The sequence below is a fragment of the Camelina sativa genome, chromosome 5 (genome assembly GCF_030686135.1).
Source record: "Camelina sativa cultivar CO46 ecotype springtype chromosome 5, ASM3068613v1".
NCBI classification, from domain to species: Eukaryota; Viridiplantae; Streptophyta; class Magnoliopsida; order Brassicales; family Brassicaceae; genus Camelina; species Camelina sativa.
Window position 1 is genome coordinate 36,025,294 of NC_141884.1, and position 133,941 is coordinate 36,159,234.

Here is a 133,941-nt window from a genome sequence, read left to right on the forward strand (position 1 = left end):
TCCATTCTCTGTTTCTTCATATGATGGTTACAAATATTTCCTCACCATAGTGGATGATCATTCACGAGCAACATGGATATATCTTCTCAGGAATAAGTCAGAGGTGATCACTGTTTTTCCAGCTTTCGTTTCTATGGTTGAAACCCAGTTTGAAACAAAGATTAAAGGAGTTTGTTCTGATAATGCTCATGAATTCAACTTCACTCAGTTTTATAAAGAAAAAGGGATCACTGCTTATCACTCTTGTCCTGAGACACCTCAACAGAATTCAGTCGTGGAGAGGAAACACCAACACCTACTTAATGTTGCACGGGCTCTCATGTTCCAATCACACATTCCTATTGAATATTGGAGTGAATGCGTATTGACTGCTGCCTTCCTCATAAACAGACTACCTACAGAGGTATCTACTAAGTCACCGTTTGAAATATTGATGCTGAAAACACCTGATTATGGAGCTCTAAAAACTTTTGGATGCCTAGCATATGCTTCTACGTCTCCTCATCAACGACATAAGTTCGCTCCAAGAGCCAAAGCTTGTGTGTTTATTGGTTATCCTACTGGGTACAAAGGTTATAAACTTCTTGATATTGAAACAAATAATGTTTTCATTTCAAGACATGTTGTGTTCCATGAAGAATTGTTTCCTCTGGTAAGTGGTACTCTACCACAGCAAGTTCAAGAGTTCTTTCCTCATGTGTCAGAAACTGTTGATGATTTGTCAGTAGAAGATTCTGCAATTATCACAGAGACACTAAGGAGAACTGAGCAAAATGATAGAGAGACTAGTATTTCTGCAGTAGAAGATTCTGCGTTTACTACTCCTTTATCTGAGCTCAATTTGGATTCTGAGCAAAATGGAGCTTCAGATGATGATGCTACAGTAGAAGATTCTGTATCCATTTCTGATCCTCCTGAGCCTGATCCATCGAATGCAGGAACTGTGGGAGATTCAGTTGCTGTTAATGCTGAAAATGACGACAGTGATGCACCTGACATTGTGATTGACACTACAAGAAAGTCAAAACCTCCTGCTTATTTGCAGGATTATCACTGTTACTTTGTCAATACTGATATTCCCTACCCGCTCTGTCACTATTTGTCTTATGACAAGATCTCATGCCCTTACCATTTCTTTCTCACAGCTATCACCAGAGAATTTGAGCCTACAACTTATAATGAAGCAAAGAAGTATATGGTTTGGACTAATGCAGTGGGTGAGGAGTTAACAGCTCTAGAAGACACAAACACATGGTATATTTGCTCATTACCTCACGGTAAACATGTCATTGGTTGCAAATGGGTTTTTAAGGTGAAATATTATTCAGATGGAACTCTAGAGCGACATAAGGCTCGCTTGGTCGCAAAAGGACTATGTGGATACCTATTCTCCAGTTGCTAAACTCACATCCGTCAAGATGTTGCTTGGTGCTGCAGCTAAACGAGGTTGGTCTCTATCTCAGTTGGATATATCAAATGCTTTTCTAAATGGAGATTTAGACGAAGAAATATATATGGAGTTGCCACCAGGATATACATGTCGACAGGGGGACTCTCTACCAAAAAATGCAGTACTAAAGTTAAACAAGTCATTGTATGGGTTGAAACAAGCCTCCAGACAATGGTACTTAAAGTTTGCAGAAACATTGGTTACACTTGGTTTTAAAAAGAATCATTCTGATCATACTCTCTTTACCAAGGTGGAAGGATCAGTGCTACTCATTGTCCTAGTTTATGTGGATGACATTATTGTTTCAAGTAATGATGATGCAGCTGCAGATAATGTCAAGTCACAACTAAAGTCACACTTCAAACTCAGAGATTTAGGACCTGCAAAGTATTTTCTGGGATTGGAGATAGCAAGATCTAAGGCTGGAATTTCGGTTTGTCAACGCAATTACGCTCTTGAACTTTTGGACTCTACTGGGTTGTTAGCTTGCAAACCATCATCTGTCCCAATGGAGCCAAATAAGAAATTATCTGCTTTGAATGGAGAATTGATTGACAATCCGGAGACCTATCGAAGCATTATTGGGAAATTGATCTACTTGACTATCACAAGACTAGATATATGTTTTGCAGTTGGGAAGCTAGCTCAATACACTAATGCTCCTCGAGGTCCTCATTATCAGGCTGTGACAAAATTACTGCATTACATAAAGGGAACGGTTGGTCTTTTTTTTTTTTTTTTTTTTTTTGAACAAATGGGAACGGTTGGTCAAGGTTTATTCTATTCATCTGATCCTAATATGCAGTTAAAAGCTTTCGCTGATGTAGATCACAGTGGTTGTCCGGATTCCACAAGATCAGTATCAGGATATTGTGTTTTTCTTGGTGATTCTCTCATCTTTTGGAAATCCAAGAAACAAGATGTTGTTTCTCGTTCATCTGCAGAAGCTGAATACAGAAGCATGGCCTTAGCAACTTGTGAAATCTTATGGATTCGGAGCTTGTTGGAGGACCTACATATTCCAACCACGTCTCCAACGGTTCTTTACTGTGATAATGAGGCAGCAATACACATTGCTAATAACCCTGTCTTCCACGAACGTACTAAACACATTGAACGAGATTGCCATACAGTGAGAGACAGAGTAACAGATGGCACTTTGAAGCTTCTTCATGTTAGGACGGACTGTCAGATTGCGGATATTCTCACCAAACCTCTACATCCTGGTCAATTCCGTAATCTAGTCAGTAAGCTTGGCATTTCAAACATTTTCATGCCAGCTTAAGGGGGACTATTACATTATATAAAGGATGAAGAAGCAAAGAAGATAAGAACAGAGGAAGCTAACGGTGTTAACAGAGACTGAAGCTGGATTATAGTTAGCTGTTAAGTCTGTTAGTCAGACGTTAATTATCATCTTCTATATATATCTTGTACAATTCTACATTGAAGGTTAATGAGAAAATCATATTATTCTTCTTTTCTAATAGCAAACAAATGCCATAATCGCCACTACTAGTTTCTCAAAATGTTGTATTATGCAAAAAAAAATCAACATTATTTGATCGAAATGATTTTTTTTTTTTCATCTTTATCTAATGAGAACCTGTTTGACCTCTAACACTGGGGGATCGTCGCAAGTATAAGGGAGAAATGCTAGCAATAATATCGCAGTATTGATAGAAAAATACTTTAAGAGCCAGAAACTATTTGAAACAGCATTGCAAACTATTGCACGGGAGAAAATACGTAGACGCTTTAGACCACCAGACTCAGTTAAAGCTGAAAGAACCAAGTGGAATCCAGAAACCTAATCAGGACCATGTGCTACAAAAAAAAATGTTTTATTTTTATTATTTTGTCGATCCTACAATTAGGTTGTTCTCTAGTGATCAATGATTTAGAACAGGGGGTTCAATGCTAAGGGGATATTGAGCTTAATAGGCTTAAATGCAATGATTACTAGTTATAGGCTTATAGCTGATGTGCAAAGTGTAATACCAGAAGAGTGAATTAGTAATAATTCAGTGTTACATGACCTAGATATTGTTTAATTCGACATCTTGAATCATTGTTCGCTTGTATGCTTATCGTATCGATCTAAGCCCTTCATCCAACGTTTTAACGCATAAAAACCATTTTGCTCAGGATTAGTTTTAATACTTTCATACATAAAATTTGAAAACGCAATTTTGTCCCCGACCGGTAGAAAAGTATCTTACGTTGAAACATTATGTTCCCGAATTAAAATTGTGTCTTAAGTCACTAACCGATCAATGTCCATAACTGCTTTCTAAACTTTTTGGTTTGAGCACAAAAATCTTAATGACCAGCTGCCCCAATTCCGGTCACATCCATTACCCATATACTATTTAAACAGAGACAGGGACATAAATACGTGCCAAGTTGCATATTACAAAAAGATCGAAAACAATATATACTTTGTGTCCTCCATATATTTTATTGTCTCATGGTGACGAGGATCCCATTTCATCTTTAAACATGAAATGCGCTGGTCTACCCTCTACACATTAATATATCATATGTAGTAGACTAGAATGATTTTATCATTTCAAATTCGGGTACCCGGGGACCCTTCCTAGCTTCTGAGTTGTGACATATATTTATTTTTGAATGTTACGTCAATTAAGCTATTGCTTTTAAAAGAGTTGTTCTAGTTTTGGTAATACACATCGACATTCGTAAGAAAATAATCAAATACACGTAATAAACAAATGTTAGAATAGTGTTAGATTCCTCCATTATATAAGTGCTCCTATGCCTTATACTTATAACATGTAGGTTCCTAATAATATTTACTAAAGTCGCAAAAAAATAAAATAAATAAAAGTAACGTGTCAGTCACTTAACCTGACAAATATGAAATATAATTGATATCTTTCGACTCATGTATGTTTATATGCATGTGCGTCGACATACCAACACATATAATGGTATGTATGAGTGAGTACTCTCATACTTCGACTCAATTCGCATTATATTCATTAGGTTTTCCGTGATTGGCAAATTTTGTAGCACAGAAAAAGAAATTTAAAAATCTTATAATATATATATACTACTATTCGTCAAAACGTATGTACTGTATTATAAACTCTACTTTTTATCATATAGCCGTTGCTAGTGTGTACATGTATGCTCTCAAAAGGGAGTAAACTTAAGAATATAGAGGAATTGACTTTGATAGTTTGGAGTTGGATCATATCTAATGCCCATAATTGAAAAAAGACTGAGTGGTCCTACAATCTGTATACAGTTTATTTCTAACCAACTTGTGTTAGATTAGTAATTTTATTTCTAACCAAATTGGGTAATCGACAAAATTTAATTCTAACCAAATTTTACTTCTAATAAGATTGGGTAATCGACTAACAAGAACATGGACCGTATCTGACTAAAGCCGTACGTGCTAAATTACTACGATACTAATTGGAGTTTAGGAAAATAACACATACAGGCATTCACTCAAAAGGTTATATTACATAACGTGGCCCTTTTGACTAATTTTACGCTCAAATTTGCTGCAAACTTGTGAGAAAAGCCCTTTGAATTCTATATTGGCCACTATGATAATAGGCTTTCAATAAATTAAGATATAATATGGATCTGAATTATTTTGTATGTTTTTGTACATTCTATGGAATCACTTACAGTACACCTGACACAACTTATATAAGTTATGTCCTAACTCTTAACGTTTATTTTTATATTATTATAGCCTGCAGTCCTATTGTTTTTTTTTTTGTTTTTTTTTTTGGAGTCTCAACAAATATTCCAGAACAATTAGGAACTGGTTAACCATTTTGAGACAAACAAATTACAGGCATTTAAATTCACTAAAATGTTGGAAAAAATGACTAAATAAATTAATTAATTAAAAATGTAGAAAATATACATGAGCTTAAAAAAAAATGTCAATGACCAGCTGGTGCAAGACTGAGATGCAAATCCAACCCTAAACCATCATCAAACGTAGTTCCCACTTCTCTCGAAAACCCATTCACCGATGGTCTCGGTCCATGGGCCTGAACATGTCTCATCTGAGACCCAACAATCCCAAATCCAGAATCACGAGCTCCATACTCATACGAGAACCCACCCACACCCGCACCACCGGAACCATCTTGGATCACGCAACCATGTGACACATGGAGCTGAGAAGGAGAGACACGTGGAAGATACATCCAAGGACCTCCCATAGGCTGAGGAGACGATGATGATGATGATAAGAGATGAGGCGGAGGAGCAAAGGCAGAGACTATAGGATTCCTTAGAAACTGAGACGCTGATCCAGCGTTTGAGAAATTTGCGGCTGCGTTTCGTGTAGCTTGAAGCTGAGCGCGTTTAAGCTGTTGGCGCTCTTTCTTGTGAGCGTTTTGGTGACCTCCCAAAGCTTGCGAGTTACCAAACTCTCTACAACAGTACTGACACTCATACTTACGTTCTCCTCCTCCTCCTCCCCCTCCTCCTCGGCTTCGTACACCACCGCCACTTCTTCCGGAAGATCCCGCCGGAAACTCGCCACGTTCCGGTGATACGGATGACTGGTTAGTTTTGACTGATTGATCGGAGAAATCTTCTTCTCCCTCAACACTGAATCCAAATAGCTTTAGACGAGAAGTAGTTGTTGTTTTAGAACTAAAATCTAGCTCCTCCATTATAATATGTATGTCTTTAGACTTTAGAGAGAGAGAGTTATAGAAAGAAAGAGAAGTGTTGAGAATAAGGTTTATAATAAGAGGAGGGTTGATGAGTGAGGAGGGGGCAGTATTATTTATATATAAACTGAGATGTGTGAGTTTGAACAGTAACATGGGAGACACTGTGCAAGTGTGTGTTGTGTGAAAGATATGAGAGATTGATTGTTGTTTGGTTGATTAACTTTGGTTTTTGTTTTCTTCGTATTTGTTTTAATTTTCGGACATCCCAAGAAAGAAAAGGAACAGTGAAAGTGGGAGTTTGAGGAACACACGAACCGAGACGACATGGATAATGGGACCCGATTGGATTTCATTTGTCTCCTTATTTTATTTTTTTTCATGTGAAGGGAAAGTTTCAAGTTCGGCTCCACTTTTATGTGTTCATTCTTACTTGTTCTCTTCGGGAAAATTCATATGTTTCCACCTACTTTTTTATTTATTTATAATGTGATTCTAAGCAGAGAGAATAATTACGATGAATATATCAAAATAAACTTTAAAAATTATCAATAAATTAAAATAATGCATTTTGATACAAATTTATGTGGATTGTGAAACATGCTTATTTCTTGTCATAGGCAAACTTATCATTTCATTGATATAAAATCCTAAATCAATAACACAAAATTTGAATTCATTAACAATCCAAAATTCTTTAGTTTTAATTGAATAACATAAAACTTTTAATGACTTTATAAGACTCTTAATCCAATAACACTAGATTTATCAAGATTTTAGATAACTTTTTACAAATCCACAATAAATAACACCAAATTTTTAAAGAATTTTAAAAAGTCTTGATTGAATAACAACATATTTTACATAACTTTTAAAATCCATTACAATTCTTTCTAAATCCTAAACCAATAACCCCCTTATGTCTAACTTGAATAATCGTTTTTGTATCCGTATTTTCCATTATTAGTTTTTATTTATTTCCTTAATTAACCTTTGAACTCTTCTTAATTTACTTCATTATGAAATGTCTTTTATATTAAAGGAACAATCCGGAAGCAGAGTCGAACTACAACCAAAAGGTGAAAATATGAAAAAACAACCCGTGCGTACTTGTGATCAAAGACCACTTGCTAATTCCAACAAATGACTAAAGATGTAATGTAGACTATAACGTCAATTTTAATATTAATCTACAAATACAATGGGACAATTTGTAAAGCTAATCAAGAGAGTTCCGTGATACCTAGAGGCTAGAGCTAAGTTGGAATAACATCCTATGATTAATAATTCTGGTAACTTCCAATATTCTATTCCATATGTAAATCAAGAGATGACAATAAATTCAATTGTCGCGCAAACATTTAAACTTACACACATACAATTAGACAAATAAGACAAAGCGAGTCTCGCACATGGAGTATGTGCATGCACACTAAGAAATCATCACGTTTTCCAGTTGAGATTTATCGGAATTGTTTGTGAAATTGTGGTCGCATATTCAGCAGATTCTTAAATTCAGTCGTATAGTTATCATTTATAATAAAATAAGATAAAAAATAATTTATGTGACGATAAAAAATGGGCTTGTAAATATATTTTTTCATGAACTACATAAACTTTCCTCGCACTTGAAAAAAAAATTGACTGATTATATATATATATATTGTAACGTTCCGACCGTCATTTCTTAGTGGACCGCATGTCCACTCCTAGTCTATGGATTCACCTTTTTAATGGGCTTTACGTCCTCTCACTAGACTTGTGAGCCCATCCAAAGACTTGTTACCGTTCCTATAAATCATCACATGATTTTTCCCTATGTTTTGTCCTCACTCGCATAGTTCCGACAGTCACTTCCCCAAAGGTCACCTATCCTGATACTACTCCAGCTCAAACATGCTTTAACTCTGGAGTTTTTTCAGAAACTTTGACCGAAAAGATAAGTGCACTTTGGTGATATAGGTGATCAAATCAATTTTTTGAAATTTCTCTGCAAATTTCTAAAACCGGGATGTGACATATATAAAAAGAAAATACTTAAGAACATTGTTATCACAATTATTCAATTTCGTATTTTGTTTAAAATTTACCAAAAAAATATACTATTACAAAGTGAAAAAGATGCCGACAGACGGAAAGTGATCAGTATAGTCAAGATGAAGTAGATGCAAGCAAATGTTATCATAAACATAACAAAGCATATCATAATGTGGGTGTGGGATGTGATCTGAAGTGACCCAGAAGCCCAAAAGTTTGAAATGTGTGAGAAAGAAACATGAGAATCTATTGAAGATGTGAAAAATAAAAAGAACAAAAGTCCCACATCTCACTTCTGTGTGTCCCACGTGTCCCCGTCGCACTATCGTGCGTATCTATAAATCTATAAATTCAGATACGATCTCAAAATATTTATCAAAGTCAAATATCTTACGTTTATGGAATATCATTACAGTTTACTTTCTTATATCTAACCCTTAACATTGTCTTTAATTATTGACTCTTGGAAAAATATGTTTACATGTAAGTAACCATACTTAAAGTTCAAAGGTATATTAAAGAAGTCAACACAATTCTATAAACTAATCATAATGTAGATTACATTCAAAAGTTGTATGTGTGGTACATGCTATTATCTTGTGTATATTAAACTTTTGATATTATCGAGTCATTTTAAAAGATAATAACTCATATTCGGACATGTTTTACCATGTATAATTTTGTATTTTCTCATAACTATATTTTATATGAATTTAAGTTTTTGATGATCATGTCAATGACACTAACACAAGCCATCTTGTTATAAGTTATGTTAAAAAAAAATTTTAGTAACTTATAAGAGAGTACTATATTTACCCAAATTCAACTCTAGTACCAATAATTTCGAGTCCAACATGTATCACAAGTTTGAAATCTAGACTTGAAAGAATGTTCAGTTTAATCTATGAGTAAGTAAGATAGCTAGGGGGAAAAAAGCATTTCAAGACAAAAGCTAAGTAATGTGAAAACTACTTAAAAGTGGGGTTTGTTGAGGAAAAAATAGGAACGACCAAAATAAAGTCTCAGATGTTAACATGTTCCCCACAAATTACGTGCCAAATGACTAACCCTTGTTTCACGAGTATGTTTGCGTGATTGACGTCAACATTCACATACACATACACACACACGGGCATAATCACCTTTTCTAAATCAATTATCATACTTACACATATAATTATGTTATAGATGATGGATCAGAGATCTGCGAATCTTACTAACTCAATGAAAAGTTAATTGGGTGGTTTATGATTTGATTAAGGCTTTCTTTGTACAAAAATCAAAGATTAATAATTGTGTAAACCCTGATAAACTAAAGTCTTTGTTAGGGGGCTGGAGAAATGTCCCATCTTGTCTCTCTTTTAATTATATCTTCCACGAGAAACTACATAATTCGTTTTCCTTGGTTGTTTCCGTGTATCTTCTTTTAATTTCTTTCTCACACCAACAATATAGCTTACATACAATTAGCCATTTTGTTTTCAAAAGAAGAAAGAATATCTTACAATTGAAAAACCGGCATCAATAAACCAAATCTTTATCGCATATATATAAATTTTCGTATGTGCTTTATCAATTAACGTGTTACTTTAATCAACCAAAACTTTTACATGGTATTACATTAGGGTATATACAAATCATTGGTGGAAAAAATAAAGCACTTGTGTCGAATTGATTAGAGGATATGAAATATTGAAATAATATTATGAAGTTCATTCAGAAGTGTGTGGAAGATGCCTTAAATTATTATAAATCTCTTGAGATCTCACTTTAATAGAGCACACACATGATCATAGAATTTGGCTCGGTGGGTTTGCTAAAACATTTATTGAATTGTTGTCAAACGTCGATTTTGCTTAAATACATTTTTATAAGTTGTAAATTTTGGTTAACATAACATGTCGTATAAGATAATCATCTATCAATAGACCATTTTCTATTTATGTAATCCTAACTTTGGAGAGTAGACCTAATATATATATATATATTTTTTCCTCTGAAAGATTATAGTGAAATCTGATCATCAGAAGAGCCGAAGTGATTACAACTTTATTTGCTATACCAAAAGCACAAAAAATCACATTCCCACAATCTGTTAGCCTACTCTAAACTCTCCTATACAACCAAATGAGCTATACAAATAAAATAGGTTACAACTATAAATACCAAACCTGTTGAAAACCAGCTTCAGCAAACAATACTACAAACAATTTCTTCTTTGAAGACACTCTCCATCCAAGTTGGGTAACCCCTTTCTATATATGACTGAAAATGCAAGTCCCTTGTTACACTTTGAGCTATCATGTTTACACCTCCATTTGTTGCCTCATTTTCATTTACCAGTCTCCACTCTAGAATAGGACTCAAAAAGCTTTACAACTATTGATTGAGCTTTAAAGGAAGATTACGCATTTGGTCTTTCGACGGTTCCCACCAAATCTTTGTCCTCAATACCAAAAATAACTTGCTTGACTTTGTGGCTATTCATGCTTTCTATTACCCATAACACCATTCTGAGCTTTGAATCCGGACTCAAAATACCTCCAAAAGCACTGCGACTATGAAACAAAACTTCTCCTTGCTCATCTCTAAAAACTCATGCTCCCCCTACTAACTTATTTCTTTTTGACCAAGAGAAGCCCACATTACACTCTACCTAGTTCGATAAAGGTGTTTCCCATCCCTTTGCTACCGGTTGCATCCTTCTCTCTGCTTGAGGTTGGTCTGATTGGTTCAGTAAGGATATACCTTCTCCTTCTTGGCACTGAGCTTCAAATCAATCCACTACCTCCTCTCTGATCTTGTCCACAAATTCTTTTGCAGAAAAGTTTACTCCTTAAAAAAATTGAAGAGTTTCTGTTTTTCCTAATCCTCCAAACTATACAAAAAAAAAATTTCTCAACTCAATAGGCCACTCTTTATTATTTCGGTTTTCCAGCAAATGGAACATGTTTGAAAACACTGAGCCAATATGAAAACCATCAACATGTAAAAGATAATCTGATATCATCCAAATCTTTCTAGTAGTAGAACAAGTAAAAAGTGAATGGTTGATAGACTCACCCTCTTCTCCACAGATTTGGCATACATAGTCAATACTCATGCCCCTACCATTGAGGGTTTCAGCCACAGGAATGGCTCCAGAAAACACTTTCCAAAGGAAAAAATTTAATTTTTGATCAGTCTGCAAACTCTAAATCAGTTTTTTTCAATTCGAGTGTCGAAGGGCTAATAGAGGCTTCTCTGATGAGTTCAACATTATTTTCTCTATCTGCAAGCCAGTAGCCTGATTTAACTGAGAAATCCCCGCTCTTATTGAATTGCCAAGCTGATACTAGGATTTTTGTGTGTCTATCCTAGCAGGTTCTATTAACCTTATGTAGTTGTAGTACTTAAGATGTTTATCCAAATGGGAAACTTTACTAACAATTAAGATGCAATCAAGAAATCACAAGTCAAGCCAATTCAAAGAGAGTGTTTGTCTAACAGTCCTAGAATGATGACGATACAAAACGAAAATAAGTCACAGAATTAGAAACGAGAATGCATGACAAGAAGCGAAAGTGAATAAAAACATAAACGAGTCTAAGCATGAACTAAAAGGCAAGAAACGAAACAGTCTCAGGAATGTATTAAAAATCAGAAAGAAAGAGGTTCTAAGGATGGGAGTAATTGATGTCGATGGAGTATCCTAGTCTATAGAGTATTTAACATGCCATAAGCAAACCATCCCTAAACAATGAACATTACTTCTTAGCTAATCCAATCTCTTGATAGAAGCTACTCAAACTCGACCACTTCCAAACCTAGCTCTCGCTAGAGAAACATGATCAAGCATGGCATGAAAAACAAGTTCATTCACGTCAACAAACATCCTAGACAACTAATCTCTTAGGCTAGGAACGTAAGTCTCTGGTACTAGTTGGTCAGACATTTCATCGAACACCTTTTGGATGTGGAAATTTCTAAAACCCAGTTCCAATTGATCAGAGAGAAACTAGTATTTCTAACTCTAGTCCAGAAGGGAATCATACAATCAAAGCTTAAACACTCTACATCCTAAGATCCTCCACCTAATCTATCCCATCCTCAAGAACTACCACACTACTCAGATCTGAAAATCATCATCAAAGATAAAAACTTAGAAAACATTGAATCAAGCATCCTAAGATAGATAAAAATGAGATGAACAAGTTTGTTGAAGAAATCAAATGCAAAAACTCAATGAATTAAAAGATATCTGGATACAAAGTCTCATAACGTTTTTGGAGGCTAGGTAAAACCTTAGGAACCAAAACGAGATAAAAGCTAAGATGTCCGAGTGAAAACTTAACAAAACATATTTATAGTAAAACATGGAAATTCCTAAAACATAAAACGACAATATAGAACGTCGGTTCGGGAATCCTTCTCGGACGCATCTTCAGGACAAAACCAGGACGTCGGTATAAGAGCATCGATAGAGTCGCATCGTGAGAGTGTCGATCGAGTCGCAACATGAGAGTGTCGATCGAGTCGCGACGTGAGAGTGTCGATCGAGTCGCGACGTGAGAGTGTCGATCGAGTCGCGACGTGAGAGTGTCGATCGAGTCGCGACGTGAGAGTGTCGATCGAGTCGCAACGTGAGAATGTCGATCGAGTCGCGGCTTGAGAATGTCGATCGTGTCGCGGCTTGAGGACGTCGTCTGAGAGCTGCTGATCGAGTCGTGTCTTGAGGGTGCTCAGAAACTGCTGATCGAGTAACGTCTTGAGGGTGCTCAGGAGCCATCCTGGGACGTCTTGGTCGAGTCGCTGCTAACATCTGATCGAGTGGGAGCTGTCCTTTGCGTGCGGGTCGAGTCGGACTTCTGAACGTATGTGCATCCACTAAAACAGAGATAACTCAAGAATCACGACTCCGATTGGCTTGAAATAAACTGCATTGGAAAGATGACTCAATTTCCTACAACTTTGATGAAGACGTCAAAAGCTGAATCCCAAATTAATATCTTCACTCGACTCGATCAAAGACGTGGAAGCTTGCGTCGCTGGGTAGTGTAGATCGAGTCGTTTAACTGCTTTTCTAATCCTTGTTTGCATTTGATGGTTTGGACACCTCCTAAAACACCTTAAACAACTCCAATATGCAAGATGCGTGCAAGACCAATGCAAAGACTACCTAGATATGCATGTTATGCAAAAGAGACCTAAAAGAATGCAAAAGAATGAATTAAGAGAAGAAAATAAATGACAAAAGCATGATGAAAGAGAGTAAAATATATACATATCAACTCCCCCAAACTTATTCTTTGCTTGCCGTCAAGCAAACAACCAAGAACAAAGTATGGAAGAGAGGTTTGAAGATTGGGTCTCAGAACCTAAAACATGTTGAATAGAGTAGTTAGAATCAAGGTCCTTGTTATTAGTTCTATGATGCATGGTGAAGGAACTCTATTTAAAAACTTTAGACAAGCTCATCACAACTTGAAACGATTCCGAACCTTAGTCTACACATGCCATCATTTCTATCATTCCCTTTAAGATTCATTAACAAAGAACCATGAATCATGCTATGCAATGTCATCAAACTCATTTGGCTGAGGCGAAGGGGTAGAGACAAAAATTGGTCTTCTTTGCAAGTGGTTTTAACAATATAGAACATGGATCTCTCGCGAAAATGAGTTGAGCTTAAGAGAAGGCTAAAGGTTAAAACCAACTGATACATACAAGAGCAGTGCCCCGTCTACCCAAAGGTCCCAAGGAAACTTAGCTCTAACTTTCTAACCCAGAAGTTGGTCCTATCTCTACCCTTCATCGACATCTCTTTTTAAATTCATTCTATCATTTTTTTCACTTAGCCTTAGGAGAAGGTTACTTCATTTCAATCTAGCGGATGGGCAACTTTTTTATCACTATGGTTCTCTTTCTTTTCTTCTTAGAATTCTAGACTTCTTAAGCGTTTTGCTTTCTCTTCCTTGTCTAAACTTTTCTTTCTATGCCCAGAACCAATAACTCTTTTACATTGCACAACCAACATCCTTTACTAGACTTGTAAACCTTGAAAACACATTCCCCCTCCTAAAGACTCTTTACCCATTTTTTTCTTTCTCTTTTTCAGAACAAATCCAATCCCAAAACCCAAAATCGAATTCTCACCTAGTCCTACTAGTCCGGATAGCACGAACTAGAACTACATAGGATCCTACTCTTGTCGGCTAGAACCTAACACTTTCTAACAAACTCAACTTGGAAAAGGCCTCACACTCAAGAATACAATTGGCTTGAAAGAACGGTTGGTTAAGGGTGCGGGAAACTGTTCCAAAGATGGGAATCAGCTACTTGGATTAACAAGGGTGGTAAAACGGAGAAAGATAATCCAAGTATGTATGTGGTATCCATGAGTTCAACTTCAATGCATAACATGATAATTGCAAGTTAGGATTAGGTTCAGGTAGATAGGGAATGATGTCAATTCAAAACATGCTTCAATCAAGACTAGAATGCAATTTTGAGAATTCAAAACCTGGTTCAGTCTTACATGTCAAGTTCAATCAACATGCATCAAAGAACTAATAACAAGGGCCTTGATCCTATCCTATTGAATTCAACATGTTAACAAGGTTATAATCATCATCAACCCCTATGCTAAATGCAACATTCCTAAATGAACAACACTAGACTCAATCCTAATATGCAAATGCAAACTACATGAACACTTTGTTTTTGTGGAAATTTTCGAAATTTTTCAAAATTTTATGGTTTTTCTATGCAAATGGATAAATGCAGACTCAAACATGATATGATGCAAAAATTTGAAATAAAAATCACAGAAAACATCATCAGATACATCAACTCAAACTCTCCCCCAAACTTAAATTACACAATCTCCTATGTAGGAAAAATTTGAAGTAGGATTTGAGAATCATAATAGAAACAAATGCAAGGATGATATGGTATATGCAAAGGAAATGTTGGAGTACCTCAGTAATAGAAGAAGAAGTCGGTGCTCGCGACGGCGGATCGAGTGAGATGATGAGCAGCTCCGGTTCGTCGTCGATCGAGTGGGAGTGATGGTTGGTTTTGGGAGAAGCTCCGGTTCATCGTCGATCGAGTGGGAGTTTTCGACACCGGATCGAGTCAGAACGTCGTCGAGTCGTGGCTAGGTCAATTTGTCGGCAAGAGCTTCACGAGAGCTCCTCTTCTATTGCTATTTGTATTTTTTTCTTTTGCCACTTTAGTTGGCCATACTCCCTTCTGTGGATTCCTGAACAGCAGAAAACAAAAAACAAAAATTAAAACCACAAGATCCTAATTGTATTTACAGAGATACCTTTGGGACTTCCTCCCAAGTGAGCTTGTTTAAAGTCCCTAGCTTGACTTTGCATACTCCTTATGCTTTGGGAGGGTCATAGAGAGGTTTTGTAGACCCCTCTAGAATGTCTTGTCTAACCATATACTCTTTAACATTCTGCCCAGGTTCAACAACAAATGAACTGCTCTTCTTCATTATCCCAAACCTCCACCTTAATTTCCTTGAAGGAGAACTTCTCATTGTACCTTGGAGCTTCTTGATTTTCCCACTCATCTCCTTCACCATAGCTGTTAACTCTCTCACTGAATCCCCTAGAATCTTGGTAGTTTGGAGGTCAGACAAACTGTCAAGCGCGGGAGGACTTGTCTCTTGCGGTTGGTGAAGTTTAGGAAGCAGGTCATGACGCTTAGGGAGAGCAACAACTGCACTCGAGTTGGAACACGGTCGAGTGCCCCTTCGAAATTTTTCTTTGGTTACCCAAACTCTTGTTTCTGCCTCATTCACACCTCAAAGATGTCAAACCCAGCTTTTTGATCTTTCTCTTCAATCACGAAGGTCTGCCCATCAATAGTTGGTTTCTTCTTACCATCCTTGATATCAAACTTCATCTTGAAATTCTTACCCAGATTGAGATCAATCATCCCTTCTTGACATCAATGACTGCTCTAGCTGTAGCTAAAAAAAGTCTTCCCAGAATTAGTGGATCCTTAGGCTCTTGATCCATTTCCAGTACCACAAAGTCAGTAGGAATCTCAGCTTGTCCAATTTTGATGGGCAGGTTCTCTAGTAGACCATGAGGCAGTCTAGTAGTTCTATCAGCTAATATTAAGCAGAGGTTGCTTGACTTGTATTTTTTGAATCCTAGCCTCTGAGCTACAGAGAGTGGCATGAGGCTGACCGAAGCACCAAAGTCACATAGGCTGTTACTGAAATCCAGTGGACCTATAGTACAAGGTAGAGTAAAAGACCCAGGGTCTTCAAGCTTTTTAGGGACAATCATCTCCACTTCATTACGCTGGTGACTCAACATGATTGTCTCCTCATATTCTCTAACCTTTTCATGAGCTGCCTTAGTTGCTTCCTCCTTTTCCTTGATTCTTTGGATAATGGATTCCCTAAGGGACTTAGGGGATGAAGGTATATGACCTGAGACTGTAGGTAGTAACATATGGGGTTCCAGTTCTTCCAATTATTGATCAAATTCAGCTTTGTACTTCTCTACTAACTCCCTTCTGTATGTTCCAGGGATTGGCAAAGAGGATAAAAAGGGTGGTGCACTGGTTAGAGTCGTTCTTCTCCCGGTTACAGCTCGTTCTCCAGCATGTCCAAATGATATATGAGTGTCTACACTAGAAGTTACACGATCCAGGTGATTTTGTGTCTCATCTGGTGACACATCAAGCTGTTTGCTGTCTTGGACAGAGTCTTCTTTCTGGGTTAAATCCTCCCTTTGAATAAGGACATTGCACTCATGGCTTAGTACCACCATGCTTTGAACTTCCTTTGATCTCTCCATCACCAAGTCTTTGAGGAATTTCTGGTAATGAGGAACTAATGCAAATGCATCAAGCAACGGCATCCTCAACTCAATCTCCTTGACTTGCTTTTCAAACAGAGCTTTATACTTCTCAGTAAGCTGCTTCTTAAACCTCATTGGAAATGGTAGAGGTGGCTTGTATGGTGGAGAAATGAATCTCACAGCTTTATCCTTAGGAGCAGCGGGTTCTTTAGTAGCTTGACGATCAGATTGCTTGGCTGACTCAATTGGATCCTTGAGCACCTCGACGGGATCCTTTATCTGAACTTCATCTTGAAGAAAATTCTCCCCATCTAAACTCTCATTGTCCTCAGTGAGCCGTACATCTATAGCTTGGGTGGTGATGGCATGGATAGTAGCATAGTCCTTGGGGTTTTGAACTGCTTTTCCAGGTAGTTGGCCTGGTGTTGGAGTATAAGTAGAAACAGTCTTGCCTTCCATATACTTCATCTTGGAGTTAAGAGCTTCAAACTTGACATTAAGATCATTGTATGAACACTCCATTCGCTGACTGAGTTCAGCAAACTTCTTAGCAGTATCCAAAGATCCGCTAGCTTGACCCTGAAGAAGTTGTTGCATCATTTGCTTCATTTCTTGATCTGGGGTTGGAGTAGGCTGAACTGGTTGAGGGCAGAATCCTGGTGGTGGTCCTGAGGGAGCTTGGTAACCTTGTTGGAACTGTTGTTTAGGGACGAATCCCTGATTGTAAGGCACAAAAGGTTTTTGTTGACCTTGTTGTTGCTGCTGAGGAGGGTACACCTGATCCTGTGGATTTGCAACGTTGGTGCTCCGGTAAGACAAATTGGGGTTCGTCTGACAGGGGTTGTAACCCTTGTTGTATCCACCTTGATTCTGGACGTAGCTGATTTCCTCAGACTGCTCACCCTCCCCATCTTGGACGTGAAAATGTTTACCCTCAGATACCAAGTGGATGCTCTTTTGTTGGTTGAGCAAGAGGCGATCAAGCTTCTCATTGACATTCTTGAGGTCTCTCTTGTACTTCTCCTCAGAGCCAACATCTCCTCTACTATGCGATCATAGTCGTCATGGTAGTTGCCATCAGACTGGGCGAGATTTTCGACGAGTTACCAACCTTCATCTACGTCTTTGTTCAAGAAGTTGCCATTTGAAGTAGTGTCAAGCAGCATGTGTATCTTTGGAAGTACACCACGGTAGAGAGTGCTCAGCAGTGACTCGTTGCTTAAACCATGGTGTGGACACTGGCTGTGGTAACCCTTGAAACGCTCCCATGCTTCACAGAATGATTCTGAGCTCTTCCGAGTGAAGCTGGAAATCTCATTCCTGAGACGTGCTGTTCTGGAGTTGGAGAAAAACTTGGCCAAGAATGCTTTCTTGCAACCATCCCCGGTGGTGATTGATCCCTTGGGAAGGTTTTTCTCCCATTGATGAGCCTTGTCTCCCTGAAAAAATGGGAAGAGGCGCAACTTGTAACCGTCTTCACTCATGTTGTTGATCTTGGTGAGACTGCACAGACGGTCGAACTCGTCCAAGTGGTCGAGTGGATCCTCCATAGGTAACCCATGGAACTTATTGCCTTGGATCATGGAGATCAGACCAATTTCGATTTCGAAGTTGTTGTTCTGCACGGCGGGAGGGACGATTCTAGCACGTTGAGTATGAGTATTCGGTGCATCCCTAGCACCAATGTTTCTCGGTCCCGGATGTGGTCCATTCGGTTGTTCCATAGTGACGGGTGCGGGATGATCAGTGAATTGACGAGCTTGTCGTGGTCGTTGCAACCGATTGATTTCGTCGATAACAGGGAGGAGATTCTGATGCCCTCTTGATCTGGTGTGCATGCAAGGTTGCAATCAACAGGTACCTGAGATGCAAAACAAACAAGCAGACAACCAAAGCAAGTTAGTACCCAGAATGATAAGTGTAAGAGAACTTAATCTTAAAAAAATTGAAATCTTAAATGTAGCAAAATGAATCCTAAATAGCAACGGCGCCAAATTGATACTAGGATTTTTGTTTGTCTATCATAACAGGTTCAATTAACTTTATGTAGTTGTAGTACTTAAGATGTCAATCCAAATGGGAAACTTTACTAACAATTAAGATGCAATCAAGAAATCACAAGTCAAGCCAATTCAAAGAGAGTGTTTGTCTAACAGTCCTAGAATGATGACGATACAAAACGAAAATTAGTCATAGAATTAGAAATAAGAATGCATGACAAGAAGCGAAAATGAATAAAAACATAAACGAGTCTAAGCATGAACTAAAAGGCAAGAAACGAAACAGTCTCAGGAATGTATTAAAAATCAGAAAGAAAGAGGTCCTAAGGATGGGAGTAATTGATGTCGGTGGAGTATCCTAGTCTATAGAGTATTTAACATGCCACAAGCAAACCATCCCTAAACAATGAACATCACTTCTTAGCTAATCCAATCTCTTGATAGAAGCTACTCAAACTCGACCACTTCCAAACTTAGCTCTCGCTAGAGAAACATGATCAAGCATGGCATGAAAAACAAGTTCATTCACGTCAACAAACATCCTAGACAACTAATCTCTTAGGCTAGGAACGTAAGTCTCTGGCACTAGTTGGTCAGACATTTCATCGAACACCTTTTGGATGCGGAAATGTCTAAAACCCAGTTCCAATTGATCAGAGAGAAACTAGTATTTCTAACTCTAGTCTAGAAGGGAATCATACAATCAAAGCTTAAACACTCTACATCCTAAGATCCTCCACCTAATCTATCTCATCCTCAAGAACTACCACACTACTCAGATCCGAAAATCATCATCAAAGATAAAAACTCAGAAAACATTGAATCAAGCACTAAGATAGATAAAAATGAGATGAACAAGTTTGTTGAAGAAATCAAATGCAAAAACTCAATGAATTAAAAGATATCTGGATACAAAGTCTCATAACGTTTTTGGTGTCTAGGTAAAACCTTAGGAACCAAAACGAGATAAAAGCTAAGATGTCCGAACGAAAACTTAACAAAACATATTTATAGTAAAACATGGAAATTTCTAAAACATAAAACGACAATATAGAACGTCGGTTTGGGAATCCTTCTCGAACGCGTCTTCAGGACAAAACCAGGACGTCGGTTTAAGAGCATCGATAGAGTCGCATCGTGAGAGTGTCGATTGAGTCGCAACGTGAGAGTGTTGATCGAGTCGCAACGTGAGAGTGTCGATCGAGTCGCGACGTGAGAGTGTCGATCGAGTCGCGACGTGAGAGTGTCGATCGAGTCGCGGCTTGAGAATGTCGATCGAGTCGCGGCTTAAGAATGTCGATCGAGTCGCGGCTTGAGAACGTCGTCTGAGAGCTGTTGATCGAGTCGCGTCTTGAGGGTGCTCAGGAACTGCTGATCGAGTCGCGTCTTGAGGGTGTTCAGGAGCCATCCTGGGATGTCTTGGTCGAGTCGCTGCTAACATCCGATCAAGTGGGAGCTCTCCTTTGCGTGCGGGTCGAATCAGACTTCTGAACATACGTGCGTCCACTAAAACGGAGATAACTCATGAACCACGACTCCGATTGACTTGAAATAAACTGCATTGGAAATATGACCCAATTCCCTACAACTTTGATGAAGACGTCGAAAGCTGAATCCCAAAGTAAAATCTTCACTCGACTCGATCAAAGACGTGGAAGCTTGCGTCGCTGGGTAGTGTAGATCGAGTCGTTTAACTGCTTTCCTGATCCTTGTTTGCATTTGATGGTATGGACACCTCCTAAAACACCTGAAACAACTCCAATATGCAAGATGCGTGCAAGACCAATGCAAAGACTACCTAGATATTCATGTTATGCAAAAGAGACCTAAAACAATGCAAAAGAATGAATTAAGAGAAGAAAATGAATGACAAAAACATGATGAAAGAATGCAAAATATATACATATCACAAACATAGATGCCTCTATGAGATACTAAAGGCTTTATAGCTTTAATTCTTGGGATATCCTAAGGTAGGAAAAGATAATCAAGCTTTTCTTGATCCCAAAAGCCTGTATTCTCATCAATAAATTCATTAACCTTTAGATCAACTTCAAATTTTTGTTCTTTCTCCAAGGAGCTCTGTAACCATCATCATAAATCCACTTGTCAATTCAAACATTCAGAATCTCTCCATTTCCAACTTTTTCACCAAAAATTTGTAGTTCACGTCCAAAGAGAATCTTCTCCAAGCAAAAGAGGGTATTTTACTCATTGTAGTATCAAGGAAGTTTTACTCTTCATAATATCTACTTTTCATTAGCCTCGAAGGAGGCAACTAGGATTTTGGAGCAATCTCCATGCCTGCTTTGCTAGAAGGCTTTGATTGAAGGATTGGATATATCTAAATCCCATACCTCCAAGATCGTTTGATAAGCACAATCTTTCCCAGCTTTGTCAATGGATTTTTCTTGAATATTTCTCTGAATTCCACCAAAAAAAAATCCTGACACTCTGCAAATTATCACAAATCGTAATTGGTAACTTGAAAGAAGATATCGCAAAAACTGGCATGCCAAAGCTATTGATTTCAACAACACTTCTTTTCCTCCTTGAGATAAACATCTTATGAACCTCCCTGAAAAAGTTTTTTTTAGTTTATCTTTCAGATAACTAAGCATTTAAATTTTTGAACCACCCTAATATTATATAAACTAAAAAGGATGAAAACATAAATAATTAATATAACACGTATTAAAGGAATGTGAGAATTGATATGCAATACGCTCCTCGATATGTAATACACATGTCATGTGGACTTCGCATAGAGAAGACCTAAAATTATCTATGCGTACGATTTATTTATGTAGGCTAGATTATTTTGTTTACTTGTTCAAGTGTATGATTATAAATTTATAATCATGTTATATATCAAGTAATTCTTATTGGATGTAACTAAAAGCAAAAAGATGCACAACATGCAATTAACGTTCTGCTTTTTATCTTTAGCGGATCCAATGAAACTTTGTTTTTGACTTTCGTTAATATTGTTTTTGTGCATCGAGTAATATGTTCCTTTCTAGTCTCCTAGTGGAACTCAAGGACTCTATTAAATTAATGTGTGTGTATGGATATTTACTTTTAAAAAAACACATACAATCATATAGATAGGTCTATCCTATGACTAGGAAAACAAGGATTGGCCTATCCTACAATTAACTTTAAAATGTAACCTAAGAGTTCAAATATAAGTCATAGGTTTTTTTTTTCTTATAGGGGGGACCAGACATCTAAATTATTTCTTTTACCCTGAACTTGACATTGTCATTAAGTTCTCATTCTATATTTTATCATCAGATTATTTATTTTGTAGCAAAAATTAGCTAATCACTTATGTTCTTTTAAGTATTCATTGAATCATTGGTTCTATGTGTCAAACTAATATCTTAAATTTTGTAGGCCTCCAATTTAAATGTAACTGATAGTGAGCAATTTGTTTATATCTTTAATATATCTTCTCTCTTTTAAAGGATGTCATGTTTTAAAGATTTTATTTCATTTCATTTTCTATGCAAATGTATTTGATACTTTGTGACTATTCATTTTACAGCCTTTTTTATAATTGGTCGATTTTTTGAAAAAAAATTAATTGATAATTTGCAATATATATATATATATATATATATATATATATATATATGTGTGTGTGTGTACTTAAGCAACAAAGAAATATGTGTATTTAACCCAAGCATCTTATTTTTTAGAATAGATGGACATAGTGTATTATTTTAGATCTTTTTAATTTTCAATTTAAGATGCTGACAGGTTTTTCTAAATAATACCCTCTCCTTTTTTTTTTACTTGTTTTAAGGTTTTTTACACAAATTAAAAAAATTATTAAATTTTCTGTTTTACTTTTTATTAATATATTTTTTATTTTTTATTAGTCAAAACATTAAAACAAACTGAAATATTCATCAAACATTTGCATTGAAAATTTAAAACGACAACTATTATAAAATTAAATAATTAAGTCGTAAAAAGACAACTAAATTAAAAAGGAGGCAGTGACTTTTATGTGTATATCTTAAACTGAACCTCACTTTAAAACCAATTCTGCGATTTTATTTTTGTATAGCGATTTGTTCATTAAATTCGTTTTAGAAAGTGGTGCTTAGAATCTACTTGTCGCAATATGGATGACTAGCGTATCAAGATGGATCGAACGATTCGAATAAAAAAATATATTGTGTTTTAGGTCCTGCTAATATAAGAGAAGGAGCAAGTTTGGAAACTAGTAAAAGTGAAGAAGGAAAAAAGGGGCTATGTTAAAGGTTATAAATGTGAGAAAGTGGGTGGACATAGGCACGTAGGTTTTTTCCACTAATGAAGGATTACACATGTGATTATGGATCCAAATTGTCTATCTAATCTTTTTCATAAGGTGCTACTTTTTTTTTTGGATTGTTCTTCTATTTATTTTCTTAGTGATTATAGAAACCATAAGCCATTTGGTCCCACTTTGTAGAATACACACTGCAAAAATTCCAGATTTTAAGACAAACTTGCATCTTCTTGGGATGGGAGACATTGTGAGTCTTATTAGAGACTTAGACAGTTGAGAACTGGTTTCACCAGCAATAATTTGGCCTATGATTTATGGCTGAACTTTTGCGTTGTTTAGATTTACTTTACATTACAAATAAACTTTAAGATATGACTTTAGGTTGAGACTTAATTAAGCACTCAGAATAATTAATGTACCTATATGAATAACAGTTTTTTTTTTTTTTCTATGAATAACAGTTTAAAAACAAAAATATGAGATGAAAGTATTTTCTATTCTTCTTGGATATTAAAAACAATAACAGTTTTGATGATTCGATTGAAAAGAAAAGACGAAACATCCATGTGAAAGAGTATAACAAAATTTAAATATTTTTGTTGCTTTGTTTTTTTTTCTTCTTCTGTGGTGGTTAACTCACATACTAACGAAAATGTAATCCAAATAGACTTATATTTAATTTTTATGTGACGACCATATTTTAAAAATTTTAGATAAAAATTATATGGTTTTAATAGATAAACCATATAGCAACGAATTATGAAATGATTTTCTAATTTGAAACAAAAATTCATTTTTAATTATAAATGTTTTTTGAAGCTGTGTTTAATGTTTTGCCGTACGTTGTGATCTTTCACCATTTTGCAAAAAAAAAAATGACAATAACAAATGAAACAATCTTATATGAAAGTCATGTTACTTACTTCGATAAACAAAATTTCTCAATGACTATGTCATTTCATTCCAGAACCTTTTATATTTTATTTTTCACGATTATGCAATTCTGAAATATTCCATTGAAAAATACTACCACATGACTAATAATGGGTTAAACAGAATTTTCCAAAAGAAATGGCGACATCCCAACTCGTGGTGATGACAACCAATAGCCCATAAGTTTGACAATCTGAATATAGTGGTGTTTAATCTCTTTAATTAAACTCATAATTAATCTCGACTTTTACATTAGTTAACTCTTCTTCCAGTTTATATGTCCCGGCAAAAGTGTTATTACTTGACGAATAGAACTACCAGCTGTCTATCTCTCGATGCTCTTGTCTAGCACCATTTAGGTACCAATGTCATGTCTATCAATTTTTGATAGAAATGATGTTCTATATTTTATCATTATAAGATCTCCAAGATCAAATTATGGCCCACTAAATTTTGATTAGCAGCGATAATTCAACCAATGGGGCTTATAATAAACTAAATTAATGCATTTAAAATAAAGTCGCTACCACAAAAGGGGTAATTATAAAAAAATAATGTAGCTTTTGGTTCACAAATGCGATTAGTTTATTCTATAACCCACACATCAGGAAGACTCGACTTTTCAGTTTTTGAAAAGAAAAAGAAAAGAACCAAAATTAGACATTTGGTTTTTGAGTATATGCACTACATACCATAAAAATGGAAAGTATTTAACAAACTACCATGGGACTCACAATCTATTCTCTCTCTTCATATACAATTACTTTTATATCCATTACATATATTACATGTTATTTGTTTAAATATCATGTTATTTTTGTTTTTTGAACGAAATTATATATCAGTTTGGGTTCACAAATGAAATAGTTAGGGTTTAAAGTTTACAATTAAAACGAAATTATATGTCGGTTTGGGTTCACAAATGAGATTGTTAAGGTTTAGATTTTACAATTAGAACGAAATTATATGTCGGTTTGGGTTCACAAATAAGATGGTTAGGGTTTAGATTTTACAATTAGAATGAAATTATATGTCGGTTTGGGTTCACAAATAAGATGGTTAGAGTTTAAATTTTACAATTAGAACGAAATTATATATCGGTTTGGGTTCACAAATGAGATGGTTAGGGTTTAGATTTTACAATTAGAACGAAATTATATGTCAGTTTGGGTTCATAAATGAGATGTAAAATATAAATATTACATGCTATTTTAAAAAATTTCACGTAATCTTTCATTTCTACATTACAATAAAATAAGAAAAGGGTGATTTTATCTTTTTACTCCCAAAAAACGTGGGTCCCATGGTATTCTCCTATTAAAAAAAATTGTTGTGCTATTCTCTTAAATAACTTTTAGAATTGTGATATTTATTTAATTAACCCTTGGTTTTTCAAATCCAAATCTCCTTTAACGGATATCTCCAAAGCATTTTTTTTTTTTTTTTTTTTTTGAACAAACTATCTCCAAAGCATATTTTGCTTTTTCTTAAGCCAGACAAAGATGGTGGGGTGTGATGATTCATCACAAAGTCCCATTATGAACTCCAAGTGACCACCTAATCGAGCTAATTAAATCTTTAATTACACTTATTTTCTCCTTTTCTTAAAGCAGAAGTGCTTTAGGTTTACAAATTAATCCAAGTGGGACACGTCAAGTGGTTGCATTAACACACATTCATTTTGACTCTTAATGCATGTTGCTAGTACCTCTACTTTAAATTAAGTTTCGTTTTAAAATTTCAGATTCGTTTCACAATAATTATTATTTTATAATTTCAAGGTAAATATTTTTTACAACATTTTTGTATTTTTCTCCTTATTTTTTTAATGTATTAAACAATGAAAAATTTGATATTGTGTATTGATGAAGGATAAAACTGAATTTTATATGCTTTAAATATGTGACAAAATGGAGGGGATAATTAGCTACTGAAATGAAAAGCATAAATGTTTTAGACTATATTAAAATTTCTGTAAATATTTAGAATTTTCAAATAATTTGACCTGAAACAAAACATAGAATTGAGTTCATATACATATTTAAGAATTTTAAAAAATATAATTTCGTATAAAACATTCTATGTAATTGCTCCAGCTTTTTTTAGAGAAACACTATGCATAATGCATGTTAGATATAGAGATAGTGATACTAATACAAATCACTAAATCATATGTTTTGGTCATGCAAATACTCCAGTTTATAGATCTAATAACAATAATACTGGTTTTATTAATCATATGATCTAAGTCACTTTACTACACATTTCTGCAATGTTCTCTGATAAAGCCTTGGTGCATGTGCTAGTATATATATATATATATATATATATATATATAAACAATTCATATGATCACTATAGTTGCCTTGCAAAGACGGTGCCATATTGATCCGTGATTTCCAGATATAAGCAGCCACACACATATTTAAAATTAATAAACAGCCACATTTTATGCCTCACATCGAGGAAGCAACCATGGAAAGCTGATATACATTTCTTTAAGACTTTTTAAAAAGAATTTTCTTAGGTTTTGCGTAAGATGAAGAGGTAAACAAGTCACAAGTGTATGTCAGACTGATTTTATCACTTAAAAATGATTATAATATTTTGTTGTTCTTTTTTTCTTTTATGGCAGGATTTGTAACTGGCTTACTGCGTAAACTATTAAAAAACGCTCACAATTTTCTATTTTAAATAAGTTAATTATGATCCCAAACATCAGAAGCAAAACATATCTACTACAAGTTATTGATTTGTACCATGAATCCTACCAATAGCCATTTCGTTAGCCGCCGGCACAAATTATTGAATTACTTTTATATTCTGAAATCATGTGGGTTTGGGACCTTGGGTCGAACTAGTTGCGTGAATTGTGGTCAGTGCAGTGCGAAGATGCTTGGTCGCTCTATTATGTTATTATTTTCATCGAGTTCATCATGTCTTGTAGTAATTGTTAATCATTTTAGTTTTTTTAGTTTTGATTTATTTACCTTCATAAATTAATAATAAAATTTGTATGTACGTTGTTGGTAATGGTTTTGGGATTTTTATTCGTACTAAACAGTTTTACTACCCTTTGCTTATATTATATACAGTTTTCGTGGATAACCTATTCGTACTAAAACAGTCATGTGCAAAAAATTTGACGTAATACGAGATTTGGTAGTTTAGAAAATGCTACCGAGTGGTTAAAAAAATAAACATTGAAGCAAAAAGTTACCAAGTCTTGCGTTTTATGATACAAAAAGAATACGAGATTTGTTGGGTTTTCAAATATTTAGTTTGTTTTAGTTTATATGGTTTTAAGTTTTTAGCCATTTAAACAATACCAGTTACAATTATTTTAAATTATTCTCTCCTATTATACTTTGTAACTACATTGTTGTTTAGTCCAAAGCTTCAAAAAGTCAAAACAGGTCAATCGTTTTTATTAGTCGACCTTTTGAAAATTTATAATAATATTAACATAACCCAATAATCATTCTACTTTGTGCGTTGATTTTTATATAATTCGACATCCTTACTACTTATTGACGATGTTTAGTTGAAATCTAGTCATTTGACATTTCAATCACTTTAAAAATACTTTGATTAAGAAAAGAGCAAGTAACTTCTAGCATACTCATACAGACTAAAGTTTGAGAATCACATTAAACATATTTAGCTTCGACTTTTTCCTCTCTATTAGACATCTAATAAATTAATAATACATAATTTCCCAATTTTTTTCTTGTATCGAATGAAATGAATATTTCACGATCAGTCTTTAATTGTAGTTTTTGTTTTTTTGGAAATTTATTCTTAACTTGTCCAAATGTTCTAGTTGAGGGCCCGATGCTACAAGAATTTAAACCTACTTTTCTAACCAGTAACCAACATATGGCCCAAAGTGAATAAGAGTAGCCCTAATAAAGAGTGAAGCTGAGCTTAAACACCCAAATTGAAACACTTTCCGATGACCACAACAATCTTTTTGCAATAAATTAAAGAGCTTATGGATCTTTCTCTCTTAAGATCGATCATTCCGATGAAAATATTTTTACCTTAAAGAACCACAACATAAACGAATGAACAAAACCCATGAGCCAGTTGAGTTTTGAGGTACCGGGGTAAGAACAAACCCGGCCCACTTTCGGAGATCAAATAAGTTTCTTATGATCAGATCCATTGAGGTTCCAGTTGAACCATTTTCTTGTGGACCTGTCTTTACTCTCTTGTCCGCCTTCCTCTCCCTGAGCGTTGCCGCTACTTCCATTGCTCAATTTGTTGCCACTTTGTGTCTTCACGACAGAGAAGGACGAATGGATTGTATCCCTTTGCTTTAGCAGTTCATCCACCTGCACCATCATCCATCAAGCACACAAGATTAAACACTTGGGAGTTGTATTATGTGGTCTATGTGCTTTCTCATTGCTAGCACAAAGCTCATGCAATAAAAGAATAAAACTGTTATAAAAAGATATGAGAGATTCATCATCAACGCACAATTTGCTTCTCCTGGGTATATCTGTTGGTAACTTCTTCATAACACGCTATAGCCTGCAAATGAGTATAACAATTTATCAGGTTACATGTCTCCCTAGTAAATACTACTAACTGAGGTCAATTATAAAAAATTTACTTTGTAGTACTCTGCCTCAAACTGCCGCAACTCGTTTCTCTTTCTTATAATCTGAGCTTCAATCTCCTTCATCTTCTCTGTTGTATCCTCATAACTCTTGGCACATAGTGCTTCAATTGTGTAGGAAGAAGACCTAAAGTAGTTATCACCTAAAGAGTAACGAGAGACCAGTTAAACTAAGGTCTCAGAAAGAGAAGATATATAATAACTAACTCATTACCATAAACTGCAAATATATGTGTGCCAGCTTTCAGTTCCGAAACCTCACAAGGTTGAAGACCTTCCAACTGCTTGAAGAAAGCATATTCAGGGTCATTGGCTGCAGCTAACTGAACAATAACCGCAATGTGGTTTTCGTTAATACCTCTGCACATTCTAAGATGTCAGCTAATTATGGAACATTGCATACCTCATTGACTGTTGATTCCATGCGGTATACTTGAAAATGCAAGAAATACATGCCAGCTGATGTTACTTTGCATGTTCTCACACTCTCTTCCTGCAAGAACAAATAGAAGCATCATGCTTTCTCAGGTATTAGGATAATACTACGAACAATACTCTTTTATTACGAAGAGAAACACTCTTTGTACCTGTAAGGCCAAACTATAGCCGCCACTTGAATCTTGATCAAAATAAAGCAACTGAGAATAGACAGTTTTCGAAGTTAATCACGGCATTAATTAGGTCAAAACAGCTTCCAAGTTCCGAGCATACCTTAAATTTGCTTTGTGCTGTTGAAGTTACTCTAACAACAACCCCTGATTCAGCTTGTTGTTCACTTATTGTAACTCTAAAGAAATGAGCGCATTGCTTGTCTACCTGATAAGAGATATTAGATTAACTTCGGTTCTAATGTACACAAAGAAATAAGAAAGTGGTGTAATCATGATCCCTCACCTTCCCACTAACTGAAGTACCAATCGGAAGGCCCCTAACTGTAACAGTTCCATTCATAGCCTCTTCAAGAACATTGGCAGATACAGTAGTCTTGACAGGCGCACCTAGGTGTCTGAATGTTGACATTGATAAGGATGATAAAAAGGTTAATACAGAGGATTTGAAACAAATTGCTTTCTTGAGAGCTATGGAAAAAAAAAAAAAAAAAGGTAAACTAACTTAACCTGAACAATGCTACAAACATGGTATCTACAGTCCCAAGGTTAGACAAGTCAAATTCCATGTCCATTTCATCACCATCAAGTGCCTATAATATCAATAAAACAACAAATCTTATTATAGCGAGAAGAATGCGTTTAAAAAAAAAAATTTGATACAAGTACTTTGACAAGTGACACACTAAGCATACAAAACAAGAATCACCACCTCAAACCCTCCATTGTCATATTGTCTTCTCTTTTCAGGGTCAGACAAAATGCGATAGGAAAGTTCAACTTCATTGAAAAGATTAGAAGCTTCAAGATTGTTGTTAGCATTCTTGTCCGGATGATACCTGTCCATTCTTTTAAATCCAATATAAGAAGAGATTTCATGTTAAAGCATAATCGTCCAAGAAACAAAGGCATTAACTAGGACAAAACATATGAACAGAACAAAGGACAAGTTTGAAAGCTTACTTGTGAGACAAGATTGTGTACGCGAGTTTGATTTCCTGATCGTTTGCGTCCTTTGATACAGAAAGAACCTCGTACGGGTCTCGTGGAGCTGACGAACCTTCCACCTTTTCAGCACTCATTGTCTCACTTTTTCTTCTCCTGCGGAAAAATGTCTCAAACTCGAAGGAAGCACCAGGGGAACTATAGGATAATATCTTCAATAAAGGAATTGCACGATGAACAAATGAAGCCAGCAACGAGGTTGACGAGAGAAGCAGAAGAAAAAAGATTGTCTACGAAGACGAAACTAAATATAAGGTTTTACGTTTTGCACTAGTAAGGAAAAAATGATTAATAAGGAAGGTTTATAATTTAAAAGTTTGGATTTGAAAGATTATTGAAAGTAGGATTTTAATTGAATTTGAAATAATTTAAAATTCTGCATAAATCTAGTGTTAACCAATTTAAAATAATTTAAAAGAATCTACTGTTATTCATTTTATTGATTTTAGAATTCTATTAACAGCTAATTTATTCAATATTAAGATTTTTTTAATGGTTATGTGATTTGATTAGAATTTAATAGAAAACAAAAGAAAAATTCTTAAGGAAGGTTTATAATTTAAAAGTTTGGATGTGAAAGATTATTGAAAGTAGGATTTTAATTGAATTTGAAATAATTTAAAAACTGCATAAATATAGTGTTATTCAATTTACAAGAACTTAAAAGAATAAACTGTTATTCATTTTATTGATTTTAGAATTCTATTAAAAGCTAATTTATTCAATATTAAGATTTTTTTAATGGTAATGTAATTTGATTAGAGTTTAATAGAAAAAAGAAAAAAAAAAAAGAAAAAAGGATGTAAAGAAACAATTCCCATCTTTGGAAAGAATTTGTGAAGTACATTAAAATCTTAATTTTTCTTTTCATTTTAATTCTTTTTTTTTGTCAACTCATTTTAATTCTTTTAAAGGCAGTAGTTAAATATAATACCCCCTTACAGATTAGTTTTTAAGATTTAGGATTTATCTTTTAGAATTTATAATTTGAAAGATAAAGTTTAGTTTTAACTTTGAATGGTCTCTTTGTGAAAAAAAACAAACAAGTAATGGTATTTTTTTGGAACAAAACTCAATAATTTTTTTTTTTCAAATTGCCCATATTTAATTAGACTAGTTATTGATTTAATTTTTTTAATAACACTGAAATAAAGTACATCTGAAATTCTGAATTTCATTTTGAATCTTGAAATATATATATCATCACAATGACAATTCTGTTTAATATAAAATATAACAAACAATGAATTGATGAAAGCATAATATGCATACAAAATCGAAACACTCCCCATTAAAGAGCTTTTGCATCTTTCTCCCAATATCTGATAAAACCATTCCCATGAATATATATGCCTACAAAGAGCAACTCAGTGATGAACAGTCACCAAATCACTTCTGTTCTGTCTAACGAATGAACAAAATACCAAATGACCCACAACAAATAAGCCTGTTCTGGTCAACCAAGCTTCTTATCAGATCCTTTTAGGTTCAAGTTGAACCATTTCCTCTTTGATTTGTCTTTACTCTCTGTTCCGCCTTCTTCTCCCGCACTATCCCCATCGCCTTTTGATTCATCTCCATGAGCTTTGCTACTACTTCCATTGCTCAAGTTGTTGCCGCTTGGTGTCTTCACAACAGAGAATGTTGAATGGATTGTATCCCGTTGCTTTAGCAGTTCATCGACCTTCACCACAAACCAAAAACACTTTTAGAATGATAGAAAAAAAAAAGTAAAATATTTGCTATGGCTCTTATGGTTCATGTGCACGAAGTTTACAAAAACATCTCTTTTCAGAAACATTGAGTGCTAATTAACGTAGAAAATGCAGTAAGGAATAAATTTTAATATAGAGAAAAATGATTCATCAAACGTACAGTTTGCTTCTCCTGTGTGTATCTGTTGGTAACTTCTTGAAACCGCGCCAACGCCTTGCAAAAGAATAATGGAGGTTATCAGGTTACATGTCTCCCTAAAATACTAACTGAGCTCTCAAATAGTAGAAATTTACTTTTCGGTACTCTGTTTCAAACTGCCGCAACTCATTTCTCTTTCTTAAGATTTGAGCTTCAATCTCCTTCAACTTCTCTGTAGTATCCTCATAGGTCTTGGCACAGAGTGCCTCAATCGTGTAGGATGCAGTCTTAAAGAAGTTATCACCTGAAAAGCAACTAGAGACCAGTTAAACTACAATCTCAAAATTTCTACAGCTATCGTAAATAAAGTAAAAACTCATACCATAAACTGCAAATATATGTGTGCCAGCTTTCAGTTCTGAAACCTCACAAGGTTGAAGACCTTCCAATCGCTTGAAGAAAGCAGATTCAGGGTCCTTGGCTGCAGCTAGCTGCACAATAACCGCAATGTGGCTTTCTTTAATACCTCTGCACATTCTCAGATGTCAGGTACAAATGAAAGGAAAAAGAGCTCAGAATTTGCATACCGCATTGACAGTCGAATCCATTCTATACACTTGAAAATGTAAGAAATACATGCCAGCTGATGTCACCTTGCCTGTTTTCTCACTCTCTTCCTGAAATAACAAAATAGACGCTTAATGCTGTCACGGAATCACCATGAGAATAATGGAAAAGCTGTTTTAAGAACTAGCGAAAAAATCTCTTGTCCAAAGACAGTTCAGTAATGGTGTAAAACTAAGACCAATATATGATTTATACCTGTAAGGCCAATCCATAGCCGCCACTTGAATCTTGCTCAAAATAAAGTAACTGAAGATGGACAAATTTAGAAGTTAGTCATAGTGCTAATTAGGTGATACAACTTACAAGTTAGCAACCAGGGACACGGAGCATGCATTGAATACACTAAACATTATCAAGATGGTCAGTAATGGCATTCCAATAATAATACCTTAAATTTACTTTGTGCTGTTGAAGTTACTCTAACAACGACCCCTGATTCAGCTTGTTGCTCACTTATCGTAACTCCAAAAAAATGAGCGCATTGCTTCTCAACCTGATACGAGAAATTAGATAACTTTCAGTTCCAAATACATAATGAAATGAGGTAAAAAGACAGTCATGTAATCATGATCCCTCACCTTCCCACTAACTGATGTTCCAATAGGAAGGGGCCTAACAGTAACAGTTCCATTCATAGCCTCTTCAAGAACATTGGCAGACACAGTAGTCTTAATAGGCACCCCTAGTTTGCTGAAGTGAACAATTATAAGGATAATAAAAACTAAAAAGGTTAATAAAAGACGATCTCAAGATTGCTTCCTTAATAAAGGTAAACAAACTCGAACCTGAACAAAGCTGCAAACATGGTATTTACAGTCCCAAGGTTAGACAAATCAATTTCCATGTCCATTCCATCAGCATCAAGTGCCTATAACACAACAACTCTTACTGAAGCTGCAAGAATGTGTAGTGTAGAAAACTTAACAAAGACCGACGAAGTTTATATTACCTCAAACCCTGCATTATCATAGTGCCTTCTCTTCTCTGGGTCAGACAATATGCTATATGAAAATGCAACTTCCTTAAAAAGTTCCGATGCATCGGGATTATTCGCGTTCTTATCCGGATGATACCTATATCAATTCAACAAAAACAAAGTGATCAATAATAACATATCAAATTCAAGTGTGACGATGGAAACTACATCATCCTTCTCAATTCATTCACAAATCGGAACAATCTCAGATTTCTCAATTACAACAACACTTAGAAGAAACCTTAAGAAATCAATTGTGCATACAAGACCGATGAAATTGAAGCGAAAACAAGATAATCATATTATAGCAAATCAGAAACTAAGCGCAGATTGAAACAAAGCTTACTTGAGAGCTAATTTCCTGTAAGCGGATTTGATTTCTTGATCGTTAGCGTCTTTTGATACACAGAGAACCTCGTACGGATCTCGTCGATTCGCCGGAGCTGACGAACCTTCAACTTTCTTAGCACTCATCTTCTCTCTCTCTCTCTCTTAACCTCCGCCGCTGACCACACAAATGTTCTCCGAATTCAAACGGGGATTAGCAGATCCACAACGCGTATTATTCAGGTGAATTGAAACCTCAGAAGAGAGACGATGAAGGAAAGAAGAACCAGAAACGAGGATCTAAAAGAAGAAGAAGAAGCTCAACAAATAAGAGAGATTGGGGAAGAAGATCGAGAAAAGCTAAACGATACGAAACAAAAGGGTTTCACCAAAGGAGAGAAGAAGTTCCCCAAAAAAAAAAAAAAAAAAATCTGTTTCTTTTTCTTATTTATTTTTTTTATTTCGGATGACGTCATTTTTCATAAGAAAACAAAAGAAGAATTAAAAAAAAAGAAAAACACACACACAAATTCGTTTACTTTTTCAAATTTTCTCTAATTTTTCAACGAAATATTTACTGATTTTTTTATTAAAAAATCATCTCAAGAGTCCACTATGCTGTTGACAAAAAAAAAAAAAAAAAAAAAAAAGAGTCCACTATGCTGTTTCAATAATCTTCTATCTTCTTACTAAATCTACGTATCCCTTATCCATTCAACATAATGTAAACTGACAAAATTACTATTCCTTCTTATTTTCCCTTTTATTTTATTTTTAATAGTTAAATTTAAAAAAAATAAATAATCAAAATCGAGCTTAAGCTCGAATTCTCTCCACTACCGTCAAGCTCCCCATATCCATCGGCGCCGTGCCTTCTAGAATCTGCATTGAAGTCGCCTTCAAGTAAGTTCTTCTCTTCATTTGTGGATTGTAGTGAATTGCAGAAATATAAAATGATGAGAAAGAAAGATCTTGAATTCCAGAATCTGCATTAAGCTCGATTCCATTATTAGGGCATGTATCATTGTTTTTAGTTCGATTAGGAGTTTGAATTAGCAAAAAATAGAGTCATTTGTGGAATCGTAGTGAATTGCAGATTAAAGAACTCTCGACGATTCAATTTTTTTCTGTTTCGCGATAGTAGAACTTGGTAAAACTCTTATCACTGTTTTATATAGTATAACTAGTTAGAAAGTAAAACTGGTATTACTGTGCAATGTCTTACAACTAGGAAACTAGAAATAACTAGTAGAACTTGGTAATACTAAACAGAGTTTTGTATTGTTTTGGCTGGATAAAATGAGTGTCAGTATACATTTTAAATGCCAAGGTCGCATGTATAGTTTAATGATGAAGACATCGGTCGAGAAGATAACTTTGTCGATGGTAGAAGCTAGGATATACAAGAAGCTTGCATTAGATGAAAGTGAAGTTACACTTCGGTTGACTTACAATGCACTGATGGTGGGAAGTGGGCAGTGGCGGAGCCAGACCAAAAAATTAGAGGGGTCATAATTTTTTTTCTTTTTTCTAATGGAATAAAAATGTAAATTGTATGGGGTTAAAATGAAATTTTATTTTTTATAGGGTAAAAATACAAAATTTTCAGAGGATCAAAGTGCAAATTTTGTTTTAATAAGGCTAAAATGCAAATTTTGCAAGGATCAAGATGAAAGGTTTAAATTTAATGGGGTCAAAATACAAAATTTAGGGGGTCAATTTGTTATTTATAACTAAAAACATACCAATTTTTTTTTAGTGGGGTCAGCTGACCCCCCCTCCAACCTTACTCGCTCCGCCCCTGGAAGTAGGGATCCATGGACTATTACTGACAATGAAGATATTCAAGTTTATCTATCGTCCATTGATAAGGAGAGTCGTAGATGTATATTGTATGTGGAGGTCATCACTAATCCGGAAGAGCCAGTGCAAGTGTCAAAATTGGTGAAAAGTTCTACTGGTATGAACTATGATGAAGTAGGATGTAATGCCATCACTTTTTATGTAGAAAAAGAACATGTTGAGCTGATAAAGGAGGTTGATGGTAGTAAAATTAAAAGTGATGGAATCGTATCTTGTGATGAAGGTGTGGATAACGGTATAGGTAGATCGAATATGTAGAGCCCCCACCTGTTGTAGAAGCTAGTCAGTTTGTAGAGCCATGGGAAGACGGTTTGGGTTTGAGTCTCCATCAAGAATTTCCTAATAAGAAGGCATTGCAAGATATGGTAAATAAAGCCGCATTTGTTCTCAGTTATGGTTTTGTTATTAAGAAGTTTGATCCTGTACGTTTAGTGCTTAAATGTACTAAAGATGTATGCAATTGGGGTTTACGAGCTGCAAGGGTTAGAAATATAGTTATTTTCTCGATTAGAAGGCACACCAAGATGCATACTAGAACCAACAGCATCGTGAAAAGGTATGAAACACCAGAATTAGTCGCAGCTCTTTTGCATGATCATTTTCCAGGAAAAACGGAAACTCCTACTCCTAAAATTATCATGGATCTTGTTAAGACCAAATTAGGTGTGAATATATCATACTCGACAGCGTTGAGAGGAAAAAAACAAGCTATTACCGATTTGCGTGGTAGCTCGAAAGAAAGCTACAAGATGTTGTATTGCTATTTGCATATGTTAGAGAAGGTGAATGAGGGCACAATAACACGTGTGGAATTGGATGAGAATGAAAGATTCAAGTACATATTCATAACTTTGGGAGCTAGCATTGAAGGGTTTTAAGTAATGAGAAAAGTAATAATTGTGGATGCAACTTTTCTCAAGAACGGATATGGTGGTGTACTTATTTTTGCCTCGGCTCAAGATCCTAATCGTCACCACTAACCCATAGCGTTTGGTATACTCGATGGTGAGAATGATGCAAGTTGGACTTGGTTTTTGGAGATGCTGAAAACTGTTAGTATTTATTAGTGATAGAAATGCAAGACTTATCGGTGCCGTAGCTAATGTGTAGGCTACCTACTGGAGCTTCGACCAAGCACCCCCGGTCAATTCCGCTTTGGGGCCACCCTCCCTCATCTGCATCTAAACCATTTCGACCGGAGCGACTTTGTTCAATCGCTTTTGCACCCCAGGCTCGTCATGGATATTGTATATGGCATTTGTCTCAAAATGTCAAAAGTCATGTCTCAAACGTCAACAAAGACGTAGTCGCATGGAGATTCATGGAGGTGAGTAGGCATTACACAGTGGCTAATTTCAATAGTGCATATATTGCGTTTAAGATGCAATATCCTTCTGCGGTGGATTATCTTAAGGAGGGTAATGTGAAAGAAAAATGGGCAATGTATTGTTTTCCTAGAGAAAGATACAACTTAGAAACAAGCAACTGTGTGGAATCTATGAACAACGTCTTTAAGGATGCAAGAAAGTACTCCATAATATCCCTGCTTGATACAATCATAGCGACGTTTTCTAAATGGTTTAATGACCATCAGAAGGATTTCGTGGCTGGATCGATTGAAAACAAATTGGTGCCTTTAGTGGAAAACATACTCCACAAATTATGGTCTGTTGATGAGAAATTGATTGTGATGGAGCTAAACAGTTTCGAACTTGAATACAATATCGTCGATTGTGATCGTAAGCCTTATTTCATGAACTTGATTCACAAAAGTTGCAGTTGGAAGGTGTTCAATATTGAAAGGTATCCTTGTTTTCACGATGTAGCCGCTTACATTGAATTCTTAAGGCATGAAGATAGAACTCGTGAGATCCAACTACATGAGTTGTGTTCAAAATATTATTGGACAGAGCTGTAGGCAATGGCGTATTATAGGACACTATATTTAGTGCTAAACAGGTCACAAATGGGATGTCCCAGATGAGATCAAAAACAAAAAAATCATACCTCCGCCTCGGAAAAACAAGCAGGGAAGAAAGAAAGTTATAAAGAATCCATCGGTTTGGTGAAAGGTGTCCAAGGACACAAAATAAGAAGCGACCAAAACAAAGACTCCAATGGTTGATATTTGGAAATGGTAGTAGTAGTACTGTTTGATAAGAGCTTGACCTATGTAATACTATATTTTGGTTATGTTGCAACTTGGTAATACTCGGTAATACTATATTTTGGTTCTGTAATACTCTGGAAAATACTCGATAAAATTGGAAAACAGGTACAACTGTAAAACTGGTAAAACAGGTACAACCGTAAAACATGTACAACTGGCCAAACTATATTGATTGAAAATATGGATTATTTAAAGAAAAAAAAATAAAAAAAATAGGAATAATATTGTCTCGACGTTTTTTTGGGTTTGAAAACATTATAAACATATGCTAAAATGTTTTAACGAAAATAAATAACAATCTATATCAAAGTAGGTTGTTATCGACCAATCTAAACAATATGTTTCTTATACTTTTATGATCACTTCTTAAATAATATTCATTGTAGGATGACAAAGTTACAAAAATTAGTGTTTTACAAATATGAATGCATAAAACACTATAAATCATACCTTAAACACTAAAAATCAATTGTATAACTAGAAAAACAAATGTGAAGTGACCTTAGTGCAGTAGCCAATGGTAAGTCCTTAATGCACAAGGCACTATCACACCAGGGATCGAGTCCCGCTCCCTACGAATGTAGGGATTAGGCTACTGGGCCGGCCTGTTGTGGTCCAATGGTTAACAAAAAAAAAAACTAGAAAAACAAATGTTAATGATACGTAATACTAAAATCTCTGTGGGACTGTGGTACAACTAAAATCTCTGGTATAACTACGTTGATTGAAATAACGGCGCACGTGGGGATACAACTAAAAATTTACCAAAATTTTGATTTCCCTCCCCAAAATTTCGATTCCCCTCTCCTAAACTTTCCAAAAAATTCAAAAATCCCCAAATTATATCATTCTCTCGAGATCTCTATTCTCTTTTCTAGAAGTATCTGACATTATGTCATTATCCATCAATTCTTTCACAATCTCGGATTCAGATTCTTTCATTTATCACAATCTATTTTTGATATGGTCTCGATTTCACTTGGATAAGATCTCGGTATCTCATTATTCCATTTCTTATCAGAATTTCATTAAGTTTGCTAACATGGAGGAGGAGGATCCATACTACAGAGAAATGAAAAGGAATAAAAACCTAATCAATGGATTATATGCCTACTCTGATGGTGATGGACTGATGGTAACTACGTCATTCCTAGATTTTGTTCATGTTATGCAAGCATCATTGAAGAGATTTCTCCAAACGAAGTGGACAAAGGAAGGAGATACTTCAAATGCATTGTGTTTGAGGTGATTTTAGTGTAATGGCATTGATTCGTTTATTAATGACATCGAATTCTAGTGTATTTATCTTTATGTGTAGGATAATGGCTTCCATGTTTGAAAAAACGGGGATGATGCTGTGAAAGAAGAAGTGAGTAAATTAAGGAAGGAGGTTGATGAGCAGTCCGTGAACTCCAAACCCTCGGATTTCAGATGGAGCAAATGCGTATGCAGATTGCAAACCTAAAAAAGTTTGTGATGAGTGTTGCGGATGCTAATGCATAAGAGATTGCAAAACTGAAGGAGTTAGTGTTGCGTATGCCTTGATTTTCATAATTTTATCTTGTTTGTACTAATTATCTATATGTTGTAAGACTTCCCTTAAGAATTCTCTATGTTTTATCATGTTTTACCAACCAATTTTTACCAAGTTTTACCAATTAAAACAACATAGTTTTACCAAGTTGCTCAAAGTCAAAAATAATTTAAGATATTAATACCAAGTATTTCAAAATAAAATCAACACAACATATTTTTCCTAAGTTTTACCAAGTTGCTCAAAGACGAAAACGACACAACATCCAAGGTTTACAAAAACCATACAAAACAGGAAGATACAGTCTTAACCCTTGATTTCTTGATGACCTTGTCATACGCTTTGGTGGTGGGTCTGCAGGACCAGCCGTATCTTTTGGTGCAGGGTCTGAATGGTCTCCAGGGTCTAAAGGACCAACAGTATCTTCATGCGTCTACAATCGAATAATCTAGTGTTAACAAGTATTACCAACTAACTGTTATACTCTAGTATTACCAAAAAAACAAATCTTACCTTCGATTTCTCTTCCAATGATGCAACTCTTTCTCCCAATGTTGCGACTTTATCTTCCCACCTATTAAGTCTATCCACAATTTCTTTCATCTTCTCTCCCATCTCATTTTTAATGGTGTTTACAAAATCCACCAAATCAGCTACACGAGGGTATACCAGTCCTTCAATCAAGGCTATTTCCTCGTTCACGTTCTTAGGTTCCCCTCCTACTTCTCCTACTCCTCCTACTCCTCCTCCAACTGCTCGGGACTGAACATCTTCATTGAACATATTTTCAAACCTGACATGATATCCTCTATGCATATGTTGCACCTAACTGTTGACAACAACATCATGTGCATCATCGACGTCATCTTCTTCAGTGATTAAAACCCATTAGAGACCTCTCATTATCATTTTTAGGTACTAGGATACTATCTATGTCCTGTAAACATATAAAGATTAAAACCTATTATCCAAAAACTCATTCATATGCAAAGGATAAATAGGATGATAAGAATAATTATAAAAACTAACCTCAATTGTACCAAGTTCATCATTTATTCTCTCAAGAGGAAACCTTCTCAGTTCGCTTTTCTTAAACTTTCTCCTGCACATCCTAGGACATTTAACGTCTGCGCCTGGATTATCTTCTACGAATTGATTCCTCAAATGTTGGATTGCCTCAAATGCTAAAAGCTACACAACAAACATATAGTTAGACTTTATTAGCTTTAATTATAAGAACAATTAACAACATCCAATATCTCATTTATATTTTCCTTACCTCCAAAGGAATACATAAACCTAGAACCGGCCAAAATACACCTTTTGTGGCGGTCCAATCAAAATGATCCATCGTGTGAGCTATCGATCCGAGCATGTAATTAAACGAATATCTCCCCCAAGGAAACATCTTACAAAAATTAAGATCATTAACCGTGCTTTGTAAAAAATCATCAATTTGTTTTGCTTGTTCTCCTGTCTTTACCGGTGCTCTAACAATGCTGTATAAGAAGTATATGACAGCCATCTTCAACCTATCTCGAGACCGTTCCATAGGTACCATCTCCTTGAGCTTTTCTCTCACTTCTTCACGAGTAACCTTCTTAGACGAAAAATGATTATTCATAAAGTTATTACTTCCAGCTTTGTTATAGTCAATTGGATAGTTGCGGCAATTGAATCATGATATCAAGACGTGTTCCTTGATACCATAATGGATGGGAACACCATTTACAACGACCAAAACTTCCCTTTGCTTTTCAATGCATGTCGTTCGGAGAAGGAGCATCGACATGCCCATAACCTTGTGATTTCCGTCTCTTGACAACTGCCAAATGTGTTTGAACTGTGAACGGTTCTCAAACCAATTCCTCTCAAACGTAGTGAGCGGATGCTTCAATTTATCAAATGTTGTCAAAACTTCTTTTATATAACACCTCGTAGATAACTTAATCTTCTTGACTCCGCCGCTGGGAAATACATTCTTATAGGTTGTAGTGCATCGGTTCATCATCATCAGCATCCTGCAACAAACAGTTGTCTCAAGTATTACCAAGTTATACCAAACCAATAATTCTACCAAGTAAAACCAAGTTTTTCCAATACATATAGTTATACCTAGATATACCAGTTTTTCAAACCTAAACAGTTATACTATGTTATACTAGTATTACAAACCCAAAAAATATGTTTTCTCTACTTCTACAATACATGGTCAATCAATCGGTATTACTTACCATTGCCTCGGTAGAGTCGCTGGAATTGGTCTCTCCCAAGAATGCGTCGGCCTTCCTTCCTTTTCATTATGTAATGTGTCGGTCTCTCCCAAGGATGCGTCTGTATCTACTTCTTCTTCGCCATCGAGATCTGGCTTGCTTTCTTCTCCTTCGTCATTTCTGACTTCCTCCTCGCCTCCCTTCTCATTATCTCCCCCAGTCTCTGAGTTGACTTCCTCATCCTCTTTATCACTCCTTTCGGCTTCGTCGTCACCATCTCCATCACCAACCACAGGGACATCCGCCGGCTCTGAATCTTGTTCTTCTTGAGAAATTTTTCTCTTCTTATCTTTCGTTCACCTCGTCTTCGCCATCTTACCGCTAACAATTGATGAGTCTCGTCTCACAATTGATTACTCTCCACAATCGATCGAACAACACAACAATTGAAGAGAGCAAATGATTGATTCGATTAGTATCCCCTAGTTTTTCACAAAGAGAGAGATAAGGAAACTCGAGAGATAACCGTTATTAGGGATTAAAAGAAATAGGTGAAGAAATAGTTGGGTTAGATCCTATTGGATTTGTGGGTGGGGGAAAAAGTCCAGGTAATTTAGGTAATTTCAGAGTTTTAGCTAGGGTAAGGTTGTAATTGTGTTTGTTTTTAAAAAAAGTCAAAATAATTTGTTTTTACATGTGGGAGTTTTCAGATTTTCATTTTGAAATTTAGGGATTCTTGAAGTGATTTCTCTTTTTTTTTTAATTTCAGTGGACATTATGTCGTAGTTTTCTACTAAGGGCATCTCCAAGAGATACTTTAAAAATGAAGTATGAGATTTTTTTGTCCAATAGTATACTTCATATATGAAGTTTTTAAAATAAGTATTTTACATTATTGTCCTTATATTATTCATAATTATTTTAAAATCATAAAACTTTTATAAATTACTCTAAAACATAAATTAAAATGTTACACACAATATTAATCTATAAAATTACATTTTATTTAAAATTACATTAAGCCACAAATTAAGAACTATTCAACTTAATTTTTTCCGTAATGTTCTCATATATGCATTAAGATGAATACACCAATCCTTAGTATATATGTCATATATATGTTGTTTTATATTGTTTTGTATAGTATTAGAACTTTCCTTATTTGATCTTCTTGTATTCATATAAATAGAATGTAACTAGGTCAATATTTCTTTAAGGAATGAGAAACACTCCTTCTCCTATTCTCATCTCGCCGTCTCTCTATACTCTTCCTATACTCTCTCTAATCTCTCATATTCTTCTCGAATTCTCACTCACTCTCTTCATTCTCACTCGTGATTAATTCTTACATGGTATCAGAGCGGTAACGCTCCGATTCTACAAAATCTCAGTGTGTTTTATTCCACAACGAAATTCAGTTCGAAGATCTCTCATGGATCTTAGCAAAACGTTAATCATTCCGGTCACACTCAAGGGTGGAAACTACTTGCTTTGGGCAAGGACTACAAAGACAGTGTTGTGTGGTCGTGGGCTTTGGAAGCACATTGAGAAGAATGAAGCTACAAAGGAGATCACGACTACAGAAGAAGGAAAGGAGATCGTGACTTGTCATGGTGACAAATGGTTCCAAGAGAATCAAAGCGTCTCGGGTTTTATCCAAAACTCCTTGGATGCTCTGATCCTTGAGTCATATTCTTACTGCAAGACGGCTAAGGATCTTTGGGATACATTGAAAAATGTGTTTGGAAATGTCTCAAACCTCAGCCGTGTGTTTGAGGTAAAGAGAGCCATCAACAACCTTAATCAAGAAGAGATGGAGTTCACCAAACATTTTGGGAAATTCAGATCTCTTTGGGCAGAGTTAGAGATGTTAAGACCTAACTCGGTGGATCCAGTGGTCCTAAACGAACGTCGTGAGCAAGATAAAGTGTTTGGTCTTCTTTTGACATTAAACTAATCATGCAATGATCTCATCAAGCAGATCCTCTGTTCAGATAAACTCCCAAGTCTCGATGATGTGTGTAATCAAATTCAAAAGGAACATGGCTCGTTTGGTCTGTTTGGAGCTAAAGGAGATCTTATCACCACTAACAAAGGAGAGGTTGCTGTAGCAAACAAGGGGTACTACAAAAGTGATGGGAAGAACCTTGTCATATGTGACCATTGTAAGAAGCCGGGTCATTTCAAGGATAAATGCTGGAACCTTCATCCTCACCTCCGACCAAGAAGTGTCAATCCAAAAGCAAACCAAGCATGTGGATATGGTGAAGGTCAAGCTCAGGTGACGACTCACACCACTGAAGGTAATAGAGCAGCACTAACAGCCTCCTCGAAGCTGGTGAGGAGGTCCGATCTCGATGCTCTCATCAAGGCTCTAAAAGAGTTTTCTGGTAACGCTTATCTCACTCTTAATGCTATAAAACCTCTTATTATGGATTCTGGAGCTTCTCACCATATGATTAGTGGCTCTAAGCTAATTAGTGATATCAAACCAACTTTAGGGAATGTGATCATAGCAAATGGAGATAAGATACCGATTAAGGGAGTTGGAAAATTAAATCTGTTTGATAGAACATCTAAAGCGTTTTATATGCCTAGTTTCACATCAAATTTGTTATCTGTTAAGAAGGTGACTAATGATCTTAATTGTTATGCAATTTTTGGTCCTAATGATGTGTATTTTCAGGATATTGAAACAAGTAAATTTCTTGGAAAAGGAAGCACTAAAGATGATCTTTATGTGCTTGATGATTCGAATCTCACCACTGCTTTATCTTCTTGCTTTAAGTCAATAATCGATGAGACAAATGGTTCAATTTGGCATGTTAGACTTGGTCATCCACATTTTCTTGCATTGCAACTAGTTTTACCTTGTTTTTCTTTTAAAAATAATGAGTGTGAAACTTGCATTCTTGGTAAACATTGCAAAACAGTTTTTCCCAACTCTTCTACTATGTATGAGCATTGTTTTGATTTAATTCATTCTGATGTTTGGACATCACCATGCTTGTCTCGTGAAAATCAGAAATATTTTATTACTTCCATTGATGAAAAATCAAAATATACTTGGTTAACCTTGCTTCCATCTAAGGATAGAGTTCTTGAAGCTTTTCTAAACTTTCAGAATTATGTGACTAACCAATTTAATGCCAAGATAAAGATTTTGAGATCAGATAATGGTGGGGAGTACACAAGTCATATGTTTAAACAACATCTAGCCAAACATGGGATTGTACACCAAACAAGTTGCCCTTACACGCCACAACAAAATGGTGTAGCTGAAAGGAAGAATAGACACCTTATGGAGGTTGCCCGGTCCATGATGTTTCACTCAAATGTACCAAAGAAGTTCTGGGGAGATGCAGTTGTTACTTCTTGCTATCTAATCAATCGAACTCCAACAAAAATACTGGGTGATATCTCTCCATTTGAAGTGCTTAACAAAATTAAACCATCTATTAATCACTTATGTGTATTTGGCTGTATATGTTATGTCCTAAAACCAGGTGAGTAACGTGACAAACTCGATGCTAAGAGTGTCAAGAGCATGTTTATTGGATATTCAACTACACAGAAGGGATATAAATGCTATGAACCAGAAGCTAGAAGAGTCTTGGTGTCAAGGGATGTAAAATTCTTAGAATCCAAGGGGTTCTATGATGAAAAGAATTGGGAATACTTGAAAGATCTCTCTTGTTCTCAATCCGACAAAGCAAACAATCTTCGAATTCTGCTAGCGAGGCTTGGGGTTACAAATAATCAGCCTCCACCACCACCTTCTGTTAGTACACCACCAATTGAATCTGACAATGAACCGATTGAGCTGCATCATCCGGACTCGACAAGTGAAGACGTGAGCATTTCAGCAGTAGAACCTGCTCGACAACATCAAGCCGAGGATGACATTGATAACCATGAGGAAACTCTCAACTCTCTTGGTACTGACAATAGTGAGGACTCTACATCAGCTGATGATCTTACCTCCGAAGGAGAAGAAGCTGAAATAGAAGAGGATCAACATCAGGCTGTGGAGACCGATATTATACCACTCCGTAGAAGTGAGCGTCTCAAGTTTCCTGCATCAGACTGGAAAAATACTCGAGTCTACTACAATATTCAGGCCGTGGCTCACCCTATACAAGTTGTCTGCACTCTTGCACACCTTCCTATCGAACATCAAGTCTTTCTTACTCAAATAGACCAACATTGGATCCCTCAGAGTTATGAGGAAGCTAAAGAACACAAAGTTTGGAGGGATGCTGTGGGAGATGAAACTAATGTTATGGTAAAGAATCATACATGGGATGAAGCTGATTTGCCAAAGGGGAAGAAAGCCGTGACATCTCGGTGGATATTTACTATCAAGTACAAGAGTGATGGGGGGGGGGATATAAATATATAAACCCAGGCTTGTAGCTAGAGGATTCACCCAAACCTATGGAGAAGACTACCTTGAGACATTCGCACCAGTTGCCAAACTCCACACGGTAAGAGTAGTTCTTTCACTAGCTGTTAACATCTCTTGCAAATTGTGGCAGATGGATGTGAAGAATGCGTTTCTACAAGGAGAACTCGAGGATGAGGTATACATGAGACCATCACCGGGTCTTGAAGACACTATCGGACCTGGAAAGGTGTTCAAACTCAGGAAAGCCATCTATGGTTTAAAACAATCACCAAGGGCTTGGTATCACAAACTAAGCTCAACACTTATTGATAAAGGCTTTAGAAGATCAGAGGCTGATCACACATTGTTCACATATCCAAGCCAAAGAGGTATTATAGTTATTCTCATATATGTTGATGATATTATCATCTCTGGGAATGACAAGGTAGGCATTCAAGATACCAAACAATACCTTAAATCTGTATTTGATATTAAAGATCTTGAAGAACTAAAGTACTTTCTTGGGATAGAAGTGTGTCGTTCTGAAGAAGGACTCTTTTTATCACAAAGAAAGTACACACTTGATCTTTTAAAAGATGTAGGTAAGCTTGGATCAAGACCGGTTGAAACACCACTTGAAGAAAACTATAAGTCAAACCGTAAGGGGGAGTCCGATGAAGCTCTGTTCGAAGATGTAAAACAGTATCGACGGTTGGTAGGTAAGCTCATTTATCTGACCATAACTCGACCTGATATATGTTTTGCTGTGAACCAGGTAAGCTAACATATGCAAAAGCCAACAGTACATCATTGGGAGATGGTGAGCCGCATACTCAAGTATCTCAAAGGAGCTCCTGGACAAGGCATTTGGATGGGATGTAACAAAAATACGGAGCTTGTAGGATACTGTGATGCAGATTATGCTGGAGATCGTGAAGATAGACGCTCAACAACCGGTTACTGTACATTTGTGGGAGGAAACCTTGTCACTTGGAAGAGTAAAAAGCAAAAGGTGGTCTCTCTCTCAAGTGCTGAATCAGAATACAGGGCAATGAGGAAGCTTACAACCGAACTAATGTGGCTCAAATCTCTCTTGAAGGACCTAGGCATCAACACTCCAAAACCGATCACAATGCACTGTGATAATGAAGTTGCCATTCACATTGCAACCAACTCAGTATTTCATGAAAGAACCAAACACATAGAAGTGGATTGTCACAAAGTCATGGAACAAGTTCAACTTGGAGTGATCCTACCATGTCACACTGAGAGTTCTGAACAATTGGCGGACATCTTCACCAAAGCAGCAAGTTCAAAGGTTTGTGAGTATATACACTCCAAACTCGGGCTCATGGACCTAACTAGGCCGCAAGTAAAGACCCTAAACTACTGACCCCATACTCTTTTTCCCTTAGTGTGTTTTTGTCCCAAATGGGTTTTATACACTAAGGTTTTTAATGAGGTGGGTGTTCATAGTTCTAAGCTCAACTGTTTCTCATACGGTTAAGGTTGAGGGGTGAACACATCAATCCTTAGTCTATATGTCATATATATGTCATTTTATATTGTTTTGTATAGTATTAGAACTTTCCTTATTTGATCTTCTTGTATTCATATAAATAGAATTTAACTAGGTCAATATTTCTTTAAGGAATGAGAAACACTCCTTCTCCTATTCTCATCTCGCCGTCTCTCTATACTCTCCCTATACTCTCTCTAATCTCTCATCTTCTTCTCGTATTCTCACTCACTCTCTTCATTCTCACTCGTGATTAGTTCTTACAATATGTTCAATTAATGCATTGTGAAGTGATAAATGAGCCTCTTTATTTTTTATCTGTAGATTACAAGCTAGAAATTGTTGAAATTGGATATTTTCATTTATTGTCATTTCAACGGTTGCCTTTGGTGCTGATCTTGCTTCTCTAATCGGTGCGTTGATATCACGTTCATCCTCAATTATCATCTTATGCATTATAATGCACGCTGTCATTATATCATTCAATACTTCTATCTTCCAATAACGAGTATCTTCCAATAACGAGATGATCCTGCAAAGATAGCAAACTTGGATTGTAGAACTCCAAACACACGCTCAACATCTTTTCGGCATGCTTCTTGTTTTGCTGCAAACAATTTTTTCTTTGGACCGTCGGGATTACTTATAGTATGAACAATAGTTAACCATTTTGGGTAAATACCATCAGCTAAATAATAACAAATAGTATATTTGTTTCCCTTAATGATGTAATTTGCAGGAGGAGCGGTACCTTGAGCAAGCTTCGAAAATAAATTCGATGCCTTCAAAACATTGATGTCGTTGTTGCTCCCTGGCATACCAAAATATGCATGCCATATCCATAGATCATAATCAGCAACAGCTTCGAGAATGATTGTGGGAGATCCGCTACGACCTGCAAATTTCCCTGCCCATGCAGTTGGACAAAATTTCCACTTCCAATGCATACAATCTAGACTACCCAACATCCCAGGAAATCCACGTTGTTGCCCGATATTGAGAATTCTGGCAACGTCCTCTGCTGTTGGTGACCTGAGATACCACTCCGAAAACACTTCTATAATTGCACGACAAAATCACTTCATGCATTCAATTGTTGTAGACTCTCCTATTTTGATGTATTCGTCTGTGGCATCAGCAGGCATACCATATGCCAAAATTCGAATAGCAGCTGTGACTTTTTACAGGGTTGATAAGCCCATTCTACCAGATGCAACACGATGTTGATTAAAGTAGTTGTCATGTTCTTTAACATCATCAACAATATGAAGAAATAACCTTCTTGACATTTGGAACCGACGATGGAACTCTCTTTCACCATACACGTGATTATCAAAAAAGTAATCATTAAAGAAATTATGATGATCATTTTCTCTATCACGGTGTATAACTGTGTAACCAAGAATAGAGCCTCGATGACTTACGTGATTGCTTTCTTGAATCAGTTGGTGAATAAGTCGGTTGTTGTTGACTAATAAATTGACCACAATTTGATTTTCCCTCTCCATTGTCGCATTGTCTTCTATGAACCATTCATCAAACTCAGATGAATTGGGAGATGAAGACGAACTAAAAGATGGACATCCAAAATTAAACTTCATTTTTAACTAAGTGGTGATGTTGTGATATTTGTCTTTCATCTAGATGTATATTTGTATATAGATATTACTATTTTTAACTAGGATTTTCCATCTTTGTGTATAAATAATAGACTTCTAATGAATGATAATATCACAATTCGACTAACTCTCTTTCTAAATAAGAAACATGGAAAAAAAAAATAGAGGCTCATCATTCAATCAAAATGAAGATGAGTTGTTATGTCATGTATATCTAGAAATATCAGAAGATCCAATTGTAAGCAATAACTAGTCTAATGAAAAATTATGGGAAAGAATACACAAAAGGTACCAGGAGAAGAAAATGGAGGGTTGGAAAGCTAGAAGCATCAGATCTTTACAGAGTAGGATGACTAGCATTACATATGCTGTTAGTAATCTAAAGAGCTGCATCACCCAAGTGGAGAATATGCATCCAAGTGGTGCATCCAAATTTGACATTGTAAGTACAGTTCTTTTTTACTTAGTTTATAAATATTTTTTTAATGTAATTAACAAAACCTTATGTTTCGATACTATGTAGATGGAAAAAACTAAAAAGCTCTTGGTACAAAATGTAAAACTAAAGAAAATGTTTTAAATTTGACCATGTTTGGAATTTGATAAAGGATATCCCAAAGTTTACCGACAATGTCAACATTACTCCTAATACTCAGAGCGAGAACGTCGGCTCTCAAACATCACAATCTCCTAGATTATCTTCAGTTTTCAATTAATTTGAGTAGTGATGATGGTGGATCAAATTCTTCAGAGTGTCCCATTGGTTTGAAGAAAGCAAAACTCAAAAGGAAGATCTCTGAAGGTAATAATTCATCTGTTGACTCTTTGATTTCATCAAATGAAGAAAATCCTTAATTTCTTAAAAGAAAGTGCAGCAACTAGGCAAAAGAGTTATGAGTTAGTTCAATTACGTATGTAAAATGAAGCAAAAAAAAATTAGTTTTCAAAGAAATGAAGGAGAAAAATAAGTTTTTGTTAAAAAATTTAGACTATATCCCTAATAGTAATACCCGTGAGTTTTTCTGATCTGAACAAGCAAGAAAAAAAAAAAAGAAGAACATTCGATTAAACCACAATTCTATGGACAATATTTTGGAGATCTTGGAGGTTCAGGATCAATTTAGGTGATTATTATTATTGTTCTAGTATTTTAATTTGTGTCATATTTATGTGTTCATATAATTTTATTTCATTGTATTACTTTATTTTGTATTAAAAATGTTTAGTATCATATTTTGTTGTGTAATATTTGTTGTAATATTATGTAATTTTTATAAAATATTAATATTTTAATTTTATTTAAAACGTATTTAATTAATTTTATATGTAACAATTAGATTTATAATAATATATGTGAAATATTTTGAAGTGATAAAATTTTAGGACTAAAATGATAAAAAAAAATATAATTTATGAGATACATAAATCTAAGAACTGAAATGCAAAAGTAAAAGATGCAACTTCAAATTTGGAGTTTTGAACAGTGATAATTCAAATATAGAGTGTCACTATTCAAAATTTCAAATTATGAAGTATTGAAATATCTCTTAAAAGACATAAAACTTTAAATTTGAGGGGATAGAGCATCTATATAATAGTGGTTACATTAGTTACAATTATATAAGTCTAGTCTTTTACCCAAAAAAAATTATTTAAATAGAGTCAGGTCAGTTTCGAACCTAGTTTTAGATCGACTAGATGTACTAGACCTATATTTTACTCTTCATATTTGTTTTGTAGTATATATTTTGTAGTTGATTGAACAGATAAACCAAATCTCCTCCACATAATTTTGATAGAATGTTGTTACTAAGGGAATGTCATTACTAATTTTTTTCTTTTTGATAAAAAGCTTTCAATTGAAATGCATATAAAGTATTAGAAGGATTTGATCATTACACCATATAAAAAGTAGAAAAATAGGTGATGATACAATAAAGTAGATTCTTCCTAGGAGACAGATAGAGCTAGTAAAAGTTAATCCGCTAGCGGTTTTAAAATTGATTAACCTCGACCACCGCAGTCACTATGACCGCGCTTACCACTATTTCCTACCGTAGTCCATTGCATTCCTTGGGCTTTGTGTAGGCTTGATTGTCTTTCTTTCCTCCTAAGATTCATTGAGTTCATTAAGAGTATTCATCACCCACCTCATTACCATAAACTCCCATTTCGAAAGCAGCAAACTGATTGCTTCCTAAGACATTTTCCTGCACATTCTCATTTACCAATGATTGGTCATTACTAGCTAGTTAGAAACTTAATTATATGATTTTGATTTGCTAATTCTAGTTCGTAAAAATTCAGTGGAGTTTTTGATTGGATTGTCATATATACATGATGTACACAAATTACATATATGACAAAAAAAAAAAAGTTGAACCAAGATTTTCATCTAAATTTATGATCCTTATATGCAATTATCTATACATAATTTTAAGAAAGTTAAAAGCGTTTGATATAAAAAAAAAGAAACTATAGTACATATATGACGAAAAAAAGTTGAACCAAGAGAGAGTGATCAGAAATGCATAACGTACCGTAGATGCAAACCGGAGCAACTTATCCAAAGCAGTCGGCCAAAACTTGCGAGCAAAGAGAAAGCAAATTAAAGCCTCATCTTACCCTCATCATGTTGCTCACAGTATTCATTGTCACCACCAACACTCTTCGTCCTTTGCCCCTTCAAGAACTCCATATTCACCTCCGACTCACCAAACAATCTCGGGTGAGCCCTACGCTTGCCCCAGTCAGTCCACGTAAGCATCCTGTTTGCGTAACGCGACCCGAGGCTCGGCCTCCTGTTGAGTAGTGTCGGTATATAGTGCTCATTAAGGCAGCGAGAGTAAGTTTTAAAGATTGGCCAGTAGAATGTGTCGGAGACGACCTCTATGGCCATAGTATTAGAATTGGTAAAACTCCTTGGAGTGTTCTCTTATTAGGGACTCATATATATAGCTTTACAATGTATCCTAGGGTTTATATACAAGGGTAAAATATGAAATATGAAATTTACAAGGCTTTATATGTGGCCGGAGTCTATTAAGTGGCACACCACCGTCCGTACAACCGTACGGACGTCCGTACAATCAAGAGGATGGGCTGTCCGTACAACCGAGAGTCTCACGAGTCCGGTCCATTAAGGAGAGCCTCCAACGGTCGCATATCCTCGAGAACCTTCTATGAAGAGCCGTTGGGCAAGTTGCACAAGTGGGAAGTCAATGACAGATCACATGTTGAGTTAAGGAGATGTCGCTTTCTCTATGTATATGTGTGCATAGTATCCTAGAGAGAATATACCATTTGTAACTCTCTATAAATGTATTGTAAGTATGATCTAAATAAAGTAAGAAAAGAGTTTATCTCTGTTTCTCCAACACTCCCTCTCAATTGCTCACTCTTCTCACTCTCTTCACACTCTATACGATTTCAAACTATTGGTTAAACACACAAATCATTCTTCTTTAATTATTTCATGGTATCAGAGCAGATTGTTCCTGTTTCTTGACTCCATTTCCATCATCATCTTCCGCATCAACTCTATTTTGTTCTCTAAATCTTTGTTCTTAAAAACTCTCTTTCTATTAACCGTTGGACAAACACTACAACCAACGATTTTTCCATGGAAAACACCAAAACCATGATTGTTCCGGTTACTCTCAAGGGAGAGAACTACTTACTGTGGGCTAGGACCACGAAGACAGCCCTATGTGGCCGAGGACTTTGGTCCCATGTTGAAACGAGCGAAGCTCCAAGTGGTGAGACCACCAAAGACTGCAAGGATCTTGTCGCGGATGAAAGAAACAAGTGGTTTCAAGAAGATCAAAGAGTTCTAGCCATTATTCAAAACTCCCTAGATGCTCCTATCCTTGAAGCTTACTCCTATTGTGAAACCGAAAAGGACTTGTGGGACACTCTCAAGAATATCTTTGGGAATGTTACCAATGTGAACCGAATCTTTGAGATTAAGAGAGCCATCAACAATCTCAACCAAGAAGACATGGAGTTCATTAAGCACTTTGGGAAGTTTAGGTCCCTTTGGGCTGAACTAGAGATGCTTCAACCGGCGACAATAGATCCGGCCATCTTGAACGAGAGGCGTGAACAAGATAAGGTGTTTGGCTTACTCTTGACTTTAAACCCTTCCTACAACGACCTTATCAAGCATATCTTGCGATCTGACAAGCTCCCTAGCCTCGACGACGTATGCAACCAAATTCAAAAGGAACATGGTTCCATGGGGCTATTTGGAGGCAAGGGGGAGCTAGTGACCGCCAACAAGGCAGAGGCAGCCTCCGCAAACAGAAGCTTCTACAAGCATGATGACAAGAACATACCATTTTGCAAGCATTGTAAGAAGGCTGGCCATTTCAAGAGTCGCTGCTGGATTCTCCACCCTCACCTCCGCATAAACCGTGGAGGAACAAGCCGAGGTGGACCAAGGGCTCACCAGGCAAACATGATAGGAGAGGCGACTACCTCGACACCAAGTGGCCAAGCTCTTGAGGGGAATGGAGCGGCATTAGCGGCGTCTTCGGAGCTGGTGAGGAAGTCGGACCTTGACGCTCTCATCAAAGCCCTCAAAGAGACGTCCGGTAACTCTAACCTTGCCTCAAACTCCTCTAAACCTCTTATCATTGATTCTGGAGCTTCACATCACATGATTAGTGACTCTAGGTTGATTAGTGAAATTGAACCCGCAAATGGTAGTGTAGTTATTGCTAATGGTGATAAAGTTCTGGTTAAAAGCATTGGTAACTTGAAACTATTTAACAAAAGCACTAAAGCCTTTTTCATGCCTACCTTCACTTCAAATTTATTATCAGTTAAGAGAGCTACCAATGATTTAAATTATTATGCTATATTCGGTCTTAATATGTTCATTTTCAGGATATTGACACAAGTAAAGTCCTCGGCCAAGGAACATCGAAAGACGACCTCTATGTGCTTGAGGATTTGAACTTAGCTCCTTCTAGTTCCTCTTGTTTTAGTTCAATTATTGTTAAGGCTAATAGTGCTATTTGGCATGCTAGACTAGGACATCCTCACTTTAGGGCATTAGAACTTATGTTTCCTAATATGTCTTTTAAGAATGAAAATTGTGAGGCTTGCATCCTTGGTAAACATTGCAAATCTGTTTTTCCTAAGTCTATTACTATTTATGAGAATTGTTTTGATTTGGTTCATTATGATGTTTGGACATCTCCTTGCTTATCTAGAGAAAATCAAAAATATTTTGTTACTTTTATTGATGAAAAATCAAAATATACTTGGTTGACTTTACTTCCTTCTAAGGATAGAGTTCTTGAGGCTTTTACTAACTTTCAAAATTATGTTACTAACCACTACAATGCAAAGATTAAAATTTTGAGATCAGATAATGGTGGAGAGTACACAAGCCATGCCTTTAAACAACATCTAGCCAAACATGGGATCATTCACCAAACTAGTTGTCCATACACACCAATACAAAATGGAGTTGCTGAGAAGAAGAACAGGCATCTCATGGAGGTAGTAAGGTCTATGATGTTTCACACAAGGGTTCCAAAGCGTTTTTGGGGAGATGCCGTACTCGCAGCCTGTTATCTTATCAACCGCACACCAACGAAGATCCTTAACGACATATCACCATTTGAGGTATTAAACAAGGAAAAACCTATATTTGATCATTTAAGGGTGTTTGGTTGTGTTTGCTATGTGTTGCGACCAGGTGAACTCCGAGACAAGCTTGATGCCAAGAGCGTTAAAAGCATGTTTATCGGTAATTCCACTACACAAAAAGGGTATAAGTGCTATGAGCCGGAGACAAGGAGAGTCCTAGTATCTCGTGATGTCAAGTTTGTGGAGTCACAAGGATTCTATGATGAGAAAAACTGGGACGAGCTTTGCAATCTATTGACCTCACCATCCGACCGGACGCGGAACCTACGTGTTATCCTTGAGCGGCTAGGCATCAAGAATGATCGGGTCACCAACGAACCAGCTGGGTCAACATCACAAACACACTAAGCCACCTATAGAAAGAAGCTCCAAGGAATCTAACACTCAACCCGCTCCGACGGATCAATTAAATCATGAAGAGACTCACTTGGAGAATCTTGATGATGTGGATCATCCGGAAGAAACCATTGAATCGCATGACGATGAAGCTGAAGAAGATGATCCTGAGGACAATGATCATGAGGAGGTCATTCCACTAAGACATAGCCAACGCCTGGCCGTACCACCATTACGACGCAGCCAACGTATTGCCTCGCAGCACAATTGGGTTTACTACAACAACATAGTCGTTGCACACCCTATTCAAGCCGTGTGTTCTCTTGCTCATTTTCCTAAGGATCATCAAGTCTTTCTTGGCCATATTGACAAAAACTGGATTCCATAGACATATGATGAGGCTAAGAACCATAAGGTATGGCGAGAAGCGGTCGAAGCCGAGAACACGGCCATGGTTCAAAACCACACATGGGACGAAGCCGAGTTACCCAAGGGCAAGAAGGCTGTAACGTTACGATAAATCTTCACTATCAAGTATAAAAGTAATGGGGAGATCAAACGCTATAAAGCGCGTCTTGTAGCTCGAGGATTCACGTAAACGTATGGGGAGGACTATCTTGATACGTTTGCTCTGGTGGCTAAGCTTCATACTGTTCGAGTGGTTCTCTCTCTCGCCACAAACCTCGATTGGGAGCTGTGGCAAATGGATGTTTAGAACGCTTTCTTGCAAGCAGAGTTTGAAAACAAAGTATATATGCGGCCACCACCGGGCTTAGAAGACACCATTGGTCCGGGAAAGGTTTTAAAACTCAACAAAGCGATCTATGGTTTGAAACAATCTCCAAGGGCATGGTACCATAAGCTAAGCACCACACTTCTTGACAAAGGATTTCGCATATCCGAGGCTGACCACACCCTATTCACATTACCAAGCAACAAAGGTATAGTGGTCATTCTAGTGTATGTTGATGATATCATCATCACTGGAAGTGACACGGTAGGTATTCAAGAGACTAAAACCTTCTTGAAATCAGTCTTTGACATAAAAGATCTTGGAGAATTGAAATATTTCCTTGGGATAGAAGTATATAGATCGGATGAAGGTTTATTCTTGTCACAAAGGAAATATGCGCTTGACTTGTTGAGTGAGACAGGTAAATTAGGATCAAAGGCAGTGTCAACACCTCTTGAAGAGAACTACAAGGCTGGAGGACAGGGGGAGCTCAATACAGCTCCATTCAAGGACGTTAGCCTCTACCGGCGCCTAGTAGGTAAGCTTATCTACTTGACCATCACACGGCCTAACATTTGCTTTGCTGTGAACCAGGCAAGCCAGCATATGAAGAATCCGACGATCCATCACTGGAACATGGTAACTCAAATCCTCAAATACATCAAAGGCTCGCCGGGACAAGGCATTTGGATGGGGCGCAACAAGAACACCGAACTAGTAGGCTATTGCGATGCTGACTATGTCGGAGATCGTGGAGACCGCCGCTCTATCACAGGCTACTGCATGTTCCTTGGAGGGAACTTGGTCACTTGGAAGATCAAGAAGAAAAAGGTCGTATCGCTTTCAAGTGTCGAATCCGAATATAAAGCTATGAGGAAACTTACAACGGAACTGATGTGGCTCAAGGCTCTTCTCAAGGATCTTGGAATTGAGTTGACAAAGCCAATCACAATGCATTGTGATAATGAAGCCGCCATTCATATCGCAACCAATTCGGTGTTTCATGAGAGAACCAAGCATATTGAAGTGGATTGTCATAAGGTTCAAGAGCAAATCAAACTTGGAGTTGTCCTACCGTGTCATACCGACAGCAAGGAACAACTTGCTGACATTCTCACCAAAGCAGCAAGTCCACAAGTGTGTGAATACATTCACTCGAAACTTGGTCTCATGGACCTCACTCGGCCATGAGTTCCTTGCTTGGCACCTACACTCTATTTCCCTTATGTATAGTTTTTCCCAAGAGGTTTTCTATACTAAGGTTTTCAATGAGGTGGGTGCCTATGTTGTCAAGCTTGACAAATATCTTAAGTCAAGCTTGAGGGGGAGTATGAAGTGGCACACCACCGTCCGTACAACCGTACGGACTTCCGTACAATCAAGAGGATGGGCCGTCCGTACAACCGAGAGTCTCACGAGTCCGGTCCATTAAGGAGAGCCCCCAACGGTCGCATATCCTTGAGAACCTTCTATGGAGAGCCGTTGGGCAAGTTGCACAAGTGGGAAGTCAATGAGAGATCACATGTTGAGTTAAGGAGACGTCGCTTTCTCCATGTATATGTGTGCATAGTATCCTAGAGAGAATATACCATTTGTAACTCTCTATAAATGAATTGTAAGTATGATCTAAATAAAGTAAGAAAATAGTTTATCTCTCTTTCTCCAACACTCCCTCTCAATCGCTCACTCTTCTCACTCTCTTCACACTCTATACGATTTCAAACTCTTGGTTAAACACACAAATCATTCTTCTTTAATTCTTTCAGAGTCTCCACCTCTTTCTGCTTCAGCTTCCGTGAAGCCTGGCGTGTGCGCTCTCTCTGTTCTTCCTCTCGGTCACGGCTCTCCTTCTCTGTGTCTCAATCCTCTTCCTCAGCTGCTCTCTCAGCTACCTTCTCAGCCTTTTCAGAGGCTGGTCTCTTCCCTCTTGCAACCACAGCTCTGCTCCTCAACCGTGACGTTTGGATCTCCTTCGGCTCTCCTCCACCACCATCAGAATTGACCTCCATAGGGTCGGTAACAGTTTTCTCGGACGTAGACAGGTCCCTACGTCGAGGAGATCGGCGAACAGCACTTGCCATCGGGCTTGGTGAGCGAACTCGGAGGTCTGCTTGATCGGTTGCTCGAGCACCGGGTCGGGTGATGGATCGGGTTGGAGAAGCGAAATATCCGGCCAACGGTTGGGAATGCGGAACTTCTCCTCTTCTTTGGGATTTACGAGGTTCGACTGCATCACCTCCAGTTCTTTCAGCGGCGGAGGTTGATCTGCTTCCCTTCTTTTGGTAGGTTTTCATCTTTGGTGCCATTGTCAAATCCTTGAAAGTAAAAATAGAGACTAAGCCGAGATCAATAGGGTTAGTCCACAAAGATCGAAAAACTCGACTTCTAGGTTGAGAGAGAAAGTTTGGAAAACAAAGAGTTTTAGGGTTTTGTGAAAATTTATGAAGTTGTGAGGTTGAGTCTCCTTAAATAGAGAGGGTTGTCTTCTTGGGCTTCTCCGAGAGTGGGCTAGGATTTGTGGAATTCGAACTCCATTCGCCACCCAAGTAGGAACACGATCAGGCGCGTCGGGTACGGATTCGGGTAGAGCCTTGGGTTCCCCCAAAATTTTCCTTTTTCACTTCTCTTTTTTTTTATATAAATATGTAAAAATCAAAAATAAGACAAAATAAGTAAATAAAATTAAAAATAAAAAAGGATACCTTTGGGACTTTCTCCCAGGTGAGCTTGTTTTAAGTCACTAAGCTTGACTCTTCATGCTCTTTAAGCATGGGTATTAGGAGGGAGAGGTTTTGGAATCCTCTCCATTGTAGCAGGCTGATTCAGTGGATTTTCCAAATCTTGTCCAGGTTCCACAGCAAATGTAGTGTTGATTTCTTCAAGATGCTTGACTTTTCTCTGCTTTGTCTTAGTGAAAAAAAGTTGACTATCACTGGTTGGCCTTTTAATTCCTTTCTTGACATCAAACTCCATCTTGAAATGATCCCCATGCTCAATTCTGATCTTGCCTTGTTTCACCTCAATCGTTGCTCCTACTGTTGCCAAGAATGGTCTCCCTATGATCAGTGGATCGTCTGGTTCCTTATCCATATCAAGGATCATAAAATCAGTAGGAGCTTCCACTCTTCCAATCCTGAGAAGCAAATTTTCCAGGATCCCAATCAGATGTCTGATTGTTCTATCAGCTAGAACCAAATACAGACTACTCGGATTAAAACTGCTGAAACCCATCTTGTTGGCAACTGACAGTGGCATGATGCTGACTGAAGCTCCCAGATCGCACAAGCAATTTTTGAAAATCCGAAGTCCTATCGAGCATGGCAAAGTAAAAGAGCCAGGATCCTCCAATTTCTCCTCGATTCGCAGCTCAGGATCTAAGCACACTCCACTCCTGAGAATTTCATACCCAATTTCCTTGACAGCTTCCTTAACCTCAATCTCCAGCTGAGCTGCCTCCTTGGTGATTTCCTCTTGAAGTTCGTGTGGTGGCAAGAGCTTAGGAGGTGGAGCTTTTTGCTTGGCCATACGCTCTGCAAGCGCCTCTAACTGGATGTCAAGAGCAGCATTGAACATTTCCTCTAGTTCCCCTTCTGCTGCTACAGGCAGTTGAGGTTGATCTTTCATCTGAACATCTACTCGATGTATCATCTGATCACCATCATCGGGTGAGTCATCGGGTTCTGCCTTGGGTGGTTCTTCGATTTGTGATTCTCGAACCAGTGCTCGATCATCAACTCGATCAGTCTCCTCGGGTGAAGGCTCGGGTTCATACTCGGATATGTAGTACTAGGACTCATTCATCCCATAATGATCCATATCCTCTCCATCTTGAACATCACTGTCCTCAGTGAGGTAATCCTCATAATCATCATCAAGGAAAATGGTCTGGGCAGTGGCATAATCCTTTGGGTTCTGAACAGCTTTTCCTGGAAGCTGGTTGATCTTTGGAGGTGGTTGGTCTTTGTAGTGGCCCTCTAGGTACCTCAGCTTAGTGTTGAGCGCATCATACTTGGCAGTCAAGTCATTGTATCCATAATCGATCTTGTTGCTCATCTCCTCAAACCATTTTGCGGTGTTCATAGCAGTTTATGCCTGATTTTGAATCATCTACTGAATTAGGCCACATAGGTCAGCTTCTTGGGATTGGTTCTGTGGGCCTTGTTGTTGTTGGAATCCATGTGGTGCAATGGGTTGGTGGTAATTTTCAGAGTACTGCTGCTTAGGAGCATAGTCTTGATTGTATTGGACAAAAGGCTTTTGTTGGACCTGGTTCCCTTGTACTGCTGATGGGTAGATTTGGTCCTGAGGATTGGCAACATTCGGGTTACGGTATGACAGATTCGGATTTGGCTTGTAGTTGTTGTACCCTTTGTTGTAACCTCCTTGGTTGTTAATGTAGTTCACATCCTCTAGCTGAGCATTCTCCCCATCTTGTTGTAAAAACTGCTCCTCCTCTGAGATTGCATGAACATGCTGCTGCTGGTTGAGGAGCCTATCTAGCTTGTCATTGAGGGCTTTCATTTGATAACCAAAACTTTAAATCTCTGAATAATTTGGTGAGTGCAGCATGATGATGACGCCCATTGATCATTTTAATCTGTAGTTCACAATCTCCTTCGAAAAGCAGCATTGTAGACCCATATCCACGGAACCATAGTAGTTGTAAACTCAATAGCAAAGCTTTTGCCTCTGCTTCCAAAGTTGAGGCAACAAAACTATCTCCTTCTAGTTCAGCTTTGGAAGCAGAGGCAAAAGCTTTGCTATTGAGTTTACAACTACTATGGTTCACCAAGATAGTTTCACAAGATCCATCCACCTGTGGTTTGTTGACTAATAGGATCATAAGCTGCATCAAAGTTACATTTAAGAGCAGGAAAACTTGGTGACGACCATAGTGATGTTTCTGAGGATAAATTTGGATTGTCATATCGCCTCATCGGTCTAATAGTCGATAGCCATTCATTTGTTTACCGTGGCTCCTTCACGAATGCCATCAAATACTAGAGTGTATCTAGCTTTCCAGATTCTCCAAAGCAACCAAAAAGGAGATAGAGCTTCAAAAGTATTAGTGTGTTGATTCAAAATATTTATATTATATTTAATATAATATATTGATTAGATGTTGACACGTGTCAAAAAATGTCTTTTTTATAAACATAGTAGAATATCTAATTATATTTACAGAACTTTACATGTTTATATTTTAAAATTTTTATTTTTCTAATTCAAAAAGATAAATTAACAAAAACAATATATTTTCCATTGTATGCTAATTATATTATATGTGTGTTCCCAATAAAATTTGACATGTATAAGCGAAAATGAAATTAATTAAGCATGTATATTAATCAATAAATAATGAATAACAAAGTTAAAAAGGAATAAAATAAGTTATTTAACACAATTTTAGTCGGATATAAATTGTATCTATCGTTGTAATATAAATTTATTTTGTAATTATTAAGCACACAAAACCTTGAAAGTATAATGAACTTAAAAAGAAAAAATTCAATACATGTGGATATTTTTGGATTTCCAAACTTTATGGATGTTAACTGATTTTTTTACTGATTATCTTTATTGTTAAATTTAAAATACTAACTGATATACATATTATCTCATATGATGCTCATATTATTTTTTTATTAATATTTTAACTCTAATTCATGAAGAAGTGAATTATGGTTTTACGATGAATAGATAGTTAAATGTAATTACTAAACTGAATGTGTAACGATGAAATTTATTTTAGATTAAAAAGTTTTCAAATATTAATATGTATCATTTTTTTAAAATTCATTTAAGAATATTAGTAATATTTTTTATGTTTGATTTTATAATTTTAACACATGTATTTTTGTAATGCATATGTTAAAACATAAGATCATTCGAAATAGATTATAATTTGTAGGAATGAATCTTTAGTTATTTGATGAGAATGTCTTCATATCTTTATATATGTTTTTATTTTATAAATTTCACTGATTTAAAATTGATTATGGCATGAGGTAAAATTAGTACTTATGAGATAACAATATAAAAAATATATCTGAAATAATGTTGATTTTGTTTTTTTTTTGCAAATTATATTTTGTTAATTTTTATTTGTATTTTCAATTCTTACTAAGATATAGTTTTGATATGATATATTAATTGTGTTTGATATAAAATATTTAGTTATATGCATTAAGATGAAATGTATATTATTATGATGATATAAATATTTAAATGGTACTTCCTGTCTTATAAGAGTGTTGGGCAAAAATACAAAGATTAATAAACAATAAATATTATGTCATTTATAAAACTTCAACCAATAGAAAAATATACTGCATAGTTCAAATAATCATAAATTGTTATATTAATAAAAATTGTAAATAGAAATTTGTGAAAATATAATAAAATAGAGCAAAAAAAGCATTAAAACTCTTATATAATGGAACTGAGAGGGTATTAAAATGAAATATGAGATGTTCATATTCAATATTAAAATGTTACAAGATAGAATCAAAAACATGTATATTACTACTTAATTATTCTCAATAATTTTTTTTAATTTTTACCCGCATAATAACGCGGGCCTTATCTAGTGTGATATATAATTTATATATGGCTTTACTTCATAAAATCAGTGTTGTTCATATTGTATTTGTTAAATTTATATTATTCTCTATACCAATGTATGGTACCTTTAAATGTGTCTCAGCTATAAAGAGTTTGAAACCAAGTCATATATCATTCTTGTAACAAGAAATTATTAATGAAATTAATTTCTCTAAACAATTATGGAGTGGTAAAACAGGAAATATAACTTTACTTTTCTTTTATTTCATTTAATTCAGGTTAAATTCTACAGTAATGAAAAATGAAATTAAGAATTCTAAAATAATGTAATTACATGTTAATTGGGCCAATAATCATAGAAATAAATTTTGTCTATGGAATAAAATCTGATGTATAACTAACCATTATAATATACAAAACGTGTCACAATTGATTATCAAGTATATTGGTGAAGTTTTGTTACAAAGTATTTGTTATTTTATTTATTGGAAAAATTACATCTTAAATTTTTAAAATGTCACTGAGTAACACTTTAAACCTCGAGAGAATTTCACTAACATTATAAACCTTTAAAATAATTTACTAATACGTTAAACTTTTAATATGATTTCACTAACACTTTAAACTTTAAAACTAACTTTCCTGTTTGCACCGCCGTAGAAAATTATAGAACGGTAATATCCGTCAACGCCAAAATAGTTAAATTATGTTGGTTTAATTTATATTTTTATTACTTTTAGTTTTTATAAAAAAAAGAGACATCCTTATCATAGACGAAAATTTTACGATGTATATTATAAATCTTTTTGATAGATGCATATCTACTGTATTACGTTTCAAACTGATTGACTTATCACTGGAAACCAATAAATTTTCTAAATATGTTATCGTTTTCAATTTTACGTTTATCAAATATTTTAACATTACCTCTCATTCTTTATTTTTTACTTTAATTCTTCTTCTCTTGTGATATAATATCTCATCAGAGGTTTATTATTGACGTAAGTAATGAATAACCATGATGAGGTTAGGGTTGGACGATAGTTTATGGTTAAATGGTGAATAGATGAAAAAGATGTAGTTTTTATTGTTTTTAAAAAAAAAATTAACCATAATAAATAGTAAATAAATTAAATTATTATTTAAATCAAACCAACATAACTTAACTATTTCATGTTGACGAATATTACTGTTCCATCATATTTTATGGCGATGCAAACAGGAAAGTTAGTTTTAAGATTAAAGTGTTAGTGAAATTCTCAAGGTTTGAAATGCTATTCAGTGACACTTTAAAAATTAAAAATATAATTTTTTTATTTTTTTTATTAGTTACACCGTTGGAGATAATATATTACAAAGTATTTAGAACATGCTAATTAGATTATATATAAAAAAATCACGGAAATTACTAATTTAGCAATTTTTCATAAACAAAGACGGTTCTCATAATATTTCTAGCACTATATGAAATAATTGTGCGGACCGTCACTTTTGTATTTGACCATGACTGATACTCTCCGCATAAGCAAATAAATCTCATAAATCAATTCAAAGCCACATAGATAACACAAATTTGGGATAGATAACATATAAATTTAAACAATTCACTTTGAAGGAAGACTATATATAAGCACGTAATTCATTTTAGTTAATATTTACCAGAAAAGATAATTAAAACTAATTAGGATGTTCCCAATAGAAAGCTGTATATACAGACTTACAGTGGAGCAAAGAACTGCATAATGTGTATTTGAATAAAAAAAAGTTTTTCCTAAAAGTGTTTGATTAATTTCCAGCAAATAATCAACTTCCCATTAATTAGTATCCTTCCCAAAATGAAAACAATCATTATTCTTAAATTTTAATTTGCATTTACCTTTTTATTTTTCCTTACAATGTTTGACTACTTTATATGTCTAGATATACCTATCTATATATCTTCATTTTCTTTATAGAAAACATTTACAGAAAAAAATCCTGAACTAAATTCATGAATGATATTAGAACATAGTAAACGAAATGCATGCATGATATTATAGATAATAAATCCATCGTTATCATCATCATCAAAAGTAAGACAAAAATAATACATATGGAAAAATATATTTCCTCATATAGTAGTCTTAGTTGGCATCAGCTTTTCTCCTTTTCACTCATAAAACTTGTGAATATAAATAGTTGAAATAGATGTGTTTTAGGTTCTTCATCCCTCATTTTTATTCTCTTGCATCTTCTCATTAATACAAAAGCATAAAACCTAATGATCATGCCATATTCAAAGCCCCAAGAATGTGGAGTTTCTAAGCGAGTCTTCCCACACATCTAATCGCACACATCGAAGCTTTTCACTCCAATCGCACCACAACACCTAATCGCACACATCGAAGCTTTTCACTCCAATCGCCATTTTCCCACCTTCTCTTCCCCAGCCGCCGCGTCACCCGCCAGCACCTTCCGCCACTTCCCGAACCAGCTCATGAACCGGAACCGTAACCCTAATCCTCCTAGTTTTCAGGCGAGGACTCATTTGGATTTCTACCGTAGGGGTTATTTAGATGATCAAGGGAACTTTCATAAAGGGTTTCCGCCGGCGCCGGCTATGACTCCGGACAGGAAATATAAGTTTTTGCTGCCGAAGCCTAAGATATCGAAGATGCCGAAGCTGATGGATCTTTTTCCGGAGGAGACGTCATTGGAATGCATCCGTACGCTGCCGCTTCTTTGCCAGCTGGAGCAACGGAGACCGGAGGAAACTGTGACGGAGAGCGGTGGAGCCAACCCGAGTTACATCGACTTGTCATTAAGGCTCTGACCTCTTTGGTAGTAGACTTGTGCGGTTAAATTAATAAAAATAAAACAAGAAAAATATGATTTTCGATTGGAGAAAATTAATTAGGATTTTATGATAAGTGTTATGTCTTTGTTGTTGTTGTTGTTGTTGTTGTTGTTGTTGTTATTTTAACAGTTCTTTGGACTGACTAGTGTATTATATGTGTGTTTCGTTTCGGATATTATTGTGTTTTTCATTTTGCATCATATATTTTTGTGATATCTTTTGATCATATGATTATTATGAGATTCATGACTAAATTGAGTAAGTGCGTACATGTATATATATTATTAGATTAAAGAAAAACTCACACGGGGAAACAACAAGTGTGTGTGCCACTTTTAACTATTTATGTGTGATCTTAAGATCATATGCCACTTTTAATTTGGGGCTTTCTCTGCCACTTTCAAAAGTTCGTTTGCAAGAGTAATTAGTTATTGCATTTCATAAATCATAACTAATTAGGAACCTAACATGTTTTTATCGTATATTAGACCCATTTATAACATTTATACCCCTTGGCCATTTTTTTTTTTTTTGGTGAGAATACTCCTTGGCCATTTCAGAAGAGAGAAGACTGTGATTTGATTTAACAGATTTGGACGCTGATTTGATGTGGGCATTCATTTATATGCATTCGAATATAAAATCTTATTTTTTGGGTCTGTAATATTATTGATAAAATAATATATACATTGAAGAGTTAACAATCCGAATTAGTAAAAAATATTATAAATAATTAATATATGAAAGCTAACTTTTAAATTGAAATAAAGTAAAGATGAATTGATAATAATTAATTTGAATAAATGACGCCATATATTATCTTCTTATAATTACATGGATACTACAATTGCTTTGATATATTACTTTTGGAAAAAAATAATTAGGTACCAGTGTAATATACCAAGTCATTATAGTTTTTAATGAGTCTATTAAATATCATGATATCTAAACTTGATGAATTTTAAATAAAATGCAGATGAAATTACTTCCTTTAGAGTTTAGACTATTATATCATTCAAGTTTTCAGTTTCTTTTTTAAGTATAATTAAGTCAACTTTATAATATATCAAAAAGATTTGTCAATACATCTATCAGAAAAGAAAAAAAAAAGTAAAAATATATATCATTTAAATGAAATGTCTGGATAATTCAGCCAATTATATAGTGCCACATGTGTCAAAGTAATAATAGTGATATTTAGAATGTAATGATTACATCAGATAGGGAAAAATGTTTTTCTTTTTGAAAATTTAGATTAACTTTTGGACTATTATAAATAGACAATTAACATAAAAATGAGACAATATATTTGGAAGATTAATTTCAATTTGGAGAAATATCGTAAAGTAATTACATATGGAACAACCAAAGTATATAGCTTAACAGATTAGAAAATAGCAGATGGTCAAGAGGCTACAGATTGGATTGATAAAGATATCTTAGCAAGTCTGAGTTTAATAGTTTCATGCAATCTATCTTATACCTCAGCGTAATTTTAATGTACCCGTATTAAGGCTTCTTGACAAAAGCAATGTTGTTGTTATTAACAAGTTTTGTCAACTGCGATTATGCAAATAACTTTTGTGTGAGTGGAGTGGTCTTGTCTCCTTCCTCTCGGCCCGTAAAAACCTCTCGTCGACTAGTTTTTTCCATCAAGTAATTCATAATTGCAATGTAGTCTAATCAAGATTATCAAAATTGTAGTATATAAAGCTCGATGTCAAAGTTACTCATTAACAAGATTGTGACACGTATCAATTGTATCATTCAGATGTTGACACATGTCAACTTTAAATTTATTAAAATTTTAAAAGATACAAATGTAAAAGTTCAAAACGTACTATAAAAAAAGTTTTATATAAAAGTAAAATAGAGAAAAGAAAACTTAATTATATTTAAAATCTATTAAAGAAAAGAAACTTTTGTAAACTTCCAAATGTCAAACAAATTTTTTGTTTTTAACAGTTTTAAAAATATTAAAAGGCAATTATAAGAAAATTATAAAACTTAAACAGCTTTAAAATTTAGAAAAGATCATTACAAGGAAATTATATATATATATATAATTATAATTTTGTTTACTTATTTTAATTTTAAGTTGCTAATTTTACAAGAAAAATTATTACTTTTTATATAAGATAAAAAATGATTTTTTAAATTATACAATTAGTTACTGTTTCAAAAAAAAATGTAAATATCCCTTTTACATAAAGAAAAAGATTGTTGAAGTAAAAAAAAAAATCGTCTCATAATTTTTTCACTAATCAAATAATTCATTCAAAAAGACTGCTATTGTAATATATAAGATAGGAGTATATAAGATTAACGTATGTTTTTTTGTAACTATAAAAATGTTCAATTGAAGAGACATATAATAGGTTATTTAATGTGTTCATAAAGACAATTTGTTGGTAGTAGTAAAGACTAAAGAGTGTATTTTAACAGTAAAATATATTTGTATGTTAAAATACACTTTTAGTGGTAATGTAGATAGTAGATTTGTAAATAAATATACATTAGTGTATTATAGCAAAAAAAAAACAACTATTTTCTAATACTGAAAGTTTATCTCTTTACCTTTTTTTATACATTGTTTTTACTTACCAAAAGAATTAAATATATATTTTTTGCTAAATTGAATTTTATTTTAATAATTGTGAACTCATCTACAACTATTTTCTTTAACTACTAGTGTATTTTTTTTTGTCATCTGAAATATATTAAAAAGGAACGAAGGTGGGATACAAGGTAAGATACGCCGGCAGGACTTTAACCTTCAGAAACTAAGCCGACGAGACTTTATCCCTCCGGAAAACAATCCAGCGAGGCTTAAAGCTCTTGAAAACTAAGCCCCAAACTCGGGGAGACAAACAAGGAAATAACCAGATCTAAATAGGATAGTAGATTTTACACAAAGAAACCAATCTTCTTTTTGCCCGAAAAAACCAAAATCACTAGAACTAGAAGGCTAAGGACACCGGAGCTGACCACTACCTTGAAAGGTTACAAACATCTTGCCTCGATCACTTGGTGATTTAGAGTTTTCAGAAGAGAAACCTTGGGAAATCTTGAGGGGTTTGACGGTAGAACCTCAACCAAGCATTCAGAGATTCAGAGATTGTCTGTGACAACCCGTCCTGTTGACCCCACTAGCCCACCGCTAGCTTGCCCCCATAGGCCCGAAGCTGGTCCTGCAGGGCATCGATCCTAACCCCTCACTGGGCAAATGGAACTATTCATCCAAATCCACAGTAGGTTATTGGTGCGCCAGGCGTTCCTCGAACCCTGGTCCCCACCCTTTAACAACCTTCCCACAGGACAAGTTGCCATCAATTGGTGGCAACTTGTCCTGTGGGAAGGTTGTTAAAGGGTGAGGACCAGGGTTCGAGGAACGCCTGGCGCACCAATAACCTACTGGTGGATGTGGATTTCCACAGTGATGGGTTAGGATCGATGCCCTGCAGGGCCAGCTTGGAGTCTGTTGGGACGGCTAGCGGTGGGCTAGTGGGGTCCACGGATGGTCCATTGGGGCAGCTAGCGGTGGGCTAGTGGGGTCCGCGGGACGGGTTGTCACATAAAAATTGATCTCAATTGGTGGCAACTTGTCCTGTGGGAAGGTTGTTAAAGGGTGAGGATCAGGGTTCGAGGAACGCCTGGCGCACCAATAACCTACTGGTGGATGTGGATTTCCACAGTGATGGGTTAGGATCGATGCCCTGCAGGGCCAGCTTGGAGTCCGTTGGGACGGCTAGCGGTGGGCTAGTGGGGTCCACGGACGGTCCGTTGGGGCAACTAGCGGTGGGCTAGTGGGGTCCACGGGACGGGTTGTCACACCGTCGGAAACGCCATGGTCAGATATGTCAACTAAGTGACCTGAACCAGTAAGAAGAACTCAAACCTAGGCGGACCTTGGCCTAGATCCGATTTATTGAAGCTGTGTGAGGAAACCCAAAACAATATGTCGCCGAAACCAAATCACCACCACACTGACTGTGAGTGGCTTAGAGCCATTGCGGTTTAGGTCATAGAAAGCTCAGGCAAAGAAAATAACTGAAACCTGCAACAAGATCAAACAACCCAAATCCTAAATCTAAAAAGATAAAAGCTGAAAAAATCAGAGATCTCTCCACAAAATAAAGTAGAACTAGAAAACTAAGCAAACAACAAAAGCCGAACCGACGCCATGGCCGCGGTGGCCCACATGCGGGTGTCAGAGAAAAAGACCTAAAGCGGCGGCGAGTTCTTGAAGAAGAGAGAAGGGAGAGGAAATTTTAAGAGAGAGAAAGCCAAAAAGAGCAACAAATCTATAAATTGTAATTTATGTGACCAACTAAAAGTGTATCTATTTACTTTTTTTTTTTAACCAAAAAATAAATTAAAAGGAAATTACTCGGTTAGTTGTCCAAGCCAGAAGGAAGGGGTTTACAAAAGAAAGTTCAGAGATAAGAGAACACGAAGCACAGACAAGACAATTCGCCTTCGTATTTGATGCACGCAAGATTCAAGAGATGGAGAATAGCGGGAAGAACTCCAGCGAGTTAAACTCATCGAGCAGGTTGGAGAATGACAGCCAATATTCAGGGGACTGCACCATAGTGAGTAACTCAGCACAATCAGTCTTGAAATGTTGACAAGCGATCACAGCACGTATCCGCTCTGTGGCCCACAAAAACGCTTCTAACTCCAAATGCAATGGGAGGGGCTCCGTCTTAGACACTTGACCCCCAACAACAAGTTTCGCTCCTAAACAACGCAACACCGCCATCTCAATCCTGAATGCAGATTGGTTGCTTTCCAAGAACCATCAATCTGACAATGAGGTGAAGAAACATGGACATCCGAAGACGGAGATGGAGCTAACATGACCGCCGTAAAAGAGAGGTCATATTCCCAGGCTAACTTATCGTCCAAAGCCTGAGCAATTAAATCATTCGTCTCGATCTCTAAACCTTGAAAAGCTTTTTAATTTATGGTCTTCCAGATTGCCCATAAAATCCATGGTAATTGAAGAAGTTGATCATTGTAACGCCCGTGTCCCGAGAAAATATGAAATATTGAAGTTTATATCGAGAATTGGAGTGGATTCGGTTTAGTTGGCGGTTGGTTTACTAAGCTGGTCAATTTATTAATTAAATCAAAGGATGGTTTAATTAAATTCTAGTTTAGGTAAATCTCGGTTTAATTTAATTAAACCCAAAAACCCCTTTTGTTAATTAGAGGACGCCTCCTTCCTCTTATTTTTGTGAATGACTGAAAGAAAAAAAGAGAAGAAGTGCTTATTCACGTGTGAGAAGAAGAGAAGGGAGACCAAACTTGATTTTGGTGTTCAAAGCAAAAGGGGGCAGAATTGTTAGGGTTTGGAAGGAAAAAGTTTTGACATATCAAATCGTTGTCAAACGTAATGAAATTTGGTACGTTTATTCACAAGTCTTTAATCGTCATTCTACTTTTTACAGAAATGGATTTAGATTTAAACTCGATTAGTTATCTGCAGTTTCGTGAGACATGTTTTCTCATACGCGAATTGGGACCATCGGGATTGTAACTGAGATCGTGGTCTCATCTGGTTTCTGATCGGCACGAGATTTTGTGGAAAGCTTTTTTACTTCCAGGGCTAGCTGTTCACCGGAGGGATTTAATAGTTAACGGACGTTTCTAGACTGTTTCAGGCGCGTGGAGAGTCTCTCCTAGTTATATTTGTTGTTAGAATCACTTGTTAAGGTGAGTGTGTGACTATGAGCTTATCTAAGCAATTAGTTTGTATAACTTGTTTTGTGTGAAGTTGTGTAGGTGTGATGAATGTGTTATTGGATGTTCTGTTCAATGGCCGGTTTGTTATGTTTTATTTGTGGTTGTACTCTTCATTTGCTTGTGTGTATAGCTCGTAGATGGGAGGATCGTCTCACTGGGTATTTCTGGTAATACTCACGCATCTCATTGTGTTTGTGGTGCAGGTAATGTGTAGCGTGGAATCATGGCGATGAGGAGGAGGATGATCTAGGGTCTCGTTTGTATGATGTTGGTTATATTATTTATGTTGGAACCTTGGTTGGAGTTATGTTAGGTTGCTGGATAGATTGGATAGGAATGTTATTGTATTGATGATGTATCGTTTCTGTATTATTGGTATGTTTCCGCTGTGCATATTGGTTGTTATTGGTTTAATGAGGAATTGTGGTTTGGGTGGTTTAATTAAGTAGTATGGGATGCTTAATTATATGTTGTATTTTTTTTTAAGGAAAACGGGTCAGGTCGTTTCAATTTGGTATCAGAGCCTTTACGGTTCTAGGATGGTTAGAGCGGTTAGGAATTTAATTGGGTGAATTATTTTCCTGTTGCTTGATACATGTTGTTGTGAGATGGAAATTGATTATGAGTAGTTAGTCAATTTGTTTGAGGTATGGAGTCCTAGTATCATCCTCTTCGAGCCTTCAATGAGATTCCACAGTAAGTGATTTTGTGTGATGTTATTTGTGTAGTGTTTGTAGCTTCTGTGCGGAAGATGCGGTGGGCTATTGAAAATTGTTGGAAAGTGGTCGATCACGCCGGTATCAGGAAATACCGTTGACGGTGATTGGTGGGAGTGGATGCTTTGCAAATGAAGTTCTGTTGGATTTTTGACTCGTGTGTCGTGTGGAAAGGAAATAGCTCGGGAATTCTATAAATGGAAAGTTTCCATAAATAGAAGGTTGCTATAAATGGAAAGTTTTCATAAATAGAAGGTTACTATAAATGGAATGTTTTTAAAAATGGAAAGTTTTTATCGGAGTTAGAACTTTGCTATTTTGGAAAAGTGTATGGGAACTACCTTGAGTGTAGGGTGTTCCAGTGTGACCGGATGGTGGTCATGGTGGTATTTGGAAAGAAGTAGATGAAGGTTAGTTAGACATTGCGTTGTTTTACGTGGACCGTGGAAGTGTCGGGAAGTGCTTAGAGACGTCAAGGCTTGTTTGCTCTAGGAACGGTGGGTTCTGAACAACTCATAAGGAGATGGTGGTTCTCCTGAGGGGATGGTGGTTCTCCTGAGGGGATGGTGGTTCCCCTGTTTACCGATAGCTTGAGGGGTGGTGGGCCCTGAGAGCGACAGAGGAGATTGTGGTTCTCCTGGGAGATGGTGGTTCTCCTGAGGGGATGGTGGTCCCCTGGTACCGAGATCTCGAGGGTGACGACCTAAGAGTGAGACGGTATGGCTTGAGGACGGTTGTCCGAGAGTGAGATCGGTATGACTCAAAGGTGTTTACCTGAGAGTAGATGAGTTGGGAGCAAATGATGTCTATGGCGTGTGATTAAGCACAATGATTGAATGTGGATTTCGGGGTTGATGGTGGTTCAATCTTGGGTTTAGTGTTGACCAGTGGGGTCAGGAATTTGTTTGACTGGTGGGGTCAGAATTGTGTGGATCAGTGGGTTCCAGATTATGTAGACCAGCAGGGTCGGGATGGTGTTGACAAGTGGGGTCGGGATGGTGTTGGCCGGTGGGGTCGGAATTGAATGACTAGTGGGTTCAGGGTGGTTTGGACCAGTGGTGTCCTTGTTGCGGTAGACCGGATGGTTGGGTGGTGCGAACCATTGCGACGGTTGGTGGAAGAGTTTTGCAGATAAGCTGAGGTGTATTTAGATTCGAGGACGAATCTATTGTTAGAGGGGGAGAATTGTAATGCCCGTGTCCCGAGAAAATATGAAATATTGAAGTTTATATCGAGAATTGGAGTGGATTCGGTTTAGTTTCCGGTTGGTTTACTAAGCTGGTAGATTTATTAATTAAATCAAAGGATAGTTTAATTAAATTCTGGTTTAGGTAAATTTCGGTTTAATTTAATTAAACCCAAAAAACCCTTTTGTTAATTAGAGGACGCCTCCTTCCTCTTATTTTTGTGAATGACTGAAAGAAAAAAAGAGAAGAAGTGCTCATTCACGTGTGAGAAGAAGAGAAGGGAGACCAAACTTGATTTTGGTGTTCAAAGCAAAAGGGGGCAGAATTGTTAGGATTTGGAAGGAAACAGTTTTGACATATCAAATCGTTGTCAAAGGTAATGAAATTTGGTACGTTTATTCCGAAGTCTTTAATCGTCATTTTACTTTTTACAGAAATGGATTTGGATTTAAACTCGATTAGTTATCTGCAGTTTCGTGAGACACGTTTTCTCAGACGCGAATTGGGACCATCGGGGATTGTAACTGAGATCGTGGTCTCATCTGGTTTCTAATCGGCACGAGATTTTGTGGAAAGCTTTTTGACGTCCAGGGCTAGCTGTTCACCGGAGGGATTTAATAGTTAACGGACATTTCTGGACTGTTTCAGGCGCGTGGAGAGTCTCTCCTGGTTATATTTGTTGTTAGAATCACTTGTTAAGGTGAGTGCGTGACCATGAGCTTATCTAAGCGATTAGGTTGTATAACTTGTTTTGTGTGAAGTTGTGTAGGTGTGATGAATGTGTTATTGGATGTTCTGTTCAATGGCTGGTTTGTTATGTTTTATTTGTGGTTGTACTCTTGATTTGCTTGTGTTTATAGCTCGTATATGGGAGGATCGTCTCACTGGGTATTTCTGGTAATACTCACGCATCTCATTGTGTTTTGTGGTGCAGGTAATGTGTAGCGTGGAATCATGGCGATGAGGAGGAGGATGATCTAGGGTCTCGTTTGTGTGATGTTGGTTATATTATTTATATTGGAACCTTGGTTAGAGTTATGTTAGGTTGCTGGATAGATTGGATAGGAATGTTATTGTATTGATGATGTATCGTTTCTGTATTATTGGTATGTTTCCGCTGTGAATATTGGTTGTTATTGGTTTAATGAGGAATTGTGGTTTGGGTGGTTTAATTAAGTAGTATGGGATGCTTAATTATATGTTGTATTTTTTTATTAAGAAAAACGGGTCAGGTCGTTTCAATCATAATCATCCTGTTGAGAGGCATTTCTCCAGAAACCAATATCCAAATTTGATTACACCGACTTATATGGAAAACCCTCTGACGAGACGGGAGTTGAAGATAAATCCCAAACTTCACACGAGCGAGGGTTTTTTAAGAAAACATGATTAATAGTCTCAACCGCAGAGTCGCACATTTTACACCAAATATCACATTGGACAGCTCGGTGTATCTATTTACTTTTATAGATAGTTTTTATTTACTAAAACTAGTTACTTTATATTCTTTGTTAAATTTTATTTTATTTTAAAAATTCTAAACCCGCACATCAGACGGTCCTATATATATATAGAGAAAAATTCTTGGATTCACCCCTAGGGGTGAAAAACTCTCATTCAACCCCTCTTAATTAACCAATCAGAATACAATAATATGAGATGTCATATCATATTTAAATTAAAAAATAAAAAGACAAAACAAATTAAGGAAACAAATTATGTAGATCTTTTATTAAGGAAATTATGTCGGTTTGGGTTTACAAAAGAGTGGTTAGATTTAAATTTTATAATTAAATAAAATTATATGTCGGTCTGGGTTTACAAAAGAGTGGTTAGGGTTTAGATTTTACAATTAAACGAAATTATATGTCGGTTTGGATTTATAAAAGAGTGGTTAGGGTTTAGATTTTACAATTAAACAAAAATATATGTCGGTTTAGGTTTATAAAAGAGTGCTAATGGTTTAGATTTTACAATTAAACGAAATTATATGTCGGTTTGGGTTTACAAAAGAGTGTTTAGGGTTTAGATTTTATAATGAAACAAAATTATATGTCGGTTAGAGTTTATAAAAAAAGGTTAGGGTTTAGATGTGATAATTAAAAATTGTAATATAATATTAGAACTAGATAATAATTCGCGCTGGTAGCGCGGGAATTTTTTTTTTTTTTTTGATATTTGTTAATATTATGTTTATGTTGTATCTTTCATTTACATGTTATATAATATAGTACTATATGGTGAATTTTGATTTATATTAAACTACTAATAGGTAGGCCTGGAAACTACTACCGATACCCGTATTGGATCCATTTTTCGGTTTGTATCTGTCCCGGAAAAGGTATCTGCAGCATTAGGGTCGAGTGAAGGGTATAATAATTATATTATCCATGAATAATGATCGAGTATCGGATATTAATTTAATTTTTGAGCGTCTCGTTACCCGTCTCATTATCCGTTTTATTACCCGACTCATAAATACACATTAATATTTTGTAGAATAATGTTACCAGCGTGAGGAAATATTTATATAAATTTGGATTTGTTTGTTACAAAATAATAGTAGAAAATTTATTAATTCTATACATTTTATAAAATCATATATTTAATTTACTTAAGGTCATACTCTGATTTTGACCCGTAGTTGGTACTACTATTTTGGTTTGGTGCAATATCAAATTCGTTAATTATACATTCGGTAAAGCCAACAAAATCCAACAAAACATGTATTGACCCGTGATTTGGTATTACAAATTGATGTGATCGTGTTTAGAGATCTTAATATACCAAATTTACAAATTGAAGTTATTGCTATAACATGTTGTATATTAATTTTATAGGTGAAAATTATAATTAGGTTATGTATATTATCAATATATACACTTAGTATTGTTTATATAGTGAATATTGTGTGTAAACAATTAAGTTTTAGCCAATTAAATAGTTTGTTATTATTTCCTAAGATTTATGAAACAATAAATAGAGTTTTATTATTTTGTAAACAAATCTAAACTTTTCTTTTGTTAGTTATTAGAATAATTAAAATATAATAGCATTTTCATAATATGTCATATCAGAACTGGTTAAATTTTTAACAACATAGCTTAAATACGTATATAGATATATTTTAAAAATATAAACAATGTTGTATCCTAATTTTAATATATATTTGTTATTATTAAATGATTTAGGTATGTAAATATTTAATCTTAGTTTTATAAATAAATTTAAGTTTTATAATTTCTAAATAGTTTGTTATTGTTTCCTAAGATTTCTGAAATAATAAATAGAATCTGTTTAATTATTTTATTACATAATTTCGAAATAATTTTACTATTATTTTATTAAATAATTTCGAAATTATTTTATGAATGATTTGTTGTAATCTAATAAATTAGTAATTACTATTTTTTTGGATAATAATTTTCAGGTTACAGTAAATTAATATTAAGATTCTGTTATTATATTTTGTATTAAAATATAGTGGTATTTTGTGTAATATTTTACATGGAGTAAGGTTATTTATTTAAAGGATTGCTTAAATAAGTATATAGATTAACAATTTTAAAATTGATTGATCTACATAAGTTGTTTCTTTAATTATGATTTGTTTCCTTAATTTAAATGAGGTGAATAAGAGAAGTTCACCCCTAGGGGTGAACTCAAGAATTGTCCACATATAGAACCATGCATATTATTTATTTTAAGATAAATGTAAGATATTAAATAAACATTCTTCTCCATTTAAAAAAGATATGTAACAAAGTAATTTATTTACTAATTATAAATAGTCTTTATAAAGAACTTGATCCCCAAGCTACTGAATCAAGTTTTTGATCAAAAAAATCTCGGAACATTTCATCTCCGATATTCTCGTATCCTCGGTACATTAATTACCTTATACTTTGTAACAACTTTAGGTAACCCTACCTAGGTTAGTCGGTGGTTACGTACTTGTATAAATATTAGGTACAGCCTTCTTTATTCGATATTCTCAATTCCAATCCTAAGTACCTCAACTCTCTTCCTTCTCTCGACAGACCGTCTCATCATTTCCTAAATAACCATGGCTTCTTCGTTGGTTGGTCCACCCGAGATAACAGAATCCTGTGCTCCCCTCACAAAACCCAACACACAACCCATCACAAAACCCATCACAGCTTCTGGTCCCAGCAATCAAGCTATAGTGAACGCAATGGTTTCAAACGTCAACACTCCACCGCCGACGGGACACACCGAGGATAGACCCACCACGTACCTCACCGCTCTCCTCAAAAACATCAACACTTGTCGTCCCAGCGTCGCAAAGGTCTCAAACGTCAGGAACTCAACTAAAGCCAACGTCGTCAAATCTGTTAGACCTGTTAGACCTGTTAGACCTGTTAGACCTGTTAGACCTGTTAGACATGTTAGACCTGTTAAACCTGTTAAACCACGAAAAGTAAAAAAAAAATCACCTCAGATGGGCTTTACTGAGAATGGATCCGCCACGTACCTCTCCTCAGGCAACCCCTGCCTCGACTTCTTCTTCCACGTTGTTCCCTCCATGCCTAAGGCTTCTCTGGAGAAGCGCCTACAGGAGGCCTGGGGTCACGACCCCTTAACCACTCTCAAGCTTATCTGTAACCTTCGTGGAGTCCGTGGCACTGGAAAATCTGACAAGGAAGGGTTTTACACGGCGGCGTTGTGGCTCCATAGTCGCCATCCCAAAACCCTAGCTTGTAACCTCGAGTCCATCTCCAAATTTGGATATTTTAAAGATTTCCCGGAGATTCTTTACCGGCTTCTACAAGGATCTGAAATCCGCAATATCCAGAATTGGGAATGGATCGATACGATAGAAGCAGCAGCCGGACGTAGAAGAGCTCGATTTTCTAGTCGTGGTTTTGGTCGTGGTCTCGGAAGGGGTCGCGGAAGGGGTCGCCGTGGTTTTGCATTCAGGCCGTTAGCAACGAGGCAGCAGAGGGTAGAGAACGCAGAGAGGAAGAATCAAGAGGAGAAAGCCAAAGCACGCTTGGCGCGCAAGCAAAAGAAGGTTTCAATGGGGAAGAAGGCATTTACAAGATATACTAACGATCCCGACTATAGGTTTCTTCATGAACGTGTGTCTGATCTATTCGCAAATCAACTAAGGAGAGACCTAAATTTTTTGACATCCGGCCAACCAAACAAAATTTCTCTAGCGGCTAAATGGTGTCCATCGCTTGATTCTTCGTTCGACAAAGCAACTCTTCTCTGCGAGAGTATTGCTAGGAAGGTGTTTCCCCGAGAATCATTCCCGGAATACGAAGGCGTGGAAGAAGCTCACTATGCGTACAGAGTTCGTGATCGACTACGGAAACAAGTTCTTGTTCCCCTCCGGAAGACCCTTCAACTCCCTGAAGTATACATGGCAGCGAAAGATTGGGCATCTCTCCCTTACAACCGTGTTGCATCAGTGGCGATGAAGTCGTACAAGGAGATTTTCTTGAAACACGACGCAGAGAGGTTTCAGCAATATCTTAAAGATGCGCGAACGGGGAAAACCAAGGTAGCCGCCGGTGCTGTGTTACCTCACGAGATAATAAGAGAATTAGACGGCGGAGACGGTGGACAAGTCGCTGAGTTGCAATGGAAACGAATGGTTGATGACCTTAAAACGAAAGGTTCTTTGTCCAACTGCATGGCTATTTGTGACGTTTCGGGATCTATGAGTGGTGATCCAATTGAGGTTTCAGTCGCGCTTGGTTTGCTCATCTCTGAGCTATCAGAAGAGCCATGGAGAGGAAAGCTTATAACATTCAGCGAAAACCCTGAACTGCATCTGGTGACAGGAGACGATTTGAGATCAAAAACAGAGTTTGTGAGAAACATGCAATGGGATATGAACACTGATTTTCAGAAAGTGTTTGATTTGATTCTTGAAGTGGCTGTGCAAGGGAAGCTGAAGCCGGAAGAGATGATCAAGAGGGTGTTTGTGTTCAGTGATATGGAGTTTGATCAAGCGTCGACTTCTACTTCGCCATACAATAGATGGGGATGGTCACCTCCGACTCCGAGTGATGGATGGGAAACAGATTATGAGGTAATTGTGAGCAAGTACAGAGAGAAAGGGTACGGAGATGCTGCGCCGGAGATTGTGTTTTGGAACCTGAGGCATTCGAGTTCAACGCCGGTGCTTGGAAACAAGAAAGGAGTGGCTTTAGTAAGTGGCTTCTCCAAGAATTTGATCAAAGTGTTTTTGGAACATGATGGAGAGATTGACCCTATGATGATCATCGAGGCTGTAATAGATAGAAAAGAGTATAAGTCGCTTGTTGTGGTTGATTGATAAAAAGATTTGTACTTCTTTTGTATTCCTTATTGGTTTGGTTATAAAGTTATTTTGTAGAGTTTATTTTTTATGGTTTACTCAAACCCGAACGATTCGAAACATTAAGCAAAAACGGATAATGTCAAATTACTTCATTATGCTAAATTCTTAATTGCTAAGCATAGAATCAAGTAATCAGCGAAACAACTAACCAAAAATTTTTAAAAATATAAACATGGAAAATTCTATAAATATAATTAGATGTCCTCTTGTTAATGAGTAATTTTGACATCAAACTTATATAATAAGATACATCTTATATAATATGAGAAGGTTTTTCTCAACTTTTGCTAAGAAGATGACAGTTGGCCTATTATCTATCTAACACCTGTACATTTTTGTTGTTTGGACCTAATTAACTAAATCATTTATACTTTGGACCTAATTCACTAAAAGCCCATAAAACAAAAAAAATCTCTTAACATTTCCTTCTTCCCTTCTTCAATTAGACCCTTTCTGGTTTCATCCTAGGAATAATATGATTATATGTTATTTTGACATTATAAAAATATGTTTCAATCTTATGTATGATTCACGGCAAGAACGGATTCTAAATTATGTAAACAAATTATTTATGGGTTTCAATCTTATAAATAATTCATAAGCAAGAAAGGAATCTAAATTATGTTAGATTGTAGATGTTTACGTGTTCTCAAAATTCTCTTATAAATTCATAAATTTTTGAGTCAAATTTTAATTTCTGAGTATCCATTACTGGGTTTAGTTTCTGGAATTTAATCCTATATAATCTAATGGTGGGATGTTTTATGTAAGTAATTTGATAATTGCTTACTTATTTATTCCCCATTAGATATTACCAATTTGTTTTCCATAATATTAGAATTCAATCAGTTTACCATAAAATTAAATTTGAGTCCCTAATTGCTTTCATTTTAAGAGATTTTTTCAGTCATGATTATTTAATTTCAGTCATTAGGTTCCTATGAAGAATTATATTATTTTTATATATTTTCCATATTTCAATAGATATTCTTGAATAATTTTAAATATTTTTTTGCAGGTTATCATGTTTATTGTTTGCATTAAAAATACATCAGAAAATTATAATGTGAGAATGTTTGACAAATTTACTTATTCATAAGAGTGTTTATGTATGTATTTCCTAATCTCCATGGACCGATCCGGAAATTTTGGATGACCTATGCCAATTTGTTTTTAAGAAACCATTTTCATTATCGTAAATAAAATAATAAGAATAGTAATATAAAAATTATTTTCATAAGATAGTTTCTAAGTCCATAAACCGAAATATGTTCGATTTGCTTGCTCACATTTTTTTGTCTTTTCAATGTTTTCATATTCATTTAAATATTTATACAAATTAGATATATCTACATGAAAATATATGTTTTCTTATATAAAAAACTTGAACTTATAAAAAAAATCTAATAATAACTGAACTTATAATTTTGTTTTTTTCTACATAAAAGAAAAAAAAACTTTTGGTCTAAAGTATGCTCCAAAAAATTTGATGACATAATGCTTGGCTTCATTTGCTTACCCTATGGGTTGGGCCTCGGTCCGGGCCTTGAACCATATTTTATATTTACTCTAGGGTTGTCGTATTTGTTGGTTATATTAATACTACTACATCATGAAAAAATGAACTATCATGATTTAATATGTTCAACATCATTACAAGAAATATGCGTATTTTTAGCACACAAAAAAACGCTATCATTTCGTTTCGATAGCGATTTTGTAAATGTTGTCTTTGTCGGTGCCATCTTAGAGGGTGCACATACAATAGCATTTTTTCCTTTGCTATTATTTGTATCTCTATAATAGTGCATTATTATCGCTATATTAAGATTATTAGTAGCATTTCAAATTTGCTATATTATAATTAACAGTGTATAAAGTAGACTAAAACTTCTTCTTATAAGACGATGCATATGAGTCACTCCATTGTAAATTTAGTTTGTGATTTTACTATCATATGCTTAAAAAATTATGTTGTTAAGATTGTGATGTCTTTTTATATCATAGCATGATATGAGTTGCATTTTTTTATATTAATTAATTTGACTTCTATAGTTGTGACTTTGAGTAATATATGGTAATTGTATATAAGTATCATTTTTTAGGAATCTTAGTATCAAATAGCTTTAGATTAACCATCTTAAAAATAAAAGATCAACAAATATTCTCATAACATTTTCCACTTTCACATATAATATTTTACTTCCTAAGACACTTTTTTATTATGACATTTGATATTATAATATTCTGCGGTTTTTCTTCTAAGTAGCTACGAGAAAATAAATATTTGTTTTATTCAATTGCATTTATGATAAAGCTAAAAAGACAGATCTAAAAAATCGTTTCGGCGATGGAACAAAACCATTGCATTTTTATACTACACCAAAACTTAGAGTAATTTTTTATAACTTTGTTTACTTGGATTCATTTTCATTATTAAAATTTCGTAAAAACAATTTTAATTTGTATTAAAATGTATAAAGAATAAATTATATTGAGGGATGTGATTGCATTTTTTACCTCACCAAAAATTAGCTGGTAAAATATATTTATTAAGTTCATTGTTGTTTACCTAAATTTCATATTTAGATTGTATTCATGTAAGTTATTTTCCAAAAAATTTATGTTTTTGTAGATGTCAGTGGTAATATAATTTGTGCAAACGCAAGAAAAAAAATAAAAAGATGGAGAATGCTTAATATGTCTTGAAAGTCTAAAGAGAGAAAAAATCATAAACACACTACTATGTAATCAAAAATTTCTCTACATGTTGAAATACTCTAATACTACATATAAAAGGAAAATTTAAGTAACACTAAATAAAAAAAACCAAAAAATATTGAAATGATCAATATATTTTAAAAATCATTAAAATAACAATTGCTAAGTAAACAAATAAAAGAACTATAATATCTAAATTACTAAAATTCAAAAACAATGTAAGCTAAATCGTGCGTAGCAGTGAATGACTTCTAGTAATCCTATATAAAGAACTCCTTTACGGTATAAACAATTATACATAAGTGGCCAATAATTCCCACTAGAACCATAACAAAATAATATTTGCCAACTTCTATATTTTTTATTCGAATTTTTAGCCTCTAATGTTTTCTCTTTGCAAAAGAAAAAAACTCACTTTTTTCGAAAGAAAGTAACAATTAACAAACACTGTTTGCTTGACACTTTGATTGACAATAAAATTTTCATTTTTATATATTTTAAGGCTAACAAAAAAGTTCCATGTATGGATGAAAAAAGAAAGTAAAAACTGTAGATCCATGTGATTAAGGACTTCCGTTCCGATTCCGAGAGGCGCAATTATATCAGATTAAAACGTAACACATCATATTCATACAAGTCATGAGAGTATTTATACGTTAACCATAAACACAAAATGCATTACCTATAAACTCAATTATGAATTGTGCATATTGATTATGGAAGTCAACCTTGCAAATTCCAAACTGAAATAAAAATACTTGTTGCACTAAATATTGACAATGAAACTAATTGGTCAAATTTGCATGTAAAGTTAGTTGCACATTGTTGAAAGCTAACAGATAACAATTGTGCAACACATGGCATCCCGCGAAAGTCATTTACGTATGTTGGAAATTTCATTCCATTTGGGACATAAGATTTCGATTCTTTTTCCTGAAAAATGAAACTAAAATATTAGTCTTATCTTGGATATAAAATTCAGTTGAGAACCGTCAGATTAGAACGAAGACTAGCGATGGCTTAAACTTTGTGCATGGCACCAGCTCCTCTGATTCTGAATAAGGTTTAAAAAATGATGATGGCTGAAACTTTGTGTGGCATGCACACATCTTCTCGGAAGATGACACAAAACGGGAGCGGATAATTAGGACGTTTCTATTGACAACCACTAGATTTACATTTTTACTTATAACGGCATTTCCTGCTTGAACTTTACAACATTAAAAGTATGAATTTTTTTTTTGAACAAACATTAAGTATGAATTATAACAAGGTTTTCATAAACATAATCATATGCTATCAGTCACAAAACCTCATATAAAACTAGTAAACAGCACACAATTTTACTTAAAATTTTAAACGTGTTGAAACGTTTACTAAGTAAATGGAAGAAAAAAAAAAGTTAACTTATTCATGTTTTATCTTTAAGTTTTCCAGCTTTATTTCCCTAAACTTATTTGAACTGGCGGATTTGCATTTATTTCCATTAAATTTTGTAAGAATTTTTTTTTTAAAGCAACATATATTGACTTTTTCCTTTTTTTTGTTTTTGTTAAATACATATTTAATGACTTTGATTTTAGAATCCATTTAAAGAAAAGTAATGAGTCATACGATAAGTGGAATTTATGTTCGTTATGATATAATCAAAATATAATTTGTATGTTCAAAAGTTGTAAGGATATTAGCTAATCAAATTACAAAGCCAGCTAATCAAATTATATAGTCACTAAATTTCAGCTATTCAGTTCTACTAAATAACCAGTTTTGGAAATTTCAAGAGAAATCACCATCAATTATGCATGAAAAGCTGCCAAATTCAGTTTCCTATATGTATTTTTTTTTTGGTAGAACAGATTCAATTTCCTATTTGATTTCCACTGTCACCATTTACATCTTATATAAAGTTCTTTCTTTTTTTCGACGACAAGAAAATTCCATGGTTTCAACCCCAAAATTTTATATTTTGACCCTAAAGAAAAAAAGAGAGAACTCAACAAAATGAATTATAAATGGAATTGTCTCCACTTGTAAAAGCGGTATCGTATCTCTTGACCTTAAAGCAAAGAACTTGTCTCTCCTTCTCCATTCACTCCTCTATTGGAACATCAACACAAAGCCCACAATTCTCTCTGCCTCTCTCTCTCTCTCTCTCGATGAAGAACCAAAAGGATCAAAACTCATCATTGCCATCTTCATCACCATCTCTAACAGCAAAGCTTCTCAATGCTCAATACCATCACTTCCTCAATCTCCTTTCGTATTCCCTTATCCTCTGTTGTGGAATAATCATTGGCATCCTTCTGCATTCATCTCTACAAGACTTCTCTTCTACGTCTTCACTCAGCATCCAACGCATCTCTCAGCTCTTCGTCGTCTCCTCTCTTCCTCCTCCTCCTCCTTCTCCTCCTCCACCTTCTCCTCCTTCTGATGAGCCCGAGCACGATGGGCTTGAACACTTTATTAAGCCACCAGAGAAGCTTATGCATGACATGGAAGACGAAGAGCTTCTATGGAGAGCTTCAATGGCACCTAAGATCAAGAATTACCCTTTTCCTCGAACACCAAAGGTTGCTTTCATGTTCATGACAAAGGGTCATTTACCTCTTGCACGTCTATGGGAGAGGTTCTTTCGCGGGCATGAAGATCTTTTTAGCATCTACGTTCACTCGTATCCTTCTTATTACCAGTCCGATCCCGAAAATTCCGTCTTCCATGGCCGCCACATTCCAAGCAAGGTCAGCTTCCTACAAACTCCAATATTTGTTTTTTCTTTGTAATTTTCATTTTTTGGTGAAATTTCGTTGGAGACGAAATTAACGAAAAATATATAATTTTGTGACTATAGTAGTCCTACGAAAATATCAAAATGACCTTTTGTCCTAACAAGTAACAATATTAGAAATTAAAGAAATGCCAAAAATATACTCTGCATTTTTCTAATTTTCGAGAACTTTGTGCTCTTGTTGTAAACATGCTCTGAGTGTGGTTGAGTAATGATCAATCAAAAATCTCATACTAAAAGGAATAAAAATCATAATAATAAATGTGAAGGGGGTCAAGAGAATGTAGATTATCTTGCACAATACGGTTTGCTTTTTGCTAAATAAATTATAATACCTTTCATTTAGCAATTGTTCGTGGTCCGTCGGTGCCAGTGTTAACATAAATTATAATACAGTAAATTGCATGGTTTCATTTATTTATTTTGGTTAATTGTTGCATGGTTTTTTTCATTCGTTAACATATCGTTTTGCCGACAAGTAGTAGATGCACATACGCATGTAACCGTAATAAAAAAAAAAAAAAAACAGATGCGTCACAATTTAGGGGGTGTTATTGGATTGTGGTTTTTAAAGGAGTTTGATGTATTTAAGAATCATGTGTTATTCAATTGGGTATTTTTAAAAATCCATTAAAATCTAGTGTTATTCAATATCTACTGGATTTTGTGTGATTTTGGATTTCAACGTACTTTGCTTCTAAAATATGAACAAACACAATACCACACTTTTCTCAATCATTTCATTTTCTTCTCCTCTCTTCAGATGGATCTCTAGCCTTTGACATATTATTGTTTGATTTTTTTTCTCAATCCTTTTATATAATCACACTTATTCATCAGATATGTATTATTTTTGAGAATTTTTTTTTTGTGTTCTTTAACTTTTTTTTCTGGGTTCATGATCTATAACTTTTTTTTTTGGTTTATGATATAATCACACTTTTTTTTTCTGGGTTCAATCTCTGTTTCTTCCTCCTCAAACCCTTTGTATATAATCACACTTATTCATCAGATCTGTGTTTTTTTGTATTCTTTAATTTTTTTTTTCTGGGTTCATGACATCTGAGTTCTTTAATTACACCAAAAATCTGGATTGAAAACAAATACAGTTTAATTCAAGTTTTCTATGACATGTGTAAAAGTCTGGGTGTTATTAATTTAATATAATTTTGGTGTATAACACAGTTTGTGGATATATATATATTTTTTTCTAACAATAACTTTTTTTAAAATCCATAACAATCACCAAAAATACATTATCAATGACTTTCAAATCCACCTTATATGCATTATAAAGTCCACACAAATGCATTAGACTTTTAAATCCACTAATGTCCTGGGTTAATTAAAATCTATTAAAATCCTCAATCCAATAACACCCCCTTAGTCTTTTAAAGCAAATACCTTTTATTAGTGCTTGAGTAAAAATTTAGTTGGCACAAATTTAGCCTTAATCATTTCCCTGACTTTCTCAAATTGAGATTCATCAATCTTCTCTTATGATGTAACTTTTGTTGACGACGGCAAGTTTGCCTCTTTTATGTGAACCAGAACAACAATTATAACTTCTTAATAAGGAAATATCTACGAAAGGTTGGTTAACAATTTAGACTTTTTAATCCTATTCAATCGATGGCAACTCTTTTGGTCCATTCTTACACACGGTCATTTGAATATAGTTTTATTTTAGGGATGTACACTTGTCGGATATTTAATTAGAACTTTATGGTACTCGTGTATTTGATCTTTTTTTTTTTGTCGGCCGAGTATTTGATATAGAAGTGAATATGTAATTCATTTCACTAGGCAATTTTATGGTTAATATGAAAAGTATAAATAAATTATCCAAGCATTCAAATACCCAAAAACTCGGGTCAAAGAAGAATGGTAACCGATCTTTCTTTTGTAGTCAAATTAAGTTTGTTTTCGTAATACAAAACATGGCGTCATCATATATCTATTTAAATTAACTTTGTACTTTTATGAGAATCATTGCAACGAGTAACGCTATTTTTTGGCTCTATATCATGATATGGTTTAAAATTCTACATACTCGGTTTTGAATATTATTTGCTTAAAAGTGAGTTTCTAATTTTTTTTTTATTTTTTTGATAACGCAGAGAGTGGATTGGGGATATGTGAATATGGTGGAGGCAGAACAAAGATTACTAGCAAATGCTTTATTAGACATATCAAACGAACGATTCGTACTTCTTTCCGAATCATGCATCCCTCTTTTTAACTTCACCACCGTTTACTCTTACCTCATTAACTCAACTCAAACTCACGTTGAGTCCTACGACCAACTTGGTGGCGTTGGACGTGGCCGATACAGCCCTCTAATGCAGCCACATGTCCAGCTACACCACTGGCGCAAAGGCTCCCAATGGTTCGAGATGGACCGTGCCATGGCCCTAGAGATCATCTCGGACAGAATCTATTGGCCTCTCTTTTACAGTTATTGTCACCACGGTTGCTACGCCGACGAGCACTACATCCCTACACTCCTTAACATCAAATCGAGCCTGAAACGCCGCAACTCGAACCGGACTCTCACGTGGGTCGACTGGTCGAAAGGTGGGCCTCACCCGAACCGGTTTATTAGACATGAGGTGACTGCGGAGTTCATGGAGAACCTTAGGAGTGGTGGTCAGTGTCTATACAATGGAAAAGTGACGAATATTTGTTACTTATTTGCTCGCAAGTTCTTGCCTACTGCTCTAGACCGGTTGCTCAGGCTCTCACGTACTGTTTTATATTTCTGATTATTATTCTTTCTTTTCACATTTTTTTATTTTTCATCTTAATATTGTGTAATCTTTTGATTATTCGTAAATGAGGAGTATTTTATTTTGGGTGATATTCATCTACACATTCCATTTAACTTTTCTTCTTCATTAATTCCGTAAAATCAGCCGATAAAAACAAGCTTCAACGACTACATATGGTAGATATTTTATGTTTATTTAGTTGACTATCGTGTAACTCTATTACTATGGAGTATGGATGCTATATAGAAGGCGACAATGTTACATACTATGCAATAACATGCGCACATGCTTGCCACATAACTCTATAAAGTCATTCCTAGTTTCTATCGTCCGGAGAAATTAGTTAGAATAATGGACCGGACTTTAAGGCATCTCTAGTGGGCGTTCCCTTTCATTCAGGCCCCGGCTTTCTAGAGTAAGCACATCCTTACCTAGACTAGGGTAATGATTGGTGTCGATGATAGTTGAAAGATAGAATAGTGGAAATATATAAAATAGTGAAACGTTTTACTTGGATAATTTTTTTACACATCAAATATGAAACGATTAAAGAGTAGCTTTGTAGATTGATATTTATTTATTTATGGCTCTTTTTTAGTTATGCGCAACATTATAGCAAAAGAAAATTCTCAAAACGTTTAAATGTAAAATAATCTTCTTCTTTTTTTTTAATTCAACTCAAGAAGGGAGATTGCAACATTTCCAAAGATTACAATACTTCTAACTAGGTTTGAACCCGCGGTACACCGCGGGAAATTTTATTTTGTGTTTTCAATATATTTTCTTATTTTTTTATTTTTAAACTTTTAAATATCAGCTGAAGTAATATAATATTTTTTTTTGATGTGTTGGTATATTTTGCACATAATAATTCGTAACTTAATTAATTCTAACATATGTTTATAAATATACGATATTTGAAATAAGTTAATAGTTTAGCGTTGGTTTAATAGTTTAAAGTTCAAATCCATCATGCTACAGACCCATCCCTCAATAGGTTTAAAAATTGTTAGCCCGTAGAAAAATCATCCTACAATTAGTATGTGTTTTTGACCAGTGGAAAATCAAAATATTTGTTTTTATTGAAATATTTAGACTCATAGTTGCATCCACCCAACATACTTTGGTTTAATTAATAGGTGATTAAGATGCGATACAACGTGGTATACCACTTTTCAGTTTAAAACATAATTTATTATTTCAATACATACTATATTCTTAGAATTAAAAGATGAGCATATGTTATGTTTTTAATATATTTGATGTCATTTACGCTCTTAATTGTAAAAACTATTATAATTGAAAAAGTAAGAATACTATATTTTCAAGTAATAAGTGATAACCAATTAAATTTATTAATTATCTAAAAATCCAATGCTTTTTGCAAAAAAAAAAAAAGCACAAATTACATGACCCATTTAAAAAAAAAACAGATATTTTGTTCTATTTTTCTGTGCAAATCTTTTGTTCTAAATTCGGTTCAACATAAGATCTAGATTTAAAATAAACAACATCTTTTTTTTTTTTTAAAATACATGATTCGTTTACAATTTTTGGTTATATGATTTTTTACTTTATTTCAACACTTATAATATTTTTTTAGTTTAAAATTGAATCATAATACTTGTCATTTAACAATAATACTTGTAATTTAATTTGTTTATCATAATACTTGTAAGTCTAATTTTAAAGCTACTGTTTATGTTTTAATGAAGAATTTTAAAAAAGTAAAACAATTAAATATGATATAGCTACAGCCAATAACAATTGTCCTACATCGATTACACGTTATGACCATATAACTTATATGATAATTAATAAGATTAAATATAAAATATATTATATTTTGTGTTGGGGTAAAATAAAAGTTAGCCGAACAAATAGATACTTAACCAAAATAATAATAGTTTGGTTTTCACAATTAAGGATCCAATTAAACATCCATGCTAAACACGCGGATCTTAGAATCGAGTATTGGATCTTTTAATGAATTTTTGATAACTCAATTATACCCTTGTCAATTTCAATTAATCATCTCTATTAAGCATAATTGAGTGGCAATTGAAGTAAATAAAACCAACATTTTGGATATATTCAATTTTGTACTTCTCTTTTAATAGTATTAAGATTTTAGTCCCATATATGGAGGTTTTGGATAGTCTCGGATGTATTAACATGATCACGACTCCTAGAAATCCTTGAGAATAAGCGAAAACATTATAGTCTTTGAGCATCATAGTGTCTTTGTAAGACACCACATCAGTGTTTCAAGTAAAAAACTTAAAATCATATAACTATATAATAGATAAACTGTGTTCCACATGATAACTAACTTTTTCGTTCCGATTGGGTATACTCTAAGGCACGGTAGCAGTCAGAATTAACGAGAGCGTTTGAAACGGGACTATCAGAATAGCATTGAAATTTAATTTACCCCTAATCCAAAAACACTAGAGAGACTCACATAATTATCGTATTACAAACTAAAACGAAACAAACAAAAACCAAAAGCCTACTACTCTAGAAGAAATGACAAAAGTTGAGATTCTAGGCACGTGATTTACATTTTTTTGTAGTAAACAAATCTTACTACTGACTAGTAGTCCCACCGCACGTGTCCTCAGACAAACAAGGCGAGTCCACCGCAGAATTGATCCCATCATTTCCCGGCGAGGCCTCAGAGCCACCACCACGTATATCCTCTATCAACTTCACAACATGACCCATCTTCGGACGGTGATCCGCAGCAACCGCGGTGCATGCCATAGCAATCTGCAACAACCCCACCATCTCTTCCTCTATATCCTTATACCTCATCAGCTCCAAATCAAACACTTCAGCCGTCCACTCCTCCCTCACAACCGATTGGACCCATCTCGGTAAATCCACAGCCCCACCCGCACCGCCCGAGTGACAAGTTTCAACCATATTAGGACATTTTCCGGTGAGAATCTCCAAAAGAAGCACTCCAAACGAGTAAACATCAGACTTCTGAGTGTGTTTTCGGCCATCCATCAGCTCCGGTGCACGGTAGCCGTTGGATTTAGCAACGGTATGCGATGGCGCGAACATAGATAGCCCGAAATCAGAAACTCGAGCGTTGCCTGATCTGTCGAGTAGGACATTGGTGGATTTGATATCACCGTGTGTAAGCTTCGTGTTTTTACACGAACCATGGATAAAAGCTAAGCCACGTGCTGACCCAGCCGCGATCTTAAGGCGGGTGGTCCAATCCAATGGACTCCGACCCGGTCCACGGTTTCCTGTCCAACAACCCAAAGCAAACACCAACATTACAAATTTGCCACTTAACCTCAAAATATGTAATTAGTCGCTTTATTACAAGAAACAATGAATAAAGTCATACTGTATAAACAAATGGTTAGGTAAGGACAAAACACAAGAAACTAAACAAACTTGAAAAAAGTTCCCCGTAAAGATCGATTTAAATGAGACAGATCATAACTTTATTTGTCCAACTTGTCGCCCAGTGGTACTGTCTATCTATCCAAAACAGACTTAAATTCACATTATCTACATTAGTAATAACAAATATGCCTCATGAAAATGATTTTTCAACCAACAGAAACATGATATCTCATTCTCACTAACTCCAAAAAGTTTTTAACCCTACTACTATTATGACTCTTGGCGTTACACTAATGTCATTTCCTTCTATGTACCATGACTTAGGAATCACCTGTTTTGACCCGACCAAATTCACACTAACTAGTAAGAGAAAAGGAATTCAGAAAAAAACGACGACGTACCATGGAGAAGCCAGAAGAGACTACCATTAGGCATGTAATCATAGACAAGAAGCTTCTCTTCTCTAGCATAGTAATAAGCTTTTAAGCTCACAAGATTAGCATGACGAAGCCTTCCTAAAACCTCCATCTGTTGCTCAAACTCTTTTTTTCCAGCCACCGTCACCGCGTCTTTAAGCCGCTTCACAGCAACCTCATTGCCGTCTTCAAGCACGGCCTTGTACGCTGTCCCGAATCCTCCTTTACCTAACATCTCAGCCGATGCTCTGAGAAGATCTTCAAGCTCAAAACGTCTAGTTCCTTCGAAAAATACCATTTTACCCTTGTCTTGTTGATTCTGATTGTTGTTGTTGTTGTTTTGTGCTGATGTTGGGTAAGGACTTGATGAGTAGAGTATCTTCTCACCTTCAAGAACCTTAGAGTGTTTCTTCTTGTTCACTGAGTATTGTTTCCAGAAACAGTAGTAGAGAAGAAGAGAGACGAAGCTTAAGATAATGAAGTCTCCGAGGATGATAGCTACGAGTGATAAAGTACTGATTCTTGATGTGTTGCTTTTGTTGTTGTCGCCGCCGGAGTGAACTGAGGTTGGAGACGAAGGTACGGTTTCAGAGTTGTTTAAAGGTGAAGCATTTGCTCCATCGGGTCGACCCGGTTTAGTCGGGTTTGTGCATTTCGGTAATGGAGCTCCACAGAGAGATGGGTTTTGCGTAAAGACAGATTCAGGGAATTGGGACAACGAGTTTGGTATCTGACCGTTGAAGTTGTTGCCGGAGACGTTGAAGTCTTGTAAATCGGAGAGGATGATGTTCGGTATTTGACCGGAGAACCGGTTTGATTCTAACCGGAGAGTGAGGAGATGGGTTAACTCGGTTAAATCCGGTGGAATCTGGCCGGAGAAGTTGTTGAAAGAGAGATCAAGACGGTAGAGACGAGTGAGTGAAGTGACTGAAGTTGGGAAGTCACCGGAGAAGTGGTTGTGTGATAAAAAGAGACGCTTTAAAGCTGTGAGGTTAGAGAGGTTTGGGATTGGACCAGAGAGGTTGTTACGTTTGAGACTGAGTACTCTGAGTGAAGTGAGTGATGTGAGTGGCGAGATTGACCCGGTGAGTTCGATGTCTTCGAGGATGAGACGTGTGACTCGGTTGCGGTCGCAGGTGACTCCGGTCCATTGGCATGGGTTCGTTGTTGTTGTGTTCCATGAGTTGAGTTTTCCGGTGGAATCAGCGGTGAGTTTGAAGTTTAAGAGAGCTTCCGAATCTGAGCTTGAAGAAGAAGAAGAAGAAGAGGAGATGATACAGAGATGGAGAAGAAGAAGAAGAGAGAGAAGCAAACGCTTATTGAAGAGAGAGCTTTTGGCCATTGTTGTGCTCTGCAGAGAGAGAATAGAAACGAGCGTTGAGGACTTCAAGACAGAACACAACAACAATGGGGGAAAGTGGTATAGGTTCGTCATTAACGCAAACAGTAACGTAAACTTGAGGTAAAATGACTAATGTACCCTTATCTGATATTTACTGTATCTGATGAAACGTGGACCGTACGATTCTGCTTCAGATTTTGACAATATAGAGTCAAAAGGGTTTTGATTTTCCCCGTAACGGTAAAGTAATAAATTGGTTGGTTTTGCTCACACGCGTGAGTATGATTCTCACGTGTTAAAACTTAAACTCTCTTCCATGTGAAGAAGATTAATGCTATCATAATTACTTTCTAAAACCAAGAATTAAATTCTCTGTCAATCAAATCTTACAAATTCCCAAAAACTCAGTTCTTTATTGTAGATATATACTCCCTCTGTATCAGAATACTTGATGTTCTAGTATTTTTTCTTGTATCACAAAGGATGATTTTCTGTATACCTTTATCAATTAATATTAAGAAATTGCAAATTTCAATAATCATTAAATGAGAATTTAAAAGTTTGATGAAATACTATTGGTTAATAATTATAAAAATATGTTATTATAAATAAATAATACATTTATTACTAGACATTAAATGTTTTTCTTAATTCATGTAAAAATTCTAGAACATCAACTATTTTGATACAGAGGAAGTATTTTTTTGCTTTATTAGGGACAATCTGGTAAATAAAGAGAAAGGTGTGGGGCTTTCCTTTATTTGATTGTTGATTTATCGGTGCAGAAGCTGAGTGAGCTTTTTTCGACTTTTTTCATAATAAAATCAGAAGAAGCTGAGCTTTTTCTGCTTTCAACAATGTATTTGCTTGTTTCATGCAAAAAATGTTCCCCATTCAAACATAAATCACAACCTTACAAACTCCATTACTGTCAAGTTTAATGTTTATATTCAATTTAGTAAATGACTTCTTTTTTTGTTTGTTCACTAATAAATGACTAAATGTAGAATGAGTATGTAAAGTCCCATGATTTCATGAAAATTAATTATTTCAATATATAATGAACATATATGTAAAGTCCCATGATTCCGTGACAAAACTTTTAATTTATTTCAAAATACGTTTTGGAAAGAAAGAAAAGGAAAAAAAAAAACAAAGCAATTGGAATAATCTTTTGGCTTTTTTCTTTCCAAAAACATAAGTTGATTGAGTAATAAGTAAAGAGAAATAAAATATGCCAAAAAGAGAACAACATAGAGCGTAATGCTTTGAAGGTAGATAGTGTCCTACTACAAGTATATTTGAATCATACCAATCTCGTGTCTTCCTAGGCTCCACATTACGCATTGATGGACGAAACCGAAAACATTTAGGGGGTGTATTCAACTTGACATTTTATAATGTCAAGTGATTTGTGTGAAACTTACAAATACTATGTTATTCAATCATGTATTTTAAAAAGTCTATTAAAATTCATTGTTTTATTGAACTGATGATTTAAAATCTACTTTAAAATCCACTGTTATTCAAAATAGTTCGTGGATTTAAATTTTAATAATTTTTGAGATTCTGGAGGATTTAGATGGGATTTGTTTAGTTAAAAATAGAGAAATCCAAATCTCATGGTTTATGTGGGATTTGAAAGAATTTTATAATAAATCATATCAACTTCCCTAAAATCATTCAAAATTTCAAATTTTCTAAATCCCATCAAACTTTCTAAAATCATGGTTTCAATACACTCCCTAAGATCCGTTTTGGTATTTTTGGACCAAACAATCTGAAATAGTTTGAACTAAATCCAAATTTCTACTTTCTTAAAGAATAAGTAAAGAGAAGAGAGACATAGAGCTTTTGTGTATCCAAACTTTTTCATATAGATTTGTTTTGTTTTCAAGTATGAACACAAGCTTCTCACATAGTATACCAATCAATCCAACTCACTATATATTCCATAACGAACCCGATTCAACAGATCCATAAAAGAATCAGGTCTACTCAAATTTTTTATTATTCGAATGAAGTGTAATAAAAAGAACCAAAGAAGAAAGAATTATAATGAACGAATAGAGTCCTGTGTTTGTGTGTGTGTGAGGTTCACTCTTAGATGACTTTAACTCCACTTGGTCGTTTCCCTTCCATCGCATCCTTTTTGTCACGACAGTCTGTGCATAAGAACGGTCCTTGCCACGGTTTTAGACTAGTCGAAAAGATCGAACCCGCGTGGACTGATATCCCCTCACTTGGAGCCAAGTCTAGTTGGCATATCGCACACGTGAATATACCTCCTCCTGTTGTTGATTCCTTAGAAAAATCACCTGATCCTAACCTGCAAGAAATAACAACATAAAAATCTGTTAGATAGGTCACAAAAGGCAACAACTTAATAAGAGGGAGAAAAAGAAGTGACCTTTCATCGAGCATTGCAGAGCCTTCTTCGAAGAGCTCTTCCACTATACCAACACTAGAGAGTTTCTTGGAGAGTTTGTTAGATGAGTTTGATTTCTTTCTGAAGAGCAATGATTTAAAGAAGTTGTTGTGTTTCTTAGGAGGAGAAGGCGGTGGTTCTTGGAAGTTCTCGGGTGGGATTATGTCGACTACAACGCATGTTGTGTCATCCTTAAGTCCCCTTCTTCTCAATGCTTCCTGTAACAACAAACCTCAAGACTATTTAGTTCACTTCTTTACAAGCAAAGGTTGGGTTGGGTTAAGCATATTCAAATTACCTTAACTACTTGTCTAGCAGCAAGTTCAGCGGATAAGCCACGGCAAGTTTTAGCAGCGGCTTCTGAGGAGAGAGCGTCCCATATGCCATCTGACGCAATGATAAGCCTTCCGCCAAGATTTGATAGCTTCATTATGTACATATACCAATTGTGAAGAACAGTGTGAGAGTTTGTTTGTAAATGACGAAACAAATTTGTAAAGGAAACGTCAAAGATATATAAATATACCTTCACTTGCTTTACAAAGGGAACTGGAACTATGAACTCCCCAACATCCATATCTCCAATAGACCTTGAAAGGCAAAGACCACCAGGCCAACACCGTAGAGGACCAATCTGTAGAATTCAATAGTTTTTTTTTTACAAGGCTCACAACTCAAAACGTAAGCCACTTAATGGGAAAACAGAACACAACACACCTCAACGCCTCCAACAATGCTTAGCCTGCCAACTTCTCCACCACTAGCAGTAACCCTTTCCCTCCTGAATCATGACAAAAGGGTTTAGATTAAGATTGTGCTTTACGATCCCAAAAACAAAAAAAAACTTAGAAAGATTCCTCATTATAGGTACATACTCTTCTGTATTATCTTCAAGCCTATGATCCACAGTAAGGTTGGAAACTGAACCACCCTTAGTATCTAAGATGCAACGAGAGTCCCCAACACATGCAACAGTCACAGTCCATCCATCGACTATCACAAATGTAGCTGTTGTTCCAGAAGTTTCTCCTAATATCAAAGAGAGGTATAAACTACACATCAGCCACAAGCAAAGATAAATCAAAAGTGTAAGTGATGATTTCTAGAGGAACGAACATACCTCTGCTCTGAAACTCTTTATCAGTCTTCACGAATCCAGAAACTAATGCACGGGGTAAAGCATGAAGCCACTCATCACGGCTAAGTCCACTAGGAAGAGCACTAATAACATGGTCCAACAGATTCTCCCTTGTAAAAACCGCTGCTGCTTTACCATTGTGCCCATCAAATACCTAACAGTACAAAAAACACAAAACTATAAGACAGTCAAACACATAAACAAAACGTCATGAACAAGGTAGATGCATCAGTAGCATAACAAAGTCATCTAGGTGAACATTTCTACTGTCCTAACCACTCAAGAATTACTCAAATCCAGAAGTCTAATTGCAAAAAGAAGTAACATATCAAGTAAGCTATTAAGAATCAGTGTATCCAAAGGTATAATACCGCAAAGACAGAGAAAGCAGTTGAAGAATTGGAAGGAACTCGAAGACTATCAGTTTTGATCAAGACATAATCTTCTCCTTTCCTAGATTGAGCAGCTTGACCAAATCTCACAATCGGTTTCTCCATCTTAGCAGCTTTCGTCTCTCTACTAATCAAAGCAGCAAGAGGCACAAGCTTCCCATCATTATCATCATGATGATGATTATGATTACGTCTCTTTCCTTCTCTAGACGCCATCACAAGACCCTTCACGCTCTCAAAAGCTTACAACCCTTTACTAAACACAATCTTTCTGACCCAAGAAGTCATGAATTTGTAGCCAAGCAATCCAATTTCACTTCAAGATACAAACTTTACCTGCAAATAACATTGAAGAAGAACAAATCTGAATCACTTTAGTAAAAAAGGAAGTAGCTTTCTTTAAACTACTCCAGGAGAAGAGAAACTAACTCTGTTTCGACAGCAACAAGTACAGATCTGAATGAGGCCAACACAGAGAAAAGGGTAAAGAGAAGGGAAGAAGAAAGTATTAAAGAAACCACAAAGTCAGAAGTAAAGGTCGACACGGAAGAAGAAGAAAGAAACGCGTAATGGTGACTAGAAATGAACTGTAAAATCAAAACCAATCATCCAAATCCACAAGGAAAGAGAAAAAAGATATGTATTTTTTCTAAGGACAAGAAAAAGGAGAACTTTAAGGAGAATCTGAATAATAAGAAAAATACCCAGAATTATTATAGGTAAGGTTGCAAACAAGAATCCAGAGCAAAAAGATTGCGACTTTTAATGAGTAGTAGTAGTAGAAGAAGCAGAGGAGAAGAAGAACACAAGGCGGTTTCTTAACATCTTCCTTTGTACCAAACAGGAAACCAAGTTTGGTTTTTTTCTTACAAGGACAAAATTGGATTAGATTAAGAGAGAAAAAAAAAAAAACATGATATGTTTGTTTAAGTACTTTGTGCCGGTGAGAAAATGGTTAACGCTTGACCAAATGTGAGAAAGCTAGCTGTCATTAAAAAAAACCCCACATTCGGCTATGATTGGTGTGACATAGATTCTTATTAGTAATTCATTTTTAAAGTTTTTCCCATTTTAAACTAGTCCATATTTGTTTGCTGCTCCCTAATCTTTTTGGTTCAAAGTTCAGTGTTTACAATATAAGGATTTATGTATTTTATCTTTTGCCAATACTTAATATTATGAATCAATAATGTAAAATCATATTCAAAAGTCAACAGTTTTTCTTTTCTTTTTCTAAAGTATAATATGACATCTAATTTAGTACTTAACTAGGATTTCACCCGCAGTATACCGCGGGACTAAATTATAAATTATTGTATTTTAAATAATAACTTTTAATTTATTTAGTTTTCAAATTTTTAATTAATTAACTTTTTATTTAATTAATTTAGAAATTTTTTCTTTTCTTACGTTTTATAAGTTTATAACCTAATTACATTAAATTTGTTATTAGATAGAATATAAAATTCTAAATTTGTTTTGTTTTCTAGAATTAAAAAGAGGTATATGTCTGTCTATACAGTATGTTAGTGTATATTTCTATGTGTATTTAATTTTTTTTTGGAATATTAAGAATGTGTTATAGTATGTGTAATATTTTGTAGTTCATATACTAAATAATTTATAAGTTAATTTTCAAAACTATGATTACAAATCTATAGTATATATGAGATAAACTAATAGTTTAGTGTTGGTTCTATATTCCAAACCCACCATACTAGACGGGAAACCCGTGAAAATTCATCATATGAAACCCGTGAAAGTAAAAATTATTTTTAAATACGTAATATAAAATAAAAATAAATCTGTGAGCAAGCAATATCTTTTATATTTTATTATTATTCTTTAAATAAGATATCAAATTGAATGGTAAATATGTTTGTTACCTTTTAAAATCATACCGTTAGTTTTTTTGAATGATATATTTTATATTTGATTTTGAACATATATTTTAGGGGGAAATCAATGCGTTGAGATCAAAAATCTCGGCCACAAATCCTCCTCCAAGATCGAAAATTAATTTGTTTCTTGGTTAGGCCGATTGTTTAGGAAATTTGTGTATGGAGAAAATATTGTTTTGTAAAATTAGAAAATTAATATTAATTAAATCAATTATAAATTTAATACTTAATGTTAAAGGGAGTAGTTCCAATTGTTTTGAAAATTTATTTAGGATGGGAAATCTTGTTTTCAAAAATAGAAACTTAATATTAGTTAATAAAATGAAAAATAAATTAATAATTAATGCCAATGGCAGTCTTGTAAATAGGTGACAACTTCAGGATTTATTTGCTAAATGTACTTAGGAAAATGTATATATAGATTCATGTGAAAAGAGTCTAAATGACATTTATAATATAACAAAAAAAAAATTTTATCATGTAGATGAAAGATAACATAAGAAGTTTGAATATTCTGAATCCACAAAATTTCATTTATGCAAATTATTTGCAGTTGGTAATCATAGTCGAATTGGAGTGCTTATTTCGCTGAGTAAAATAATTATTTGGTTTTGCATCAAAATATACGTTTGAAAAACAATATCGACTATGATTACAAATTTTAGTTTATAAATTAAGAACAAAAAATTGGCAAAAGAAAGAAAAGAAAAAACAATCTTTATAATCTGTTTTTAATTATTTGTATTGTTGAATTCAGTTAAACGACAACGTTCTCACGGCATTGGGCGCAGTTTTAAAGGACTAGTGTAAATTTAGTCGCTGACAACAAAATTTTAGGAGCGGTAAGAGTTGTTACACATTCTTCTTGGGATGTCAAATGTGTCATGTGTCATGTGTCATGTGATGATGTGATCCTCGGCGTCATCGCAAACGAAAAAGGAGACTTTCGTCTACGTCAGAATTAAGTGATCAGGTGTTTCCTTGTTCGAACGCCTAAAAATCTTACGCTAGAGACCAGAATTAAAAAAAAACTTACCTTTGGCTTTAAGCCTTGAACAGAGAAGGGTCAATGTCCAGTAAGACGAGAAAAAGTTACTTATGAACATGGTGCTGGAGCTTCCACAGGACCACACATCTATTGCAATTAATATCCACTTTGTGTTGTCAATTTTCATGACATGATCAATGGTACGTTTTGTTCCTCATCATAAGCTTTGTTTTTTTGTTGCTTCCGTGTACCTTCTTACTGGATAAGTCTCTCATCTCATCCCTCCTGTGTTTTTTTCTCACCTTAGAATTGTCTGTATTTTGGATTCCGAGGGCTGTACATGTCAGTATTTCCAATGAAGCTGAACACTCAAGATCACTTCCCTTCCTCTGTTTCCTCTGCTTTCTCCATCTCACTTCTTGATCATCAGTTACACAGTTCTCTTATGTAAACATTTCAGGTTATTAGGTCCATGCTTCAAGACCAAGGACAAGAAAGAAACTTTTGCCACTAACACCTACTGAGGAGAACACCGTCTTTATTACATTTACAAGCTATGAGATAATGCATAGTTTCTCTACAAGTAGTCTCCCCAACGAATAAAAATAGGGAGTTTACTTAACCGTGAAGAAGAACACAAAGACTTGGGTTTGAGAAACTCAAATCAGTAAAATCACTAGGTCACCAATCCCATTTGGAAGCAAATAGATAACAAAGGCTTAACCTTTCTCGTTCTTGATGATGAGAAGATGTGAAATTTTGTTCATCTTTATTAGGAATTCAAACATAAAGATAGAGAAGAAACATATCTATTCATTCATATAGGAAACTAATGGTTTCCAAAGTCACATAAGAAAAGAGAAGAAAATTTGTTACATTACTCCGGAATGGTACCAAGCTTAGGTCGCCAAGCTCGCTGAAGAAGCCGCTTGCTGAATCCGAACCAAGCAGGTGTTGTGTCGGTGGACTCACATTGTAAACTAGCAGCTGCATTCAATCTAGCTGCCATGGCTGCAAGAACTTCTTCTTTTGTTTTCCCTTTCCGTCTCTCCTCTAACTCCACTTCTTCTTCTTCTTCTTTCTCTCCAGAAGACGAAGAGACGAATAGGTCTTTAAGTTTGCGTCCAGCTACATCCTTGTGGTTATGATGGATCAACGGCTGCTGCTCTCGGCGGCTCGGTGATGCAAGACTCAAAAGCATCTTTAAGGTTGTCTTCTTACGTCGAAGCTGTACCAAAGGACTTGTCCTCGGACTCGGGCTTCGTGTAGGGCTTTGTGCCGCCACTCCGCACTGTGTCCCCAAGAATTTTTGCAACGTAGCCATGGGATTTGGAAATGTGGTGGAAACTTTGCTTTCAAGTGAGGTTCATATAAATAAAAGGATCTTGGCAACATTAATAAAGAATGAAAAAAAAAAAAAACTTTGCCCTTTTGATTCTTTTGAAGCAAGTCTTTGTCTCGAAAGTGTGTGCTTTGAATTGGAATTTTTGTGGACCGTCAGGACACAGTTTCCAATGAGAATTCTAAAATTGTGTCATTATTGATGAGATTTTGAAAAAGATAAAGTGTTTGTTTATTCGATTCCTTTTGCTTTTTCTCATGTTGTTTTTGCTCTTTTACTTTTTTTTTTTTTTTTCATCAATGTGATTGTGCATGAATCATTTGCTATTGGTTTTTATTTTTACCCCTTTTTTTGAATGAATTGAGAAAGAAATAGTGTGAGAGTTGATGAGACTTGAGAGACAGGTGTTTTTTTGGTCATAGATTTTTATTAGAATTCTTGTCGTGTACATTACTGTGTTTAGAATGAGACAGTACTGTTAGTCTTAGTGGAGATTTGAAGGGGAAAAAAGTAAGTTTGAGGAAAATGGGAATTTTGGAGATTTGATGGTCAAGAAAAGAATGAATTATTATTGTAATAGAAACTTTGGAATATTGGTGAGTGGTGACAACAAGTCTAAGAAGAAAATAAAAAGAAAAAAATTATTCTATATAACAAAATAAATGCACTTCTGCTAAAAAAACAGATTATGATTTTAAGGGTTTGTTTCTTGTGGTGATATATATCCACTAAAAGAAAATAATGTTAAGAGTATACAAAAAAAAAGATGTTGATGAAACAGACACCCAAAATATTAAGAGAATAATGTTGTACTTGGTCGTGGATAGTTTGTTTGTGCAGCTGATTATAATCGTGTTTGACCTTATTGGGATCGTTGTCTTTCTGTTTTTGTGTTATCGTTGTTGTGTGTCGGTGCTGCGGTGGTCTCTGCAAGGTTGGCTTTGAAGATTCTATAAACGAAGTGGTAAATCAAGAGAAGTATATATGTTTGTTTAAAGGAGTGTGCTTAAGTTACTTGTTTGCTGATTTGTTCTACTAGATTTGTTGAGAAAAATGAACTTAACAAACTTGAGTGTCTATTTGTTTTAAATTTATCTTGCCGCATCCAGTTATTTTCTTTCATTTTGGTATAAGTGCATATTCTCGATAGACGACTTTTTCAGGATTTGTTAAAATGTGAGGCTGTGAAAGACGTTCAAGAAGTTGTAAATACAACCATAATTACAACCAGTGGCGGACCCAGAAATTTTCTTTACCCAGGTCAAAAAAACATAAACAAATTTTATTTTTCTTAATACAAAATATAAAACATCCTACAACATCCAAAAGTGTTTAACCAAAATTTTACACATGATTATGCAAGAAAATGATTTCAAATTTATAATTACAAATTGTTCATCTTTTAAAAATCATAAACTGTAATACAATTCTAAGTATTATCATAACTTTAATAAAATCTCATTAATATAATTCTTAAAACAAAGTATAATTTGTCACAAAAATATAAACTTTCTCGACTTTGAAGAGTCACAGTTACGGACTTACTCTGTGTGAAAATAAAAATAAAAACTAAAAAGCCACATATAAGTGATGATTTCTTCTTCTTAATTCAATTCAGCGGTTAATAATTTAATACTAAGATTAAAAAATTATGCCAACTTTGTTTCTAATTTAAAAGGAATATAAAATCTTCTTCTTTCCTTATGGACTAATGAATTTTTGATGTCACAATAAAATTAAGGGAGGTCAAATTACTAAAATATTATGTTACTAAACAAAATTGGCTGGATACAAATACACAAAACTCATGATCTCAAGGAAAATTTTAAAATTTGGGGAGATCAGCTGACCTGCTTTTGATACACATAGGTCCGCCGTTGATTACAACTAGGCATATAGAATCAGTGATGAAACAAGGATTTACGTTCCATTAGAAGAAGCTCACAATCTTGATAAGATATACTATTTGATGAGCTGTTGGAGTTCACTAGGCTTTTGAGATGAATAGTTATATAAAGAATAAAAAAATGTAGATGGTTAGCTTAGCTTAATATCTGATGCCACCATCCATATACAAAGGGCCCTTAGTGTTGAATTGTTGATATAGGCCAGGCTTAGTTCGAGTTGGTCTTTTCGAACAGTATACTTTGTATAGGCTATTTTTCAGACTATTGATGTGTCTGTTTACGTTTGGTTGGGGGAGTCAATTTTTGGGCTACAAATTGGATCGTTGAAGTTAAAGCCTCCTTTTGAACCTGATGGCCCAAATCTTAAACTTTTCCCGGTTGTCAAATCAGCTTTCATTAAAACCATTCGTTCATTAATCTATCTGTTCGACTGTTCCTATCCAAATCATATAATCATTTTACATATTCTAAGAGATAAATATTCTAATAGGTGACTACTTGCACTTTCTTTCACTGTCCAACAAGCTTCCTAACTTAACTTTTTCCTTTTTTATGCATGATAATCACAATCACCATCAGCACATCATTGTGATAACATCATCACCATTTTGTAGGAGATTTCTTTTTTCCCAATAAATATATAAAGTAAATCTTAAACACATTTTTATCTTTGGCATACGTATTAACATGAATTTTTGTTTGATAAGTAATTCATTATATTCACATATACAGAAAACGATCTACTAAGTACTACTTAAAAACTCATCAATTGTCAAATTAATTAAGAGTTGGTTTAGGATTGTTTTCTATTTCAAAACAAGTCTGGTTATGGATTTTAAATGTAAATGTTAGCATATACAATACATAATCATTGTTAAATAGTTGTTGATGAAATGAAACTTCTTAACGGTCAAAATACATATTGCACTAAAATCTTGCAAAATCCGAGAAAAGCCAAATTTCACCAAGAAACCAAAACAAGTTAGATTTGCTTCGAAGATTTGCTTCTTAACGGTCAAAAAATCAAAAACGTAACCGGATTGATAAGCTTTCTATTTCTTAGTAGGATTCAATCTGATTGTGCCTTGTCATAGACGTAATCGTGGCGTGCATCTAACCAGAAAAACGTTTATTGTGATTTAGACCAAATCTAACTCCAGGTAATTCTGGTGGGAATCTATAGCCTATTAACGCATTTATTGTTCCTTTTTTTTTGTTCTTTAAGGAGTCTACAACACGTGGCACCAAGTCTGTGGTGAACATGTCATTGTTCCTAACATTGCAAATTGTCACAACTCACAAATGAGTTTCTTCTAGCACCTTTGCCTTTTCTGTGTTATTTAAGAATTAATTCATGAATACACAAACTATTTTTTCCAAAAAATTATACTTGTCTGTCCCAAAACTCACGAAAAATACTAAGGTTCACCACTAGAGGTGAACCTTTATATTCACCTCCTCCTCTCTCAATTAATCAGAATTAACTATCTAATATTTTATTTAAAAAATAAATCAAAATTAAATTAAAAAGCAAAATAAATTAAGGAAACAAATTATGTATACTTTTATTTAAAGAAAGTTAAATATTGCTATTGTCCAAAACTCACATCCAAATATGTAAACTTGACCAATATTTAAAGAGAAAATCCACTATATAAATCATAGTCAAAATATTTTATTTGTAAAGTTTTTATTTTAAGTATACAAAAAAAGATTCATGAAATTATTAGAAAAATTCCTTTTAAATAAATAAGAAAATAAATGTGAATCTAGAAAAAGTTATATATTATGAGTTGTCAAATTGATTGTAAACTGGCTATGAGTTGTCTATATATATTGTATTATTCTTAAACAAAAACAAAAACAGAAAAATAAACAATCTTTTTCTCATCAATGATCCGCTTCACAAAGTAACCACCAACAAAATTATTATGGACGCCTCAAATCCAAACCTTATTTCAATAATTGCGAACAAAATATTGTGGTAGGTGGTTCAAACCACTCACAAATATTTACGATGAATTGATGATAATAACACCCAAAACAAAACAAAAAACAAAAACAATTATTTACTATTTTACTTTAATAAAAAAAAACAATTTATTTATTGTGGTCGTGAGATAGTTACAGACACAGAGAATACATCTGTCAGAAAGCTGACTCATTTCTAATCTTATCTCTCTTTTTTATCCTACGTGTTGCCATAAAACTCTCATCTTCACCCACTAGATCTCCGACACGTCTGTAGTTTAACTCTTCACTTTGGTCTTTTTAAAGGCTTTAAGCAAAGCCTCTGCATCCTAATCTCTCTCTTCTCTCTCTTTCGCAAAACTCTATTTTTATTTTTCTTTTATCTCTTGTAACAAAAAAAAAAAAACACAACCCTATAATGGAGGTGCCGGTGATAAATAGAATAAGAGATTTCGAAGTTGGTATAAACTCGATTAACGATCCTTCGTTTCTTTCTCGATCTGTTGCTGTTTCCGGAATCGGGAAGCTACACCAAGCTTACGGGTTTTGGAAATGGGGAGCTTTGATTATAGCGTTTCTAGCTTATTTCACCAACTTTGTTAGTAAACTCAACAGTTTAGTTGTTAGGTTAAGAAAAAATATAGATGTCTCTGTCTCTTCACCAACGCTTTTTGATGATTACGATAGCGATTCCGATGTTTCTTGTTCGTCTACGGTGTCCTCGGATGATGATGAAGAAGAAGAAGAAGATGAAGACGACGAAGAAGATGAGGATGTTGACTCGATCTTTAGCCGGGTCAACGGAGGTTTCCGCGTGAGAGGATCTGATTATTATAACGACGTTGATGGTGGTGAACGCACGTGGATGCGGCAAAGGTGTAGTGGTAGTTTTGGAGATTTGTTCTCGTGGCCTGATCTTGGTGGGATTGGTTCGAGTGGTGTTGTGAAGCTTTGGGATCATTTAGATATCGACGGTGGTGATGATGATGATGATGATGATCACGAGAATGTTGTGGCTACGTTTCTCAAGAATTGTAGCTTTACCTCGTCGCAAGTTTTTCTTGCGGCGGAGAAGAACGGTGTCGACGCCGTTAAAGTGAAGGCGTGTGATCCACGCGCCGGTTTTAAGATGCCGGCGTTGCTTGCGGAGTGGAGGCAGCCGGGGAGGTTGTTAGGGAATATTATCGGGGTTGACGCCGGCGGAGTGGAGAAAGTTTACGTCAGGGATGATGTTAGCGGTGAGATCGCCGTCGGAGATTTGAGGAAGTTTAACGGCGTGTTGACGGAGTGTGAGGCTGAGACATGGTGGGACGCGGACGTCATTATCTCGGGCTGATGGATTCGGTTGACGAGAAAAGGATGCGATTAAAATAAGATTTAAAGTGGTGGGACGGTTTTGTCTTAAAAAGTTTGAAAGATTCAAATGCAAAAGTGTTAAACGAGAAACGATTGCAACATTTTGTAAATAACTTTGTCTGTTTGCTTTCCTCTTGGAATTTTTTATCTTAAAAATTTCTAAGTTCGATTGAATGAATGATTAAACATCAGCCTCAAGATTAACAAAGTGTTCGTGTGTGTTTTGGTCGGTTTCTAGTTCACTTGTTCTCTGGCTCTATGCGTTGCCACTAGCCAATGTGGCCGGTTGCGAGTTTTGATGTGATGAGATTAGAATAAGACATAAAGTCAGAAACCACAAAGAGAGAAAAAAACAAAAGGTATAGTACAAATAAAATAAATTTTTAAAAGATAATCTCAATCAGAAGATACTAAGTTTTTAGTTTATTGCATGTGTTAATTTATAAATTTAATAATAAACTTTTAAAATGAAAATAGATGTTTTAGAGATATTATGAGAGGGAAGTGTGACAAATGTGTATTAGTTATGGAAAAAAATTCATAGCTAGTCAACAAAAATAATTAACTTATTTTTTTTTCACTTATGTCTTGGTAGGAGGTGTATCAATATCATTTAGTTATACTTAACTTTTTATTTAAATATTTGTCAAACTTTATCTGAGAAAATCTTGTGAATGTACTGAAGTTCTCAAATCGTAGTTAACAGAGCACAATATCAATGATGGAATGAAAGGCGCTATTTTTATCATCATAAGTGGAAGGTTCTTGGTGGAGATATTGTCACAAGAGAGATATCATATCAAAAGGGTTCTTTCGGACAAAAATCTTATGACTCAGTCGATCAAAACTATACCTACGGTGGTCGGTCGATTAACCCAATTGGATGAGTTTTTCTTTTGCTAAACTCATTTTGCTGTCAATTAAATGCGCGGAACAATCAAACTTTAGCCAACATATAATTTACAAATGTGTTTCATAAGGTCAACTGGATTAACTTATTAGAAACTTTTCAAAAAAAGGCACTATTACTTTTATGTGGTTATGAACTTTTAATACATCACTCTTTGTAGACTTTTATTTTCTTCCTATGGAGACAGAAACGTGTTGATCTAAATACATTAGGCGAATGAAAACAGTTTATGTGCGCGAGACTTTGACCGCATTGGATTGAACAGTTCTTTTATTTTGGAAGTCACGTCTCTTTTATTCGTGTGGTTCACATTTTCACGCAAACAACTCTTTCTTCAAACATTTAACAAGATAGGCTTTAGTTTTACATTTTAGTTACACCTGATTGCTTTTTAAACTATGAAAGAAAACTCTCGAATGTTTAGTGTTCCATGGAAGTAATGATATATTAGTAGTTGTTACGATAGTATTAATTTATGTTTACAACAGTGAAACCTCTAGAAAAAAGACACTACACACATTAAAAGTTTTTGACAATAATATTTTAGAATACACATTAATGTTAAACCAGTTAGGTGCAATTGTTTGACCAAATATTAAAATAAATACATGAACCATTTTTGTAATCCATGAGATTGCCATAAAATAGATGGCCAACTAGTTGACCAAGTTTAAAAGGCTTATGGTTTACTCCATCCCATTAAGTTACTCTTGTCTATTTCTACTTAATAATTTTCTTGTTTGGAATATTTCATGTAAGTAGACCATGTATTACTTAAGAGTCAAGATTCATTGAAGATTTGAAGAAAGAATGAATTTATGTATTGTTCTGGAAAACTTATTTAGTGTCACTAATAAAAGTAGATAGAGATTGTGGACTAAGAAAAACAAAAACAAATACAAGAATACTTGTAAGTAGGTATAGAGGATTGGAACTAGACGCATTTGCTAATGAATCAATGATATGTGTATAGAATTTAAAGTGCACCATAGTTAGATTTGCTTTTGTTTCACTGACCATAGTGACTGGTGGAAACCAAAATTGGAAAGTATCTGATTCAATATGGGACATTAACCAAACAACCGCTGAGGAACTTTAAAGATAAATCAGTAACATAATTTTATTATATAAGATATGGTTTTAAAAGTTATTAATTCATAAGATCGCGACATGTGTCAAAATCTTATTATGTTGTAGATTATAAAAATAATAAAATTATTAAAATAATAATAGATCTTATTATTATGTTGTAAATTCTACAATTTTGTAATACCAAAGAAAAATGAATCGTCCAAACAAAAAAAATCAATAATTCAAAAACATAAAAAAATGATACAGATAATTATACAATAAAGATACACGTAGTTATCCTAAAAAAATACCAAAATTTCTACAATAATTAAACTTATACAAAAACAATCCTACATTATATTGAATTCTTTGGCCTAATCATAAAAGAAAAAGAATTTAAATATAAAGATATGTATTCTCTCATATCTTAGTCATATATATAGAGAGAGAGATAGACATCATTCCAATGTATCAAACTCAATTAGAATTTTCAAACATGAGCATTACAGATGTAAACCAAAACTGTGAAAGTAACGAAAAGTCAGCCAAAAAAAAATATATAACCACTATGAATAATAATCATATGAGGCTGAAACTAGCTACACTTCAGGCATGGGTCGACAAACTAAATCAATGTGTAAGTATAAAACTCATATTCAACTTTACATACATATTTCATAATTGACTAAATTTTATTTTACAAAATATAGGACCCCAACTTACAACCATGCAGCTAAGAAAATGGTAACAACTTCAACTTTTTAACTTTTTCCCTTTTTTTCAAGACACTTTCATCCAACAAAACATATATTTCAGGATTTATACAAACGATCAAAAGAAGTTAAAACTAGCAAACATTCGAACCCATCAAATTTAACCACAGATATCTTGCAAGAGAATCTAACAGAAAAAAAAAAAGAAATTTGAATATATTTTGGATGTCAATCCATCTAATAGAGCATGTATTGATAACAACCAAGATAATTATGCTCTAAACCAAAAACGAAGATGTCTCCGGAATAAAACGTCGCGAGGTAGCAATTCTATCATATATTATGTAGTTCAATATCTTTTACTATAATAATTATACAGTTAATAAAACTACATTAAAAATTATGTTATTTTATAAAAATGTATTGTTCTTTATTCAGGAAACAATAAAGGAAAAAACAATGACTTAGTGACATGTAATTACTGTGAGGCTTTGGTGTGGAAATCTGAAAGTCTTAAACACAGTGGAAACCACCAACTTATTTAGATGACTTATTGTCACAGTCAACATCGTTTCGGAACAACATACGAGCATATAATTTAATGCTTGCTTTTACATCAATAAGTGAAAAATTTGATTACTGTGACATGTAATTACTGTGAGGCTTTGGTGTGGAAATCTGAAAGTCTTAAACACAGTGACAACCACCAACTTATTTAGATGACTTACTGTCACAGTCAACATCGTTTCGGAACAACATACGAGCATATAATTCAATGCTTGCTTTTACATCAATGAGTGAAAATTTTGATTACGAAATCAATTCAGGAAATGGTCCCTTCACTTTTTATATGGATGGTCAGAATTACCACAAAATTGGATCTCAACTACTAGTCGAAGAAGATCTGTCACATTTTGCACAACTATATATATGATACCGCTCATGAACTTCAAAACTAAATAAAACGTGTGCATCGCACGGGTCCATTTCTAATCACATATACAAGTGGGAAAGATAAATTTATAGTGGGAATGAATTATTTCTTTTTATCAAATAAAACAAAATTAATTACAAATGCTGTGTCAATAACGGGACTAGGATCGGTAATCATATATATAATAGCCCAGTTTTTTCTCATTTGAGAGTGTCCACGTCAGCAGCAAAGCAGCAAAAATTATCAAATTCGTTGGGTTTTATATAAGCCCATTAAATCAAATGATATCAGCCCATTAAATAAAAAAGCTGGACAAAACGTTGTCGTCATCTTCCTGATATCTCTGCGGAGATTAACGACTCTGCTTCTCTGAATTTTTTTTCGTCAAGGTCCCATGGTTTGGTAAGTTGTTTTTAGTTGAGATTCCTCCTGATTGCAGTTTTGAAATTGAAAACAAAAGTTTTTCCTCCTTTCCGATTTCTCCCAGTTGCAATTTGGAAGTACGAAACAAAATTACAAATTACAAATCCCTAGGTCATCCGATTCCCTTGAAGCGACTATGCTATTGTCTTCAGTGTGGATAGAACTGAATTGTAAGGTTTTTTTTTGATGATTTTTGTGTATGTAGTTTTAATTCAAATCCCTTTTTTTTTTTCTTTCGAGAATAACCTGGTCCATGCAAGGTCTACGGCGAGCTGTAGAGCGGACGCAAGCTACAGCACAAGCAACCATGCGAGCCATCTCTTCTCTGTCATACTCATTATTCAGCTTTGTATCGAGAAGGGTGAGAAGGTTTACACCACTAAGGTACCTTCACTTTATTATACTCATCTCTTCTCTTTTGTATGCTTAATTTGTGTTTTGTATTTTGTTCTTGTCAAGAATTTTAGGCTTCGAAAACAAATCTCTGTTTTTTTGTTTCATTTATCTTCAAGTTTAGGTACTAACACATTGAATTCAGTTTTGCTTTGATATAAGCTCTTCTCGACACATTGAGTTCAGTTTTGCTTTTGTCATGTCTGCTTAGTCTTAACATTTGCTGTTTGTTTTGTCTAAACCCAGGAAGATAGAAGTTCTTTCAAACATTGAGTTCTTTTTTGAGTTCTTGCTAACACCAACAGTGAACTCTCTGGTAATATTTCACTTAAATTGTCTCTGTCCCTCAATTTTAATCAAAAACTATGAAATAACTTTACCCCCTCCCCCTATGTAGATGTGGTTGGCCAAATCTGCTTTGTTCAAGGATCTAACCTCAATGATTCAACTTCCACTCAGCGTTTGGTAGTACGATACCGGATGGATACGTAAGCTTACTAATACTCTTTCAAAAGTACCATGTATGGCAGAAAATTCACATTCAAAATCTATAACTACATTTTTTAAATTTTTAGGTCTGTTATTGTATACTTATCACTATGGGATGATGTTGCTGCTACATTCCATGCACATCTCAGCTCTAGCGATACCATGAATTCTGTCATGCTGGTTACTACCGTAAACCCAAAGATGTTTGGAGGTCTGTACTAATCTCAAATCTAAAACCATTTTCTTATTTATTTGTAGCTACTAAACTCAAATCTTAAGACATATACTTATTTGTCTTTTTAAGGTAACCTTTATCTGAACTCCACAACCGCAACAAGGTTTTTTTTTGATACCGACATTCAGCCAATCCAGCAGTTTTCCAACAGGTAAGATTGTTAACAATACTTCTTTAATATGATACTGAAAAAAGCAAACACTTAAAAAGTTTCCATTGCATACTGCTGTAGGATGGGAATAAAAAGTGAAGAGGCTTTTACACGGGCAGATACATCAGCTGGAATGCGTAAAAAAGAATTGGTTTCCATTCATGAGCTTCATGAATTTATTTCTAAATCTCATGAACAGGTAAAGATACTTTCCAAAACTTAACTTCTAAGTTTAATTTTTTTATATTCAAGTCTAATGTTTCTTCTTACATTCTTCAAAAGACACAAGATGCAGATTTCCTCTGCAATGCTAAGGTCTTAGGCGTTGTACGAAAGAATGGCTGGTCTTATGTGTCATGTACTGGGTGTAGTCGAAAATTGGATAAGGTTGGAAATGCTCTACGCTGCAACAAATGTGTTTCACCCACTGTCACAGGAGTTGTAAGGTATCGAGTTGAACTTGCTGTGGAGGATGGTCATGACCGGGCAACATTTATTGTATTTGATGATGAAATGACTAAGCTCATCACCAAAACTGCAGCTACTCTCATCCTCGAAGATGTAAGCTATTAAAATGCTATATCCATATGGTTTTCAAAATTTAAAGATCATACAAATGTTTTTATCAAACACTTATAAACACATGTTGTAGGGTGATGGAGGCAACAAAGATGAAATACCAAGCTGTATTGAAGACCTGAATGGCAAGCAATTTCTTTTCCAAATCAAAGTGACCCCATTCAACTTCACTTCTAGCCACAGAACTTTCACAGTTTCTAAACTCAGTGAATCTACAACAGATGTTGGACAGGTAAATTGCTGTTACAAAGCTAATTTCCCCCCTTATAGTTTTGTTTAATTTTAATCACACAAACATACATCTTTCCTTTCAGTCTGCTACTACCATAGAAGGACCCACATTCAACGTTAAGGTGGATAATTCTGCAAGTTCCAACATTGTTCAAACTCTCGACAACAAATTGGACGAATCAACAAACTCTAACATGGGTATGTCTGAGAAGAAGCGTAAACGTGGATGTGAGTAGGGCTTTGATAACCAGCAATCCATCATTCCCAATGTTTTTAACTTTTCTTCTCTATCTTATGCTTAAGAACTCATGTTTTTTCTATTTTCAATTTTGGGCAATTTTCTTTTAAAAGCACAATGTTTTTATCTTTTGTTTTCTATTATGAAGGGAATGAGTACCGGTTATTAAAACAATGTCTACTTTTAATATAAATACGGATGCAGCTTCTTTATTTTTAATACATCTTGCAGATTCATGCTCTTTCTATCGTTATGACTTTATGATCCAATAACATGTAGCAATATATATGAGCATTTGAGTGCTCTATACTTTCCCAGTCCCTTGCATCTACTATTTCAATGACACAAACAATAGACAAACAAAACCAAGCTGTACTCTTCAAGATGCAATCGACCAAAAGATAGAATTCAACATCTATGAGCTATGAATGAAACTAAGTTTCTTGAATTGAGTGTGATAACATCACATACCATGTGTGGTATCATATTGCTGAATCTTACAAGTAAACACTGATTTATAACCAACATGCGGGTTCTCATCTATCCAAAAAGAAAAATTATATTTTAATATAGAGCATCTTATAGACCAAGAGATTATATGATCAATAACATTTTAAAATTCCAACAGAACTTCATTTTACTTTAAACGTATCCTATATGGTTCCCAGATTGGGACCATTTGTCTGTCCAGAAATTATACATACAAATAAAAGTAAATTGGGAAAAAATAAAATGAAAAACCACTTCCTCATTAAAAATATTTTCTCTCGCTTAAAAAAAAAACAATAGGAATAAAAAAAAAACCGAGGATAATACAGTTACGTAGACACTGAAAGATCACTAAAATTGAAGTTGAAATACTGGTGAACGTGGGCAATTACATACGTGAAATAAATGCTCCACTAAGAATCATATTTAAGAATATTAGTCCAAACGGACGAGGAGATAAAACATCCATTACATCTCATTCATCTATTTAAACGATTGAAAATAAACACAATTCACACTTTCAAATTAACAATACTTTTGTTTACAAATGGATCCAAGGAAAGTAGATATCAGTCGATTGGAATCACTTCCTCAAGATCTGTTGGGCATAATCGTCTCAAAAGTCGCTGCTGCATCCACTGACGATTACATTAACTGCATCCTCTCTTGCAAAGAGTTAGGTGCATCCGCTGATGATGAACGTGTCCTCCAAAAACTCAACCTCGCTCCACTGGTGAAGAAACCACTATTATCAATCCAATACCTTCCGCTCATGAAAAAAACCCTTGCAGAAAACAATCCTGATGCTCACTACATCAAAGGTATCATCATGTACTTCCTCCTCACTGACTCTGATACAGGACTCCACCATTTGAGTGTCTCAGCTAATGCAGGGAAGTTAGAAGGCATCTATCTGTATGCCATTATACTACTCTGTAGAGGCAGAACCGTTGAAGGTAAAAAATATCTCAACCAGCTTAAATGGACTGAAGACACAACTCTGGTTAACAATTGCTGGAAAAAGATCAAAATCTGATTACATGGGATTAGAGTGGCAAGGAAGAGCTGTTATTTGACATCACTTCGACAAATGAAACCAACAGCAACTTTTTGTCACCTCAAGGACATGGACATCACATGTGGAAGGTGTTTCTACTACAAGCAAATGTATAAGTTTATCTTCATGATATAACTTAAATTTGGCATCTAAAGAGTTGAAAATCAGTTTTTTTTTTTTTTTTTAATTCCCTAAAATGCTTATAGAGCTGTGTCTCAAAGCAAAGTCGTTTTCGTTTTATCTTTTTCTTTCATGTTTCCAAGTTGTAAGAAATTTTCATAATCAAAAAAATTTCAGCTCTTACATATATTAATTGCACATATATTTACTTCCCAAACAATTGTTAAGAACCTGGAAATGGCGAGGAGACTTACTCTTGGGACTTACCAAAAAGCCACACCAAAAAACATATGATCATTTGTCAGAAAAAACTAAAATTATTTCAAACAGTTTGCTATTACACTATTAGAAAAACAGTAAACAAACTGTATAATTTGCAAGCTTTGTTAAGCTAATTCTATTATAAAACAAACATACCCCAATACAGTTACTATATCAAATTATCTAAAAGATCCATTTCAAAATGTAACTTCCTCTTAGTGTAAAAATATTCACCAAGGAAATATAAAAAACACTCAAGCAATGATGCTCATATACGTAACACCAATGACACTCACGTCCATAACGTAAAAACGTATAACACATCATCGTGAAATATTAATAATATACCCACTCACTAAAGCAATAAATAAGATACAATATAATGATAATTAATAGAAATGGTGTGAACAATGAAACTCCTATTTAGTTAAATATAAGAAGCCGAATAGAAAACCTCTCACTATACAATCATCACTTAAAACTACAATCTCACAAACTATAACAACAAGATCGTGATGCAATCTTAAAAAAAGAAGTATACAAACTAAAAAGTTATGAAGAAAAAAACACCAGGAAAGAGAAAACCCATCTCACAAACTTCAACTCAAGCAACCAAAAAAAGGAGAACAAAGAATCATGAAGAAGCTGGACCAATCTTACAAACTCAAAGTAAGTTCACCATTAATCAATCGTAATCATATATTAGATCATGCACTATGATCACGCCAATCAAAGAAGAACAACAATCTACTAAAATTAATTTCTTTAAAACCGTTACAGGTAATCCACTGCAAAGTACAGATTACAAATCAAGCATCTTCGCACGTCGAGGTAAACGAAAGCATAAAAATAAGTTATGGAGTGAGGGCAAATTTATTTACCTAATGAAACTATACTAACATTGTATAATTGCAGTTGAACAAAAACATTGTAACCCAATACTAACAAACTCTTAAATAAAATCATAGGAAACAAGAAAGAGAAGGGCCAGACATCATCAGCAACTAAAGCAAATAGAGAAGATGGATTGCTACAATGCCCATTTTGTGAAGCTTTGGTGTGGAAAGAGAAAAGAATGGGAACCAAAGGACCAAACAATGTTCCATTATATACAATATGCTGTCAACAAGGCAGAGTAAAGTTACCTGCTGAGCCACAACCACCAACAACGTTGGAAAAGCTGTTAACAACGTCGCATCACTACCAGCAGAATATAAGAACCTATAATTCTATTCTTGCCTTCACGTCAATGGGTGCGCAAATAGACAAGTCTATCATGCACAAAGGTGGCCCATTCACTTTTAGGATTCATGGTCAGAATCATCACAAGATAGGATCGTTAGTACTAGAAGAAGGGACAACTCCAAAGTTCTTACAACTATACATCTTCGATACAGCTAACGAGGTCCAGAATAGAATTTCAGCTGTAAGTAGGACCACAAAGGCTAAGCAGTTAGACGAGAAAATAGTCAAAGACCTTATCACCACAGTGGATCAATTCAATTGTTTGGCAAAAGTTTTCAGGAAGGCAAGGGACATATATGAAGCTGGTGATTGTCCAGAGTTTAGAATCAAGCTAATAGGGCAGAAGAAGCGAGGAAAACAATATGATATGCCAACAACCGATGAAATAGCAGGGTTAATTGTGGGAGATTTTACAACTGAAATTGGGGAAAGAGATGTGATAGTCCATCATAAGTCGACTGGGCTTCAACAGATAAGCGATCTACACCCTTTGTACATGACTCTACAATATCCACTTCTGTTCCCATATGGGGAAACGGGATATCATGAAGCAATTCCCGTTGTCGAAAGTGAGGAAAATACAAGAAAAAAAGCTTACATCACTAAGAGAGAATATTACGTCTACCAAATTCAAACAAGACTGACAGAAGGCATGACGATTGTAAGATCAAAGCATTTGCTGCACCAATATATAGTTGATGCATATACGTCAATTGAGCAAGAAAGATTACGGTGGTATCGACTGAATCAGAAAAAACTGAGGGCTGATCTATACAACAATGTCAAAGATGCTGTTTCAAGGGGTGACACAGATGCCAAGTCAATTGGAAAAAGAGTAATATTACCAGCAAGCTATACAGGCAGTCCACGCTACATGATTGAAAAATATCATGATGCAATGGCTATATGTCGATGGTATGGAAACCCTGATTTGTTTATCACAATGACAACAAACCCAAAGTGGGAAGAAATCACTGAACACTTGAAGACTTATGGAAACGATGCATCAAATGACAGGCCTGACATTGAATGCAGAGTGTTCAAAATAAAACTAGATAAGCTGTTACGCGACTTCAACAAAGGTCTCTTTTTCCCTCGACCAGTTGCAGGTTAGACAAAATAAATTATTACACTTGCATATCTATCAAATAATTTATTCAAAAAATTTCTAATATTTTTTATAAACAGTTGTCTACACTATCGAATTTCAAAAGAGAGGACTGCCTCATGCACACATACTTCTATGGCTGCCAGGAGATCATAAAAACCCTACACCAAAGGATATAGATAAGTACATATCAGCAGAAATACCAGATAAAGATAAAGATCCAGAAGGTTACAAGTTGGTAGAGAAACACATGATGCATGGAACATGTGGAAAAGATCGTCCATCCTCTCCATGCATGGAAAAAGGAGTTTGCAGTAAGAAATTCCCAAGAGAGTTTGTACCACACACAAAAATGAACGATGCAGGGTATGTCTTATATAAGCGGCAGAACAACGAAAGATTTGTGATGAAAGGGCAAACACGATTGGATAATCGATATGTTGTTCCTCACAATCTAGATATTTTGAAGAAGTACAAAGCCCATATCAATGTAGAATGGTGCAATAAGTCAAGCGCTATCAAATATCTCTTCAAATACATTACAAAAGGCGTGGATAGAGCAACATTCATAATTCAGAAGGGAACTGGTGACAATATTCAAGGATCTGGAAATGGTTCTGAGCCAAAACCACGAAATGAGATAAATGAGTATCTCGATTGTTGTTATTTATCAGCATGTGAAGCCATGTGGAGAATATTTAAATTTAATATTCACCACCACAATCCTGCCGTCCAACGACTACCGCTACACCTTCCTGGGGAGCAATGCACAATATTTGGCGAAAAAGAGAAACTTACAAGTGTTGAATTTCGTTACGGACATGGGAGAACGATGCTTACAGAGTATTTTGAAATGAATAAGATATGTGAAGTAGCCCGGAAGTTGAAATATGTGCAGATGCCATTAGAGTTTTTGTGGGATAGTGACAACAAAATGTACCGTAGACGAAAGCAACGGGGAAACGTGGGAAGGGTCGTAAACATATACCCTACAGCAGGTGATTTGTATTATCTCCGAATCATACTCAACGATGTCAAGGGTGCCACAAGTTTTGATGATTTGAAGACTGTTGGAGGTGTTCTTCATGAAACTTTTAAAGCAGCATGTTATGCAAGAGGTTTGATAGATGGAGACAAAGAATGGCATGAAGCTATGGATGAAGCCTCACAATGGGCAACATCATATCTACTTAGAAGCCTATTTGTCTTAATCTTGATATACTGTGAAGTTTCAGAACCTCTAAAGCTATGGACTCACTGTTAGGAGTATATGGCAGATGACGTACTACGAAAGCAACAAAGAGTTCTGAATTTCCCTAGATTAGAACTAAAACCGGAAGAATTGAAGCAGTACACACTGATCGAGATTGAAACACTCCTACGCCAGCATGAAAGGTCACTAACAGACTATCCAGAAATGCCTCAGCCAGAGAAAACAATATTGGAAGAACTAAAGAACTCCTTACTTCAGCAAGAGTTTCAGTTCAACATACAAAAGGAGAAAGCAACACATGATGAATTATTCAGGAAGCTCAACCATGAACAAAAAAAAGTTTACGATGATGTGCTCAAGTCTGTGACAAATAAAGAAGGCAAGTTATTCTTTTTATATGGAGCTGGAGGTACAGGCAAAACATTTCTGTATAAGACTATTATCTCTGCTCTAAGATCAAAAGGCAAAAGTGTGATTCCAGTAGCATCATCAGCTATTGCAGCTTTACTCCTACCAGGCGGCAGAACAGCACATTCAAGGTTCAAGATACCAATCATGGTTCATGAGGATTCAATTTGTGAAATTAAAGCAGGATCAATGCTAGCGCAAGTACTCAGTAAGGTGGATCTTATTATTTGGGATGAGGCACCTATGGCACACCGCCATACATTTGAAGCGGTCGACCGAACATTGAGAGATATTTTATCAGTGAGTGATAAAACAGCTATCAACAAAACATTTGGGGGCAAAACAGTTCTTCTAGGTGGAGATTTTCGTCAAATCTTACCAGTGATACCACAAGGAACAAGACAAGAAACAGTCTGTGCAGCAATAAATCGTTCATATTTATGGGAGTCGTGTCAGAAATACATGTTATTACATAATATGAGAGTGGACCCAGAAGAAAAGAAATTCAGAAATTGGATTATGCAAGTTGGGGATGGAGATGCACCAAAAAAAAACAGGATCTAGATGAAGATCAAGAAGAAGATAACATCATAATTGACAAAAGTCTAATGCTACAAGAGACAGATAATCCACTAGATGTCCTATGCCAATCAGTATTTCTGAATTTTGCCAACACATATCAAGACTTGGATAAGCTTAAAGGTACAGCAATCTTGACTCCAAAAAATGATACTGTTGATGAGATCAATGAATATTTGCTATCAAAAGTGCCTGGTATTGCAAAGGAATATTTAAGCGCAGATACTATCGGTCAAGATGACACACAAACAGAAGAAGGATTTGAGATGTCATATCCATTGGAGTATCTTAATTCACTAGAGTTTCCAGGATTACCAGCACATCGACTATGCCTAAAGGTTGGTGTCCCTATCATGCTACTTAGAAATCTCAATCAAAAGGAAGGGTTATGCAATGGAACAAGGCTTATTGTCACTCATTTGGGAAACAAAGTAATAGAAGCTGAGATACTTTCAGATACGGAAGAAAAAAAAAAGTGTTAATCCCAAGGATTATACTATCACCACAAGACTCTAAGCATCCATTCACTCTAAGAAGACGTCAGTTCCCGATAAGATTGTCCTATGCTATGACAGTAAATAAAAGCCAAGGGCAAACCTTGAACAAAGTGGCACTATATCTCCCAAATCCAGTGTTCAGCCATGGCCAACTATATGTTGCTTTGTCACGTGTCACATCCCCAAAAGGTCTCACAATCCTAGACACATAAAAAAAAACGAAGGGAACTATGTCACAAACATAGTCTACAGAGAAGTTTTCAGAGGTCTACCAGCAGTTTCATGTAAGTAATTAACACCGAAACTCCACTAACGCCATTTTCTGACTCTTACCAAACACCAAATAAAAACAGCAATGAATCTTCTGCTCACTATTATATTTGACACTATAAAGAAAGAAACTAACTACTATTTCTGTACTCTTACGCAGATGAACATGGTGGCAAATGAAACCAAGAGACACACATTTTCACAACATGATTATCAAAATCCACATATGCCGGTAAAAGATCAAACCATTTGTTATTCAAATCAACCTTATCGTATATTTAAAACAGATAATCAAATATTCAACTAATCATGTTTTCTGTTTTTCCAAATCAAAAAGGGTTAACAACAAGACAACAAGATCTAAGAGAGAAGAAAGGTAGAGAGATCAAAGAAGGGAGCAAGAAAGCTAACTATTTTGTAATAAAATAAATTTCAATTTTAACAAATTTTCTCATTAAACCGTTAAATCTTATCCAACAAGCTTTTTTCAATAAGTAACTGTTCCTCACACAACAAAACAAACACTAATGATAATCCCATCAAGTTTAATCACTTTCCAAACCAACAATCAAATTCATCAAATACTTACAAATTGCCCACTGCTGCGACAACCAAATAACCAGAAGCAGATATTGACCGTATAGATCTTTGTTGCTGGCTTTTAGAATCTGGGAAAAAAACAAACAACGAGAAGCTGAATCACAGAGATCGGAGAAAACTGAATCAGAGGTATCAATGGAAAAGATCAATGGTGTTAGAACTAACGTTTCTACAGCGGCCAGTGTTTATAAGAAGCAAATCGGAGCCGGCGAGTATCGGGCGAGAAGAATGTGGTGTTGCTTCCAAATAAAGAAGAGGGTAAAGTTTAGTTCTCTCTCTCACGTGATTGACTTTTTAGACAATTTCACTAATTAAAGATAATGGTCTTTAACCGACAATGTTAGTTTGTTACTTCGTTAGGATTAAATTGACTGTGTGTTTAGAAGATATAAAGGAAAAAAAATTGTAATTGTATAGTAAGATTTGTAACCACACAAATAACGAAAGGTGTATGTATATTTTGACATTAAAAACAAAAATATTATACAAATAACCCAAATATTTACTTCCCTTTTTCATCCTATAAATCAAATTGGGGGAGAAACTATTACCATCAAACAATATAACAATTAAATTTTAAAAAACAACAAACTTAATTAACAAAATAAAAAATCTCCCAGCAAGGAAATAGGAAACTCACTTAGTCTACATCCACACTACATCATAAATTGCAATCCAAGTTGGTACAACAAAAGAGAAAGCCGAAGCTGGAAACAGAGGATGAATGGATGAAGAAAAAAGAAAGAAATAGGGAAACAGAGCAAAGCCAATGCCGTCACAGAAAAAAAAAAATAAGAAGTAAATAATTACAGAACAAAACTCACAAAACAAACATAATAAGCAAAAATATCAAATACTAAAATAACAAATAGGCTCATCAAATGGGAAAAAAAAATGTTTTCGATAATTGCCTAACACACATTTAAACCAAATGATAAATCAGACAAAATACTATCATATATAATTGTACAGTAAAAAAATAGAAAATTAAAGTAAATACCACTTTCATGGGAACATTTAATTTCAAATATATTTTTTAACCCCCAATTTATAATTTCAAGCCGGGGTTTCACAATCAGTGCCAACTAAGCACATGTGCTAAGAGTGTAAAAACACTAGATTCAAAAATAAAATGTAAATTATAATAATTTTATAGAATAGTATATATGTAATTTTTTAATTAATGATATACCTCTGAATTTACATAAAAGTAAAATTAAAACTGATTAGCATACAACCCCGTGCAACGCGCGGGTTCTCATCCCTAATGATGAATATTAGAGATATATTCATATATTTTAGATTTTTAGTTAGTCATCTGGGCTCAATAAGAAGGCCCTATACGCCAATAAGAAGGCCCTATACGCATTACAAGATTATATGAAGACAAGTTATATTTGTCTCTCCTGATACTCTCACCTTTGGATGAATTTTAAATTTATCGAGGTGAACATATCATTCTGTTTTTTTTTCTTCCCTTTTGATCAAAGTTGATTAGTTGAACATATCATTCACACCATTTTTAGAAAAGAAAAACGAATTGTATATCAAATTTTACAAAAAACTACAATTTTTTGCTATATGAATGTCACAATAGAAATTTAAAATGTAGGAATTTATCAAAATGAAATTTTCTTTTCACCACCTTGGCTCACCTAAACTGTTAAAAAAATATATATTCGTACTTGTTTAAGCTGCAATTGAACTTGGTCCCAGAGTCATTCGCGAAATTGCTGTCGCAATGCATCTCCAAACGTCCTCACTCTAATCTTTCTCATATAACGAAAAATTTGCAGCAGTTCTGAATTTTAATATGGATGAGCGATAGACGACTGAATCTTTCTGTAGTGACTTCTTTTTGTAACATTTAAATTCTTTCACAATTGATCAGATTTCGTATGGTGACATTTATCATGGTAAACCCCAACTAAAAAGGACGGAAAAATAGCAAGAAAAGAACGTAATTGAAATACCACTAGTTTTTATAGCTTCAAAGTTCTAATTAAGTTACATTTAATTATATTTATAGTTTACTAATGCATGCAAACTTATTTATCGACTTGTGTCATCAATAAGATTCATGGAACAATTCTTGTTGATATATATTCTTTTAAACTGCCGTTACAGAATATATTTTAAAAACCCTTAACTTTTACGTTTTAAAATTCAACCAAATACAGAAACTAAGTGACATTTCTTTTTTTCGGTTTATGAAACAAGTGACATTTACACCAACTAACCACGACTAAGTAAAATAACTTATCAACAAACGAATGAACAAACCAAAGTATACATATAAAACAATATCATGCATAGAAGTATATTATAAATCAAAAGTCTTATTTGAACTTAAAAACCGAAGGTGAAAACGAATCGGTCCCGTTCGGAGACATGTATAGAAGTTGAGTTGGAGAACCAAACAAGGTCATCGAGCTCGGTGTGAACAATGGCATATCAGCTAGCTTTTGTCGTTGTGTTCTCTCCTGGCTAAACGGTGCCACCGTGTAATGATCACCACCGACGTTAACCTCTTCCGTCACCACGGAAGATGATGACTCGCTGACGTCGTAACTATTGTTCCGTCTAATAATATCCTCTAGACCCGTGAGCCTCTGAACCAAGGCCATGAAGTCCTCGGCCCGCGTGTGGATCACTTTGGGAGAGTGCGCGTAGATGATCACCGGACCTTCCTGTCCATGTGGCCGTGGCTGCGACTTACACAACGTCGTTTTCTTGATTGTGTGGGATCCTCCGGCGAGTTTAAGCGACGGGGGACGTGAGCCTTTGATCTCATGGCATCTTGTAGGAATCATGGTTAGTAATATGTCTCAAGAGAATGGAAAATGGAAGATCAAAGGAAGGCTTTGAAAAGAAAACGATCTTGGTTGATATAATACGTGTATATATGTAGAAATATTATACATTTGCGTGTAAGTGTGGTTATAATTAAATCTTATTATATTTGGAGCCAACGAATCTGACCGTTGACTTTAACATACGATGAGAGTTTTGAATTAGAACTGCTGTTGTGTTTGAATAGTAGCCATGGCTCAGGTATATTCTGCTTATCAATAGTTTCTATTTTATTTTCGAAATAAATTTTTAATATTGTTTTGGTAAATAATTCTTCATTTTTGTTCATCTTTGAATATTACTGGCTGTGAACAATGACCACCATGCAAGGTTGGCTGAAGGAGATTGTTGAAACTTGAAACAATCTTTCACTTCTCTTCTTTTACGTAATAAGAAATTTTTAAAAATGTTCAAAACTATCGTCTTATTTTTATTTTTTATAGAAATTAAACCCTCTTACTGGCAGCTGAAACCATTAATCTAATTTTTTCTTCTCCAAATTGCTGGGTATTATAGTGACTATTAGTCTATATCATTGACATTGTTTTGTTCTCTCTATTAAATAGATTCACCGGTGGAAAATAAATAAACAACAGATGAGTTTTCTTTTCCAATTGGGAGAGTGTAAAATATTAAAGAGTTTAGACTGATATTGACTTTTGGTTCTATCGGCCAATCGACCTATTTGTACATCTATTTTATAGATATCAAAATCAAGAAGGTATGTTCAATGACTATTGTAACTACTAAGTAGGGTTCTTCCACACAGTTTCCTGATTTAAATACAGTATAATGCGTACATCTGCCGAGGATTCGAAGACCACTTTGTAAAACACTATTTGTTTATCAAAAAGTCAATGGCCTTTTTGTACATATAAATTAATGTTTTCACTACTAATAGTTGGTGTCAATTAACATGACTGAACCAAAGTTCAACCTTTTTTTTTCTTCACTACTTAATTATTATTAGAGTCGTCGTCATTGTGTTACTATGTGGGTTTAAATTCATATAAAGCACACTGTTGAAAAAAAAGAAGCAAATCGCAGCCTTCTTTTCCTCGTCGTTTAACATACAAAGTGATTCAAGAGGCTGACGACACATAGTGTGGCTTCAATTGGTTCAGACAAGGAAATTAATCTAAGTTCTGCTAATATCAAATTAAAATATGCGCAAAGATTAACAAAGTATACTCACATATCTCAAAACAAGATAAAGAGTACAAGAATCTCGTCAAAGACTATCTTCACTAAGTTGTTCTTCTTGCTCTTTAAACATGCTTAACTTGCTACATCCTTTTAACCGAACTACCAACCACTTTTAACTTCAAAAATCCAAAAGACGCAACATACTGAACCCATACTAGTTTGATACGCAGATTAAAGTCATTAAACTAGTATTCAATGGAGTTTATTATGTGTATAAACAATTAGGCAATTTATAATTTTATATCTATATTTTAAAATGGTCCAGATACTATTAGTAACCCTGGTAAGTTGTAAGCCCAAAAACGAGCCCAAATATCAGGTATGATGATACTCATTTGTACGTTCAGAAGCCCGAAGCAAAGGAGCAAACAAGTCACGAGCCAAAAAACCTGGAGGTGCAATATAGAGTTTATAAATTGGAAAAAGCTGAGAGACCTCGGGATTATAGGATCACGCGCAAACACACCGCACGCGCACTATTGCATCATTGTAGCTAACATTTGGATCTAACTGTGCTATTGTTGTTTAGGCACTGTCATATTTAATGGAACCAAATTATTGTGCTTCGGGAAAGAAAAAATCAAGTAATAAACTAATGGAGTACTACTACTCCTATGAGGAACAATTCAATTTTCGATAATTTTTTGTTGGCTTATTTCAATTGTAAATTTCTTACATACCTTGGATCTCTCCCATCTACTAGTACTGTTTTATCTTGCCCTTTGTTTTTTTTGTCTGTCGTTGTCCCTCAGACCAACTCCAATCCATCTCCATTTCCATCTGTATAATAGAGTTTGGAGTCAATTTTGTTCCAATCCATCTCCATTTTCATCTCCAAAATAGAGATCTCCATTTTTTTCTCTATATTTGGAGACCTCTTTTTTTTCTTTATACTACAATTTGGAGATCTCTATATTTTACTCCAAAATGGAGTAGGGTTGGAGTAAAACCCAACTCCACAATAGAGTTACTCCATTTTGAAGAAAAAAATGGAGATATGGGTTGGAAATACCCTCACAATTTATACTTACATTTCTTTGTTATTTTAATGGAGTATGCATTAACGTTAACTTATTTATGAAACAGTTTCTACTTGCTTCAAGCAACAGCATTTTCCTTTGGGCAAGAGGAATAATATGATCACGCACGCATGTCAGTTTCCTGTTTAAATAAATGTGTTTACTTCATTTTGTTGTGTTAATTAGTCTTCACTAAATTAAACTTAAATGGATAATATTTTGGGTCAAAAATTTTACTTCAATTGTGTTCGGCAAAATATATTTAAAACATGTGTGGATGTTTGGTTAGACATTAACATATTCGCTGTTTTTTTTTTCTTCACCTAATTAATTTTCCAACTTTGCGTATTGTGAAGAAACAACAAAAAAAAACCTTGCGTACTGAAATAATAAAACGGCTGTTTTTGATATGTAATTTCACGATTCAGTTTTGATAATTTCATAATGATAGTTGGGTAAAATTTAAAAGGAAATATATTTATCACCAATACTAATTTAAAACCTAGATTTTTCATTATGTGTATTCTTTTGCATATGAGAAACTTCAGTTCAAATCATAAATAAATACATAAAAAGAAGCCGCATATTATCCTCTTTGTCACTATTATTTCTCTCTATTATTCATGCTTATCTTGATACTAAATAGCAGAACAAAAACCACGATGATAAAGTATAAAGATGAAAGATAACATATTTCTTCGACAACCAGATAATCAAAAAAATTATGTTATTTTTATTAGAATATTTACTTATGCGATCACTGGTCTTGTCGAACACATCACTATATTTAGTATTACAGGGGAAAAAATAAAAAAAAAATGATATTAGAACAACCACTTACAAAATTACTGGTTTTATCAAAGACATCACCATATCTAATTAGTGAAGGAAGATGAAGAAGAAACGACCATGAAAAAAAAAGTTTTTTTTCTATAGATAATTGTTTACTTCAATATTAATGACTTGTATGAATTTGTTTATTCTCTAATCTTTACTTCCATATCTGATGAGGGTGTTATAGAATCAAATATTGTCTCATTGGTTGAACATATATATATATATATATATATATTATCAATTTATCACAATCATTTATCTCTATTGCGAAAAAATTCATAGGGGAATATATAACTGCATATTATTATCCTCTTCGTTCTCTTTTGTTTCAATTTTTACTTAATTTTTTCTCATAAATATATATCTCAACTAGATATAGTACTTTGATGTTATTTTCAAAATAACTGAAATTGGAACTAAAATCAATAGGAGTAGAACAGTCAAAATATATTCCAAATTATAAGTTTTGTGGCTATAAAATCTTGCTCAATTAATAGAGTCAAAATACTCAGGTTGTTGCAAACAAGTGCAAACTCAAAATTGGTACATAATGTCAAAAAAAAAAAAGAGATAACAATCTTCTTAACTACATTGAGAACTTTTTAATAACGAAATTAGTAAAGACAAGCATCCTCACACATTTGTTGGTATAACTTTAATATTTGTCAAAGGTCTAACTTTCAAAAAAATTTTAAAAGATAAGTAAGAGACATATTGTGCTTTCAGAAAAAGAATATTAGCTTTTAAAAAGTTTAAACCATGTGTGTATTCAGATTTATAAATAGTATTATTTCTAAAAAATAACTTTTATTTTAAATAATAAGTGATGGTAATTTTGAGTGATACCTTGAGGTATAGTAATCTTTAACTAAGATTGTATACCTTGAGGTAGCTAAAATAGGAAATTGTGTGGTATTCGTCCATAAATTCATTTGTTATATAGCATGTGTTGAAAGTTTGACTTTTAGTTCTTTTATCTTTTTTGACATAATTAAGTGGTTTGACTTTTAAGTTTGACTTGATAAAACATGCAGAAATGTACAAAGAATATTTGAATAAAAATAAATAAAAGGCCACGAGACTCATTGAAAAAAGGTACAAAGAAGCCCGTACTTTGATCATAGACTTTATTGTCTATGAAACAAAGAGGGAGTAATCTGATAGAATTTGATAATTATATGTTTTCAATTGATGTAAAGCTGTCATTTGCATGCATTTAGACAAATTTGGGGATAAAGAGAAGCTTCCTTTCAAATCAGATTCGGGAAGTAATATGGGAGAGATCAGGCAAACCACTTGATGTCATCAGACACTTATATTTTAATCATAGAGATATTTTTTCCGCAATATATATATGTAGTTCCATAGATTCGAGTTTTAAACTGTTGATGATTGAATATACAACAATTCTAAGCGTTTAGGCCCATGTTGGCTCCGGTCATAACTTTTCTTTTGTTAATTTGTGTTACTAATTTCTAAGAAAAAAATCGAATATACAATCAAACTATGCTAGCTCCATCTAGTGGTTTTTGTAGTTAGTCTCATATTATCACTCCAGGGTATTTTCTTTACATATGATATGTGGAAGCACGTCCTATATTATTCTTATATTGGTAAGATAGGATCCACAAACCTTTGGACTTCATTGTTAGTGGTTCATAATCAAAAACTAGAATTCATATAGGCTTATTCGGTGCAATGACATTATTGCCTCCATCAACCGAAAAATGAAAAGGGGAATTAGATTGTATAACCAAAAAAAATTATAATTCACAAACTAACCATTTTAACCATGAATCAATTATATTCTCTATATTTATATATTAATGACAGTTTTTGCTCTTTTTTGTTTTTTTTCTTATTTTTTTTTCTAACCACCATCATTTCTGGCCACTTCCAACTTCCGGCCACCACCATCTCCAGCCAATTTCCGGCCAACCACCAGCCGACCTCCGAGCAACCTTCAGCTGACCTCCGGCCAACCTCCGATCCATCTCCGGCCGTCCACCGGCCAACCTACGGTCAATCATCGGCTGATCTCCGGCCACCACTTCACCTCCGGCCACCACCTCACCTCCGACTACCACCCTACCTCCGGCCACCACCACCGCCCGGCCTCCGGCCACCACCACCGCACATCTCCGGCTACTCTACCTCCAGCCAGCCACCATCCCATTATCATCACTACCACCAAACCTAACACTAAAATGGTAATTTTAATTACCCTATATGTTATTTTCTTAATTTTTTCAAATAGCATACTATATTCTTCTATAGTTTTTTTTTTTTGGTCATACAGCTAATTCACCCAAATGAAAACAATAAACTAACGCAAAAAAAAAAAAAACATAAAATTAACCATTGTAAAATATACAAATAAATTACTGAAAATTTACACACAAACTAGAATTTGAAAAAAGGTTTGTGACACGACCGCAATATTGATATAAACCTTGCATTACACAACATGCTCCGGTTATTGGAACAACAATGTTAAAATGTTGTTAGGTAATTTATGTGTTCTAAAGTACATTTTACCATATTTGGGGTGAGTCAAACTAAAGATGTCACAAGAAATCCTCTATATCTCAGGGCAGCGAATTTTCTCATTGAAAAATTTATTTGTAAACATACTAATCTCTAAATATATTTAGAAGAATTATGCAAGGATCGCCATATAATTACATTTTCGCATACTAGTTTAAAATAAAACTTTAACTGTGTTTGGCTTAATTTCTACTTTTTAAATTTTTCGATCTCTTTTCTAAAAAGTTTATATCCTTTTCAGCAGCATTTTCTTTTGTAAACAATAAAACCTAGTGATTAAAAAATTTTACATTACAAAATGTGTATGTTTCTGTGTGTCAATTGAAATATATATTTGTAAAGCAATTGAAATAAATATCCAATATATGGGAGTAAAGGACCACTTCTAAATTTACACTACGGACAATACACAATCTAACATCCAATTATATATGAGAGGAGGAATCTATGAGTTAGCTAGGTACATATGTATATATCATTCCTTAGATTGGAATGAAAGAAATAATTGTATACAAAAGCCTTTGTTGACTAGACCTATATCAATGGTGAAAAAGTTTTGATAGCAACCCCTGCAGCTGTAGTCTAGAGTTTACGTGCCAATATTATTGTCTTTGGTCTCTCTGATCAAGTACTGTTACAAATTATGACACCTTTATGAAATTGCAAAGAACAATGGTGACTTGGTGAGAACAACGAGAGAATAATAAATGAGCGATAGAGATCGATGGAAACATTATTGATATCTTAGTTTGTATTGGAATGGTACGTACATTTACATCTAACATTGACTATCCAAGTTTTGTTAAAGGAAAAAAGATGGCTAGCTAAACGAAGTATGTAAGAACGCATGGTCACACATGCTAAGTATAATATTGTACTCTCAACTACATGAAGTAGATGTATTGCATGAGTACATATATGAACTATATGACGTCATGTGGTTAATACCATAAACATACAATTCCGGTACACCGGTTAACTGACTCTGGCATTGACCAATATTGACCAAAAAAATATTCCTTTTTTTAATGTATAATATTAAAGAAAAAACATAAATTGCTATATCAAATAGTTTATAGTTTTTTTTCAATTAAGACATATTCTATATTATATAACTAAATATTTTGTTTACATCTTTAATGTATTCATTCTTATAATTAGTCATTTTAATTTTGAAGCTAAACTAATAGTTAAATAAATTTTTTGGATCTTCTATCTTTTATATATTAAAAATAAATATTGTGTGTTTTTGTTGTTTACAATCAAATATATTGCTTTTATTAAATAACTAAAAACACTGTATTTAAAAAAATCAAATAATAACGATGTTTTTAGTTACAATAGAATTAAAAAAACTAACTATCATAAGACTGGATGAATTAACATATATACAAAATATTTTTCTATTGCAAAACTTAATAAAAGTGAAATGAAAAATCATTAATAATTTTTCAGATATTAAAATTTTTATTTTACCATGAGTATATAACATTTTCAATAATTCTAATGATTTTGATATGTATTGGGCTTGGTTCTAAGTATTTTTGTTTTAGAAAAATGTTTTGTGGTTGAGAATATTAAATAAAATTAATTTTATATTTAGAGAAATTAAGTAAGAAGTTGATGTTTTTAAATTAATAATGTTAAAATAAGTAGTTTTCTTATTTGATTTGTTACAATAAGATTATCTGGTTTGAATTTAAGTTTTAATATCTTATAAATGATTTTTATTTTAATTTTAGTTAAGTTTCAAAATAAAAAAGTAACTATTATAAGACTAAATGAATGGAATATATATACAATATATCTTTATTTTGGATCCATATATGTTTTTAGTTATAAAACACCATAAATGATTCCTAAATAATTCAATTAAATTTTTTATTTTGGTTTCTAATATTAAAAAACAAAAAAATGCATATGTTTATTGGTCAATGTCGGTCAACGCCAGTCAATATTGGTCAACACCGGATTCTGATGAAAGGTGTACCGGAATAAGATGATTGTGATGTTGAGCACATGTCATCATATAGTTGGTATATGTGGCCATGCAATATATATACTTCGTGTAGTTGAGTATACATTTCTAAAGTTGGCATGTGTGGTCATGTATTGTGATATAGTTTGTGTAACTGACTATCTTTTTTCCTTTGTTAAATTGTCCGACATATAACATTGAGTCATTGACTATCCACATGAACATGTTTTTCTCGTAAAAGAATTTATTTTTCGTAACATTGACTAAACACACGATATATTCGAACACAAAAGTATGAGGAGTTTAAGTTCTTGGTCCTAAAGCACGTGTAGTATTCACGAACAATGATCTTTGTGTTACAAAGTCTGTTCTCTATATCTTATTTTTTAGTTACGAATTGTTTATACGTGATGCATGCACTAAAAATTTAAGAATCAATATATATCTTGTGACGAGAGCATATAGATCCACGGCTAACTAGATGTGGAACAAAATATCGTGTGGAAGTTGTATAAGAATCCGTATCAGCTCGTTATGTCTGTTATGACGAAGACTTAATTGAACGTAAAATACTTTTAAAACTTGGACCAAAAAGAGGGCTTTAAAACTTTACAAGTCCAAACAAATCATTACAGAGATCTTTGAAAAACTAGTCGAATAAAATCTATCTAAGATTGTGTCTTTTAAGATTTTGGAGGATTTCGTTTTGATTAAGTATTAGTTGTCATATCTGACTTCAACTAAGTTCGTGGGCTGTCTGAATCCGAAAAACTCCTTGCGGCTCAGGTTGCAACATTCTGATATAATCCAAAAAGTAAACATAAAACAAAAACAGACAAAACTTGAAAAAAATAGCTCGAGTTCCATACATTAACGATATCAAGCATCATAACTATACCGTCTCAAACAAATGTAGAAACACTCGTTTTTACACTGCATAGCAATTATGTTGGCCTCCTAACCTAAACCACCGGTTAAAACATCCTACGTAGACAACTTTTATGCAAGCTACATCTGATGATCTTCCGTCTACAAAGTATTTTTATAAAAAATATATTACTTATCAATGACTAATTTATGTTAAAGTTCTAGATAAAAACCATTGTATCATTTCTTTTTTTCATTTTTTATAAAATGTAAGATTAAATTTGTTTACAAATGTAGTTAAGTATGTGCTACCTTTTTAAAAAACATATAGATAGATACACAACATGTTATAAAATACCAATAGAAGATGTTCACTTAATGATTGTACAATTGCTACATGTTATTCATGTTAGTTCTCTTTCGCACATATGACCACTAAAACTATATAAATACAATAACAACTCATAAGGAAGATCAAGTTGTCATTGTTATCAAGATGAAGAACTTTTCTAATCGTAAGTAACAACAAAAATAATTATAATCTCTTAGACTAAACTCAAGATTGGTTAAGCTGGTTTGAGACTGATTGAGGTCCACAAACAATGACAATAACAAAAAAAAAGGTCTTTTTTGTTCTGACGCTAAATACAAACTCTCTCTCTCTCCATGCCGTTGCTTTCTTCTTTATACACAACATTTATGCATACTACTACAACAAACAAGCATCTCCTAATTTTCCTAAAGATCAAAAACTTTAATTCAAAATAATACTTTTGAAAAAATGGTACATATTACAGAAAAAAACAACAAACCTTTTCTAGCTTTTTTTTTCTTTGTTTTTTCCATCAATTGAGGTTTTAAAATACCAAAAATGGCGGAGAAGGAGATCATATGTATCATGTTTTCCCAACAAAACAACAACAACAACAAAAAAATGTCTCTTTTTTTTGTTTTTGTCATTTTTTGCATTTAACTTTTTTATTACATGACCAAAAAAATTAGTTTTCCAAAAATGAGCTGTAAAATGGCTGGAAACAAAAAAAAAAACCTAATCTTCCACCAACAGCCGCTTCACAATCTTTACGCTTGGCTCCAACACTTGCTCTTCCCAAACCTCTCTCCACTTCTTCGTCTTCTTCTCCGACGACGACGACGTACTCATCTTCATAACCTCTTTAAACGACGCCGTTGCATCAACTCTTTGTATCTCCCATCCGGCGTCTTTTAGCATCTCAATCTTCTTTATCTGTCTCTTCGCTAACGTCCACGTGTTCCTTTTGATATCATCAACCGCCTTATCGTACGCCGCTTTTCTCAAAGCATCATCCCACTTTATCGTCCCCGGTGGATACTCCTTGAAGTAACCGTCGAACTCCGGTACACCTATAGCTTTCCGAATCCCAAACCGGGGTTCTAAACCGGATTTAACCGGGTCGTAAAACCCGGATAGCTCTTCGAACATACCCGAATCCATCATCTCGTCGACCCGTTTTAGAAGATACTCGTAGAGCACAGTCTCTGACACATCGACCCAGATGAAGCAACAGTTGTAACGCAAATCTGAGGAGATTAAACCCGACCCGGATGAGAAAGGATCGATCTTTGGGTCGAACCGTTGAGATAAGAGTGCGTGGACGAATGAGTTAGATCCACCGGCGATGATCGGGAGCTTTTGACGAGATGTTATGTCTTCGACGGCGTTTGAAGCGGCGGAGCGAAACTCCGCGGCGGTGAGCTCGCCGTGTTCGGGGTTGAGGTAACCGAGGAGATGGTGAGGGACGCCGCGACGGTCTTGTAACGTAATCTGATTGGTTGTGATCTCTAAGCCTTCGTAGACTTGGATTTTGTCGGAGTTGATGATCTCTGAAGGGAAACGAGTGGCGAGATCGACGGAAAGTTTCGATTTTCCGGCGCCGGTTGCTCCTAAAATGACG

At 34.8% G+C, this 133,941-nt stretch overlaps 14 protein-coding genes, 1 non-coding gene and 6 pseudogenes across 20 annotated transcripts in view; 13 read left to right on the forward strand and 8 right to left on the reverse strand.

The window, feature by feature from the left end:
* Window positions 1–5,269: 5,269 nt before the first annotated feature.
* LOC104787874 (zinc finger protein GIS3) lies at window positions 5,270–6,327 on the reverse strand. The gene has a single exon (XM_010513524.2). The coding sequence runs from the start codon at window positions 6,280–6,282 to the stop codon at window positions 5,383–5,385; it is 900 nt and encodes a 299-aa protein (XP_010511826.2). The 5' UTR covers window positions 6,283–6,327; the 3' UTR covers window positions 5,270–5,382.
* An 11,867-nt stretch (window positions 6,328–18,194) lies between these two features.
* Window positions 18,195–18,301, forward strand: LOC147944800 (small nucleolar RNA R71). The gene has a single exon (XR_015558660.1). It is a non-coding gene; the product is annotated as a small nucleolar RNA R71 (small nucleolar RNA).
* Window positions 18,302–27,957: 9,656 nt separating this feature from the next.
* On the reverse strand, window positions 27,958–30,706 carry LOC104787875 (chaperone protein dnaJ 15-like). Its single transcript, XM_087451139.1, has 11 exons — window positions 30,390–30,706; window positions 30,139–30,274; window positions 29,937–30,019; window positions 29,713–29,824; window positions 29,530–29,634; window positions 29,406–29,456; window positions 29,222–29,311; window positions 29,033–29,141; window positions 28,813–28,961; window positions 28,677–28,730; window positions 27,958–28,528 (listed from the first exon to the last, which is right to left on the reverse strand). Exons 1-11 carry the CDS (start codon window positions 30,506–30,508, stop codon window positions 28,331–28,333), a joined length of 1,206 nt encoding a protein of 401 aa, XP_087307265.1. The 5' UTR covers window positions 30,509–30,706; the 3' UTR covers window positions 27,958–28,330.
* Window positions 30,707–31,603: 897 nt separating this feature from the next.
* LOC104787877 (chaperone protein dnaJ 15) lies at window positions 31,604–34,759 on the reverse strand. The gene is made up of 11 exons (XM_010513526.2): window positions 34,235–34,759; window positions 33,862–33,985; window positions 33,698–33,780; window positions 33,491–33,602; window positions 33,301–33,405; window positions 33,108–33,158; window positions 32,873–32,962; window positions 32,668–32,776; window positions 32,441–32,589; window positions 32,307–32,360; window positions 31,604–32,115 (listed from the first exon to the last, which is right to left on the reverse strand). The coding sequence occupies exons 1-11, from the start codon at window positions 34,360–34,362 to the stop codon at window positions 31,888–31,890; spliced, it is 1,233 nt and encodes a 410-aa protein (XP_010511828.1). The 5' UTR covers window positions 34,363–34,759; the 3' UTR covers window positions 31,604–31,887.
* Window positions 34,760–35,598: 839 nt separating this feature from the next.
* Window positions 35,599–37,996, forward strand: LOC147944801 (uncharacterized; annotated as a pseudogene).
* A 5,431-nt stretch (window positions 37,997–43,427) lies between these two features.
* LOC147944802 (uncharacterized) lies at window positions 43,428–47,775 on the forward strand. The gene is given in 6 exon segments (XM_087512724.1): window positions 43,428–43,772; window positions 43,977–44,624; window positions 44,682–44,819; window positions 45,570–46,373; window positions 46,375–47,101; window positions 47,360–47,775. Coding segments are annotated over 6 exon segments (3,078 nt in total).
* Window positions 47,776–49,869: 2,094 nt separating this feature from the next.
* LOC147944803 (uncharacterized) lies at window positions 49,870–50,648 on the forward strand (annotated as a pseudogene).
* A 14,368-nt stretch (window positions 50,649–65,016) lies between these two features.
* LOC109132937 (uncharacterized) lies at window positions 65,017–65,823 on the forward strand (annotated as a pseudogene). The gene has a single exon (XR_015558554.1). The product of XR_015558554.1 is annotated as an uncharacterized LOC109132937 (transcript).
* An 11,503-nt stretch (window positions 65,824–77,326) lies between these two features.
* On the forward strand, window positions 77,327–79,678 carry LOC104789703 (uncharacterized). Its single transcript, XM_010515357.3, has one exon. It carries the CDS (start codon window positions 77,371–77,373, stop codon window positions 79,612–79,614), a length of 2,244 nt encoding a protein of 747 aa, XP_010513659.1. The 5' UTR covers window positions 77,327–77,370; the 3' UTR covers window positions 79,615–79,678.
* A 4,753-nt stretch (window positions 79,679–84,431) lies between these two features.
* On the forward strand, window positions 84,432–88,025 carry LOC104789704 (glycosyltransferase BC10-like). Its single transcript, XM_087451135.1, has 2 exons — window positions 84,432–85,118; window positions 87,286–88,025. Exons 1-2 carry the CDS (start codon window positions 84,537–84,539, stop codon window positions 87,928–87,930), a joined length of 1,227 nt encoding a protein of 408 aa, XP_087307261.1. The 5' UTR covers window positions 84,432–84,536; the 3' UTR covers window positions 87,931–88,025.
* Window positions 88,026–90,328: 2,303 nt separating this feature from the next.
* Window positions 90,329–93,381, reverse strand: LOC104787878 (putative leucine-rich repeat receptor-like protein kinase At1g68400). Its single transcript, XM_010513527.2, has 2 exons — window positions 91,707–93,381; window positions 90,329–91,199 (listed from the first exon to the last, which is right to left on the reverse strand). The coding sequence occupies exons 1-2, from the start codon at window positions 93,154–93,156 to the stop codon at window positions 90,526–90,528; spliced, it is 2,124 nt and encodes a 707-aa protein (XP_010511829.2). The 5' UTR covers window positions 93,157–93,381; the 3' UTR covers window positions 90,329–90,525.
* A 1,534-nt stretch (window positions 93,382–94,915) lies between these two features.
* LOC104787879 (putative protein phosphatase 2C 15) lies at window positions 94,916–98,036 on the reverse strand. 2 transcript variants are annotated; one of them, XM_010513528.3, is made up of 9 exons: window positions 97,451–98,036; window positions 97,001–97,357; window positions 96,612–96,783; window positions 96,367–96,520; window positions 96,209–96,272; window positions 96,018–96,125; window positions 95,790–95,915; window positions 95,474–95,709; window positions 94,916–95,392 (listed from the first exon to the last, which is right to left on the reverse strand). In XM_010513528.3, exons 2-9 carry the CDS (start codon window positions 97,235–97,237, stop codon window positions 95,167–95,169), a joined length of 1,323 nt encoding a protein of 440 aa, XP_010511830.1. In that variant the 5' UTR covers window positions 97,238–97,357; window positions 97,451–98,036; the 3' UTR covers window positions 94,916–95,166. The 2 variants fall into 2 exon arrangements, with proteins under 2 accessions (XP_010511830.1, XP_010511832.1); XM_010513530.3 differs by having other exon boundaries at window positions 97,726–98,035.
* A 2,624-nt stretch (window positions 98,037–100,660) lies between these two features.
* On the reverse strand, window positions 100,661–101,312 carry LOC104787880 (uncharacterized). The gene has a single exon (XM_010513531.3). It carries the CDS (start codon window positions 101,232–101,234, stop codon window positions 100,788–100,790), a length of 447 nt encoding a protein of 148 aa, XP_010511833.2. The 5' UTR covers window positions 101,235–101,312; the 3' UTR covers window positions 100,661–100,787.
* Window positions 101,313–105,239: 3,927 nt separating this feature from the next.
* On the forward strand, window positions 105,240–106,694 carry LOC104787881 (uncharacterized). The gene has a single exon (XM_010513532.3). It carries the CDS (start codon window positions 105,549–105,551, stop codon window positions 106,464–106,466), a length of 918 nt encoding a protein of 305 aa, XP_010511834.1. The 5' UTR covers window positions 105,240–105,548; the 3' UTR covers window positions 106,467–106,694.
* A 3,708-nt stretch (window positions 106,695–110,402) lies between these two features.
* Window positions 110,403–113,072, forward strand: LOC104787882 (uncharacterized). Of its 4 annotated transcripts, XM_087451140.1 has the most exons (11): window positions 110,412–110,516; window positions 110,602–110,707; window positions 110,798–110,921; window positions 111,177–111,246; window positions 111,328–111,418; window positions 111,506–111,630; window positions 111,724–111,805; window positions 111,887–112,004; window positions 112,088–112,366; window positions 112,458–112,616; window positions 112,699–113,072. In XM_087451140.1, exons 5-11 carry the CDS (start codon window positions 111,411–111,413, stop codon window positions 112,849–112,851), a joined length of 924 nt encoding a protein of 307 aa, XP_087307266.1. In that variant the 5' UTR covers window positions 110,412–110,516; window positions 110,602–110,707; window positions 110,798–110,921; window positions 111,177–111,246; window positions 111,328–111,410; the 3' UTR covers window positions 112,852–113,072. The 4 variants fall into 4 exon arrangements, with proteins under 4 accessions (XP_010511835.1, XP_087307266.1, XP_010511837.1 ...); XM_010513535.3 differs by having other exon boundaries at window positions 110,430–110,516; window positions 110,602–110,921; XM_010513534.3 differs by having other exon boundaries at window positions 110,460–110,707.
* An 810-nt stretch (window positions 113,073–113,882) lies between these two features.
* On the forward strand, window positions 113,883–114,534 carry LOC109133130 (F-box protein At2g35280-like; annotated as a pseudogene).
* A 1,480-nt stretch (window positions 114,535–116,014) lies between these two features.
* On the forward strand, window positions 116,015–118,397 carry LOC147944804 (uncharacterized). The gene is made up of 2 exons (XM_087512725.1): window positions 116,015–117,134; window positions 117,214–118,397. Exons 1-2 carry the CDS (start codon window positions 116,030–116,032, stop codon window positions 118,395–118,397), a joined length of 2,289 nt encoding a protein of 762 aa, XP_087368851.1. The 5' UTR covers window positions 116,015–116,029.
* Window positions 118,398–118,403: 6 nt separating this feature from the next.
* Window positions 118,404–119,318, forward strand: LOC147944805 (uncharacterized). Its single transcript, XM_087512726.1, has one exon. It carries the CDS (start codon window positions 118,404–118,406, stop codon window positions 119,316–119,318), a length of 915 nt encoding a protein of 304 aa, XP_087368852.1.
* Window positions 119,319–119,362: 44 nt separating this feature from the next.
* LOC147944806 (uncharacterized) lies at window positions 119,363–120,122 on the forward strand (annotated as a pseudogene).
* A 2,753-nt stretch (window positions 120,123–122,875) lies between these two features.
* Window positions 122,876–123,594, reverse strand: LOC104787883 (VQ motif-containing protein 8, chloroplastic pseudogene; annotated as a pseudogene).
* A 9,314-nt stretch (window positions 123,595–132,908) lies between these two features.
* Window positions 132,909–133,941, reverse strand: part of LOC104787884 (adenylate isopentenyltransferase 1, chloroplastic-like) — a 1,648-nt gene continuing 615 nt past the window's right edge. Inside the window, exon 1 of the mRNA XM_010513537.3 lies at window positions 132,909–133,941. This exon is cut by the window's right edge and continues 615 nt beyond it. Coding sequence (XP_010511839.2) covers window positions 133,056–133,941 — 886 coding nt within the window. The 3' untranslated portion in view covers window positions 132,909–133,055.

Bases quoted from the DNA above. Each gene is read 5' to 3' on its own strand.
- LOC104789704 (XM_087451135.1), top strand. From the start codon at position 84,537: ATGAAGAACCAAAAGGATCAAAACTCATCATTGCCATCTTCATCACCA. The intron at 85,119-87,285 runs GTCAGCTTCCTA...TTGATAACGCAG, and splicing joins GCCGCCACATTCCAAGCAAG to AGAGTGGATTGGGGATATGT.
- LOC104787881 (XM_010513532.3), top strand. From the start codon at position 105,549: ATGGAGGTGCCGGTGATAAATAGAATAAGAGATTTCGAAGTTGGTATA.
- LOC104787880 (XM_010513531.3), bottom strand. From the start codon at position 101,234: ATGGCTACGTTGCAAAAATTCTTGGGGACACAGTGCGGAGTGGCGGCA.
- LOC104787875 (XM_087451139.1), bottom strand. From the start codon at position 30,508: ATGAGTGCTGAAAAGGTGGAAGGTTCGTCAGCTCCACGAGACCCGTAC. The intron at 29,825-29,936 runs GTTAAGTTAGTT...GTCAACATTCAG, and splicing joins ATGTTTGTAGCATTGTTCAG to ACACCTAGGTGCGCCTGTCA. The intron at 29,635-29,712 runs GTGAGGGATCAT...ATCTCTTATCAG, and splicing joins GTACTTCAGTTAGTGGGAAG to GTAGACAAGCAATGCGCTCA.
- LOC147944805 (XM_087512726.1), top strand. From the start codon at position 118,404: ATGGCAGATGACGTACTACGAAAGCAACAAAGAGTTCTGAATTTCCCT.
- LOC104789703 (XM_010515357.3), top strand. From the start codon at position 77,371: ATGGCTTCTTCGTTGGTTGGTCCACCCGAGATAACAGAATCCTGTGCT.
- LOC104787882 (XM_010513533.3), top strand. The intron at 112,005-112,087 runs GTAAAGATACTT...ATTCTTCAAAAG, and splicing joins TTTCTAAATCTCATGAACAG to ACACAAGATGCAGATTTCCT. The intron at 112,367-112,457 runs GTAAGCTATTAA...CACATGTTGTAG, and splicing joins CTACTCTCATCCTCGAAGAT to GGTGATGGAGGCAACAAAGA.
- LOC104787874 (XM_010513524.2), bottom strand. From the start codon at position 6,282: ATGTTACTGTTCAAACTCACACATCTCAGTTTATATATAAATAATACT.
- LOC104787879 (XM_010513528.3), bottom strand. From the start codon at position 97,237: ATGGCGTCTAGAGAAGGAAAGAGACGTAATCATAATCATCATCATGAT. The intron at 96,273-96,366 runs GTATGTACCTAT...GTCATGATTCAG, and splicing joins CTTGAAGATAATACAGAAGA to GAGGGAAAGGGTTACTGCTA. The intron at 95,916-96,017 runs GTATATTTATAT...TACATAATGAAG, and splicing joins CCTTTGTAAAGCAAGTGAAG to CTATCAAATCTTGGCGGAAG.
- LOC147944804 (XM_087512725.1), top strand. From the start codon at position 116,030: ATGGGTGCGCAAATAGACAAGTCTATCATGCACAAAGGTGGCCCATTC. The intron at 117,135-117,213 runs GTTAGACAAAAT...TTTTATAAACAG, and splicing joins TTTCCCTCGACCAGTTGCAG to TTGTCTACACTATCGAATTT.
- LOC104787877 (XM_010513526.2), bottom strand. From the start codon at position 34,362: ATGAGTGCTAAGAAAGTTGAAGGTTCGTCAGCTCCGGCGAATCGACGA. The intron at 33,406-33,490 runs GTGAGGGATCAT...TTCTCGTATCAG, and splicing joins GAACATCAGTTAGTGGGAAG to GTTGAGAAGCAATGCGCTCA. The intron at 32,777-32,872 runs GTATGCAAATTC...GTTATTGTGCAG, and splicing joins TGGATTCGACTGTCAATGCG to CTAGCTGCAGCCAAGGACCC.
- LOC104787878 (XM_010513527.2), bottom strand. From the start codon at position 93,156: ATGACGAACCTATACCACTTTCCCCCATTGTTGTTGTGTTCTGTCTTG. The intron at 91,200-91,706 runs GTACGTCGTCGT...GTTGTTGGACAG, and splicing joins TCTCTTCTGGCTTCTCCATG to GAAACCGTGGACCGGGTCGG.